Here is a 126,618-nt window from a genome sequence, read left to right on the forward strand (position 1 = left end):
ATCATATTGCACAGCAGGGAGCCAGGAGCCAGACGTTTTGCGATGACATTTTGACCAGCGTTTGACTATAGAGATATTGGCACATTGATATTACAAAATGTATTAGTGTGCTGGTGTAAGTTAATTATGTCACAAATCATTCACTAGTTAACTAATGGTCCACGCCAGAACTTGTTCATGTAGAGTTACTGGTCTAGCCCCCTCTTTTGACAGATCAGATTGAGTTGAAGGTGAAACCATGACCTATTAGTTCTTTATGTGTGTACATGCATAACGTACCTGCAATAAAAGCGAAATTCCCAGGTGCCAGCTCTCCACAAACTACCAGTATAATCATATACACAGCAATTTTTTTTCCAGATTTGTCAAAAAATAACAAAATAATAAAAATAGCTGTCCTTACACATGTACAATGTACATACACATGTCGATCATGTGCAGGCTTTCAAAAGTACATCCAATTGTGCTATAGGAAACAATACCAGTATCTTTCACAGAACAAGCAGACGGCAGGCTTGAACGGAGGCCAATACACAGATAAAATTTAATGGCTCCCATTTTTTATTTCATTTTAATGACTTGAAAAGTTAGAAATACCTTTTCACAATGACCAAGTTATCGACTTTCAAGTAAAAGAGTTTTTTTGGGCTAATACATGTATAGCAAAAACTGTTTAGACACAATTACCATCTCTCGTACATGTACACATGCATGACATGCTTTTTCGAACACATTTCGAGCAGCAAGCGCCCGTGTTTTGAACATTTTCAACACTGCGCAGTTCTTGCTTGATTGCGTAAAATACGCAGTTGCAGTTCTCTGACAGAGATATGGCCGTCATTGAGCAAGCCCTATAGGAACAAAGGAAAACAAAAGAAACAAAGGTTTTCCCCACAGGTGTTTGTGTGTAGGGCTGGGTGAACGTATAAACATTGCCTTATGGGGTACCGGAACAATGGGAGGTACCCCACAAGGAATGCCCACCGACTTGCGGGGTACCGTTTTAGTACCCACAAGTTTTTCATGAAATAGAATGGATTTTACTCAAAAACTAGGAATTTCCAAGGTGGGTTGATCTGTCGCAAATGGAAGAGGTTTAGAAAAGAAATATAAAGTCCGGATTTCAGCCCAAGAAATTAATTCTGGTTAAAATAAGAGCATTTTGAAATTAGTGTGCCACATTGCAAAACTTTAGTACATGAGAACAAAGGAAGTACGGTACCCCACTTCTATGCCTGTGTAAGCGTATGTGTGCTCGTACGGGTTAATATGTTACTCTTAAAAACTGGCTGATCATAAATAATAATAAGAAACAGTGCTTTTCAAGTGCATTTCACACGAAGTTTCCATTAATTGCATTGAACAAGAGTAAGACAAAGATTACAAAGAGTTACATGTGAACAAGTGTGTTTTTAAGGCCGATTTAAATGTTCTGTAGTGTGCCAGATGAAGTAAACACACAAGATGCGTTTGCCGTAGGCATACCGGTGACTTTGCTCTATGTTCAGACACCCCTATGTTCCGACAACCTAGATTGTGTTACTCCCGGTTACATGACAACATAATCAATTCAAAGGTTTTCCAAATTACATTTTGATTCAAAAGTTTACAGGATGCTATTAAAGTTGTACTAATAAAAACTACAGTAACTTGCTGTTCTTTGAGTTATTACAGGTCAATTGTGAATGAGTTTGCAGTTTTATGAAATTATGAAACATCTAACGAGCCAAACCTTGAACAGAAATGTCGCTACACTGCATGTAGCCGTGTAGGTCTTCACACATGCATACGTGTACATGTCGCACATGATCACGAGGACAAAAACACATGACGTTGCAAATTTGAAATCTTGTATAGATTGTCCAATTAATTTTACAAGGGAATTGTAAAAATCAAATCTTGGGAACTTTATTTTCATCAGTGAATTGGTTTGCAACTATAAATAACAGCATATGATACTGTCATATGAATATTAAATTGTATGAGTATTTCATGGGTGGTGAAAGAACAGTAAAAAATAAAACCTGAAATGTTCTGACATCGGAGCTATCTGAATGGGAACTTTCATTTATTTCCAAAATCTTGTCAATGTATAATGTGCTACACGGTGAAGTTGGAACTCGTGAATGTAAGGTTTATGAGTAATGTGAGCTGTTCGTTCTTCATAAATAATGTCATCATGTTTAAAACGATGACATTATTTATAAATGTTATTCAGACAAGCGGAGCAGTTCTTTGCAAACACATTAGTGCGTTCTGCGATACCATCGCGTTTCACCGCACAATTAGCCTGCTGCCTTTCCACGAAATTTGTGGGGGCCGCCGCAATGTTCCGATCCAACAACAGCCTTTTATCATGCGGAGGCAGGTGTCGTTGCCATGCCGACGGACATCATAAACGGGGGCCCCTAATTGTGGGAGTAAACACGTGCAGGCTTAATGGTGAGTTACGAGCTGTGTGTAATGCAGCTGACGCTCTTTTGTGTTTTTGCTTTCCATCATTTTGCACACTGTTTGCTCGGCGGTAAATTACTGGCTGGAACTGACTGCACATGGCAGGCAGAATGTATGCATCACACCTCAGGCGTGGATCATGGAAGCAGACGCCATCCAGGGCAGTCCAGGGTGCAGCCTTTGACGTCCTGCTTCAGCCACTGATACAATAGACCTTATTAACGGGAAGCCATTCTTGATCGTTTTCCCTTAATTTTGTCCACACATAACACAATTTTGGCGTGCGATTATCGTGCGTTTATACTAGGGCTGTGCGTCGGAACCGGGTGCCCGAGTACCCGACCGTTAATGTCCAGAACCGGTTCCAGATTATGGAATCGAGTACCCGTAACCAACTTTGCAAATTACTTTGTAACTTCTCAGTCAATGGAAAAGAAATGTTTCGAATGTCAGTGAGAACATTTCAAAATGGAAAACAGGATACATGGAAAACCAAAACCAATTTCATGGTTTATGATGCTTGCGAAAGTTGCAGTTTGAACCACATAGCTAAAGAGCTCACTGTACAATGTATGTACACCCTATCTAGCTGTATTGCCGCACCGATGTGGAAGTATTATCATGCGGACCTTTATATAACAGTCTGAACAGCAACTTCCCAGATTTGAAGTTTTGGCTTGGGTTTCTTTTACGAGTACCTGGATACCCGTATTTTTTTCAATAGGGTACCCGGTTCCTGTACTACCCGTAAATGCACACCCCTAGTTTATACGCACAAAACAATGAGTACATTTACGTGTCGAAGGCATGCGACTAATTATCGCGCAATTTTTAAAATCAAATTTGATTAGATTTTATCGCACAACAAAAGACATCGCATGCGTACCCGGTATGCCTCAGGTGCCCGAACTGATTGGTTGTACAAAATGGACGAAAAAAATAATTACTGAGGTGCAGAAATACCGTGAATCGCATGACACATCTAACAAAGACTACAAAGGCATCGAAAGCATGGACATCATATAGGAGGAAATTGCCACGTTTGGATCCTTGGGCCAAATAGAAATAAAACCTGTTTAGCGTCCCAAACCGCTTGCTTTTTGGAGGCCGCCTCCTTTTTTTTTTTAAAACCTGAAAATATGATACATCTTAAACAGTGAGATCATTTAGGCATCTTTGTCTGTTGCATCTAGCCCATATAAAACTGGTATATCATTTCCTGAGTCCAATGGCGGCCATTTAAAAAAACAAAACTGGCCGCCATCTTGAAAACAATTTTCGCATCCGATTTCACTGGATCCAATGTTACCAAAAGGTTCACGAAGGAAGTCACATGAATCAAAATTGACGGGTGCTGTTTTCTCATCATGTGACAGGACATCATGTGACTTATCATCATGTGACCTTACAGAATGGAATCAGGCATCTGTGCAGGTAACGTTGGGGTCTAATCGCAACGGTGAAAACAACTTACTGGTGATGGGGTGATCTGGTGAACCGGTAAAATCAGAAAAGTGTGCGCCAGGCTTAATAAGAATGCTGCACAGAAAAGATGCACTCACAGAAAAGATGCACTGGCTGGTTGCTCAGTCAGTAGAGCACATGGACTGTATTCTAGAGGTCGGTGGTTCGCATCCAATTCTTGTCTGTTGTCTCGTTCGATAGATAGTACATATACTTGAGAAGTACATGTAAAATTTGTCAAAAATTATGAAAATTCATTTTATTGCATACAGAATAAAATGCATTATTCTCAGTGACCACACAGATGGGCTTCTGCCCAAAGGCCTCTGGGGTCCTGGATTTGCATATGATCTAGGTACTCCATTCCAATCGGCTGACCAACGGACAGCATCTGCTGACCAATGGACAGCAGGGGGGCATAGCTAAGATTCCTGGTGCAGGACTTAAACTGCTAAGTTTAAGGGCCATTGGCCTTACGTTTATCGTCGATATGTAATAAAAGCAGTTGTTAAGCTGTACCAGAATCACAACAAAGTCCAATTTTGTTTTTCATGTGAGTTGTCTGAGAGTAATGTGTGGAAGCACGGTGTAGTGTTGCACGCCTACATGTTGATCTGACACTTATTTATTTGTGTTTCTGTAAATATCAAAGCATCAAATTAATGGATCTGCAAAAAAAACACTCATTACCAAGAAAAGAAGTGATAACATGTATTTGTTGCTACTGCGGGTTACTTAAATGGTGTACATGTACATGTACTGTTTGAAATGTTTAGTCTACCGAATCCTCTCAGGAACACTAAAAATAATCATTACGTCAGACAGAAATTAAACATTATTGTGTTTGGCAGCTCTTGTAACATAGAAGTTCTGTACTTACATGTATAAACAACGGTCACTACTTTGGGTTTATTAAAAACTTCCTGAATGCACCCTGTGTACAAATCAGAGTGCTTTCCATTTCTTAGTAACAGAATGCACATGTGCATGTATTGGCGTGTTCATCTATTCAAACCGTGGACGAAAAATACCACAGAACAAAAAGAGGACAATATCGTCCACTATTTCCAGCATACGTCCATGTTTGGGGTCATGTACAAAACATAAGGGAGTCTTCCTAAAAAGTTAGAGTACAAACAAAAGAGGGACAATAGGACGTCCACGATCGATGGTATGAACACAACTGCATGTGCAGAAGCCAAAATCATTGCTACTCTGTGGAAAATACTAATCATGGTGCAAAATGTTCTCCTTAAGTTTTTTTGCGAAGATTCATCACTGTTGGTAAAAATGAAAAGCAATGACATATCCAAACTGGGCCCAGGGGGTGTGTTGAAAAGCTCTGGCCCCTAAAGATTTTGGTGTACGTAGGGTGGATGGTCTTAAATTACGTTTGTTTTTTGTCTTTGATCGTTTTTTTTTCTGTTGTCTTGAGCAGTGTCCGAAAATAGCTTTGTTACATGTACATCTGCTCCAGAGCATAACAATCTTTGTGGAAAACCTCTTAAGAAGCTTTTCTTGTAAATGCGCAACGGATAACATTCAGCTGATCACTTTCTTTGATTGTTTGCGTAAAAGATAAAAGCCCCGCGATTGATATGTTTACAAATACCCATTCATCCCATCTCATAGTCATTTATTAGTCAGCTATGAATAGTTTACATCCATCATTAGGGCTCAAAGGAGAAAAGTGCACAGTGTGGAAAGATAGAGAAGTGCCGAACCGAACGCCAGCAATCAAGATAATGGTCGTGGTTCTTGAACCGTACTATGCTATTTATGTATCCTGTGCGTGAAAGTTTCTTTTCCAGTGTCGCTCAGCGAATTAGATTTTTTTTTCTGTAATAAATTTTCATTGTGTATGTTTTAATATATTCCAACCAAAAGTCTTTTTGGGGGGGGGGGGGGCATCTGCAACCTTCTGAAATTAAGGCAGACTGGTTCCTGGTCCGTACATTATCCATACTGATTGTGGGGCAGGAGAACGGAACTATAGATACGTGGGCCAATTTTTTTTCAGTTGATGTCTCATTCAAAAGTGGATAATTATTGTAATAGCTAGAAAAATAGCAATTTAGAAAAAGAATACATTGTTGGGGGGTTTGGGATTTTCTATTGTTCCTCATCATCTAATTGTAACTTTTTCTTATACTCAACTTTTTTGCAACAGCTCCCATTGGCTTTGTACATGTTTTCTAAACGAGGTCGTCCTCGATTTGACTCCTTTCCTCAATTACTCGATGATGTTTTGTTGTGTGTCCTCGATTTACACCATAAACATGCGCACATACATCCTTTCTTCTTTATAGTATAGCGGTGATATGTGTGGGTGTGCACATGTATAATGTATGCAGACGTACAATGTACCGGTATATACAGTTTCCTTGTTGACCCATGTAAGTTTTCAACTATGTGATGTCAACGTCTTATTGAACTAGAATCACTGGGTTAGGTACGGGTCCACAGTACGGTCAGAACGAAGTGGATTTATCAAGTTTAGGGTGTGTGTGTGGGGGGGGGGGGGGGGGAGGGAGGGGGTTTGTTTTGTTGACTCAGGGAAATTCTGTAATTGATTATCATTTAATAATAATAATAAAGTGAACATTTATACTGCGCCATATCTGTCAATATGACACTCCTGGCGCAAATTATGAGACGAAAGAGAAAAGACAGGTAACCGTAATGAAGTATATATGAACATATGAGACCCATTATGTAGCACCTTTTTGCTAGGTGCTGCGGCGCATATTGCTGCCACTGCCAGAAACACCGGGGCAAACCCTTCTCTTAGCGACAAGTGCAGTTACTGGGTTCTTTAACGTGCATTACACAACACACGGGACCTACGGCTTTACGTCCCATCCGAAGGACGAAGCAATAATGGTAAAGTGCCTTGCTCAAGAGCACCAGCACTTTAATACTTTACAATTGCTTTCAGCCTTTTTTTTTATTACTTTCAATACTGATTGCACACAGAAGACATGCTGATAAGCAACAGTCGTGTTGTATAATTTCAAATTGCAAATTCTTAAAACCTTTTGATACCTGCAGATGGAACTGTGTTACATTCATGTACGAGGGGTGATTGCTAGGTCCGTGGCCTTAAGGCAGATTGGAGATGAGCTGTACAGTTTTGAGTGATTATTGTGTGCAGTTCAACTTGTTGAATGATTATACAGAAAGTTTGAAGTTATTATCTTCAAACTTTCTGTTTTAAATCATTCAACAAGTTGAACTGCACACAATATCAGTCAAAACTCTATAGCTCATCTCCTTCCTTTAGGCCACGAACTTATCAATCACCCCTCGTACATTCACTTAAAGCTACAGTCCATCATTTGCAGCTATCCGAAAAAGTAACTGGTGTATTATTGTTGAGAAACATACTTGGTTGAAAGATAGTAAGTGGACTAAACTCCCTGTGAAATTATTCTTTCTGGCAAGCTATCATTTTGAAGAAGTAATCAACGAAAGAAGGCCTTTCCAACGTTAAGACGCACCGTTGGAAAATTTAAATTAGTAGTTCTTTTTTTTTATTCGGCGCAAGGCGCGCAAGCATTGGCACGACGCACAGGCGCGCGCGGTTGCTATAATTCGTCGGATCAGTGCGCGACATCGCGTATACATGTAGCTGCAATTCAAAACAATTCAAAACATGATTCAGCAACTTTTGATTTGAAATTGAGATCCTAGAATGTTGTTTTTCTCGAAATATACATGTACAGCTAAAGCTGAGCTGAACCTTCATCAGGTTAGTTGTTCAGTATCCTTCATTAGATTTTGAACACTTTTGTTGCTTCAAACGAACAAAATGCACAAATTACAAATGATGGACTATATCTTTAACCATTAGACCTTCTTGTAACATATGCACATGTACTTACCCTTCTACTTGTACACGTATATGTAATTCTCAGCAAGTTCACTGAAATTTCAAATACATGTACATATTAACTTTTACTAGCCTGTTTTATACTTTACCTTAATAATAAAACTACATCATTACTGTTTCATATACCTGTAATATGTGTCTGGGACTGTTTTATACACAAGCTTGATAGTTAAACTAGCCTGTAACAGTTTTTACAAGTGTTTGTTCACCGGCCGGGCTAGTAAAAAAAATCGGGCCCTGCTCAGCCGGGCATTTTCCGTTCAGTTCAGTTCATTTTAGGTAGAGTATGTCATTTGCCATTTGTGCATTTTGTTTGTTTGAAGCAACACAAGTGCTAAAAATCTAAAGAAGGGTGCTTAACAACTAACCTAATGAATCTTTAGCTCAGTGAATGCTGTGTATTCCGAGAAAACAATATTCTAGGATCTCCATTTCAATTCAAAAGTTGCTGAGTCATGTTTTGAATTGCACCTGATTTCAGTGTCTGGGACACGTTCTCATTCAGCTCATTGCAGCTACGCTATGTCACGCGCTGAACCGACGAATAATAGCAACAGCGCGCGCGTGTGCATCATGTCAATGCTTGCGCGCACCCATTCACGGCTTCGCCAAATTAAAAACGAACTACTAACGGAAATTTCCAAAGATGCGTCTAAATCTTTGGAAATGACCTTCTTTGATTGTTTCCTTCAAAATGACAGCATGCCAGGAAGAATAATTTCACAGGGAGTGTAGTGTCATTACTATCGTTAAACCAAGTATGCTTTTAATTTCAACAATAATTTCGTCAGTTACTTTTTGGATAGCTGCAAGTGATATACTCTACTGTCTACCTTTAAACCAAATACCAACACTTGCACTGTCTCTGTATTTGAGAAAATTCAGAAACTATACTCACTATACATGGAATTGTAAGTCTATCAATCCGGGGTACTTTTTTCTTCTTGTTTATTCACCCCAAACAAGGCTAACAGCCACCCCAGGTACAGGGCTATGAGAGAAATTTAAAGAAGAGTACATGTAGGTACTCAGGAAAACTTAAGGTAGGATTTAACATTCCTCTTGAAACAGGACAGATCATAGGTTGAAGGGAAACAAGCACCAGACAACTTTACCCATACATTTTTGTGTGTTCCTTTGATAAAAACACCTTTGCACAAATAAATGCGTTGGTACGTACGGTACATGTACTTACATGTTGAGGCATGTACGGTACTTGTATGGAATTGACAATGATAAATTTATCACTTATTAACACCCTTGATTGATATTGCATATTTGGGAAAAATTGGCTGGTTGCTAATTACAATGTAAAAGTAGTGGTACCTGGTAAGGGTACATGTGTGTGAACAGTGCTTTTTATGATCAATCTATGCTTTCTTAAACAAAGTACAAATATGCTAAAATATAATCTATACGCAAATGTACCATTGTATTGCATGTTCTTGTATCAGATATGGGAGCCACTCGCCTTGATAATCTGTCTGTGTGTACAGTATAGTTTTTCTAACTCTATGCCAAATAGCTGCATCCACACGTACATCATCAGCTACAAGTACAAGGCAGACAAGTTCACCCCAAAGCAGTGAATTTTATTGCAACATTTAACCTCCAGATACCAGAGGTGTATGACTCATCAGCTACAAGTACAAGGCAGACAAGTTCACCCCAAAGCAGTGAATTTTATTGCAACATTTAACCTCCAGATACCAGAGGTGTATGACTCGTGACTCGGACTCAAGTCCGACTCGAGTCACATTTTTTGTTGACTCATACTTGGACTCAAGTCACTGTTAACAGTGACTCGGACTCAGATTCGAACTTTAACTCAACAAATTGGACTCAGACTTGGGACTAGTGTACTCGGTGTTTTAGAGACTTGGACCTCACAGCGAAATGACATGCTCTTTTTTTAATGGAAATTGAAGATTTTTGATTTTGGTACATGCCTTGCCCAGAGATGCCAACCATTAGGCCTAAAAAAAAAAAAATTATGTTGGCGTAACGGGCCAGAAAAAATAGGGTAGGTAGGTCGTTTTTGTTTGTTTGTTTTTTTGTTTTTATGCCCCGCGGCAAAGCCGAAGGGGCATACTGTTTCCGCCTTGTCCTTCCGTGGGTGGGTGTGTGGGTGGGTGTGTGGGTGGGTGTGAGCTTGTCTTACATACGCAGTGTGGACTTCCGAACAAAAGACGTCCACATAATGTAGGTAGCACCGACGTTGTGTGGACTTACCCCACGTCCACACAGTGTTTCCCCATTTCTGGAAAACAGGTTTAGAGGCATTTTTGGGTTAGGTTTATCTGTAGCAGAATGAAGAGAAACACTAAAGGGAATCATAGAAAAAAAATTGGGTTGAAAGAGTTTTCACAGTTTGAGAAAAATGAGTTTTTTCACTGGTTTTTCTTAACTACACGAAAGCAATGGAAAGTCCACACTAGTCATGTGAAACAAGTATGGGTGTGGGTGGGTGGGTGTGTGTGTGTGTCCGGACAAATCTTGTCAGCGCGATAACTTGAGAAATACTTAACATATGAACTTCAAATTTGGTTTGTGGATTGTTCTTGGTAATCCTAAGAAGCCTTTTGCATTTGGGGCCAAAAGGCCAAAGGTCAAGTTCACAGTGGCTAAAACAATAGAAATCTTGTCAGCGCGATAACTTGAGAAATACTTAACATATGAACTTCAAATTTGGTTTGTGGATTGTTCTTGGTAATCCTAAGAAGCCTTTTGCATTTGGGGCCAAAAGGCCAAAGGTCAAGTTCACAGTGGCTAAAACAATAGAAATCTTGTCAGTGCGATAACTTGAGAAATAATTAACATATGAACTTCAAATTTGGTTTGTGGATTGTTCTTGGTAATCCTAAGAAGCCTTTTGCATTTGGGGCCAAAAGGCCAAAGGTCAAGTTCACAGTGGCTAAAACAATAGAAATCTTGTCAGCGCGATAACTTGAGAAATACTTTACATGTGAACTTCAAATTTGGTTTGTGGATTGTTTTTGGCAATCCTAAGAAGCCTTTTGCATTTGGGGCCAAAAGGCCTAAGGTCAAGTTCACAGTGGCTAAAACAATAGAAATCTTGTCAGCGCGATAACTTGAGAAATACTTTACATGTGAACTTCAAATTTGGTTTGTGGATTGTTCTTGGCAATCCTAAGAAGCCTATTGCATTTGGGGCCAAAAGGTCAAGGGTCAAGTTCACAGTGGCTAAAACAATAGAAATCTTGTCAGCGCGATAACTTGAGAAATACTTAACATATGAACTTCAAATTTGGTTTGTGGATTGTTCTTGGTAATCCTAAGAAGCCTATTGAATTTGGGGCCAAAAGGTCAAGGGTCAAGTTCACAGTGGCTAAAACAATAGAAATCATGTATTTATTCTGAGATTATAGGGATTAGGGATTAATTCATATAAAACCTACAGAAGACACTAATGCTGTCAATGAATGTTCCATGTGACCAAGGTACATGTAAGTTGATGTTAAAAGAGTGGTGTTATGTCATGGGAACTGTCACCGTTGCGGGGCATTTGTGTTTGTAAACACACCTGACTTGTTTTGTTTTTAATCCCAGCTACGAAAATGACATTAAGCCGGTAGTAGTACACGATAACAAAAGAAAACAAGGCTCATCATCAACCTTTCCAAAGGTACATATCAAAGAGCGGAATCCAAAATCAGACAAAATGTTAGCCGTTTCATCTGCATCGACATCTTTAAATGGACCCGATTCTTCCTTTGAAGCTTGTATTTTTAGCACGGTGTAACCCGCTTGTACACCATCGGCACAGCTCTGGGCGATTACCCCCAGCTCTAGACTCAAATTCATCCGCATTAAACGGTCGAAAATGACCGAAGATTCCCATTTGCCCTTGATGGAAACACTGTACGCTTCGGTACCGGGCGCCATGATGCGACGGCGTACGCGCATAACCACGGGCCGGGTGCCGGCCGGCCGGGTCACGTCGGCCGCCGGGGTTACAGAATAGTTTACTATTTTTAGAATAAATATATATCAATTGTTGTTGTGTAAAATAGTGGAAAATTAATTAAAATAATTTATATTATAATGAACTATTTTTTTTAACATGGAATAAATAGCGAAGTATTTTCAATAGTGTATGTAGCAGTTCGCGCCGTGCAACAGTCTAGGACGAGGCTATATGTACTGTACATGTACATGTGCATCTATCATGCATGCATGGTGCATCGATCTCCGCACGCGCACTGCCTGTAGGCCTGCGCGATCTTCTGCATGTTCGTTGTGTCATGGAGAGGAAGGTGCAAAACATTGTGAACTCCAAAGTTCCACGCGCGCTATCGTCACACAATTGAGAAGAAACGGTCAGAAATGGTTTAAAAACGTATTTAAAATTCATTTCTATAGATTTTAATTATATTTCTTCCCTTAAAAAAAAACCCAAAAAATATCCAGGGTCGGCCGCATTTTTAGGGTCGGTCGGGTTACGCCAACATAACACTTTTTTTTTTTAGGCCTTAGGGGGCCTACTCTTTTGGAGTAATTATTAGGATTTTGAGGCATGTTACTGCTCTTGAAAATTCCAGCTGTCCTATATGCCGACATTGTGGTTACTCTGAAAAGTACCTGTGGTTACTCTTAAATTTCACTACTGTCCTATGTATTTACATTAGCATTACACTCTGCAGGAAGATTCATTACGATTTTGTAGTCAGTAAAGTTGGCATCTCTGCTTGCCCCCACTGTTTTTCCTAGGGCTGTCCATTTTTGAATTATTTAGTATTTGATTACTCGAAGCTGCAATTGACCGAATATTCAGATATTCAAAATTGCGACCGGGAGATGCAACTGCGTGCTACACCGGTGAAAAAAACCTGCAAAAAAAACCTGTGCCAGTTAAAATTTGCATGCGGCAATATGGGGCGCTGGAGTGTTTTGCAGTAAGTATTTTATAACTGTAAAAGGGCTTTAACCTACTAAAAGGGTGTGAATGCTGAACCGCCGTCGACAAAAAAGTTATTCAAAAAAAAAGTGCCACCTGACAATACAGGGCCGCAACTTTACGATAAAATAACATCACAGTCGTGTGTGTATGTGCGTAGTTTTTTAGTTTTCAAATACTCAAACCTGCAAAAAGCTATTCGAGTATTCAGTTGATGATCGAATATTTGAGTATTCGGTATAATCGGGACAGCCTAAGTCCTCACTTGGTTGCATATCAATGTGAAAAGGAGTTTCCTCATGTCCTCAAGTTACATACATGTACATGTACACCATACGTGTATATAATGTAAACATGAGCATTTATGTAAGAAATAGGCTGTGAATGGCCTCTCTAGCTGAGACAAAACGTCATGGCGCACCGTCTTGTGAATGGCACCTATAAACTCAACTTGAAGCAAATGAATTAACTGGTTACATTTTCTCTTCCGTGCAGTGAAACCAACCGTTTAGACAGTGGCCTCGTGGTTGAGCTATGGACCAAAGGTCTCATATGGGACACCTTACTGGGCACGTCATGGATCCCGCTGCGCAATATCAAACACTCCAATCAGGTAGGTGACAGAAAACATACATGTACCTGTATGCAAGCCAAGAAGTGCCATTGTGTATTTTGAAATAAACAGCCTGTAAAAAGTAAAATCTGTCAGGAGCATATGTGGCCCCTCAGGCCGGCGTTTATCTCCAGTTTCAGTAGCATGAAATGACTGAGAATATTTCTACTCCCCCAGGGTGGGATGCTAGTCCATCGCAGGTTACTCCCCAGCTGGGCCCAGCATTAGCTGGGCCCAGCTAACGCCAGTATCCATTAATACTCCTGGGTGGAAGAGGCAAGTGGGGAACGAAGGGGCTTGCCCAAGGACACAACATGTGGGCAACGGCTGGATTCGAACTCCTGACCCTGTGATCATGAGTCTCGAACCCTAACCACTAGGCCACACTCTGCCATGTTCCGGTACCTTGGCCCTAAACCGGAGACCTGACCATTTAACAAACATGCATATACCGGTAAGGACAGCCAACAGCCTCCAATTGGCTAGCCTACTTCTCCTGCACACTCATGCACCAACATCAATGCGGCACCTACATGTATAGACCTTTATCAGGGTAGGCCATCTTGAAATCGAAGCAAGGCATAAAACGCAAACAAACATGGCGGGGTAAATAGTGTGTGCGGTAAACGAGTGACTCCCGCAAAATTACAATCTTATATGTAAATGGATGGAAAGCTCAAATTCCCCGAAAAAACAATCAACATTCTCGGTAGGTCATGTCTTATTGTATTTTGAAGAAGGATCTTATAAACATAAATCCCAAAACCAGTGGCCGAACTGAAGTTTCCATGTCTGTTGTTTAATGCGCGTAGAACCGCTGTCAGATCAGAGAAACGATCAACACTTTCTATTTTCACTTTTCCATCCGCGGCTTTTTCTGATCCTGTGTCATAAGTCAACCTGAAAATCGATGCTTTGACCGGTAATGCCCGCCATTATGAGGCCGTGTTCAAACTACCTTGGCCCATGCTTGGGCCATAATTTCATTGTGTGGCACTTAAGGGTCAGTGAGGCATCTTTGCCTGAACGTGAGTAGAAATCTGTGCTTTAGGTGTTGACTCTTCCCATGAAGCAAAGTGAGGCGCTGCTTCCAAAACAAAAATATGTGCGGCTGTGCAATGGATTCAGAATAAAATTAGCAGTGCATACTGCTCGCCACATGTGCCCAGACCACTATGCGCATGCAATGTGTCCGTACCATCGGGGCTGTCAAAAGATATAGTGAACAAGGCTTCATCTACTGTGCATACACAGACTCCATAGGCATTTTTGTTACTCGTGCCTGCATGTTTGTCCTGTACCATTTTGGACATAGTTTCCAAGGCTGCAATGAAAACATTTTGTGACTATAATCCCTCAAGTTGGATCTTGTTCAAATTTGGGTGTATTTTAAACGCTTACATCATTGCCTGATTACAAATACTGATTCCTAAATCCTTAAGAAACTTTTCCTGGAACAATTTCAAAGCAATTTAGACCATGTATTTGGACTGGTATCCTACAGTTTGCATATATGCTGAGAAGCAAAATGACATCAGCAACCACTTATTATAGTGCACTGAAAATGCCAGAGTAAAGTTTTTCTAAGAGGAGCTTCTGTGTAGAAAGACGGTACATGCACAGTGTAATATACAGGATATACAATCTTTTGGAAGACTCTATAAAAAGCAGCTATAAAATTTGATGATGCACAACTAGACATGTACTGGGTGTATTAACTTTCCATTGAGCTACCACTACCCTCGATGGCATGAAATATTAGATTCAGCCAGTTCAGCTGGACACCCATGGTTGGCTCTGAAAATCACATGATGACTTGCACACATGGCTCAGTAGTCGCGCTGCCAAACCCAGAAATGTTGCTGGTAGTCGTCCGCTGTGTATCCACTTGTTGGAATCATTATTCCCTCCTGCGATGGAAAAATATGCCAGAGATTTTTGAAGCCAGACGTTGACAGCATCAGTGTTTGTGTGTTTAGTTTTGCGGCCAGACCAGCTGCATGCATTACGTGCTGGTGTAAACGGATAAAAACCCAAGGGATAGGAAAGAGTGTAGGCCTTTCATCAAGTGCGATGCTTCCCCATCAAAGTATCCACTGGACTTGAGCAGGAATCCAGTAGCCAAATTGGACGCAGGGATCTGCCAGAGCTTCTGATTACGTAGGACCTAAGTTGGGACCCTCCACTGGGATCTAACAGTTTGTCTGTTTGTTGCATTTGGGAAAGCTGACAGCATAACCAGTGTTTGTGTCATCTCCTGATACCCACGAGGACAGGCAATCGCCAAACTCCCGTAGGCATAACATTATAAAGATCAACCAGGATCCTCCCCGCGCCAACACACTGTCGGCTACCCCCTGTCATGCCGAGTTGAACCGGTCTAGCTCCACTGGTTTTGGAAATGAGTTTATGCTGCTTGCTCGGGCACCAACACGCTTGATTTATCGTTACAGCTTCGTGCGCCTACGGTATTCCTCCTGTTACTGTTACACTCTGTATCTTCCCCCTCGTTTTTTTCTCTTCTTGTCAATCCTGCTATTAGGAAGGCGATGGGGACTGGCACTCACTGGACCGCGAGGTAGAGGTGAAAAACAGACAGGTAAACGGCACCAAGATCCCCACCGGACACAAGGTGCTGATTGATGCTCGCTTTGAACTGCCGTTTGGTGAGTAATGTATTAGCCTTGATAAATGTACATCCATGTACATTCACGTTTTCCCCCTCTGGATTAAGATCAGCCAGCAATTTCACTGTTACGATAATTAGAGTGACAGTTTTGCAAAGTGGACAACATGTACATTTCTGCTGCCGCAAGTGATTTATAAACATCTTTGTCAGCGTTTTGTCTTGTGTTACAGTTGGTGCAATTTCTATGGTGTTTACGTACGATGCACCGTTTCTCAAGATATAGCATGTATAGTGGGCTTTCAACAATACGCATGAATTCATATTTTTGACTGTTTCATGCACATGTATGTACTGAAGTACATGTACAGTGGGACATTTGTAACGGTACATTCAGTCTGTACCGGGTATTTGATCTAGGATAACAACTTTTCAACAGGGTTGAATGTTTTTCGCTACAAATGTTTGTGGACTATATGTGTATTTTAAGACGTGTACTTTAAATAGTTCACTAGGAAGGGTTATAGACAGTTTCAAAAATTCCACGGAGATTTTCAAAATGAAAGGGTTTTTGGATTACAATTATGTGAAGCGTTATCATGTAATGCAGAGGTGTCTTGCTAGCCATTTCTGGTCATATGACTGTTTTTTTTAATAACGTTTGGACATGAAGAATACACAGCACCATTTGTTAGATCTTCACACCCGACTGTTACACTTCTGCATGCACACTCTATGCGCCTATCAAGGTGCCATCGTGATATTGTCTCATTGTTTTCTCATCAGTTGTGTTATTAATTGCACCAATTGTGTCATTTGTGTGTAATAGTGTCTTCCTCTCAGTGTTGATCAGTCATACACTCACACACACACGTTTTAATAAGCAGGCAAAGTTTTTTAACCCCGGCCCACCATATGGTATTCCTATGATGTCTGGCTGGATTTCAGTGCTTTCTGCTGGAAAGCACTTGCATTGCAGAGACTATCTGATAGGCCAGAGAAGTCTTGGTGTGGTCCACTAGCTTGAATATAGCACGAACGAGGTATGCTTGCAATTTCTTGGGAAGCGCTGCCAAAGTTCCGAAGGCTGATTTGATTCATCTTGTTGATAGCGCCCTCTACTGCCAAGGTGGATCAACAAGCGTTGGCAGGTGAAAATTCCAGTTCAACTGGTTTGAACTGGTTGAACTGGTTGAACTGGTTTTGAACTGGTTTAAATCTGGTTCAAAGCCACTTTATGCCAGTTCTAAACCAGTTCAAAACCAGTAAAACAAGTGCAAAACCAGTCACCAATTCCCAGTTGAACTCAGGCGCCAGTTGAAACCAGTTCGAAACCAGTCAAACCAGTTCGAAACCAGTCACCAATTCCCAGTTTTTAACTGGTACCAGTTGAAACCAGTTCAAAACCAGCCAAACCAGTTCAAAACCAGTCACCAATCCAGTTGAACTGAGCCACTTAGTTATACCAGTTTAAAACCAAAACCAGTTCAAAACCAGTCACCAAAATACAAAAGCAAAAAAACGGAAATGGCCAGATTTTAGGGTCGGTCAGATGTGAGCAACACAACAATTGGGCTTTTTGGGGGGCCTAATCATCAGGTCTTTTCTTAAAAGAGAAAACGCTCAACAGAACCAAAAGAAAACTACATTTTTCTCAAAATGTTTTTTTCAAGAACATATTGACCAACCAGCTTTTCAGTTTGCCGGCAACGCAACATTTTTGTGTTCAGCTTATATGTTCCTTTATATGTTACGGTAATTGCTTAATTTGGGCCAGATTACATAGTTGTGACAAATACTGGAAATAAAAGTGAACAAATGAAAAACAAAACAACCATATAATTCTGACATTAAATTATGTTTCTTAAACATATGTGTGGCCACGAAAAGGCCTGTCAGCACCGTGACCTTCTGTAGACCTTTCTTTTTTGGTTAACAATCTGTTAATTATTTATGAGTGAGATGACATAGTGTTCAACAGCTTGGAAGACCCGCTCCCTAATTACCGGTAGATTTTACTGAAATAGAAAACCGACCGTCACGTACAGTGTTACAGACCCTCGGAAATCATTCACAGTGAAGTGTCATAATACATAAATACCTGCTGTAGGTGTTCTTCAAATTTCAAATAACAACTTCAGACATGTTATTTTGAACTGGTTGAAATTGTCATGGTTGAAAAAAAAAATGTCACTGAAGTTGTTGCCCTGCATTGTTGAGCATATATGTGATGAGATCAAGCTAAATGAGTCGTTTGTCGGGAATTTTTGTATGGAGATACAGGCCAACATAAGGCCACTTCATCACAGTACTTCATCACATCACTTGGTGTTCCGACTTCCATAATTTTGAACTAAAGATGGTACCAGCATGCGGTTTTCACAGCAGTAGTGCTGAGACTGTGCTCTTTTCAAATCTGTAGTAAAAACACATTTGACCAGAGTCGACAAACGACTCATGTAGCTTGATCGCATCACATATATAATAACATGCATGCAAAGTTAATTTGTTTATGGGCTCTGTGCAGAAGTACCCCCTCAACGGTAGGAAAGGGAGAGTTGGGGGAGACCACTGGCAGAGACATTTGAATGCATTGCCAACGAAGACTGACGCTCATGCGAAGATGCCGTGCACATCTAGAATAAAAGTACCGGCAGCCGTGCCAACTTTGCGCTCTACGCACATGAACCGGTACGCCCACATGGTGTGTCCCATCCACAGGCTCTCTAAAAAAGTAAAAAAGCGCCCTCTCTTGTTTACGCACGGAGCCCATTGCAATTCTGAACATGTACAGACTTCTCTTCTTCAATTCCAGACATTGCAAGTTGGCAGGAATTTGAATAGAATCACTTAATTTGGTCTAAAGTGCTGGTACTGAAGGGATTTTTTTTTTTAGGTCTTATACTAAAGTAAGCTGTCATGAAATTAAAATGTGGTCTAGTGGTACCTTACATGTACACGGTACAGTACCTACGTTGTGCATGTGGTTGTACGTCATACTTTGTTTTTTGTAGGGGAAGGTGGGATAGGGTTTCAAGAAGAGCAGGGTTGATGGGGAGCTTGGGAAAAACTAGACATGGCCTTTCCACTGGCCAGTGTGATGACCATTCAGATTTGATTGGGTAGTTTATATATTTGCTTGTACCTGCTTGACATCATATCCCAGGCTGTTGGTGACAGCTAATGTCTGTCATAAAATATACATCACTGCTGGAGTGTGATGCCACTTTCTCCCCTGATCAGGCTCATAGCTCCTCACATTTCAAGTATGTTTAACACACATGTTCGCAGACAGAAATTTTATATCCTAAATTCAAAATAAATGTTCAAATGTAGTGGTCCATGTACAGCGTGTCTCAAAAAAAATATGGCGGTCAAACAACTTTTTTTTGGTACAAAAAATACCATGGGATGAGAGTGTTTCTTATAAACTATCCTATTTTAAAAGATCCTACAGTACGTGTCTGTTTGATGTTTGTCTGATGTCTAATGTCTTTCTGATGTCTGTGTGTCACGTTTTTTGTAAAAGGCTTAAGGAGTACGATTTGGTACACGGTACCCTGTGGAGACATGTGAATAATAGGGAACAAAAGATTGCATTTGTCTCCACAGGGCAATTTCTATAGGTGAGTACATGTACGTCTCCACAAGGTTATCACGTAATAGATATGGATTTTACTCAAAAACTAGGAATTTCCAAGGTGTGTTGTTTTGTCGCAAATTGAAGTATTTTATGTAAGGATATTAAGTCCGAATTTCAGCCCTGGAAATTAATTCTGGTTAAAATAGGAGCATTTTAAAACTGCACTTTCAAACTCTAAAATTTTAGTACGCGAGGACAAAGAAATGACTCCAAAAGGAAACAAATTCCAGTATGGGTGCAGAAGCACAAAATGCAAGGTTTAATGGAGAAGCATCCAATGTATGCAGGTTCTATGCTACGATTTCACTGTCCTCTGAAGTCACGGTTAGGCACGTGATAAAATATGATTTATTTGTATGGTTTTGCTTTTTTGGCAAATTTGTTTCTTGCAGATTTTGAATACTTAAATATTACAACATTATCTCTATGAAAACACTCCAAAACATATCGCTATTACGCAAAACATAACATTCAGGATGAAAAAGGTGGCAAAATTTCTGCACCAAGGTTTACCACGCCCATTTGGGGTCAACATATTGAGGTCAAAGTAAACAATAGTGTATGACTCCACCCAGCTACCGGCATCCCGCTATATGCGCAAATAGATTGCAAACATTGTTTGCTTAAGTGGAATACACCCCGGGTCCTCCTGTGACTATACACCGGTAGCAAAGTGTATCACAATTCTCAAAATGGCGTGGTCTCTTTTCCACAGTGCCTTCCCATCATTTATGCTTTAGTTAGAAAATACAATTTATTTGGAAAAATGTGCAATTGTTCTTCCATTGACCGGAACTGTCAGAAATGGGACATGTGTACATTAGGCCAAAAAAAAAAAAAGTCGGTCTCTGGTCAGCGCGCACGTCGATTTTATCATGCGCGTCAATCTTTTTTTTTCCCAAAATGTTCCGCGGTAGCTCCAACAGCGCCCTCTATTGCCGCACCTCCTCAATTTTTTTTACCAAAGAGCACCAAGGAATGGGAAATTGCACCAAGGCAAATGATCGAGAGCACCAAGGCAATTTGTGGAGGACGCCAATGTACATGAGGACACCAAAAAAGCAAAATAGTACCCCACCTTGTCTGTACAATCCAAGCTTGAAGAAAAAAAAAAAAAGCAAAAAAAAAAAAAGCCGCATCGCCGCGTCAATTCCGGAACTTTGGTCTGACCAGAAACCGAATATTTTTTTTTTTTGCCTTACATGAAAGTTTTCCCCACTGCTAAACACGTACATGTACGTATACATGTAAGAACATGTACATTTGTAGAACCCAGCAGTCACAAAGTGACATCAGCATATATACGACAAAAAGGAGGAGAGAAAAAAAAAGAGGCTACTTGTGCCGATTAAGTTTAGGGGTAGAAACCTAATTACGGTGTCAGATTGCGACAGGGAACCGTCACAGTATTCCGAACCCTTTGCAGGATGCACCCCGGATCCGGTTACTCCCACTGGCAAGGTGACAGCCGATATTCCCAGCCTTAACTTACAGCCGTGTCAAGTGGCGGTAGGAAATTGGGTTCAAGAGGAGCCATCCAGAACGGGGCTATAGCCCAAAGCCTTTCATCTCCAAAGCATTACCACTCCCTTGATTTTTGTTCTTTAGACATATTTAAACCTTTTTTTACCAACAGTCACTAGCTTTGGAATTTGATACTCCTTCCAATTCGACAGAAGATTATGGGATTTTTGCTGGCATTATGACGCAGTACTAAGACAACAAAAAATGACACTGGAGCATCACCAGAAAAAAAATGGTCTTATGTTGTTTTTAATGGTGGTAATCCACAAATCCAAAGAAATACCATTTGTGAGCACTGGATCAATTAAAGCTTTGTTGAATGATTTCTCCCTGTGTTGATTTCTTGTTTCAAACCGTAGCCTATTTGTTTATTTTAAAAACAAAATCTTAAATTGCAGAATCATAGATAATAGTACATTACATTCTTGCATCCTAATTGAATGAGTGTGTTGCCATGCCACAATAAGCCTCAGTACTGATGATGTCACTCTTTAGTTACGTGTGTGCTTTCCTATGGTTCTCAGTGAAACGTCGGCCCCCACTGGCTCCATAGGAAAGTGCACATGTAAACAAAGTGTGACGTTATCAGTACAGAGGCTTATTGTTTTTTTCCCCATATGGATTTGGTTTCCCATCTTCTGATTGGTCAATTACATACATATAATGCCTGATTCTGGACAACACAAACTGAACACAAGATTTACATGTTATTAAACATAATCCTTTCTCACTGATGTTTATTGAAGATTATCTATTTAATATTTATTCAAAAGATAAAAATGAGAAAAATGCAAAAAAGGCCTCTTAGCGATTCAGACTCGGATCAGTTGAAGAGAAATCACAACTTCCAACCATTTTATGAATCTACTGAATTGCGTATTGGTGATTTACCTTTATTCCTTATTCATAAATACCTGAGACAATTTACCCAATCCTATTGGTCGAGAGCCTGTCACACCGTCAACACCAACTTGCTGGTTTCAAACATTTGTTTCTGGTGTCACATAAATCTGGAATCCTATGAAATCTGGTCCCTTTTTGTTGGTTGAATGTTCACAATATTCCCTTAGGCATGGCAATACCACCAATGAGTCTGTATTTCATAGAGTCCTAAATGCACACTAGGCATTACTTTCTGGCCTAAGTGTGTTTTTTGGGAAACAGAATAAAAAACTTTAAAAATTGCTTTCGTCACGTGTACATGAGGGGGAAGGAAATCATTTTTTTTCCACTCGTGTGGAAAGGAGCCCTGCTGATCTCCTTCGCCATCGTGTGCACGGGATGAAAGCAATTTTTTAAGTTTTTATTCTGTGTCCCCCCAAAAACACACTGTAGGCCGGAAAGTAATGCCTGTGGCGATTTAAGGTACTTTTCTAAAGAAAAAGCGACAAGTCCTGGACAAATTGAGAGAAAATACCCCAAAAGTTTAGACCTCTGTAATTTTTCAATGGACTGCTTTCGCTTCTCACCGCCAGGCACACACACTCTTGTTTTACTATACTCCCGAGGACAATGCTTTGTGTTTTCCTTTGTCCCTGTAATATAACGCACTCCCATAGACTAAGCACACAAACCAACCACAGAGGACCGTTTCCAACAAAAGACCCAACTCCCGAGGACCAGAATCTGTTGTTCTCCCTTTGTGTGTCTGTCCTCAGAGCTTATGTAGAACAAGTACATTTATGCGTATGCGTGGGTAATTATGAATTATAACTAATTAGTAAAGAGGTCCATAGAATGCTGAACCCACTCCAGGGGTCATTGACTACCAATGTGATGCAACAGAAAACATATTGCAATAATGTTGACGGTGTGCGTCATCCAAAACCAGAATTTCTGGGTATGAGGCCACTACCGGTGTCACGACTGATTGATTTATTGACTTTCACCCACTCTTTATTTTGTTCACTCCTCCTCACCACATCACTATCTCCATAGCATCTGGACAGGACAAAGGTAGCTTTGCATAATACACAATTGATAATTTTAATTAATGCATCATTTAGATATTCTAATCTCAAAGTACATGTTCACCCGAATGCTTTTAGCTGCTACCAGCATGCCTCGCTTACGTAAACTGAGATCTGTGCGCATATGGAAACCAGTTATCGTGGAAATATACAAAAGAGGGAGTTCAAAACAAATGGATTATGGACTTGTACTGTACATGAGATCTCCAGTACGTGTCGGTGAGGCATGGTAAAGTATGCATGGTGTGATCTCGTTCTCTGATTCCTCTATTATACCCATTGTTGATTAATTACCCCTTTCTGTTAATCAACCCATTCATTGATAAAATTCCCTTAATGTATCTACCATACTTGCTTGAAATCAACATCCTATGTACCGGTAGTTCCCCCGTGTATACATGTAGTCTGGTTAATGATTCGGTTGAATATTTTATACTTGTATTGAAAATTGCATTCTCATGATAATTATTTGCAGCAGTAGATACTCATTGTTACTTTGTAGTTCCTCCTCTTCCATTTTTGTTGATTGGAATTGTCATAGTTACATTTAGTCCAACCAATATTTAAGGAGACTAACTAGGTGCGAATACATGTAATATTTACAAAACTGAACAAAGAAATTGACTGGAGCGGGGTTTGAACCTGCGCCCTCCAGAATTCCGTTCCGGTGCTCTGCCAACCAAGCTATCCAGCTCGATAGTGGAGTCCCCTAACGTGGTGCACTTCGATGTTTCCCCCAATTTTCTCATGCAGTGTTGCCAAACCTCTTTGTTGACAATCAGACTTGAAACTTATTCAGTTAGATACTGGTACTATAATCCCGTAATAATGCTTGCCGCTTAACCCTTGTGAACGATTTTAGTGTCATGAAATTTAGTTCAAAATTCAAAAACAGTGGGGTGCGGAAATTGGGCACCACATTGACGGAGTGCTCCCTAACATGGTGCATTATGGACAAATCTGAACAACTCCCAAGTGAACATTTACAACTTAAAGGTAAAACTGCTGCTCAAGCAAGGCACAAGGGGCAAAACAAATCAAAGTGTGCCATGTTAGGGGCCGGCCGTGCCACGTTAGGGGCCGCGCCACATTTGGGAACATCAACAATATGTTGGTGCTGCCCCGTTTGTCAATGTCTTTGTTCAAAGGCGCTAGTAAGAAGCCATATGAGCGATATCGTATTCTGGATGTCACAGGTTCACGCCCCGCTCCAGTCAAATTCTTTGTTCAGTTTTGCAATTACATTTACAATTACATTTACTCTACAGAATGTTGTAATGATGGCCACTAATTTCTCCTTCAAAAAATAATTAATGGATTATGAAGCAAACCCCATGTGTTTAAGAGACACAAAATGGCAGCTTTGAAACACACTGTTTACAAAGTCATCACTATCAAGCATAACGCAAATGACATGATTTACTTTCCCTTCAATGACACGCATGATAAAATGAAAATGAGAACCATTGTGAGAGCAGTACATACATTTGTACAGTGGCACCATAGTGCAGTGACACTATAGTACAGTGATAAATGTCCACCGTAACCTGTGTCGTTACATGCACAGGTTAGGAATAAATCTTCATTTTATCCAATATTAAAAATGTATACTCCACACCAAAGACACATGATACATGTACGGGGTGGGGGTGTCTTTAAAAAAAAATGAAGCAGTCAATCAATATTTTTTGCTGAGGGAAAAAAGAAATTGACTTTTTTTTTTAAAGAAATTACCATGAGATGATAGTGTTTCTTTACCTTGACAGGATTTTTGTTCTGTGTGATTTGGACCTTTTTGTTCAAAAGTTGCGGCAAAGCTTGTAAAGACTGTCAAAATCTGTTTGAGCCACTTTCTTCACCTTGGTATGGAAATGCCTTTCATTAGATACCAAGTGGCCCAACATGGAGTTCAAGTCCTTTCATTTAATTAGATGTATCTCTGGACTGGGCTGTCCAAATGAGATGGGATTAAGGCCATTGTGTTGAGTATTTACTACACCTTCAGACTCTATTGCAAAAAGAGAGTGCTTGTATTTTTAATATTTATGGATTGACTGCTACATTTATCTGAAGCCCACAGATGGAATACACGTAAGCCGATAAGGGGTTTAAGACAATTGCACCATTGCAATTTGGATGCAGTGCAGAATTAGCCATCTTCCATGTCTTCATTGCTTCATCTATTTGCAATTCAACCGAGGAGTTGCAATTTAATGCAGATAAAAATCTGATAAAACGTCGGTCATAATTTTGTTAAGATTAAGCTGATGACTACACCAAACTAAAATATATGGTTAAGTCCATTTGATTTTTTTAAATAAAGGCTCATTATCCTAGAGAAAAGATCTCATTCATAATGTCAGCATACATACACATTATAATGTATACAACATGGAGATAGTATGCAAAAAAACATGCTACATGTATACCATTTTTGGCATAGTGTATAGAGCATTTGTTTATATTTAACATACATGCACATGTACATGTACTGTAGCATGGTCCATTCAGTATTTAAAACATGAATGTTACCCCCTTGTAGATTTAGACCTGCAGCAGGGGCCCAATTTCACAGTGCTGTTTAACAGTTAGCAGAAAAGTTGTACTTAGCAGAAAATCATATTGCTGCTTAAACACCATTTCATGGCGTGGACGTGCCAAAAGTTACGGTGTCTATGAAATATTGGTAGATGGAGGCTCAGTAAGCACAAAATCGGCTGTTAAGCAGCGATATGAAATTGGGCCCTGTTTTCTTTGCAGCATGATAATTTAAATGATCCTTTTGTCTTATGTTGTAGCTTTCTTTTATACTCTTTGCCATGTAATATTTAGCTCAGTAACACTGCAGCTTGTGCTTATTACTCTGCATACTGTAGTTTTAACAACATTTCCTTGGCCTTAAAAAAGTTTTTACTTTTCCTTTGTAGTCAGTTGCGTTGTAGTAAACTGTGCCTAATTTATGGCTTATGCTTACCGTAATAGTGAAAAGTCCCTACTTACTGCAGCAGAAAAGCAGAACATTTCGCGCTTGGGGTAAAGTTACACATGTACAATGTATTTCATAAGTTTAAATAGAAAGATTTTTTTGCGTTTGCGCATGCATACATCCCATACCTGAGGATCCTGTGCTGAAAGGATAACGGATGAAATTCTGTGGTTGATGCAATGCAATTACTTTAGGACTTTATAATTGGACCCTTACTAATGCAAGTGTTTAACTTGATGACTTAGATTGTATTTTTGAATGTTGCTAATTCATCTTCATTTTGTACAAGAATTTGCAGTTCATCTAAAGAATTGCAGATAAAGAAGATACAGTTTTTAAACCTTAAGTTTTCAATGTTGAATTTTGCGCCTTACCGACATTACGTTAACTGTATGCTTGGTAGTGTTTAGCAACTTGCAAAGGAAAGAAATTCACAAGCTTGACAATACAAATTTTCCATCATTAAAGATTTAGACGGTGCCCTTTTCCTTGAACGATTGACTAGATCGCCGGAGGTTGTGGCGTACAGTTTATCAGCTCAGACCGCTAAGCATCTTTTATTTATATATTATGATCTTTTAAAAAAACCACTGCCCTTTAACGCGGACACGCAGTTGGTCTCGTTACTGCATTCATTTATTATAAATGATTCGGCGGGCCTGAGGGGGTAGATTTCTTAGGTTACCAAAAAAAAAATACCCGTCAGAGGACTTAAAAAAAAGAGAGGAGATCCGGTTTCGGTTAATTCACGGGCTCGTGGATACACAAACAGCGCCGATGTCTTCCACAGCTGACATTTAGTACTCTCCTGCACGCGCTCAAAAAGGAGACGCTTATACGTGGGCCTTTGGCGAAAACTGCTTGTGATTGTTTGAGAATCAATACAGAGGGTGTATGCTGTGGGTTGGGCTAGACCGTTTTGAAGCCGGATTTTAATATTTGAATTATTAATACCGGTAGTGCAGTGTGCTCTCTCTGTAGGTTCGGTATTAGCAGTCGTGCCGTCAGAATTTTTTGACATCCTATGGACTCTTTGCACGATGAGTACATGTAGATGCACTTTGTGATGGCTTTCCAAAGCTTTAGTAGGAGGAACACACTGCATATATGCATGAAACACAATATAGGGGACCACTTCGCAACCGTCATGTTAGCAGTTTTTCCAATGGTTGTACACCACATTACACTAGGGGGTGCGCTGACATCAATAACAGCACATTTTAAAAGCTTTTGTACTTTCTTTCTCCACTTTTTTTTGGGAGGGGGGGGGGGGCTGGACACCACATTACACTAGGGGGCACTCTTCAGGATATAGATGTATATCAACATCCACTGATGCTTACATCAAAACAGCGCATTTTAAAAGCTTTTGTACTTTGTTTTTCCACTTTTTTCAGGGGGGGGGGGAGGGGGCTGGACACCACATTACACTAGGAGGCATGCACTTTTCAGGATATAGATGTATATCAACATCCACTCACGCTTACATCCAAACAGCGCATTTGAAATACTTTTTACTTTGTTTCTCCACTTTTCAGTGCTATTGAATACATTTGGCTTGTTGGGATGTTGGAATACCTCAAAATCTGCATTTTGTTTTTCATCACGAAAAAGTAGGGGGATGATTCAATAGCCCATTCCCCCCCCCCTCTAAAAGTGGGGGGGGGGGGGGAGGGGATATATACATGTATCCCTAACCCCCTCACCCCCTCCCCCCGGGATTTACAACCCTGGGGATACATGTATATATGTAACAGGTGTGGGGAACATGCCTCCAGCACCCTGGTTTTGCCACTGAATTTTGTTTGTTTCTGATTGGTGTCACCAATGCACCCTTTGACACATTAGTTTACGGACATTCCCACTCCAACTAGAACTAAATGATGTGAACGTACATATTCAAAAAGCTTATGAAAAAAAGACAGGTATTTATGAATGCCCTGCACAAGTACTGGTACTTAGTATGTACCCCCCTCAACAACGAGAAAAAAAGAGGGGCATCATCACCATCAATTTCCATTCTGTGCCCATTCTTAAAGCTACTTGTCAATAAGAGAAGGGGTTTGCCCTGGTGTTTCTGGCAGTGGCAGCAATATGCGCCGCAGCACCTAGCAAAAAGGTGCTACATAATGGGTCTCATATGTTCATATACTTCATTTACCTGTCTTTGGTTGCATTCTCCCCCAGCGCTTTGTATCATTTGGAAAAGGCGCTATATAAATACGGTTATTATTATTATTATTATTATTACAGTCCATCATTTGCTATCCAAAACAGTTTGAAATTTCCGTTAGTAGTTTGAAATTTCCGTTAGTTTGTTTTTGTGTATTCGGCTAACCGCGTGCAAGCGTTTGCATGACGCACACACGCGCGCGGTTGCTATAATTCTTCGGATCGGTGCGCGACATCGCGTAGCTGCAATCAGGCTCGGTGAGAACGTGTCTCAGATGCTGAATTCCGGCCAAATTCAAAACATGATTCAGCAACTCTGGATTTGAAATCGAGATCCTAGAATGCTGTTTTTCTCGAAATATACATCAGCTGAGGCTGAGCTGAAACTTCATCAGGTCAGTTGTTCAGCACCCTTCTTTAGATTTTGAGCACATTTGTTGCTTCAAACAAACAAAATGCACAAATTACAAATGATGGACTGTACTTTTACGAATTGTTGCTCTGTTTAAAAGATGCCGGGTTTTTGCGTGCAGCTTCAAAATGAAAGAAGCTGTCGACATCTACACATACTTTGTACTGTTCCTATGTTGAGTCCATATGTACATGTACATTTGTATACTTTGAAATCAGATTCAAACATTGGCAGTTGTGACATGTTGATTTCATTTTAGTATCTGTATTTGTGCAAGTTAACTTGAACAGCTGTGCCATGTGTTGAAGTTAAAGGGCATTTATCAAGGGAATCATTTATTCAATTTTTGTTGTAATTATAACCCTGCTGAATCCAACAGGATCCAACTATGTCACATACCCGATGGAGCCTGTTGGATTGAGCAGTTAACCCCTTGTGTACATTCCTGATGCAAAATGTTGGATTCAGCAGGCAACTGAACCGCATTATAACGCCATGTTGGACTCCGTTGGATTCAGCAGACAACTGAAAATAAGGCACAGTGGATTGAACAGGAAAGTCCGGTTGGACTCTGTTGGTTTTAGCAGGGTAGTCCTGAGGAACATCTAGGGGGTTAGGGTTGTTTACACCACATATTTCCACAACAGCAAAATATCACTGCTTTTTTTTATTATATTACTTAATTTTTTTAGGGAGATGTTTGGTTTTTAATTTGTTTCGTAGTTTTTTAAAGAATGGAAATTTCTGTCAGTACCGTTTCATTTTCCAGTTTGCAGTGAAATGAAAAAAGTCGCTCCTAAAATGTTTGCACTTTTAGGCATTAATTTCACGAATTTGTACGGCAAAGGTGAAATGCCAATGTATCGCATTTGCTGTAATGTACATGCACGTGTGCCTGCATAACAGAAAAACCATTATCACTTGAAGGTGACACTGTTGTCATGGCGATGCTTACCAATCAATAAAAGATGTACTCAGGAAACCGTTTGAACTTTTTGATATGTGTTGTAGCCTCTTCTTTCTATTTGGTTACGTTTGACCTTTCGTGTACAATGTATGTGTAGTTCAGTGCCCTGACCGAAGGGCGACGTTCTTTTAATGACGAAGACAGATGTACTGGCACGAGAGATGACAGTAAATTCTTCAAGTGGAGTACATACATGTAGATTATGGTCTCCTGTAAAAATATTCAAATTTTTACCTTTATTTGCCTTTACGTTTTCTCCCAACTTGTAAATCTATGTTTTTATGTTTGTTGTATGCCCAATAATTTTTTCATTTCTTATATACATTATTATTGTTTTCTTTATCATTAACATTGTTTTCTGATGAGTGTCAAATTCTTCTTTTTTTCCCCTGAGCATCATCCAATTTCTTGCTATAGCTTTAACGCTGATGACTGTTCTTCTCCAACGAAAAATTAATACTGTTCCCTTTTGTACATTTAGGCTTCACTTTAGAAGCATTAACAATCAGCTGAGATCTCCAAGTTCAAATCGTAGTGTGCGACATTTCATGTTTTTGCCATAGTCAGCTTCCAAAGCAGCATAATTAATGCATGTGTTTACTGACATTTTAAATACACATCCATAACAGAGGTGAAACCATGGTTTGCATGTCTCAAGCATTCTGAAATTTTAGACGGGCCCGAAGTTTGCAAGTTCGAAACATGTGGTCAGTTAAAGTAACATTGAGAGAATACATGCGACATCTGTGCCTCGGATGAGTGTGGTGGATGGTACCACGTCTTATAATTGTGATTGTTTGAGTTGATTGACTTTTCCAGGCACTGAAACCCTTTACGTTTTCGAGGCCCACATTAACGGAGGTCCCTATTAATGGAGGCCCCTATTAATGGAGGCCTCCATTAATGGCAGAAGCATTGTGCCAGCTTGTTCAGAGGTTTAGTGCAATACCTAGCATGATGCTAAAATGCTTCCATATTCCAAATGCCCAGTGAAGGTACGGTGATACATGCACGTCAACTTTGAAAAGCATACATTTATTGGCTGTACCATAACCCTGCTTTCCCTTACCCAGAGCTCCAAGAGCAAGAATCGGCAGTGTTGGAGCGCAAACTTCGTCTGCTGCAGGATATGATGCAAGGTGGGCAGCCTGCGGACCAACAAGCCCAGCTGCCTAACCAAGGCCCGCCTCACTGTCAGTGTAAGTATTATGCAAGCCACGCCCCTTATCTCCTCTCTGCCCCACTTACACCCACCAACAAGCCCAGCTGCCTAACCAAGCCCCACCTCATTGTCAGTGTAAGTTTTATCCAAGACATGCCTCTTATCCCCTCTCTGCCCCACCTACACCCACCAACAAGCCCAGGTGCCCATCCAAGCCCCGCCTCACTGTCAGTGTAAGTTTTTTCCAAGCCACACCCCTTACTCCTCTCTGCCCTACCTACAACCACCAACGAGCCCAGCTGCCCAACCAAGTCCCGCCTCACTGTCAGTGTACGTTTTATCCAAGCCACGCCTCTTATCTCCTCTCTGCCCTACCTACACCCACCAATTAGCCCAGCTGCCTAACCAAGCCCCGCCTCACTGTCAGTTTAAGTTTTATCCAAGCCGTACCCCTCACCCCGTCTCTGCCCCACCTACACCCACCAACTAGCCCAGCTGCCTAACCAAGCCCTGTCTCACTGTCAGTTTAAGTTTTATCCAAGCCATACCCCTCACCCCCTCTCTGCCCCACCTACACCCACCAACAAGCCCAGCTGCCTAACCAATCCCCGCCTAAGTTTTATCCAAGCCACACCCCACACTCCCTCTTTGCCCTACCTATACCCACCAACAAGCCCAGCTGCCCAACCAAGCCCCACCCCACTGTGAGTGTAACTTTCTTGCAAACCATGCGCGTTCCCCTGTCTGTCACATCCCTGACCCTGTGTGTGCCACCTATACTAACCACTACCGTAATTCCAGCTGCCCAGCGCCCCTCTAGCCACTCCGCTCCCACCTTTTCCCACCAACAAGCCAAGTTGCATCCTAGCAAAGCCCCACTCCAATGTCAGTGCAAGTACCGAATTATCTAGCTGCATAACACCCCTCTCCCCCCCCCACCAACCAACAAATCCTGCTGCCTAGTTAAGCCCCCCGCCCCCAACTGCCAGTGTATGTCAGTTTTATCTAAGCCGCGCCCTCACTCCTGTCTGTCCCACCCTAAAAAACTCCACTCCTGCCATCGGCAACTAGAACTTCTCAATCGCAAGTGTATTAAGTTGGAAATCTTCATTTATTCATATATGTTTCAATTTTTTTTTGACATTTAGATTTAATCTTATTTCTGCCTTTTAACACAGAATACACAAAATATGTGTACATGAAGTGTTTGCCTTCAGAGCAGTCAAGTCAGTTGCAACCGGGCAATTCAGTCACTTGTCCATTTTCCGCTAGAAAACAGACAACCATGGATGAGGTCGAACAGGATAATGTGCAAACAAGTCAAGTTCAAACAGACCAACAACAGATATATGCCCAGACACCCACATATAATACATTTTGATTATGCATAGTATGCCTGTGTCCCACTTTTGATCAATAAAAGCCCCAAGTCAATATTAGTGTTGTCAGGATAGTCACGAAACTGACTCGGCCGTTACCTGGAAGCCTGGCCAGCAACTAGATAAGCCCTGGGTAGATTTTGTTTAACTGGGTGCAGTCGGTATCCAGATTAAACAGAAAGATTATGAATTTATGGTACCGCGGATGCATTCGTTTTTGAACACCTCAGTGTGGTGGTTTACTGTTCTCCCTATTGGCACCTTACAGATCTCTCAGAGGACAGCGATTACACAAGTGACGTTAACGTTCCCTGCGCAGGGAGTCTCAGTCCGCAACGGAACGGTCGGTCTGATCTGCCCAACCAGTATCCTGATCATCAGTATGACGACCACCTCCCAGATCACCTGAATCACCACCCGGATCATTTGAATCACCACCAGGATCCTCTAGATCACTTGAATCACCACCATCATCACCACCAAGACCCTTACAACCACCCAGATCTGCATCACCACCACCACCTTCCCCACCATCACCAGTCGGATGAAGGGCCGCTGGACGGCTCCCCACTTCATGCTGAGGAGGATTACCCTGACTATGATTTGGACTATGACCGGGAAATGGAAGTAAGTCTGAGACAGCTTTTAATTTCCCCTTAGTTGTACATGTACATGTACCACAGCTTAAAGGTAGCGTCCATTATTTGTAATTTGTGCTTTACATCTGTTTGAAGCAAAAATCTGTGCTCAAAATCTAAAGAAGGGTGCTGAACAACTAACCTGATGAAGTTTCAGCTCAGCTTCAGCTGTATATTTTGAGAAAAACAACATTCTAGGATCTCGGTTTCAAATTAAAAGTTGCTGAGTCATGTTTCTGATTGGGCCTGAATTCAGCATCCGGGACACCTTCTCACTGAGCTGATTGCAGCTACACGATGTCGCGCACTGAACCTACGGCGCGGCTCGCCGAATAAAAAAAATAGATTTATCAGTACTAACAGAAATTTCCAACGATGCGTCTTTAGACGCAATGTTGGAAAGGCCTTCTTTCATTGATATCTTCAAAATGACAGCATGCCAGAAAGACTAATTTCACAGGGAGTTTAGTCCTATTACTTTCTTTAAACCATGCTTTTCAACAATAATTACATTGGTTACTTTTTGATGGTAAATGATGGACTGTACCTTTAAATGGGTAGCCGGGCAAGAAGCATTTTCTGGAGATATGTAAATACAGGGTGAGTAAAAAAAAAAACGAAACCCGAATGTCGGGACTATTGTTTTATTGAAGTGCTGCACGTAGCACTTTCAAAAACTAGGATATGAAAGCCCAATTCACAAGCTTTCTTTTAGTACATGTACAAGAATCATTCAAATCACTCATGTACATGTACTTTTCAAGTTACAAAATTTTAAACACAACCACCATTTTAAAGTTCTGTCCACGGATCACAAAAAAAGGTGTGCGTTCTTTCAGCAAAACGAAAACAATTCACACACATCTCTATGTGATTTCTTTTCGTTTTGCTGAAAGAACACCGAACTTTTATGTGATCTGTGGACAGAACCTTAAAACGGTGGTTGTGCTTAAAATTCCGTAACTTAAAAAGTACATGAGTGATTTGAATGTTTCTTGTACTAACATGACTAAAAGAAAGCTCATGAATTCGGCTTTCATATCCTAGATTTTAAAAATGCTACATGCAGAACTTCCCTAAAACAATGGTCCCAACATTTTGGTTTTTTTTTTTTTTTTACTCACCCTGTACAGTAAACTCTTGTTAAGTCAATTTTTTTGGGGGGGCCAGTCCATAAGAAACCACTGCCAAAACAGTCACAAAGAAGTGTCCTGGAGGGTAAAACTTGTTTTCATGAGTTACATGTATTACTGCCCAACGCACTTCATCTTTTTACATTGTACATGAGGGATGCAGTGCAACAAATCCTGGCTTTCGAGTTTAAATAGCAAGATTGCCGTCACTATTTTTTTGTTGCTATTTTTTTCACCAGATTGCAAAGACAAAACAACACAAAGGGATACTCTGGAAAGTTTTTATGAACAACTTGAAATAAAAGAAGGGTTTTTTTGGTTTATTTTTTTTTTACTGGTTGCATGACGCAATTAATTAACATACATACATGTACATGTACATTTTACATGTAAAATGTACCATGTTTACAGGGACATGTATGATGCCACTCTTTGAAATGTAACATTCATTTGACCTTGTGTCCTCTGTGGTAAAATGGAGAATTAAAATAAGCAGGTCACATTATGACTCAAATTTCATGAATATTCAATCTTTGATTCAAGCTTTGAGATTGGTCGAAACTACCATAGGATGGTACCTGCAACTCTTCCCACACAGATTACTATTACTATGACAATACAAGTATTGCATATTCAGCTCGCAACTCAAGCATGCATGTACATGTTTTAGACTTAAACACAGGCCATACAGCTTTTTACATGTAGGTGTGTCAACAGCCAGCATATTTTGTACACGTAGGTGAAGTGTAAAAAAAAACAATAAAATTTTACCATCTATTCTGCTTCCATGAAAGAAATTATGGCAAGCATTTGTGAAAAACCAGTTTGTTGATGGCAGTCACAAATACATGTGTGTAAAATATCATATCATCATGCCTGTGGATCGTACCGTATGTTTGTGACATGTTTTGATGTAAATCTGCTATTGCGCATGTGAGTATAGATAATGTACCTTCCACTTTTCTTTGAAGAAAAATTTGCCAAAAGTTGATTAAAGTTGTAGATGTTGGCTGTGGATGTTTGTGTGTCAAGGCTGGTTTTGGTGCGTATCTTTTGAAATTTGCAACGATGTCATCAACTTCTGGCTCTTATGAATAGAAATAAGGCTTTTTGGTTGTGGTAACAGTTTTCATTTTTGTAATTCTGATTTGCTAGGTTTTCTGGTACCGTACAGTTGTTATTTTCTGGAAAAAACTTAAGTGTGACCATTTTTCTTATGCTGACTGAACACTAATGGATAGGGCAAGGTTATATTTAACAATTGTTGACTGGTGTGATGTGGGATATGACGTTTTGAACACCCAAGGGGCGCATAGCACCCAAGAGGCGCATAGTGCCCGAGGTGAAGCCGAGGGTGCTATGCGCCCCGAGCGTGTTCAAAACGTCATATCCCACATCACACCAGTCAACAATTGTTTTGTTATGGTCTACAATATTATACAGTATAGGACAATGTTGTTTGTGGCCAGTTACTGAGAAATCTTAAGTTAACTACCGGTATCTCATCATAAGAAAGTGGGTTTTTTTCAGTTAGTATTAATTAGGAAACTAATGAACATGATTCATGCATTATATATACCGGTTTACTTGTACTGTACTTGAATGAAGATTCATAAATACCTAAGACAGTTTACACATTCCTATTGGTCGAGAGCCCGTCACGTGGCCGGTCTTAAATGGATGATAAAGACATGGCTAGCTGGTCTTAAAACACTTTTCCGGTGCCTTTTAACGTTTCATTGGTTGAACGTTCACATTCCTCACGTACGCATGCGCAATACTACCAGTGAATCAGCGCAGTACGCGCGACGCGCACGCCGATGTCCTCATAAGGTAACCAGTTGTGGGAGGGGCATTCCATATTATAGTCAGAGGGGTGTTTCGTAAAACATGAAGTAAAATTGTTGAACAAAATGGTTGGCTTGTTTTGATTTTTGGACCGAAAAGATTTGTTTTTTTTTTGACCGAAAAGTTATTCATGAATGGGAATAAATATGTGTTCGGTCGGTATTAAACACCCTGTTTAAGACTGGTGGGAGTCTGGATGGGTGATACTTACCCATCCAGACCCACCGGTCTTAAACAGAGTGTTATAATACCTCCCTTAGTAATATTCCCTTAGTAATGGGTAGGGCAGGTTGTTAATGGTCGGCTGCTGAGAAATCATCCAGCAGCCTTGTTAACTAGATATCTCAAAACAAGAAAGTTTGTTTCAGTTAGTATTACGTAATTAGGAAACCAGAGAACATGATTCTTGAACATACGGTACATGTACTTGAATATACATGTACAGTAATGGGTGAGGCAAGTTTGTTAATCATCAGCTGCTAAGAAACCATACAACAGCCTTGTTAACTAGATATCTCATAACAAGAAAGTTTGTCTCAGTTAGGCCCCCTTTCACAGGGCTGCGACCTTTGCACCACCCATATGAGCGACCAAAAAATGGCCAGGACGCTCGATGGTCGCCTAAACCCAGAAAATCAGTTTCTATGTAACTCCTGCAGCGATCCTTGTGCCTCCCTTGAACCTGCCATTTTCGCGCATTTTCATGTCGAGCTACGAGCAACCTGTGCGTCCACTGAGCCACTTGCCTGCCTCCACTGTGCTTCCTCCTGTGCAACCTATGGCCATGGTGGCTCAAGGGTTGCCGTGGTCCCAGAATGGAGGCACAGCGGTCGCCACAGTCATCGTTCAATATATGCATGCTATTGGTCGGCCAAAGGAGGCACATGGGAGGCACAAGGGAGGCAGAAGCATCACCCAGATTGACGGTAAAATTTGCAACAGAACGGATCTATTACGTGGCGACCATTGGCCGACCATTGTGCATCCATTCTGCAACCACGGCAATGCTTGTGCCTCCCTTCTGCCTCATTTGAGCCACCTTGGAGCAACCAACCTCCTCGGCGACCTTTGTGCGACTGTTTTGAACATGTTCAAAAATTTACGGCAACCATGGCGTCCATGGTGATGTCTGAACATCCTGTGTACCACCTTTGAACGACCTAGGAAACCATTCAGCCTCCTTTGAGCCTCCAATGGCGACCTGGCCAGTTTTATGGTCGCACAAGGGAGGCCCAAAGGTCGCAGTCCTGTGTAAAGGGGGTCTTAGTATTAATTAGAACGTGATTCTTGCACATGTGTATGTACAAATTTACATGTACTTGAATGTACATGTAGAGTAATGGGTGAGGCAAGTTTGCTGATGATCAGCTGTTGAGAAATCATACAGCAGCCTTCAGTTGCTTGTTAACTGTACCTCATGACAAGAAATTCGCAGTCTCAACTAGTATTAATTAGGAAACCAAAGAACACGATTCATGCGCATGTACGTGTGCATGAGTGTACAGTAATGAAAAGGGCAAAGTTGTTAACCCGTTCAGGCAGGGATTATTTTGAAAAGAACGGAACGAGGCGAGGCACAGGATTACTTTTCACTCGACCTCCTGCCAGGCGGGTTGAAGACATCGTTCTTGGGCAACACACTCATGTTTCCGGCGTCGCTCGCTGCGAGCTGTTCACTGACAGATATTTCCGGCCTCGTTCCCTGCTTGTTTATCCGTCATCCGTTCCGAGTAGCACCCAACCTATGCGTGTACGTCATCCGGCGCAAACTGGTTAATGGTCAGTTGCTGAGAAATCCTAAGGCAGTCTTGTCTTGTTAACTGTATCTCATCATAAGAAATTAAAGTGCTTTCAGTTAGTATTAATTAGGAATCCAAAAGAAATTGGTCCATGCACACGTGCAGGACTGTTCCTTGGACGTCAGAGCTGCAGAGTTTTTGGCAATAGACATGTTAGAGCCAAGACTACCATGTGTATATGAATGTACTGTATCATATCTTTGGCAGCACTTCCTGTAGGTACGATGGCTATGATACATGTAGATTGACGGTATAACAAGATGAAAGTGTATGTGCATGCTTAACTAATCGCATTTACAAACATCAAATTGTTGCTGACAAGCTGAGATCATGTAACAAACAATCTGCACTAAAAATCTGAAGCAACAAAGTTGGAGTTGTTCTTTAACGTGTCAAATTCTCTGTCTGCTATGACTAGCCACTTCTGAAATAAACACATGTACATATGTATGAATGTACATGTATGTTAATGTATGCGAGAGAGGAGAAACGCAGTGAATACACTTTATGAGTGTACTCAGCTAGTTGCAATGCAGTCGCTAGAGCTCTGAAAAAAATACATGTATTGTACTTACATACAACAGGCTATAAAATCATGGATGTGTTCCATTGCCAGTGTTTCGTGATTGTATGCAAACGTTAGCAATGTTTGGGATGATTACGTCAGAGAAATGCATGTTTGTATTGTAAATATTTTCATTTTATATAGTTACTTGTCCAGGTTAAAACGTGTTTCTCTTTCAACTTTTCAGGCTTACTATGGGGAGGGTTACTCCGAAGACGATAACGTTCGCTACGCAGAAGAGGATATGGGCGATTATGTAGAGGACGATCAAGGCAGCTACTCAGAACCAGGAATAGAGGACGGTCGCGCCCCTTACCCGAACGATTACTACTCAGACGAGTACGACCCGCATTACCGCGAGCACAGCTTTGACGAGTACAGCCGGGACGAGTTTGAACGAGGGGAGAGTTTTGATATGCCCCAGAGCGACGGGGAGTCGCTGACGAGTAGTGGGGTGGGACAACGCGCACCCCGCCCGGAATATATGTACGCTCAGGATAGTTTAAGTGGACACGGAAGTAGACCCTCATTAGGAACTGAAAGGTAAGACCTGTTCTTATGTCAGCCTTGTCCTATTAATATGGCTGCTCTCCAAGTCAGGTAAACGTTCCAACGTAAAAATAACACCCCCCCCCCCCCCCCAAAAAAAATTAACAAAAAAAATATATATTTCAAATTACAAAAGGTCCTCAAGTCGATATGATGAAGCCTGCCCATTGACCCTGGCAAGCGTAGTTGTCGAGTAGTAAAACATATCGGTACGTAAGAGATAGATGATTTGTGCTGTTGAACAAGCTTCCCACAAGAACGCTGTTTGCACGTGTACAGTGCTTATAAAATATTGTTCCCGAAAGGCATGAACCCAGTACATGAAAAGAAACATGCACAACAGTTAGACAAAAATTTAGCAACTGTGACATGGTGTAACTTGAGGAATCATAATTTTGTTAAGACTCACACACAAAAAGACCCAAGCAATTGATATCTAGCTGGTCTGGAGCATTGAATTCATCGTCTGCTGGTACCACTGATCTCTATATAAAGACGGGATAGCGGATAATGAGCCGCACAATGAATGAATTTGACGCCATATTGGTGAGACCGGTGAGACCGGCTGGTGATCTACAAAGGACAAGTTGCCGTCTTTATAGACAGCAAGATTTCTTTTGTAACATTGCGGTTCACTTGATTTATATTTTGACCACCACCACTGATCACGGTTTTCAATTTTTCTAACGTCGTGGTTTACTTCTTTTTTTTTTAAAGTTGCAGTTTCATTTTCGACCTTTTGGAAATAATAATCACTGCGGAAATGTGTCCTTTTTAGAACATCATAATGCGTGTACGTGACCAAAATGCGCATTAACTCTTCATACAGCGCGCGCAATATATACGCATAGAACGTTCGTAATATACGCGGCCATCTTCGTGAGACCGGGGCGAATTGGTCAATACGCAAAGTCTACGGTGTGAATGGTGTATGAATATCCGCTATCCAGTCTTTATATAAAGATCAGTGGCCGGTAAATGTAGTTCTGCAGGTTGTGGGTTCAAGTCCAGCCAGGGGTTATGGTGCGGTGGCCCTTAATTGTGCAAGACACTGTAATAGTCACTCATTGCTTCTCCCCACCCAGGAGTCAATGGGTACCTGTGTGGGCAAAGATGGTGGTCAATTTTAGCTGCTTTGCGCCAAAATGGCCGCATCCAGCTGTATACTTCCCAGGGAGCTGAGATGGTATTTGGAATGTTTCATTGGCCCATTACGTGCGCTTTATACATTGTAAATACACATTATAATTATTAATATACAAACTCTCAAATATGCAGCAGTCCTGTGCATTCAAAATGACATATTTAAAATACATATAGGACAGTACAGGGAGTGGGGTGTGTACCAAACATGTGCATGTACTTTTCCAATGCAAGAAGTAATTTGCTATCTTGTGCACATAAAATAAATGTACGTGGACACAACCTGTGTTTAATCAGTTGAAAAGCTCATGTTCAATATCATGTGCATTTGTAGATCACACTTTATTTGCAAGGTGGAATTGAATGGGGGTGGGGGAATGAAAGTACACAGTTGAACAAGCATACAGTCATAGACATTGCATTTTGAACAAATAATGTTTATCCAAAAGTAAATTTACAACCCCAGGTTCACGTACATGAACACATGTGCTGGAAATCTTCATTGCATTTCTCCTTCTATCCCAATACCCCGTCTCCCCCCCCCCCCCCCCCCCCCACAGCCTTGTCAGCAGCCAGATGTCATCTCCACGCATGAGCAGGGACAACCTTCAGGAGGAGGATCCCAGCATGGACGTCGCGCCTCATCACCACCCAGAGGAGGCCGGAAGCGAGGCAGACTATGAGAGCCACATCACGCCGGCCAAGGCCCGCTGGCTCAATGCCTTCCATCGGGTCCGGCAACAAATGGAAGAGGTGAGTTTGTCATGATTCCACTCATGGGCGTCGCCAGACGAATTGGAATTGGAGGGAGGGAGGTGTTAACAGAAAAAAAATTGCCAGGAGTTTTACACAGTCACCCGGCTGTCGCTAAACCGAAAAGGTGGGGGGAGAGGTTTACTGGATACCGTCTGACGAATGTGGAGACTAATCAAAGCGACAGGACTGGACATTGTCAGACAATAGGTGGCGCTATACTCTGTGGCATATTGCCAACAGACCCATGATTTGCCAACAAGTAAATAGTTTTGCTGCCAAAACAAAAAATGTGAGTAGGGGTGTGTGACATCTTGCGACGTTCTTGATCCTACCTACATGTAGTTGAGGATCACAAATCATCACATGTCCATCACAAGTCATCTTCAAACATCTCCATATTAAGGATGGTAAAACATTATCACAAAACTTTTCTATGGGGCTCTAGCTCTGCTGCTCATGAAGCTGTTGACCAACCACAGAATGGTCCTAAATGTTAATTTAGACCAGTCCAACCATCATTGACAACCATACGTTTTTATAATCAGAATTAGTTGCATTGCGGTTAACCATAACTATAGTTCCAGTGCAGAACTCATGCTTATTCTGTTGCTAAATGCTCCCATTCCTGGCCTTTTTGCCAATTCTTCCTTTTGAAAATGCCTGACATTGCTCAACAAAGGAGAAGTACCATAAAACATATCTCAACCATTTGTGTTTTTTCTGCCTTTTTTTTCTCCCAGGAGCGCTCAGCCTATTTGGAGGAGAGTGCCAATGACTTCTCAGGTAGAGGTCTATGGAGCAGTATAGCCAATGGAGGGTGAGTACAGTACCAGTCAGTTCTACGGGTACACAGATGTGCATCTTTTTCCCCATGAAAGCAGTAATTTTCCAAACTCACATTTAATAATGAATTAGTTTCCCCCAGTTTTCCACTTTTCACCTCAAAGTTGCCCGTCTATTGGTGGGTGCCAAACTTTAGGGTTAGGGTTTGGATAATATATGTGTAGTTATATGCACACTAGTAAAGTTGCATCTTTTGTTGACAAAAGCATTGATGCATGAAACATTTCTCCAAAACTGGATCCTTAAAAGGTATCCATTCAGTTGAACAGACGTGTTCATCCGAAACTATCAGAAGCAAAATTAAGTCCCACTGCCTGTGCAGAATGGCAGTTTGGCAAGTCTAAGACCAATTCAAATATTGTCTCCAATTTTCTTACGTTGCAAATTCAACGTCAGCCTGTCACGCCTGCATGGGCACTTTTTTTGTATCTCAACTTGCAAATCTTAATGATTCATGACCCAAGCAGCTGCTTTGACAACAAAAATAGCTACTTGACAAGCGTTATTTACAACTTCGGCCTCACTAATAGTCTAGCGCTTGATCGCTTTTGAAATGTTGATGGTAGGATTTATAAACACGAAGAACAGGCTCTCCGGTCCAGTACCCACGCATAAAATTTCAGCAGGTTGGGCTGATGTACTGTTGACTTCCTTGATTTTGTTCCAAGTCACTCTCCACAAATGTACCTTTGCATGGTTTCCCAACGTAAGATTGAAACTGAGATCTAAACCAGATGGACTTTCACCTATTGACTAGTTCATTTATGGCCAATGTTGAACATTTAAAGTGCATTAATATTGTGTTTTTTTTTATTTGTTTTGTATGCAACCTGCTTTGGCAAAGTGCCAGAAAAACACATGTAATACATACATACATTATGTATACCACAAGTCTGTGTCAAAAGCTGAAATGGTTGGGCGATATTCAAATTTGATATGATTTGAATTACATTAAGTTGTAAATTTCAAAATGTTTAGCTGTTAAGGCTTATTTGGCAATTTCCAATTTTAGTCTCTGAGGTTTAATCTGTGATGTCTTTTAAGATTTTGGCAGTATCTGAACACTTTCTTGGAACGTTTCAAACATGACAAAGGGTTTTTTACCCAAATTTCTAAATTTTAATTTGTCCTCAAATTTTGTGGAGCAGGTTGCATATGTATATTGAGCTACATGTAACGGTAAAGTAAAGTCTGTCATGATGGTCGATCAGGCCGGCATTTATCTTTGGTTTCCTTGGCATGAAACAACTTCGAATATTTCTATAACCCCTCAATGGGATGCCAGTCCATCACAGGTTACTCCCCAGCTAATGCTGGTACACATTGAAACTCCTGGGTGGAGAGAGGCAAGTGGGGGCAAAGTGGCTTGCCCAATGACATAACATATGCCAAACAGTTGGATTTGAAACCCTGACCCTCTGATCATGAGCTACAAACCCTAACCACTAGGCCACACTCCCCACAAGCTAACAGTAGCCTGAATAAATCTGAATTTTTTTTTCAAGTCTCAATAACATTATCAGTGTGAATAATTCTGAACTTTGAGGAAACAAAAACAAATATTTGAGAAACAAACATTAAAAATTAAACAAAAAGTAGAAAGAGGTTTTCATTAACCCTAATATAACTCCCTAGGCATTTTGCTAGGATGTAACCTCAATCCTGAAAAATCCTCCAACTGCCCCCATGCAAAAATAGCATACAGCCTCAATCCTCCAAAATCCTCCCATTGCCTCCATGTAAAAATTGCATAAAGCCTCAATCCTCCTCAATCCTCCGTTCTTGAATGTGGTCCTTGGAGGGCTGACTACTTAGTACAGTCGGAAAAGGGGGGTATCGTGCACCCTCGGAAATCAATTTCTAATCAACGTTTCTAGGTCAGAAAAAATGCGTAGAAAACGATTTGCTATGTTAAAAAATTCAAAAAATGTCCCACGTATTGTTTTTATGCAAATTAGTGCCGCCATTACCGAAAAATCTATTTGTAACTTTATCTCAGCGAATATTGCAGATAACTGAACGAACTAGGTGTCTAAACCCATGTTTTCAAGGTCAGAGATCACAATAAAACTATTCTGGAAGTGACCACATGTGTCTGTGGCATAGGAATATGCAAATTAGTGCCGCTAATACCGGAAAGTCATGTTTTTGGCATATCTCGGCCAATATAGCACATAACTACACCAGTAAGGTGTCTAAACCCATGTTATGAGGGTCAAGTATCATTAGAAGACCATTCACGAAATAACTATGTGTGTCTTTGGCATGAAAATATGTAAATTATAAAGTGTCGGTTTATCAGATATTTTATTTTTAGCCAAAATCTCGGCCAATATTGCACTTAACTACACAAGTAAGGTGTCTAAACCCATATTTTGAGGGTCAGGTATCATTAGAAGACCATTCACGAAGTAACTATGTGTGTCTTTGGCATGAAAATATGTAAATTATAAAGTGTCGGTTTATCAGATATTTGATTTTTAGCCAATATCTCGGCCAATATTGCACATAACTACACAAGTAAGGTGTCTAAACCCATGCTTTGAGGGTCAGGTATCATTAGAAGACCATTCACGAAGTAACTATGTGTGTCCTTGGCAGGTAAATATGTAAATTCTAAAGTGTCGATTTATCAGAAATTTGATTTTTAGCCAATATCTCGGCCAATATTGCAGCTAATGTTGACAGAAGGGTTTCTGATAAGCAATAATTATCAAAGTTTATTTTAAGCCATCATATTCAAAATAAACTGTAATATTGGCTAAAATTGAATATAATTTGGCTGAAAATAATTTTCTTGATAAACCGGCAATTTAGAATTTACATATTTTCATGCCAAAGACACACATAGTTACTTCGTGAATGGTCTTCTAATGATACCTGACCCTCAAAATATGGGTTTAGACACCTTACTTGTGTAGTTAAGTGCAATATTGGCCGAGATTTTGGCTAAAAATAAAATATCTGATAAACCGACACTTTATAATTTACATATTTTCATGCCAAAGACACACATAGTTATTTCGTGAATGGTCTTCTAATGATACTTGACCCTCAAAACATGGGTTTAGACACCATACTGGTGTAGTTATGTGCTATATTGGCCGAGATATGCCAAAAACATGATTTTCCGGTATTAGCGGCACTAATTTGCATATTTCTATGCCACAGACACATGTGGTCACTTCCAGAATAGTTTTATTGTGATCTCTGACCTAGAAAACATGGGTTTAGACACCTAGTTCGTTCAGTTATCTGCAATATTCGCTGAGATATAATTAAAAATAGATACTTCGGTAATGGCGGCACTAATTTGCATAAAAACAATACGTGGGACATTTTTTGAATTTTTTAACATAGCAAATCGTATTCTACGCATTTTTGCTGACCTAGAAACGTTGATTAGAAATTGATTTCCGAGGGTGCACGATACCCCCCTTTTCCGACTAAACTAACTGCCTCAATCCTGCAAAATCCTCCCGCAATCACTGTCAATATGTTGAGACAGAACCATTGACATCTAGGAGTAGTACAGAGGATTTTGAGTATACATGTATAGGCTTAAATTTATGCACGGCTGAGCATAAACACCACAAGACCTTAACAGAGTGCACACATTTTTGCCATAAAGCCTAAATTTTGCAAAATCCTCCATTTTGCAAAGAGGATTTTGGAGGATTTGGGAAGGTTAGGGTTAATGACAACCTGAGGCTCTGAACGACCGTAAAAAAATTGGATTATCTGGCAGTTTTTGTTTTAATTTGGTTCATAAACATTGTAATTTATACTCCCCCATACAACACAAAATATGTCCAGTTTCAACTACAGTCTGATGCTAGGTGTTGAGCCAGAATTGGACACCATGCCTTTTAGCATGGGCCCCTCAGTATCGACGCTCAAGAGAGGCAGGATTTCAACACTAATGGTAACCCCAAGCCACCAAAGAGTCGCCCATTCACACACTCAAAAATCTCACTCTTCACAACTCTCTCGTCTTTCATTTAGAAAAGTAGAAACGCTGTACAAACCATTTCCGAACGCCCACACTGTATATTAATGACATGAAATTGTTCGTTCATAAAAACAGCTTTGTGTTTCAAGGTTGAGGTGATGAATTTTTTGTCCATATGGTTGTTTTTCGTTGAAAAGCTGTCAATTATCAGCCCACGATTATGAAGTCATTGAATAATGACAAGGATAGATTAAATTAAAATCAAAGACAAACTTGAATTTCATTAACAAATAGCAGAACTTCAGCTCTTGTAAACATGTTAATTGTTTGTCCCTTCCATTAGATCAAACCTGATATTCTTTCAGGAAAAAAATGGAATGGTGTTGAACCTTTTATCTGAAAGCAAAAAAAAAAAAGCGAAATTGAAAAACTGCCATTGCAGGACCAAACTGCAAAGTTGCTGTTTCTGTTAAGCTTACATTTGAAAGCCAACCATTTGAAGCTAAACAAAATGAGTGCAATTCAATTATAATGTCAACTGCATATTTCTCAAATCATCAATCAGGATATGACTTTCAACTATTAACTGAATTGTCTGCTCTCCCCCATTTCCTCCCATGTCTTCTTGTCACTTCCTCCTACTCTCCATCGTACCTGATCAACCTGCCATTATCTCTTGATTGACCACTCTGCCACTGTCTGGCTGCTTTGTCCCTGTGTTTCTCCCTGGCTCTTCCCCCGATCCCACTTCTGACACCGTTTTCTTTTCTTTCGTCCCTGTCTTCCTTATCACCTGCTGTCATTACCTGATACCTTCCTCTTGTTTGTCTCCATCCTGTCTCATACCTTGTCCTGTCCCTGACACATTCTCTACCTCTCTTCTTGTTAACCTTGTCAATTTCGTCATTTGTAACATCCAATCATGTCTGCTGTTCTGTACCATTGATCCCACGTTCTTGTCTCTGTTCTGGGACTGTTTTGTTTCTTTCTACATTTTCTCATCCTCTTATTTCCTGCCTCCTTTCCTGTTATTTGTTGTCTTCTGTTGTGTCTTTTCTCCCTTTCCCGGCTTTTCTTTTCCGTCGATCAATCACTCCTTCCACCCCCTTAGTCTTTACCTTGATATAAACTCAATGCCGGAGATTCTGCCGCGACGAAAGTCAATACCTCTGGTGAGATCTTTTTTAAAAGATGTATTTTATTGGTGGATGTTTCTTTTTTTTTAATTCCTGGTAGTCACAGTCGATGTGAACAGTGAAGCATGATTTGTTGGGTCGTGTTAGAATGTTCACATAGTCGTGATGTAAAATGAAATAATTTTATGTTACATGTATTTGTACATCATGTGTGCATGCTTGGTGCCATCTTAATCACTTTCATCATCTCATAACACACAGATCTGTACATGAACATGTATTATATATTTGTTGGCTTTGTACACGTATGTATGACTGCGCTTGTTCTGTTCCTAGAATATAGGGCCCTACTTGTAAATATTTTTTAGAACGTTCAAGAGGACTTTTTTTTTACTTGAATCCAAAAAATCAAAAGTTGTTATAATTAGTAATCAGTCTTATTACTTAAGTTTAACCTGAGCAATTTTGTGAGTTGGTGAGTGCCTATGGCAGAAAGTGCTTACATGCACACAGGCCAAATATTAATCTGAGTGTGTGCAAAGCTTTAGTGTCTTCAGTTGTATGGCTGTGTCGTCACACTGGTGTTTGAATGTCTGTCATACCTGTACATGTATCTTCATTCGAGTTGAACCAGTATATTGTCACCATTTTGACGAAGTGACGCATCTGTGCACACAGATGCAAAACAGAGTTTTGAGAAAATTGCGTTTGAAGTTGGTGGATTTTTCAATTTGCATTTTTGCGTACATTTCTCCACCAGAATTGAAAAATATATAACTGAGACAATAGCCCAGGAGTTAAATAGCCAAAAACAGTTATCTCTGTTCATAAAATCGTGTTTAATTAGAAGATATTTATTACTAACGATATATCTGTCACTTCGTCAAAACGGAAAATCTACTTCTTCACAAAAATGAGGCATACCGGTATGTTTGTACACAGCGCGTGCCCGTATATAAAATGTATACATTTTAGAACGCAGATGCGTCACTTCGTCAAAACGCAAATCATGGAGGCTTCATATGTCTAAATGTAGCACACGTGTATAGTTCAACGAGACTAAGTGACACATAGAGATTCGTCACCTCGTCAAAACAAAAAAAGTGTGTAGCGCTTTCAACACTTGTGCAATTAGCGTAATTAACGAATGATGGAATGTTGTGTCTCGACATTTGGTAATCATGTAGAGGGCATCATAAAATGTTAGAATATCCAAAAATCTCAGCTTCAGAAAATCTCGGTTTTGGATGGATGTGTCACTTCGTCAAAATGGTGACGATATGATGGAGTTCTTAAGTAGAACTTAACGTCAAGTTATTCCATACATGCACAATTAAGATGTAAATGTACTTGTACCAGTAAGTCACACTCCGTGTGCTAAAATCTATGTGTGTTTTTTTTCTGTTGCACTTGCACATTCATGTAAATTATGCATGCTATCTTTTTTTTTATATATCATACATGTACATTCACTCAAATAAAGATAGGGGTGGAGGGTTTTCACATTACATTCCATATAATACTGTTGTTTTTATTATTTCTATTTTTATTTCTAATAAAACACAATATTATGATAAGTAAAGTTAGTTGTAGTACACGTAGTTGACATTCCTTAAATATGTTTGGTACATGTACATGTACCAGTAGCTATACATTGGTGACAATATTCAATTATGAAACTAATTGCAATTGAAAGTGGATAATTAAATCAGCTCCCTTAGGGAAAAATAATCATAGGTTGCCTTGAACATGATTTATCAACTTGGCTCACAAAAAACAACCCAAATTAACTCCAGGATGGATAGAAATTGTCCGTGTAAACTATCCTGCCGAAGGACATAATTAAGTGCATAATTTCTGCATTTGCAGGAAAGTGTACATGTATATACACTGTATGTGGTTCAAACACAGCAAACCAACTCTCGAACCAAGGTGAAGAACCAATAAAAAGACATGACACTTAATGCTAATTAGTCAAATACGAACGTGGAAATTACATTATCCTCCTATAGATATCATTTTCAAGGACTTTCTTTTGTTTTTTTAAATGGGAATAACATAGTACTGCATCGATATAGCTTTTAACTGCAATTTAACCCAAGGTTTTGGATTGGAGGCATCGGATCGCTCAGATTAAATTCCTGATAATGTTAACCTCGGGCACCATCAGTGAATACATTCAATTATGATCATGATAGACATAGGATGGATAAATTTCAAGGCTTAATTGTGAAACGCATGAAAAACGAGCTGAACATTCAAAGTTGACAGGCAATATGATATAAACGGAATATACATTTGCAAACGTAAAAAAAATACCAACTTATTATAAAATACCTTACTTGACTGTAAGTGAATAATAATCTCAAGCATCCTGTGAAAGCATGGCCCCTGGTGTACTGTCATTTGCAAGAAATTAAGAGAAATTTTTGTATCAATTTTCAACGATAGTCGGCTGACCATCATTGGAAAAAAACTTTTATTTTATTGCGCCATTTTGTTTGAAGGGTCAGGGAACCAGACTACAAGAACAGCATTTTTTTCTTGGTTTTGTCCAGCATCTATGAACACAAAACAAGTCAGTGTAACAATATTTGCTATAATATACTAACCCCAAATCCATCCATTTCTGAAAATGCCAGCCAAAGCAAATGTTGTACCTGTATATTACCAAAGTAATAATGTTCGCTTGGCGCAAAACTGAGATATCACAGAAGAAAGGCTGTACAGAATACAATTCCATCTTTTTTAATACTATAATTTCGACAACTGAGGGGCCATTCAAAATTAAAATGCAATGTTTTTACATTTCAGATGTTTTTTTTCCCCACATTTGTTTTTGTCCCGGCCCACCCACCAACTCCAATTTTTGATCTTAAAAAATCGCCTTGTTTTTCAATACAGTCCAAATATTTTTGTTTAATGCATGTAAAGTGAATGTTGATTTTCAATTATTTTCCCTGACCCACCCGCCCACATTTCGAGAAAAATGAAAAATTGAATTAGAAAAAAAAATGATAATTTGTATGGACCCTTACACAATTTTGTTTGCTTACGGTAATTCAGGGGTTTTTTTTTTTTCGAAGTACAAAATTTTATAACTTTCAACTTTAAAACCCTACCTGTTCATTTACATGTCCATGCTGAGTTTAATTGGCTTTTTTTTCTGGACCACATGTATTATTTGCCCTTGGAAGAAGGCCAAATGTTTTGGCCTTGGCAGCGTTGTGGGACAGTTTAACTGAGTAAAAAAACATGCAGGCGCCTGGGACGGATGCCAGCGTAGGCAGCCTAGTGAGTAACAGTGTGACTGTGGGTCATGCTTGAGCGGTTCCAATATGAGCTTCATCATTACCACAAGCCACGCCATCTGCTGGTTCTGTCATACACTAACCAATCCATCATAGAAGAGCGTGACGCAGTTCATATGAAACCAGGCAGAAGTTACGCACCTAAAACCTTTAACTTTATAGACTAATTTTTCGTTATCAGAATTTTAAGTCAGATCCATCCATTTTTGAGAATAACAGCAAAAGCAAATGTTGTATAAAGTACCTTTAAATATATTGCATTTTTTTATGATGGTAAGATGCCGTGTAGTAATGTTTTCAGAAATGTGTAAACTCTCGTTATCTGAAGCAACAGGAAATGTATAGTTCTAAATGAAAAAAAAAATATTCCTTAGAACAATATGTTAATAACTTTGTTTGATAGAACACCTCTGAGATGGATAAATTGAGAAAAATCACAAAAGAAGATGTTTTTAAGGCCGCCCACATGCAGGTTAACCTTGCGACGAAACAGAACAGTCGGCAACTGACTTTTCAGGATGAAGCTGGGCCTGACCTATGGCTTTCAGGAACGTTTCCGTCGCCGATTTTTTTTTGTGGCCTGAGTGTAACATGACTGCAATGATACTTAGACGAGCAGTATCAGTTGGCACTCAAAAACATCAACAGTCGCAAGACTAGAACAATTTTATCTTTTGCGCTGCGACAGAACATGTTCCCGACAGGCGGAATCAATCGCAGTCCACCTGTATGAAGTTACGACGTTATCGCGCATCCGGATCATCTTATTTCATTGTTTAGCCAATCAGCATGCGTAAAAAATGGCTGAATGAACAGACCTGGCCCTGGAAGATCGTTTGATTGTTATCAACACGTTCACTGCCATTTTGAACGTCACATGATCTTGTCTACGCCGAGGAATCCTTGTCGCGTTGTGGGTGATGTTAGTATGGTTGTGGTTATTTTGTGTCGAGATGCCACTTGTTCCACGAGAATCACACGATCGCTCAGTTGTGTGACCTGAGCATGACTTTTCTGCTTGAGCCACCCGTTCCGTCGCGCGCCGCGCAGGCAAATCGCAGGTTGACCGGACGCAGCCCCTAACATGGTGCAGTTGCTCAGAGTAGGAAGTGACCAGCTTGTGGCGCTGATGTTGTGTCAACCGAAGGGTCGTGAAATCACTCTAATTACCGCTACACAAGGCAACGTGTTGGCAGCTTTAATAGCTATCGCCAGCGAGGTGTGATGTGTTAGTACTGATCATCTACAAGCAAATCGGACAAATTGACAGGCAATAAACAACTAAATCATCCGAGACAGAGAAGTAGAGCTGTAAGGTCATGAGATTTGTAGGTCCATGTCGAATGGACGTTGACAAGATTTCTTTTAAATACCACTGACAAATATTTGATAAATAGCAAGACTAGACAAGTCTAGTAGAGCTGGTCCCAGAGTGCACAAAGTTCTCTAATCAATTCAGAACGGCTATTCACTGAAAGTACTTTCATGCATCTGGGCTACACAGTGGGCCAGTATTAGCCCATTCATTGGCGTTGCCAGGTATCATATATGATAGCACTGCCTGACTCCCAAGTGATAGTCAGTCAGTCAGTCAGTGTACATGTACATTGTACAAAGAAGAGGATCATAGGCATGCCCTCTGGGATAGACAAAAACTAATAAATTGTCACTGTTGTGGACAGTCACACATCACACATCATTACTGTCAGCTTTATTTGTATGATTTCTACTCCAAGCGAAGACATAAGTAGCACACATAAGGCCTTTTCACACTAGTCAAAATCTCAGGGGTGACCCGGGGTGAAGCCGGGGTGAAAATAAGCCATGATTCACACTTGAAATTCTCATTCCAATTACAGTAACTAAAGGCCTTTTCACACTGTCCAAAATCTCCGGGTTGGAACCGGTTCCAACCCCGAGATTTTTTTCAACCCTTTTCCCACTTCTAAAGTTTCAACCCGGTTCCGACCCGGGTAGAGTGCTCTAGCCGGATCGAAATCAACCCTGGGAGGGACCAGGGTTGAAAGTCTCAACCCGGATCGAAATTGCATTTTTCGGCGTGAACCGTGTCGAAAATGATAGTGTGAACCGCCCCGGGTTGAGTCACTCACGGCCGATCCGTGTTGAGTTGAGGCCGACATTTTACCGAAACTCTGACACGCCGAGCATAATAATATTTCCCTCCACCACTATCGCCGTCACAAACACCGATCCCAAAACAATCGCTCCCTAATTATCATCTAATATTGTATCGGTGTATGGAGCATCCTTTACCGAGTCTGGGCTTGTATTAGGTCCGCAAAATGTACCCCCAAAATGTACATTTCTAATGTTAAATAGAACGAATCGTCTAACGAAATGACCGGAGCCATTTTGGAAATATTGCACACAGCTGCGCTGGTGTCGTACAAAAATCGGACTCCCAAATCGGATTCGTTTACTCTCTTATTATTGGTCAAACCCTTTCACGTGACAGGTCCTTCTACCAATGGGCATGCGCAATACTACCAATGAGTCCGTATTGCACAGAGTAGTAAATTCACGCTGCACACCGGCCTGTCCGTAAGCCTGGTGCGTCGCAATGCATTATGGGATTGAGAAAATCATCGCAGCGCCCTGTGCCGAATGCGATCCGTGTCGAGAATTTGTAGTGTGAATTCACAGGGGCCGTAGCCGGATTGAACGTTACACGGTTCACGTAGCGGCCGTTCCCGTAAAGGACAGTGTGAACGTCGCGTCTCTCCGATCCGTGTCGAAAAATACTCGGGCTGAACCGGGTTGGATCCGGGTAGGTTTCAACACGGTTCGAAACGGAGATAGTGTGAAAAGGCCTTAATGCTATGAGAAAATTTCAAGTAATGTATCAGTGAGCAGTAGGCTTTTTTTGTGTTTATTAAGTTTCTTGTCCTAAATTCTAGTCCTCACTTTGGCTGCAGTTGAAATCATTGAAACAAAAAAGTTGTAATACAAATTCCAGAGTTTACTGTGTTCATTTTAAAGTCTTAAGAGTTAGGAACTTTGTACATGTACTCACCGGTTATGGTTTTCTAACAACTTCTCAGGTATTATTGGTTTGGTTTTGGGTATACATGCATTTTTCCTTTTAATTTTTTGGGTTTTTTGGGTGTTTTTTTTTTTAATTTTTACGTTGTGTTGTTATTTGTTGCACGTGTTGGTCGTGATGTTTCTGGTGTTCATATTGTAAAACTTGTTTCCATTGTCAATTATTTTTGTGTGCAAAGGTAGCAATTTATATACATCTTGTACCATGTCAAAATTTGTCAGGTATTCAGTTAAGTGTGAAATGTAATAATTAACTTTACTTTTGATATACATGTATTTATTTCAGATAGTGATAATGCAGTTTAACTACATTGATCAGACAAAGTGTCTGATTGCATGTTTGCCCGGAACGAGCTGTGATTCATTTCTATCAATTCAACTATTGCATCAGAAATTCTTATTCTTAGTAAACGTACTTTTTTAATATTTTTTTTAGTTTGCATGAACTTAACTGTAGTTTCTGCTTGTTTTCATAAGGACTGCAATTAGAAAGTACATGTTTGAGTTTGAACCAAGTTTCGTGTAAAGATCTTCCACTAACTTCATGTGGGAATCTTACATGAATGACTAAAGACTTTGTTTTTTTCAATTTTCCCTTTTGTTTTTCTTCCAATTCTTCCAAACCTGTAACATTCTTTTGTAAAGATGTGGCGAAAATTGGTAATGACTCAGTTAATGTTGAAGTTGGATTTCACACAGACAAAAAAAAAAGGATTTTTTTTTGGTGGTATCTGAACTACGGGATTGGAGTCTTTCACGCACTATCACAGAATGGCACACATTTCCACAAAAAGGGATGGAATTTTGCTACATAGCCGTATTTTTAACTTTTTCACCCATGTCTCCTTGGCAATGACTAATAATAATCCAATTTATTTGTCCACTTTTATAGTATATTTCATTTTAAATTTCATTTCACCGAAAAAGAAAATCATCAGGTTGAACTATTCTCACTTTTGTCCCACATGAAAATTTCAAGAAAGTTTGGGTGCTACCGGTATGCGGAAAGAACCTGTACACATCCATCATTTGGGCCCATAATGTGTGTCCACATCACAGCATAGTACAGCTACAGTAAAATGGTATAGGTCTCTCTCAAATGACGTCACTTCCTACAGATTGCCACGTGCATCGGCATTTTGGGTGTCAAATTTTTGTGATGCATATCGGCTGCGCTGTATTTCTAAGAAATTTAAGCAACATACGTGCGTGTTGAGAACATTTTGGTCGGGTCGGGTCGGGTCGGGTCGGGTCGGTTTAGTTGAAAAATTCAGGCGATGCAATATTATTGATAGTCACTGTGACCGCAGCCCATTGTGTGGTGTGGCCACCGAGCGCACTATCAAGTTCCCACGGTATTAACTTCTCCAGTCGGATCGGGACTGACGGTGAAATAGATAGATTGTAACGGGATCATGTGAAATAGATAGATTGTAACAGTTTTCATGATCCCGCTAGATGACCATGCGTTTGTTCAATAAGCGAAGTTACTCTCGATCAACCCACTGAGTATGACAGAGAGAGAGACGATGGTTTTGCAAACGAATTCATGCCATGTGGGTAAGGGCAGGCACCAAAAAAAGTGATCACTTTGTCCAAGCCAGTTATTCGGGTTTTTTTCGGGCTTTCTCGGGTCGGGTCGGTTTTACCTTATTTTTTGTCGGGTCGGGTCGAGTCGGTTTGAGGGAGTTCAGATCGGTTTCGGTTCGGATTCGGTTTATATCTCTAATGTTTCGTGTCGGTTTGGCCTGGTCAACCCGACCCGATGCACATGCAACACGCAGTTGTCATTTTCCTACGAAGATGGCGTCCTATGAGAGAGATCTATAAAAGTTTTCTTGAAAGATTTCGTCCAAGAATTCTTTGTGTTTAACTACCAAGAATATTGAACGTTCTTCTGAACAATACCGTAAGTTTAATTTTCACAACTACACTTTGGATTTGATCCAAATATTCCCAACCCAGTCTTTGCCATGGCTATGGAAAAAAACCATGCACAATTTTTTTAACAAATCTTCTCAACATTCGGTCCAATCTTGGTTCCTGTCTTGACACCTCTCTCTCTCCCTGTCTGTCACCCTGTTTGTCATGCTCACCTCTTCAGGAGATTGGAGTCAAAAGCTTTTGTTGGGTAAGGAAGCACTCTGTGGTGAACTTTGACCTTTGACATGACCTGCATGGTTTTTTTTGGGAGGCTGGCATGTGAATGAGGAACAGGCATGGGATGAATGGAAATCTAAATCCTTGTTTTTAAATCAATATTTCTTAATGGTATCATGGTTTTGGGATTGATTGAGAAGTGTAGCAAGTCCAAAAAAAATTGTTTCGTTGTGTATGGTACAATATTTGAAAAGCTTATTCGCAAAACAGCTTACATCCACTTTTTATAGAAATTGACTTTGGACCATCAGGAGGAAAGTAATTGACCATACATTCTTAGGAATGTAACTTTTTTCAAAATTAGCCAAAGCGGATGTACCGGTAAGCCATTTTGCAAATAAGCTCTTCCTTTTAAAAAAAAAGTCACTAAACTCTCTCTTCCTTTTTCAAAACGTATTTTCACCATCAGTTACCAGGCTTTGCATTATGAAATATTTCCTGTATACAAGGAAAAGTTCTAATGGACGTGCTTACAAAGAAATACCAATTCTCTTTTGCATTTTTAAGAAAAAGGGGTAGAAATTATAGGCCTCTATCTCCGTTTCACACAAAATAACTCTATAATATTTAGAGCAGCCAAGTCATAACAGCAACATTTTTTTGCCAAACGTAATTATTATAAAAAAAAAATTAAAGTCATGAATAAATGCTTGTTAAATAACCTAGAAATTACAAAGTAGCTTTTTCCCATGGACATTTTTTATGTAGTTCCAAGAGAAGTCCTTTTCTTCTGTTCTCTGAATGGATGATTTAGCCATGCACAAAAAAAGTGCATCCCGAACGTTATCCATGTAATGCACTTTCGGCCATTATTGCACATTTGGCAATTTAACAAGGTGTCTTCCCTGAGCCAAGTCTATGTCGCCCGGGGAATATTGATTGGTAAAAGAACCCAGAGGAGTTTCTCTCTCCTTTTTGTATTTTTTTTATTAATTTGAACCGAAAAGTGAAATGACAGTGTTGAATCATCTTACCGTGGACAAGGAATTAGGTGAACAGATATTGGGTAGAGTTGTGCATTGATGCCCAACATTGTTAGTCATCTGGCACCTTTCGTTGTCCGTCTGCTGCATTCATTTTATGAGCGCTATCACTCACTGTCACTAATGTTATTGCAAAGCCAGTCAGAAATACCATAGACTGTGATGATCACGCGCACTTCCCAAAATGATTAAAAATACTCACAGCTCTCCAATATGTTTCAGACACACATCAAATTAAAGCTTATTTTATCATCTTTCATTTTCGGTTCAATTTTTAGGAGATTAACCAGAGACTTAACCAGATGATCACCCCCTAAAGTAGTCCTAAAGCCCATCGCCGTTTTAAGAAAAGACGCCTACGCTCCATTGCAAAATAGAGCCTATTTAGGGCCTAATTTCATCCACATTTCACAGAAATATGAGCTTGCAGTCCTCTGCACGGCTACCCTAATCTCTAGTTCACGGCCCACAAAATGCTCTAATACCGGAGAATTTGAGTATATGCAAATCGTGATTTGGCCAGCGGAGGCAATTTCAGGCTAATTTACAGGTCTGCACCCACATGGGTTTTTATTTTCTATTAAAAGCTACATTGCAGTTGTTTCCCTGAAACTATTACATTCATGGTCTTGGTCACACTAGTGTGGTCACTGCCATTTTCCAATTTATTCCCTTTTCTTTCATTCACACAATTCAGACATCAGATTCTTGATCTTTCATTCCTTAAACCATCCTGAGATTAGTCTTTTATTGTCATTTTTGAATCTATATTTCATATTTTAAATCTTCAATGTGTGTTGTTTCAATCATATCTGCACATCACTGAAGGTAAAGGTTAATACCAGAAAGAAAATGTTCAGCCGTTCTGAAAACTCACCAGACACTTAACTTAACCAGCAACCATTTTGACATATTCCCATTGATCAATTTGTTTACTCTCATAGAATTTTGAACTTCTTTTACCACTCTTTTGTATTACTTTCTTTTTATTTTGTTCATAAACCGTTGGGTGGACCACGAAGTGACGTATTGTCTATGGACTTTTGTGGATACGATACGTCACTTCATGGTGCGACCGACGATATGTGTTTTGTAAAAGGGGAAAGTGTTATGGGTACCTGTATATTTGTAGTCAGCAGATTTTCATCTCTCAAAACCATGCCATGATTGTAAAAACTCAGTTTTCACGAGTGACGTGAAACAAAGCTTTTCGCAAATATGTTTTATAGAACAGTGCTTCTCTGGACTCAAGTTTTGCAACATTGTGTAATGTTTTCGAAACGAGTCAAGCAAAGTTGGTTGTTTTTTGGGGGGTTTATTTCTCAATCTCTTAGCAGTGTAAGAAACTATTAATAGGCCATCAGCCTGGGGGTTTGGTCGGTATCAAATGAGGGGAATAATGCTCATTGTGATTTTTGACAAGGTATGCACCCCTGTACATGTAGTTGGAAAATATGTGATAGCATTGCAGCGGTGGCAGCTTTTTCGGTGCTATCACTTAAAAAATAAATTGCGGCCAAAACATGCGTGTAACCACATATAATTAATCTGGTAACAAGCATATTGGCGGCCATTTTGAAAAAAAATAATAAAAGTGATAACACCCACAAAACTGCCACCGCTCACACTGCAATGCTATCACAGATTTGAGCTATGAGCATTGCTCCTTTCGATCATTTGATACCGGTGGCCCAATTTTTGTACTGAAGCTGATAGCTTAAAAGACAATATTCCTTTTTGTAGATAAGAAAGTTCAATTCTCTTGAGCCTTCAATTTTCTAACTCGATCTTTTGTATAGGAGGAATGAATTCCCAAACACCACTGCTTGTGAAAACTCACACCACATTGTTCAGAGTCCAATAATTATCCAAAATGACATTTCATCTTTTGAAAACAAGGTTTCAAAGATGAAATTAAATCGAAGCCAATTAGGTGATACGCAGTGATTGGATAATGCATTTGACAAGCTTCAATCACCTTTAATGACATTTGCAAATGGGATGAAAATCTGCCTTTAAGCAATAGGTAATTGGATGGTATTTAACCGGTACCCACCAGGGAATGGTTTGGCAGTTCTTGTTATGACTGGGGATAATGGAGATTGTTTTTTTAATTTGGATGTTTTTAACCATGTTCTTTTTTATTATCCTTTGACTCGCTAGTCGTTGGCTGCTATAAAGCGGCAGTCTGGCCCCTCCACCTTGGTCACTAGACAGTCTCTGAATGATGAGGAATTGGTAAGTTAATGCCAGCGCAGTCAGGGTCCAAGACTTAGTGAAAGAAATTTGAAAATTCTCAATGCTAGTTGATATTTGTAAACTTTTTTTGTCAAAGCATATGACTTTTTTGTAATATTCATTTGAGTGTTGTTTCATAACTTCATTTACATTGTGACGACTCCAGATTATTGTGACTTTTCATCAAGTCCAGTTTTTGTTCATCTCAGCCCAAGTTGACTTTTCCTGATTTAAGTTTTTATTGCAGATATTTCCTCATTCAGTTAGGTTTACTGGTTGAAAAAAAAAAAAAATTTCAGAAGTATTTTGCATTTTTTTTCAATCGATAAAAGATTATCCTTTTTTTTTCTGTAGCAAAATCTATATTTTCTCTTCCTGGCTCAGGAATATTTGGTCATGAGTTTTATTTAACCGGCCATTTTTATAAACAAATTTAGGAGCATTTTTTTTTTTGGTAGACGTCCAGAAATGTACCGCTTTTGATTTGGTCCGACCTTTCAGAAAAGTCATGTCTACAAGAAGTCCCTACAGGCCCTCATCTACCCGATCTCCAGCACCACACCCCACAACTTCGAGGTGTGGACGGCCTCCACGCCCACCTACTGCTATGAGTGCGAGGGCTTATTGTGGGGCATTGCCCGGCAAGGGGTACGCTGCGCCGAGTGCGGGGTCAAATGCCACGAGAAGTGCAAGGACCTGCTCAACGCCGACTGCCTGCAGCGTAAGTACCCACGACTTCAAACAATCATTCGCAGGTTTGATATTTTGTCACAGATAAGTCAAGAGAAATTCTGGGTTTTTGTAGATTGTGGTTTTGTGACCAGTTGAGTTTATTGTCTAAATAGATATCTGTATTTAACATATCTGCTCCTGATCCTCATTGTTGGAATGACTGGGCCCACTATATTTTGGATCTTCAAATAGGCCACCAATTTCGGGCGTTTCACAATGCAACGCGCCACCAAGTGTTTGCCACGGAGAGTTCATTTTTCCCAGTGCATTGTGGGAGATGGTTGACAAATTCGCAGCGCGGAACATTTGAAATTGTTAGTTTGTCCAGTCAGTAGTTTCATATTAAAGCGTATGATTCTAGTATCTGTTTGCCCTTTTTTTTTCTTTTACAATATGGTATTTTTTTGTAAGGTGACAGAATGCCATGCCCCAATCAATAAAAATTAGTTCAAGATGTCTACTGACACTCATTCAAAGTGGCCGTGTTTTGTCGACCATAAACTTGAAAAATGGACTCTCTATGGTAAACTCTTGGTGGCGCACTGCATCTTGAATCGCCCAAATTGAATCCGACCAGTTGCTTTATTATACATTTTAAAGTTGATCAAAGAAATTGAATGGAGTGGAGTTTGAACCTGCGACCTGCAGAATACCGTTCTGGTGCTCTACCAACTGAGCTATCCAGCCCTATGTTGGCAGTTCCTCAATTTGTCCGTGTCTTTGTTCAAGGGGTGCGCTAGTCAGAAGCCATACATGTATATGCCATGTAGCCAGGGACCACACACCCAGGTTAGAATGCCAGCAACTTTAACAAGTTTTGTCCAGGTTTGGTTTGCAGCTTTGGTAATGTTGCTAGCATAGTGACTTAGGATGTGATACCTAGTTACATGGCATGTAGGGGTTTGTGGCTTTCGACTAGCGCCCCTTAAACAAAGACATTGGCAAAACGGGGAACCGCCAACATGTAGCTTGATAGCTCAGTTGGTAGCGCACCGGAATGGCAATCAGGAGGTCGCAGGTTCAAAACACGCTTCAGTCAATTTCTTTGTTCAACTTCAAATTAGTACTGTATTTTGCAAGGTTGGAATATTGAGACCTTATCCAAAGAGATAAGGCAAAAAAAAAAAGTCTCCGGTTTCTGGTATGGAGCTTGCCCAAAAAGTGGTGCGGCGACGCGGCTTTTAATTTTTGTTTTACCTGATTTTTTTGCTTCAAATGTCGGCTGATGACTGCAAATGGTGCCCGACTAAACTTAGTGCAAATATATGGGAGTCCAGAGAGGCCACATAAAGCTTATTCTCGACCATAACCCAATCTAAAAACACGTTAAAATTGTGCAGCAGCATGATTCCAGTCAAACCAGTGAGTTTGGCGGTTTTGAGACATCATCTTTCATTGAAAAAAAAACGTTTTCATTTTGCCGACGCACATGGCTACGGCGACGCGCGCGCATACCAGAAACCGGAGACTTTTTTGGGGGGGCCTAAGGACAGAGTCGTCCATGAAGGCTGCACATGAATAAGGAGTAGTGATAGAGTAATGAGCATTTCTATTAAAACAAGGAAAGAATTGTCTTGTCAAATGGTGGCCGACGTAACAAACAAAGCTCTTGAGCACGAACTACACTTGTGACATGAACCCAACACTTTGTCCTTGTGTGCACGGGAAGCGGTCTCGAAATGAGTTATGTTTTTGGACTTTTTACACTGTACAATGTATACGTATTGTTGAAAGCTAGATCCTCCCACTTTGTACATTTTGAAATAACTGTGACCAGTTAAAATAATTAGCCATTGTAGAATATGAGTGGATTACCCTATTGGTAAAACAGAGCGGTCTTCATTAGCCCCAATTTTAAGTCAGTGTAGCCCATACAGATTCAGAAAACTTCAGAGGAAATCAAACGCAGATTGATTGATTTTATAGTGAGCCACATGTACCGGTACTACGTGTCAAAAAAGACGTACTTTTGATCCTAAATAACTCTGTTGGTTACAAGTGGAATTGAACCAAAATCTCAGATCATGTAAACAAGGCATGACAGATTTTATGGAGCGAGTTTCATCAGCTTTGTGCAAGAGGGTCAGATTTAAATGCCATACGAAAAAAATACTCACTTTCAGAATCTGCCACTTTCGGCTTCGCATTCTCCAATGTCGATACAGCACTGGAAACGGTGGCAAAAGGCGCGTACAGCGGCCAAAAGCTTCTGAAGGAATGCAGGATCACCCCTGATGTTATTGCACACCTCCTTGATCATTTGGAGCAACACACGATCGAGGAGGTTTGCAATGACATCAGGGGTGATCTGCAATCCTTCAGAACCTTTCGGCCGCAGCACAACCCTTCCGCCACCGTCTCCAGCACTGTATCGACATTCTAAAAGTGACTATTTCCTTCATATGGCGTTTAAATCTCACCCTTGTGCACAAAGCTGATGAAACTCACTCCATGAAATTTGTCATGCCTTGATTACTTGATCTGAAATTTTTGGTTAATTCCATTGGTAAACAACAGAGTTATTTAGGATCAAAAGTAGGACATGTTTTGGGTTTTTTTTGGACACTTAGTTGTCATTTAGGAGAATATGGCCGCATCTGAATCTCTAGTTTAGAGCTATTGTCTATACAGTGGGAACAAGCTAAGCCTCAGCCCTGGAAGCTCGTTTCGGACATGGCCAAATAATGACTGATGTATGATATATACTAAACATACAGCACATCATCCACCATCTCATAAAGCACCCGGAATGCTGGTTTTTAACAAAAATGTATTTCTTACAGGTAGTTGGTTTTGGATGAAGGTAACACAGAGGAATGAGCAACCACTGAGATGGGTTGGGGTATGCTAGTGGTATTAGATTAACTGGATGCTTAGTGAATGATAGCTACATTTGGTTGTTGTTTTTCTTCCCCTTTTTGCAGTCTTCATGACTAAGAACAGCAGTAAGTTATGAACTCATTATTCCTTCTCTGCAACAAAAACAAGAAAAAAACCTTCACAGCAGGTGCAGCTCCCTCTTCGGAAACTTTGAAAGAAAAAAAAAACAGGCAAAGTACATGTAATACTTGCCTGCTTCTCTCAGATTTTCGACAATAGAGGGCGCTCCAGCTGCTAGAAAGGGTCACATGATCTTCACATTTTCTGCCTTTTTCACTGCCTGCCTCTGCAAGAGTTATGATTTGATTTGATTTCTCATTCTGTGCGGACGCATTTCACGAAAAGATGTGCTTGCGATACTGTGCGTCTTGATTTAATTGGTGTGATGATTTCAGATGTCCATTCAAAGATGTTGCTCTTTTATGTCCATTTTGATGAATATTGTCTCTGTCTGTCTGTTTGTCATACTGCTTGGTTTTTTTGTTGGGTTTTTTTTTTTTACATATGCTCTGTGTGTGAGTCACTGAAGGTGCCTTTCCAAAGTTAAACAGTGGTATGGACGCGGTGCAAAAATAGCAGGTGAAAATTTGTGGTGTAGCGTCAGACACCTTCATTTGCACATGTATGAAATGTTCAAGTTTGGTCGATTGATTTTGATCAGAATTTACACAAACCTGCATGGAGAGTCTTCTCATGATGCCAGACGTACCTATACAATGGCAATATTTTCAAGAGTGTCTCCTACCTTGCTCTTTGTAATTATTGAGCGGGTATTTGTGCAGTGTGTCCAGCTACCGATGTGAACAATGTGACTGAGCAATATTGAGTGATGATGAATTATGCATGGTGAACCTCAAAATCTCAGTAAATCTCTGTTTGGAACTAAATATATGAAATTCCACACTAGTGTGTACAATTTGACACACACCAATGATTGAACACTATGAGATTTCAAACCTTTTTACCCTAAAACAGACATTTTAGTGCTAGGGCCATTCAGAATAGTCAATTTTTAAAAATTTCAATCATATTTTGAGATTTTTTTACCCACCCACCCACCCCAAATTTCAATTTTTAAATATTGAATGACTATTTAATATATCCTATACACTGAAGAACAAAGTGATGCTTCAAATGAAGCAGATATTTTAGGTCAATGCTCTCCCAGCTCAGGAGTTTTCAATGGCGTTTCTAGGCTTCCAGCATGCAACTTTGTAGTTGAAACAGAAGAGGAAATTGCCAAGCACACAGAACTTTGTACAATGTTTTTCAGTTTAACATTGATTATTCTGAATAGCCCCTTAACCAATTCATGCCGGGATTATTTTGACAAGAACGGAACGAGGCGCAGGATTACTTTTCACTCATGCCAGGTGGGTTAAAGCCATCACCCTCGGGCATCACACTCATATTTCTGGCCTCGCTCGCTGCGAGCGGGTTACTGACATATATTTCCGGCCTCGCTCCCTGCGTGTTCCATTTCGAATACAGCAAAACCTTTGCGCGGATACACGTCATCCGGCGCGAACTGGTTAACAAGTCTCAGTCAACACAGCAACTTAAATCAGCCTTATATGGCTGATTCAAATAGACATTCATGTTGATGTTCAATAAAAGGAAATTTGCGATGAGAAAAATAATATTTTCAGGCGCCATTAAAAGAACATTCTGCATGGAGCAAATGTAAATGTCTTTGTAGCTTTCCTTTTTCTTTTTTATGTCCAGCTGTATATGTGAACACATTTGTTTTGTCTGTTAATTTGTTTTCCTCTTTTTTTATTTAACTATTTAGTTTTTTAACTGGAAGTAGGGGAGTGTTGGTGTTAAAAATAGCAACACTTTCAAAAATTTCAAAAATTGCAATGCAGGCCTATTAGATGCAGCAGTCAACCAAGTTTCTGGAATCAGTGCGCATGTGTTTTAAAATGATTGTGTGATGTCTTTTGCTCAATTGTCATATTTGAAACGCCAGCTAAAAATGCCATTTTTTTTCATGTATATCTTCGTCCTGTCTGTGAGTTTTTCCCCGTTCACGCTTCAACTGTTATCACATTTTACATGTATTTGTCCACAGTTGTCAGTCTTTGTTTATTTCTCACAACTTTTTTTCTTGGTCATTCATACTTTTGCCTAGCTTTTTCATTTTATGAGAGAAAGTTTTTATTTTTGAGCTGTCGACGAAGTGAAGCTTGGTCTGCACATTTACATGTATGAACCATTTCTGTATCTTATGTGATGGCACATTTGTACTTGTCCTTGCATGTGATTTCACTCATTCGTGTCTTGTGTGATTTCATTCAAAACAAATTTGAAAAAAAAAGCTGCATTAGTGTTAGACATTTAGGCTCTTTTTTTTTAGCGAGTCAAAAGTAACCTCATTGATCATCATTTCCTATAAGCATATTCTAGAATCTTTCAAACTATTTGTTAGACGTTCATTCCTGTTTTTTCTGCAACAAGTTCATCTGTTTTTACATATCTGCCATTCAATCGTAGTTTAACAAAATGCTGTTTTTGGTGAGAAGTGCGTTTTGAGCATTTGCTCATAAAAAACCTTTTACGCTGGCTTTTCCTTGCATCTTGAGTAAAATTTCAAAGGCTTCAAAATCGCTTCTCCGATTTATGAAAAGAAAACATTCTTGACAGAAGGTGATATGCTGTGTCTGACAGCAGCAAATTGCACTTGTCAACTGCTGTGAGTTTGAGAAATGATCCCCTGTAATATTGAAACTTCATCAAAGACGTCTCTAGGGATATTTTGACAATATAAACCTCAGGTTTGCAGCATTGCTAAGGTTGATGGCATCGTGAATTTGGGAGTGATCCTGGGGCTACAGAGCATAGACATTTTCATGGCTTCTGACCAGCGTTTTTGAACAAAGATATTGATGAATTGGGAAAACTGCCAACACGGGACTGGATAGCTCAGTTGGTAGGGCACCAGAACGGCAATCCAGAGGTTGCAGGTTCAAACCCTGCTCCAGTCAATGTCTTCGTTCAACTTTACATAATTATGAGAAAAGGAAATAGTAACATCTGCTTGCAAGTTTTCATGTATAAGTTAGGGATCCAAGGGGATAGCACAAGTATAACACAAAGTGATCTCGATAGAAATTATATCAGGAGAGACAATTTCAAAGTTCCATATCTTTGTTCACTGTAATAGTACTTGTTGATGAGTAAAAGACCAGGAACAAGTGTAAGAGCACAAGTGTGGAAAAAAAAATTGAGGTGTCAAACAGGCATGAGATTTTTAGACTTTGGTCTGAATTCAGAGTTTTTGAATCTGAGAGAAAGACATCATCTGTATAGAAAGGAAGACATTTTCAGGCCTATCATTCAATTTTCAGACTTTTTTTAGATTGACGATCTCATCCCTGGTCAGAACAATGGGAAAAACATTTAGAAAGATCAAAGGGACACCATCTGATATCTAGTTTGTTGGATTGGTGATACTGTCATATTTCAGTACAAGATGCATGCAGTTATACACAGAAGAAGTGTAAAATTACTCATCCCAATATGTCAGATTTAATATTTTTCTGAGACAAATACTCTCCTGAAACAAAGCATTGTTTGTCTGTAATTTGTTGGAACAAGTTGGTTTGAGAGGTGATTCAATTTGTCTTTTATGTTCTTTCAAAGCATAGCTTCTTCTTCTTTTTTTCTTCTTTTTTTTTGGTACGTGGGAAGGGCAAATGGTCTGATGTGTGGTAGTTCATCTTTTTCATTGTTGTTTTAATTCTCGTTTTTTTGTTGTTTGATGGCTTTCTCAGTCACATAATGGCTGGAAAAAAGCCCCTTTTTCCAAGTTTACTGTTACACTTTTTTTTTCATCCAAATCATCAAGTCACTGTCTTTGTAAAGAAATGTTTGGTTTAGATGGTTTTGAAAAGAAAACTTAAACCGCTTTCAACTTCAACCCTTACTTGTAAAACCGAAGGAGAGGCGACAGGTTTAGTGCACAATTTTATGATACGCTTACGTGCCATACCCCACATGCTGTTTGGTTGGAATCTGTGCAATTCCGCCAACACAGACAGCGACTCGGAGCCCAGCCAGATACGGGAGGAAGACATCTTTGAGGAGGAGGAGTTTGTGGAAATCAAAACCTCGTCGCTGGAGCGCATTGTACCTGACCAGCCGCAGGATGGTAAAAAAAAATGGCTGGGGATGTTTTTTTTTTTGTGGTTGCCTTGGCAATCCATTATTTGTTTTCGTTGGAGAAGTGGAAGGTTGCAATTTCATCACCAGTTGCCTGAGTTTCTGGGATCATCGTCTCACCATCGGCAGCACATTGGTGGAGGATGTTGGCTTTTTGGGTATTCGTTTGGTTCTTGAAATCTCTGTGTAGAGGTGTAGCCAGAAAATGCATGGTATAGTTTTGCAGTTTACAGAAATAAGATACCATATGAGGCATCATGGATCAGTAAATAAACGTCCCTAATTGCAACCTACGTAAATTGAAGTGCAACTTCAGTTATGAAACTATGATTTAAAAATAGGAAAGATGTATGTTGTACAGTGAACTGAATGCAATCGTATGTTTCACTAAAACCATGGGTCCTTTTATATGAAGAAGTCATTTCCAGCTCGAGTTTGGAAAAGAATTTTGCAATTTCTGGACAGATCACTGGAAAACTGAAAAAAAGATGTATGTGTTCCTTTAATGCTTTTTTTGGGTAAGTTCAACACTTTTAAAACTTGTTAAAAAAAAAGAAAGAAATCCCCAAATTTCGATGTTTCATTTTCATTTTATAGTTCCCAGACATTTACCACATGTCTTTTCTCATCACACTAAAAGCATGTCTCCAAAATGTCCCCATTAATTCAATTAGATCTTTGTTCCAAAAAGACAACTGAAATCAGATTGACAAAAAAAAGGGAAACACCGGCCAGTCATAACTTTCTGGCTTCACCACTGTACAGAAATAGATAGGGAGAGCATGTTTTCACTATTTTGGGAATAGAGGTCACTTCTGTCTTTCATTTTTCCAACTATTTCAACCTTTTTCTTTGGTTTTATTACAGTATTTTTTTCACCATCAAATGATTATAACAGTGACAAAAAACTTGACCCCATTTTTGAATTCTAGTTGCAGTGCCCTAAGACAGTCCATCACTATGGCTATTATCAGGGCTGATACCGCAGAGTATCAGAGCTAGAAGTTAGGGCTGTGCATCGGAACCGGGTACCCAAGTACCTGACAGCTGCTGTCAGGAACCGCTTCCTGATTATGGGATTTGGCACCTGTAACCAACTTTACAAATTACTGAGTAACCTCACAGACAATGTACAAGAAAGGTTTTGAATGTCATTTGTGGGAATTTCCAAAATGAAAACCAGGCTACGGTACATAAAAGACCAAAACAGATGTGATGTTTATGTGCATTTTAATGTACGACAGATGACGCTGCGACAGATGACACTGCGTCAGATGACGCTGCGACAGATGACGCTGCGACAGATGACGCTGCGACAGATGACGCTGCGACAGATGACGCTGCGACAGATGACGCTGCGTCAGATGACGCTGCGTCAGATGTTGCTTGCAAAAATTGCAGTTTACACCAAAAACCCATAAAGCCCCATTTGAATTTTGGGGTCTGGGTTTCATTTATGGGTACCTATTGGTACCTGTGTTGTACTTTTTTCAATAGGGTACCCGGTTCCTTACACGTAAATTCACACCGCTACTAGAAATGTGTCCAAAGTGCCGCTGCTGAAAGCCAAGAAATAGGATCACATGGCCTTGACCATCTCTTCTCTGAAAACATTATCAGAAATCAGTGGTTGTAGTGGTAGGGCTACCAACTAATCAACACTTGAATTTTTAGCCCCAAGATGTCAATATTATATTTCAGAATTCAGTTATTAATTCCATCTCAAAACAGACAGCATTGTCATTCAAATTCTGGGCCTGACGTCATAATTGAAATGCTGTGCATGCTGGATGTATCATATTTCTGTGCCTAAGTGAGGCCTTTGTAGTTAAAAAAGAAAAGTCAATATAGTCATAGTGTCACTGCATCTTAGCCGCAAATCAGTGGAGATTTGTTATCCAGAACACTTCTTCTTCAGAAATTCAAGAAGTGGCATAAAATGAGCATTTTGTCCTGTTGCATATGACACCACTTCACAAAAGGGAAACTTGCTATTACTAATGATGGAGGCTTCACAGATGGATAAGTTGAGAGTCAATCCACGGCTAATAGTGATATAGATATACTTTAGGGTTTTTCCTAGAATGTAGAATGGGGGAAAAAAGATTAACAGATTGTGAAAGCACAACAAGCAGTATCAATGCACATAATGGAATCTGTGCACTTATAAATAGACAAAAAAAGGGGAATCCCCAATTTAAAATAGTTCCAAGATATTTCTGGTTTAAACACGGACACAATCGTTAAATAAGCTACTTTATTTTATTTGAGGACTTAATCTACAAGATTGATCTCTTTATCATATCTGTGGTGCCAGTGTCAACAGTATAAAGCCATGGTTGGTTGCTAGGCGCAATGCATGCTGGGTAAATGGTAGCTATCCGGATCTTCCATCAGTCATCTTATCTGTAGAACCAATAGGCATGTTCAGTCATGGTTGCCGGGGGGGGGGGGGGGGGGGGGGGAACTACATGAGGTCACATGTTAAATTGTAGAAGGAGTAAATACTGTACATTGTAAAAACACCAGAGGGGTATTAATATACACGGAAAATTACACATACATGTAATTAGTAACTGACTCGTACATTAACAGGATCTTGAAAAGTTATGATGTAATGCACATAGTCTAAGTGTCTGCATATTAAAAACAAAAACATTTAACAGATGCATCACAACTATAGTACACACGGTTGTCATAACCAGTTATAATCAGCATTGACTTTTCAGATGGGATATTCCTGTACATTCAGTAAGTAGTATAAAAATTATTGATTTTAGTGTCAGAAGTGTTTGTACTTTTTTGCCACAGTTAAAAAGAACAAACCAAATTGTGCAATTGACCTGAGCACAGTACCCACTGCTTAGCCAGGTAGACCAGATGGCAATATGACAGTATTGGTTGAGATGCTGGGGCCGCTTTCATGAAACTCGTCGTATCTTATGACTTCAGACGAGTCCCCGCTCTAAGATCGATCTTAGCTAAGACACGTCCTAAGACCGATTTCACTAAACTCATCTTAAGCAAGACACATCAAAACTACCAATTTGATGGCTCAGCCATCAAATTGGTGTTTCATGTTTCTTTTTACCGCTTGACGAAACAGTTGTTGAAAAGAAATGCGCAAAACGAACTTCCCATGCTAGTGCATAGATCAAGAACGTTAGTCAGAAAAATTACTCTACTCAATAAAGTTCACATCGCGCAGTACGTGTGCACCAATTCCATATAACTATAAATTTTTAGCACGACGCAGCGCTAGGCACAAACATATACCATATACATGGCCATTGGGGTGTCTCACAAAACATGAAGTAAATGGTTGAACAAAATTGTTGGAAATTTGTGAATTTTGACGTGTTTTTACTTTTTAACCGAAAGGTATTTTATGAGCACAAATTTATCCCCATATACAGTAACATTATGCTGTTCATTGCTGCACTCTGCACCATGTAAAAAAAAGTGCATTCGACTTGACATTTCGAGCCAAGGTGAAAATGTCAGTCGTATTCCATTACAAAAAAAAGTATCAAAACCATTCTCTGTAAAATTATTCACAGAAAGTGGAAAAATCAGGTTACAAGATCTATTGAGATAATTTCTCTGTCATCGGTAGCCTGATCAGTTCAAATGCACAGGCTGGCCAGGTTCAAGTCTGGAATTAAGCAGGAATGCACACTTTACAACTCAGTAAATGTGGGGAAAGCGTAGTGTTCAAAGAACAATTCAAACAGATGGAGAAGTCTTTTGTATCTTGACTGATCTATCTAATAACATTATTTCTTGCAAGTTTTATTGAGTTTGAAAAAAAATTAAGTGTTTCCAAGTTTGTATGCTTACAGTTATAGGGTCACTCAAACACAAGTTGTTTTAGCAAACTTTGGAGAGAAAAAACCCACACAAACCAACAAACAAATAAAAACAAGAAATTGTACTTTTATATATTGATACCCCTTTGGTGGTAAATTAATATTTTAATAACTTAAATACCGCTGTAGGTTTTTATTTACATGTTCAAATGTAATACTTGATTTATCTATTTTGTTTATATTTCTGTAAATGTTTGTCAGGACTTGCAGTGGCGCACCCAGGATTTGGTGGGGGGGGGGGGCCTAAACAAACAAATCAAAAAATGTTGCCCACAATTTTGGCTGCAGAAAAAAAATTGGGGTGTTTTTTTTCGGGGGTGGACAATTTTGACGTTGGTGGGGCCACTTACACCCCTATTATACTACTCGAAAATAGGCCACAAACATATCACCAAGGTTTAATCGTGGGACTAAAAAAAAAAAAAAAAATTACCCCCTCCCAAAAAAAATTAAAAATTGACAACCTCTTGGGTGGCCCCCCCCCCCCCTTTGGGCGCACCACTGAGCACTTGCATAATGTTTGTGATCACAATGCAATCAGAAATTTTCTTGTTAACATTTGTGACAGTTCTGCAAAAATAAATAATCGTTGATTGAACCGTTGATACATGTAAGCAACTTTAGTGAGAAGTGTGCCAGAGTTCAAATGTCACCTAATTAGCATATGCAAATCCAAAAACATCGCATTCAGGCATGAGTGCAGTTACAAGTTGGTAGATAAATTTTGTACCGATTCAAAAATATTTTTTGAATGATGCTTTAGTAAAAGGGTCCAAGTTTAAGATTTGTTTCAGTGATGACATTGTAGGTCAAAGGTTAAAGGGCAAAGGTCGCCAGCTGACAAGTTGACATTATATACATTATCTGAAGATGCTCTAAGACTAGACATCACTGCAGCATTTGATAAAAGACACATGTATCAGAGTCTTTGAAATATAAGTAAAGTTATAGATAAAGCTTAAGTATCTCAGCAGATATCTGTGGCAAGGTTTACAAAATTTTGCAGAGATTTTGGCTCCCTTTTGGCTTTGTACTTAGTCCTAATTGCTGTTGGAAATTGTGCAGACTTGCCACATTGTGTCAAGTTGATATATATGTACGACTTGACATGGTCAAGCCTAAGCCCATACCAGTAGATAGGGGGCGCTCTTCCATTCTCCGTGGTGTACGTAAGTTCAAGATCCTACTATTTTTAGGTTAGAAAGTTTTGCAGAACACTGAACTGTTAATATCAGGGTATTTGTACCTAATGTTTCTTCAGTTCAATTACTGTTTTGTACTGTAGTTCTGTATTTCAATTAATTATGTAATATGTATGCTCCTCGCTTTTACCTAGTTTGTAGATGTGGTGTTCATCAAATATCAGATGATTTTTTTCATGTCCTTTTAGAAATGACAAAAGCTATTATCAAGCATATAGCTTTCATTTATTAATCACTTTGTGTCTTCTCATTTCAAAATTGGGTACAGTAAAGAATTACGTTCATTATTTCATATGAAACTGGTTTATTATATGGCTTGGAAGCATCTCGGAATTTGGATCAATCTTATTCCAATAAAAAGCTGTCCTTCAGGGAACATGCTGCACATTGGTATAAACAATTAGCTGTGTTCTTTGCATGTTGTCACACAGAGCGAGCTATTGAGTTACCGTATGTGCATAAGGCCGACGTTCCCTGTTTTTGCAGCACCACACACGGTGATCTAGCTGAGACTTGGGCGTAGAACTAGTGTGTATATTCCCAATTGCAACTGGAAGCATATTTCCAGCAGAACGTTCCAAGCGATCCAAGTTTTGAGATGTACCCATCCTGTGTTTTGTACCGAATGATGTCGACATCACTCTTTGTCGCAGTACATAATGAAGCATTATTTGTTCATGCATGCCTGTGCAACCATTGTTTCAAATATTTTCACCGTATGTTTTCAGTCACATTGCATTTTCCAACTTTGAAAGATATTTCTTTTACTTTTTCACCAAATGGATGTGTTTTTCAACTAGAATGATTTTTTTTTTACCATTTTGTGCCATCTGGTATATAACCACAGGTGGCCACATTTGACAGGTGTTAAATTTTGTCATTACCAACAGAAAATTGGAACATGAGCCTCTTCATTATGCAGTGTCTAATTTCATGCCTATCTGTTCAATTTACCATGGAAAGCCATATCATTGCCATTAGGCATTAAACAAAAAGCCAACTCCCTAAAAATCGTACCAAGCAAACTGGGAATGTGTAAGCTTTAGAAACACAACAAAATTCCATGTAAACAGCAAAAAGGATTCAGAACTCACCAATTTTTGTTGGTGCAATTCTAAGCAAACGTTTTAGGTTGGCAAACAGAGGTTTGAAGTTAGGCTGCGAGAATTGGCATTTTATCAGCATGGTGCATTTTGAAATAAAACGAATCCATTGAATGAATGGGCTATGGGTTAAAAACCACGGGAATGACCGTTCATCTTATATTAAGGAGGAACCTTTTTGGTGTTCATGGTTTTGCCTCATGACCACTAAGAATTGTTCATTTATACTCGTCATCTGTGCATCAAACCAAAGAAAGCCTGCTGCACAGTTCCACGCATGCATATCTCTGCCATATTGCCCGTTACTTTTCAACCGTTCAGGGATTATTGTCATACAGGTGCTAATTTTGTAAGTTCTTGGCCAATTCTAGGAGCCAGCGACACAGCAGATGTAACACATCCATTGTATTTGCTGTTGTTTTTGTTTCCATTTCCATTTTATGCTATGAGAAAATGTAGTAATGACCCACTGGAAAGTTTGTGAGCTAGCTGTGAGTTAAACAGATGGACTTGCAATATGGCAGTTGAGGCAAATCACCATCATCATAATCATTCTCATCATCATCATCATTTTTTATTTTTGGATTCAAGAGAAATTTGCCGAGACAGCCAGCTAATCCACTTTTCCCCTTCATTTGTGCATTTCAGGAGCAGCCGAGAAGAGCTCCAAGCATGGCGCGGAGGACAAGACGCAAAACATCATCATGGCCATGAGAGACCGCATGAAGATACGCGAGCGCAACAAACCCGAGATCTTTGATCTCATTCAGTAAGTCAAATGCAGTCAATATGCAAACTGTTTTCTGAGCCTTTGTCAACCCTTATATTCCTAGATCCTTTCAAAGCCCTCCAGGAATGGTCGGGACATTTATGCAGGATGGTAGAAAGGTACAGCCCAGGAGCTATGGACTGAACACGGCCTTAAATAATGGCAAATGGTGACGTTAAGGCTGCAGTCCAAATTACTTGGCTGCGGCTGGAAATTACACACGTGTCTATGGTAGCGGCTGCAGCCACTTCTCATAGACTCGTGTGTAATTTCAAGCCATAGTCAGTGATTCGGACAAGGCCTCAGAGTCTGGAACCGGCCAGCACAGTGTTGGCGATATGACCTGTGACATAGAGGGTCAACTTAATTTAAACATCTTTGCATGTATGAATAGGGTGCTGCGTTCCGTGTGACACCTGAAGACACAAGCCAATCAGATTAAAAGGGAGGCAGTATAACAAAGATGAATAGCAGCCAATAAGATTCTTAGAATCACTGTGGGCATTGCTTGTCCTCATATACACGTGTCTTATGAGGTCAGGATTCCAGTCAAGGACCCTATGCACAACAGGGAGATATAACAGGCATATACATACAGGCCATTATTCCGGAGCACTCGGTCCCCACTCTAAACGCTACCAGTTCGAACACATCCTCTTGATAATTGGTTGTGCATACTTACATGTACTCGCATCATGCTCCTTCAGAAGGTTGTGGAAGGGTTTGAGTGGGTTTGATGTCCACACAGTGATACGTAACGTAACTCTCAAGGACAAGGCATTGTCTTTCCCTGTCCCTGTTATGTAACACTCTTCCATAGACTAAGCACACAAACTCACGATCAAGGACCATTTTCAACAACAGATGAACGCTCGAAGACAACAAAGAATCTGTAGTTCTCCCTTTATCTGTCTGTCCTCGGGGGTGTATGTAGTGCACGTACATGTACATACCTGTTTAACAAATTTGTTGGGTAAGCCCGCGCATGGCACATGTTACACACTGTTTCATGAATACTGGAATGTTCACTCCCAAAAATCTGTTAATCTCCCATTAAAGAATCCAATCCAATTTTTTGTGTGTTAATACACAGGGAGGTGTTCAACATTCCCAAGCAGCAGCATGCAGGCCACATGAAGGCGGTCAAGCAGAGCGTGCTGGACGGCACCTCCAAATGGTCAGCCAAGCTGGCCACCACGGTGGTCAGCGCCCAGGGCCTGATTGCCAAGGACAAGACGGGTACCAGCGACCCGTACGTCACGGTGCAGGTTGGCAAGGTCAAGAAGCGGACACGGACCGTCCAACAGAACTTGAACCCAGAATGGAACGAGAAGTTCTTCTTTGAGTGCCACAACTCCTCGGATCGGATCAAAGTCCGCGTTTGGTAAGCTGATCCTGTGCCAGTTGGATAAAGTACAGTTGCAGTCAACTCGCATGTCGTTTACAATTCATTTATTGACCAAGTTTGTGCACACACCATAGTTCAACTTAGTTTCGTGCTACTTGATCATTGTTAGACTGGTCTGGTTGACTGTTCAGGACTTACTTACCGAGGTTGGTTATGTCACTAGTTACCAAAAACTTTATTCATAATGTACAGCAGGCATCGAGAAGAAAAGAATGTTCATGAAGACATTTTTGGCCATCAAAAAATTACCATAGGAATCAGTGTTAATGTTGAATTTTTTTCTTGGTTTTCTTTTCCCCCAGGGATGAAGATGATGACCTGAAGTCCAAGCTGATGCAGAAGCTGACCAGGGAATCGGATGACTTCCTGGGACAGACAATCATCGAGGTGCGCACTCTCAGCGGTGAAATGGACGTCTGGTATAACCTGGGTAAGAGCATTCGCAAAGTAACCCCCATCCACCCCCAGTCCCAGAGTTGTAACGAGTCGCTGATTTTTGTGACTCGAGTCGAGTCGAGTCATTTTAAAGAATTGACTTGAGTCGAGTCGAGTCATTAGGTCAAGACGGTCGAGTCGAGTCACAGTGTGTAGTCGAGTCGAGTCCAGTCAAGTCAAGTATTTAGCTCGAGTCAATTCGAGTCAGAAATATTTGAGCACTGTACAATAAAGTCATTTTTTTGCTTTTTAAATTTTACATTCGGGCTACTGCATGTGGCGACACCACATTTGCCTCTTAATGAAAATAAAAAGGGGGTGCCAGCTGATCGTCATTCAACTAATGGGGACACTGATCAAACCACGTATGTATATGTATACATTATTCGCGAACATTCCGGCACCGGCTTAAGTCATTGCAAATATTTTTCGCAAAGTTTTGCTTTTATTTTTGGGACTCGAGTCTCACTAGCCTTCCTCGAGTCAAGTCGAGTCATTTGCCCTTAGGGACTCGAGTCGAGTCGAGTCACCAAAAATTGTGACTCGAGTCGGACTCGAGCCAAGTCATTGACTCGAGTCATTACAACTCTGCCCACTCCACCCCCCCTTACCCCACTCACCCCACCCCTGCACTCACCCCACCCCTCCCCTCAACCACCCCACCCCCCCTCACTCCACCTGTCTCACCCACCCTCCTCACCCCACCCCACTCAACCCACCCCCCTCACTCCACCTGCCTCACCCACCCTACTCACCCCACCCCACTCAACCCACCTCCCTCACCCCACCTCCCTCATCCCACCTCCCTCATCCCACCTCCCTCACCCCAACCCCTCACCCCTCCCCTCACCCACCCCCACCCTTTCCCACCCCTCACCCCACCCCATGACAAGTTTTATTTACATGTACAAATAATTCTGTTTACAGTGACACTGTCATCCTGCCCAGTTTATGTGGTATGTATTTATGTGATGTGTGTTTCAACCACTTTTCCTACAGAAAAGAGAACAGACAAATCTGCTGTTTCAGGGGCCATTCGGTTACACATCAGTGTGGAGATTAAAGGGGAGGAGAAATCTGTGGCCCCGTACCATGTACAATATACCTGTTTACATGAGGTTAGTGGCTACACATTTTGACTGAGTTACAACTTCCGATAATTTGGGTAACAAAAATCAATATCAAACTAGAGCTTCTGGTCGTTGCCATATTTTATTGGCCCAATGAGCAGCCCAGATGATAAGGCAGTGCTTTGAGCAGGAATACTGGAGGATATGTGTACTTTACATCCTGTAAAAAAGTTTTTAAAATTGTTTACTCAGACTGAGAGAAATAAGAAAAGTAGGCTTCCTATTCAATAGTTCAGATGTCCTTGTCTTGTTTTCATACTCAGAGAGGAGTGCTTGCAATGTCGTTGAAGAGCAATATCAAGATTTAACAACTCTCGGAAATTCCAATCATAACAATCTTTTACCCCCCCCCCCAACTCCTTATACAGAACCTGTTCCACTATTTGAGTGAACGTGAAGCAGGCCAGGTCAAGCTCCCAGCAGCCCGCGGAGACGACGCCTGGAAGGTGTACTTTGAAGAGACACCTCAGGAGATTGTGGATGAGTTTGCCATGAGATATGGCATTGAGTCCATCTATCAAGCAATGACGTGAGTAGCTCAGCTTTCACCGCCCCAATCCGCCCCGCCAAGTGCTTTAATCCTATCACTTGTACACCCACCGAAAGTCTTATAACGAATATGATTTTCAATTAATAATAATATTAATTATACTAACAACCACAAAAGGGCGACACTTCCATTGACTTGTGCACAAAATTTACCCTAGCCCTAACCCTAGCCCTAACCCCTAACACTAATCCCTATCCCTAGCCCTACCCTCGTCAAAGTGGGTTAAAATGACGGTTTTCATAATAGGGCAACAAATTATATGTTGTCCTAATAAGGTGTGTCTCCTTTTTAGAGTAAACTTAATAACAAACTGTCGCCCTATTAGACCTGTTTGTAATATAATATGAATTATTTATAAAACGTTTTCCATGTCACAAAGACATCACAAAGCGCTGTACAATTAAAAATCCACACGTTGTTAAGAAATACAGATAAAAATAGTCATAAAACAAACAAATAATTAAAAATTAACAATTAAGTGATACAAAAGTAATGCTTAAAAATAAAGAGGTTTTCAAGTAGGTTTTAAAAATTTCAAAGGCTTCGGCAGATCGGATTGCTGCTGGTAGCCTATTCCAGAGATGGGGGTTATATATTGTGAATGATCTTTTGATATTGTCAATTGTCTTTCGAAGCACGCAGGTTCCCCTTTTGAAATATGCCCCCAAATTAAGAAAATAATTGAGCAATGCACGTAGCCCATAAAAAAATTCACAAGCTTAGTCCGGTAGGACTCCGAAAAGTTTGGTGGTGGTACTTGGTGCTACATCAGACTTGAACCCCCCAGCCGACCTGGGAAGCTCGATGGTCGAATGGTAAGATGTCTGCACTAGTCACCAGGAGGTCGTGGGTTCGAGTCCCACCCGAGTAAGCTTGTGAACTTTTTCTTGCAAACTCTTGGGCAACACTGAGTATGTGTTTATGAAATCCGTCGGCGAAGAGCAAAAACCCAGTATAGAATGAAATCTTCTGAACATCAGTGCATCAGTAACGGAGAGTTTGTTTTCTTTTTCCAGGCATTTTTCGTGTCTTTCATCCAAGTACATGTGTTCGGGAGTGCCAGCCGTCATGAGTACACTCCTAGCCAACATAAATGCCTTCTATGCACACACCACGGCCTCCACTGCTGTATCCGCAAGTGACCGCTTTGCCGCTTCCAACTTTGGGGTTAGTATTATCGAATCAAAACTATTATTCAATTGTGCAAACGGTCAGTCATTGTATAACAGTTGAAGGTTATCACGGTGAAGTCAGCAATAGGACTAGGTATGAATGGTGAAATCTTTAGTCATGACGTGAGGAAAGCTGAAATCACATGGTCCCACAAAATAGAAGACATTTTCAAATAAACCACGAAGGGAAACTGACTAGGTGCATTATTATAATATAATCAGTTGAATGTAGAAATTGACTGGAGCAGGGTATGAACCTGCGACCACCAGATTGCTATTCTGGTGCTCCACAATCTGAGCTGTCCAGCTCAAGGTTTGCAGTTCCCCAATATTTCAATGTCTTTGCTCAAATTTAAAAGAAGAAAAAAAGAAAGAAAGAGATTTGTTGTCACGTGGTGCTACCACAAACCCACTCTTATTCACCCTCCTTATGCAAACAAACATTCTGTGCAAAGTTGTCCTATTGGTCAGGTGACTGTTTTTAACATTTAAGAGTTCCCAGCCTACATAAAGCAGGATTGACTGGCTGTGACTGTTTATGTAGCTATGCCTTGACTGCAGGTGATTGATGAGCCGAATGTGCCTTCCACTTGACTGCTTTTGTCTATTGACTGAATTTGACTAGTCACAGTGCTTGCTTGAAATATGATCTGACTGTTGGTGACTAGCTTGTGTAAAATGAGAGAGTTATTTCGTCCTTACAGAAAGACAAGTTTGTCAAGCTGCTGGACCAACTGCACAACTCACTGCGTATTGATCTGTCAGCGTATAGAGTGAGTCGACTATGTTACTATGCTTTGTTTTTCTTTTTTAGGTATTATGCTCATTTTGCAGAAATTCTCACGACATTTGTAGTATCCACACATTTACTTTGTTAATGGCCTTTCAGGAGCACCATACATTGTGAATGATCTGTACGATGAAGTTAGAAACGAGGTCATTAGATTTAGTAATGAACCAGGATCACAGTAAGGACAAATCATTGCATGCATAATCTCACTTAATTTTCAGACATCACAGATATCCAATGTTTCTTGTACAGATATTTGAATGAAGATCTTTGAATTACAATTCCTTCTGGTTTATTTGGTTAGGCTTATTTCGATGTTGAATACAAGGAGGCCATTTTATGGCAGACACCCATTGCATGGTGTCAGCCAATTAAGGTTGAGAGCTACAAAAAAATAATTGGAGGTGGACAAAGACATGAAAGATCATAGATCCCAAAGAACTGAGTATTTGTTGATGAAAAATTAGCTCATAAGACAAAAGAAAGCTTTCCCCATGAAGGGAATTCTTCAACGGAAGTGATGTTTTGGTTTTTGTTTTATGAAACTGATTGACTTAACGTTTCTCATTTACGTTTCACACAGAATAACTTTCCAGCCAACAGTCCGGAGAAACTAGCCGACTTGAAGTCCATGGTGGACCTTCTCACAAGCATCACGTTCTTCAGAATGAAGGTTTGTGATCTCCACTCAAAACCAAATTCTCGAGGTTGAGTTTTGTTCCTGGATCCTCCAAAATCCGTCTCTGTGCAGAAACCAAAGACTTAATATTTGACTTTGCTTTCAAGGGCCATCAAGCACTATGTAACCTGTACTTCCCTACAGTGTTTCTCAATCAACCCCACAAAATCCTCTAAAACCTAGTAGAGTTTAAAGGTTCTACGAGGATAAGGGCTAACATGCCTGAAGTGTTTTTGTTTTTCCAGTGCATAACATTTGTTATCTTTAGACTACTTCAGCCAACAAAATAGGAAGCGATTTTTGAGGTGGAACCACGTCCGCAGGCATATTGCACGCATTCTATAGACAAGGTGCGTGCATTTTGGTAATTCTATTGGTCTAAGGAGCCAGAAGTGCGTGCTTACTACCTGAGCGCGCCTTGTGCAAGCCTGGTTCCACCTCAGAAAATGGCTGTCGCCGAATTAATCTATACGCAGCTTGTAAGGTCAAGACACTAGATAGAGTCCAAAGACAGGCAGCAAGATTCTGCACAAAGAATTACAGTAGGGAAGAGGGAACAGTCACTGGCATCCTGGAGCACCTCAAGTGGGGAGACCTGATAGAGCGTAGGACGATATAAAGACTATCAGTGCTCTACAGAATCAAACACACGAGCTGGATGCCATCTCATGAGCAGAGCACCTTACCTTAAACACAAGAAACACCAGGGGGCACCAACAAAAATGCTACAAACGACATGCAACCAAGGAAGCCTACAAGAACTCGTTCTTTCTGAGAACCATTACAGAATGGAATAAGGTGCCAGCCAACGTCGTCAACTGTAGGACACTACTTTCATTCAAGGATAGTGCATCCAAGCACTTCTTTGACAACTGAGGCAATTTACTAAGGTCATCTCCACATCCACTCCATGCATGTCATAACGTCAAAAGTTGGTGTGATATTCTTGAGTGAATTTTACCGACTCAACCAGGACCGGAACCGAAAGATAACAGTAATAATAATAATAATAATTTGGGAGGCTAATCATCCTTACTCGCAGCTGGTATGCTGAATTGCGAAGGACGCGGCTACATTGTTTTGTCTTTTGTTTAATATTAGGTTCAGGAATTGGCCAGTCCACCCCGCGCGGCCACCGTCGTCAAGGACTGTGTCATTGCCTGCCTCCGGTCCACCTACGAGTACATCTATGAGAACTGCTTTGACCTGTACCAGCGGGAGTTCCAGCCAGACCCCTCGGACCGGCCCAGCGAAGCTGACGCCAATGGCCCCAGCGCCAAGAGCCTGGACTTCTGGACCAAGCTCATCTCCTTGATCGTGTCGGTCATTGAAGAGGATAAGACGACGTATACGTCGGTTCTCAACCAGTGAGTATAGGTCACCTTAAATGCCTAAGCAGTTTTGCAGGTAACATTTATGAATCCTTTGAAGGCCTTTTCTCATCGTTGTCTCACCTACCTATGTTGACATCAGCACAGGTCCACCGTAAGGGGAACTGGGTCTCGTCGAACTTGGGTAGGCAAAGTGTGCCGCTCACACTTGCAACGACCAGGGTTGGATTTTAAAAGGATATTTAAAATAAAATGCTGTTGCAAACCAAAAAAATGGTTGCTCATTCCCCCATGTTATTTTTGCCATTAAACCAGTCCTCACAATAATGTGTCCTTCTCTGGCTATCACAAGTAGTTCTGTAAAATGCCACATACGGTTCCTGCGCTGTAATTTCTGTCTGTTTGCATTTGTCCAGGTTTCCTAATGAGCTGAACGTCGGGCAGCTGAGTGCATCCACTATGTGGAGTCTCTTTGCCCATCAGGATCTGAAATTTGCCTTGGAAGGTGAGCTGTTTTAGCAGTAACCTACACACAAAGACTTACACAACAATATAATCATGTGCAGGTCACAGGGAGCCTAAGTGCTAATATGTGAGATACTGATTAACAGCAGACTTAAATTTAGTGAGAGGCTCTAAAGCTGACCACGTATTCAGGCAAACTGTACCACATTATTACTATCCTGGGTAAGTAATAAGTTTCAACATTGTTCAGTTGAAACACAGAATGTTCAAAGATCATAATGAACCTTAACATACCTCAGTTCATTAGGGTTTATGTTCTTTTGCATACAAATGTACAATTTGAAAATTCAAGGACAAATTTGGTTCATGCACCCTCGTTAAGAACATGCGCACACCATGCAAAAAAACGGATTGGAGTGCTTATTGACTTACTCATAACTTATTCTCATTAGAAAACTATTCAAATCTATATTTATACCAAATCTTTTGCGTTGTTTGTTTATTCACAAACTTAGAACATGAACAGCAGAGGTTATGCACCAGCGCCGAATACATGAACCTGCACTTCAAGGTCAAATGGATGTATAATAAATACATAGAGATAGTGCCACCATACAAGGACTCGGTACCAGACTATCCTGAGTAAGTATACACTCTGTTAGACCGAACTTTTCTAAGATGCACGCGCCATTCCTGCAGGAACAATTGTGATAGGATCTGCAGAAAAGTTTGTATACAGCATGCGTGTTCCATCTTTACTGTACATCAAGTTTGCTTGAAGATAAATTCATTATCCCACTCATGCTCGTGGAACACAGAAAATGTAGTGGGTCTGTGTCTCATAAGCCACTCGGCATTTCGGCATAATGGCACGTGGGACACAGACACACTACATTATTCTGTGTTCCACTCGCACTTTTGGGATGCCTAAATAGTACAGTGGAACGTTGCTATACCGAACATCGCTATACCGAACACTCGGCTATACTGAACATCGTGTTTGGCTCCCGATTTTGGTGTACAATATGTACCGACAATTCAACAGAAGGGCAACGAGTGCCTTTTATTTCCCCAAGGAATAGAAGGGGAAAGCCACCCAAAGCTGCTGTAGTAAGCTCAAAAACTGTGTAATTACATAATTCAATAGTCGGCACGTGTTCAAAGTCGTCTTTCAGTAACTACCAGGGCGTGCTGGGTGAAGTTCTGAAGGGCGCTATTTGTTGAAAAGTGAGAACCGGAGCACCATCAGCTTAAAATTGCTATACCGAAACAATTTCTGTGGATCCCGCGATGTTCATTATAGAGGCGTTCCACTGCATTCTCATGAGGTTTTGGCTTGATCTTTGCAGTTGGTTTGAGCCGTTCGTCATGCAGTGGCTGAGCGAGAATGAGGAGCTATCCATGGAGTTTCTCCACGGAGCCCTGGACCGGGACGAGAAGGAAGGCTTTCAGAAGAGCTCAGAGCATTCCCGCTTCTCCTGCTCGGTGGTGGACGTCTTCACCCAGCTCAACCAGCGGTTTAACATCATCAAGAAACTGGAGTGCCCTAACCCTGAGATTGTCAATCGCTACATGACACGCTTCTCTCAGGTGAGTGTACGGTGAACATTTTTTTAATACATTTTTTTGGGAAGGCTTTCGTCCTTACTTGCAGCAGAAGCTTAATTGCAAAGAATCTAGCTACAACATGGTTGAGCCGAAGGCATGTAAAGGCAAAATTAGAGGCGAGCGCTTTACGCACTGTACCTCAAAATTGCTGCCATGTACCCACATACTTACCTGTGCTCTTATAAAGAAACACCACAATGATGCTCTGGGTTTTTGCACATTCATATGGTATGTTGTCACTGGTGTTTTAAATAGTGTGGTTTTCTTTGTCTTTTTGGGGAAAATCTTTCAGACGGTGAACAAAGTTCTGCTTGCCTACGCGGATGTCGTCCATGAGAAGTTTGCCAAGTATTGCTGCGATGACAAGATCGTAAGTTGTCCACTTGTTCAAACACAGATTATGTAAATGTATCAGTCAATGTTTTGTGTGTTGGTTCTATTATGAATCAAATTTAGAGCCTCATATTTCAATTTCTGCAGTGCAAAATGCACTGACACAAATCAGATGTGAACTTTAGCCTAGCTCTTCATACCTGTGGTCCTCCTATTTGTCAATTTGTCATAAAACTTTATAGAGAGCAAGCCAATGCTACATCAGTAGCTGATCTTACTCTACAATAAACTTTGGCACTAGGTTCCACAAGTGACCTTGACTTTGACAGCCTTACTCTAAAATAACTTTTGCTCCTATCCCTTTGTCTGCTTTGATTTATAGGGAAGTAATGGGCAAATCAAACCAAAAAGGCCATGGATGAAATTCTTTTACATTGTGTGCCTCCTCCCCTATTACTCTACCAAACCCATATCACCCATCTCTAAGGCACTAGGAGGGCACTAGGGAGGCATTATTGCCCTCATGATCAGTCAATATGTGTACATATTCCCTCCTTGTCCTTGCAGTCCTTGCAGGCCTGCATCCTGATGAACAACATCCAGCAGCTGCGGGTGCAGCTGGAGAAGGTCTTTGAGTCCATGGGAGGGGAGAGTCTGGACCCGATTGCGGCGGACATCCTCAAGAAGCTGCAAGGCAGCCTGAACGAGGTGCTAGACCAACTCAGCCAGATATTCTCCAAGAGGTAGGACTAGCATGATAAAATCCTTCAAAATAATTCTTGTTAAAAATTGATGTATTATTTTTGCATTGTAAAAATAATCCAATGTACTACATCTTTCTGCTCCCATATCACTTTGGCAAATTTTCCCTTCTTGAAATTGAAAGCACTGGAAACATTAACCTTAACTTTCAAGGCATTTTTACAAGGACCCTTCCCGAATGCTGTTCAATTCACCACTGCACAGAAAACCTATTGCGCTTTCTAATTTTATTTTCAAGGAGCAATTAGCTCAATGTTATATACATGTAGTAACGAGTGGGCTGTTCTTGTGCCTTTCTGAAATCCTTCAAAATTCTGCAACCTGTCCTTTAATCAATGGAAACTTGTTTCTCATTTGGTGAGAATGTTGAGAGTCAGTTCTGAAGAAGGTGTCATTTTAGTGAACTCTAAAAACTTGTCTCTGCCTTGTGAACTTTAAAATTTGAGTACCTGTAGGTCTTTGAAAAGAATTCATTTTGTTTTCTTTAGAATATGTTGTCTTAATTGTTGCACGGAAAAGATAAATGAAAATTAAGTGATTTGAAACCGCAGAAAATTGCAAAAAAGAACTCACAATTTTCTCAGTCGGAATTTCAACAACTGTGGAATATCAGTCTGGTAAATTGCAGTAGTGCCAGAAATGTATTCTTTATTTATGTAATAAGTGTAAAGTTATAAATTTGTTTTCTCTTCATCTTTTGCACCTGGCTATTTCAAAATTAATGTGTTTTCTTTCATTTGTTTTATCACAAGCCTTGAACTACGATTACAAGAGAGCATTCAGCAGCTGAGCATGCTCCTTGGCGAGGTCAAGGGGGCGGGAAATGTCGCCCTCAGTCAGCCAAGCCAAAAGGCCAACGTCCAAGTGGAAGCTGATAACGTCCTCAGACCGCTCATGGATGTCCTCTTTAGCAAGTAAGTGTGAAGTCCCAATATTGGTTGACATGTTTTTGTGTCAAGTGTATCTTAGTAATATTATGGGAAAAAATTTCCCAGAACCTCAAGGCTAATGTCCAAGTTAAAGATTGTATTGTCCTCAGACAGCCATGGATGTCCTCGGTAGCAAGTAAATGTCAGGTCCCAGATTGGGTTGATATTGGGATTCATATTATGAGTGTTCCTCGTTAGATTTATGGAAAATGTTTCCTGGAACAACCCAAGTCACAAGGCAAATGTCTGGGCTGAATCCGATAACGTACGTCCTCAGACCACTCATGGATGTCCTCTATAAGTAAGGTCCTAACTTGGAATTACATTGGGATTTTTTTTGTCAAGTGTGCCCTGCTAAACTTAGAGGAAGATGTAAGGTGCAAGGCCAATGTCTTATCCAAAATTGGTAATGTCCTCGGACCACTCATGGATGTCCTCTTTGGCAAGTAACTTTTAAGTTTGCGATTTAGGTTAACATGGCAATTTTGTGTCGAGTATTAAAATTAGAGGGAAATGTTAAGTACAAGGCCAATGTCTAATTCAAAATCGATAATGTCCTCACTTTACTCATGGACGTCCTCTGTAGCAAGATGTGTCAAGTATCACTGGTTAGCTTGGCATTGCCTCATAAATACAAGGGGGAAAGTTGGGACCAAGTCCAATGTCCAGGCCAAAGCTGACATAGTGTCCTCAGATTATGCATGAACGTCCTCCGCAGCAAAATGTGTAGTTGATGTAGGACTATTATGTCTTGTATGCTGTTAACTTTATGCGGAAGTGTTTCCCTAAGCCAGTCCGCAACTAGTCAGTGTATGGAGTGAATTTGATTTTGTCCTCAGACTGCTCATGGATGTCCTCTGTGAGCAAATGTCAGGTTGCAGTTTTGGTTGATGTGGGATTTTTTTAACAAGTACATTGTTAAAAATCATGGGGAAGCGTTTCCTAAACCACTGTGGGTACAAGTCCAATGTCTGGCCCAAAACTGAAAACGTTCTCAGACCCAATCATGAAAGTCCTCGTAAAGCAAGTAAGTGCCAACGTTGCTTTGGCACTGGATTTTTGTGTTGAATTCCTTGTAAAAATCAGTGGGAAATATTTCCCTGACCAAGTCCAACTACAAACATCCTGACTAGACGTCTATAATGTCTTCAGACCACCAATGGACATCCTCTATCCTGACTGAAGTTTATTATGTCCTCAGACCCCATACAGACGTCCACTATCCTAAACTATAATGTCCTCAGACCACCAATGAACGTCTTCTATAGCAAGTACTCATTGTATTCTGTGGCTTCCACTTGAGTTTTTGAATTGAATCAACTTTTGATTTTTTTTTTACCTTCTCCCATCAGCTTGACGGAGTTGGCCCAGAGTTGCGAGAAGACGGTCCTCAAGCGTCTGTTGAAGGAGATGTGGCGCATCGTGGTCAGCACAGTGGAGAAAGTCGTGGTCCTGCCACCCATGAATGACGCCTCGGTGAGTCTCAAAAGGTTTTTTTTTGGTTTTAATTGAATTATTTTCTTCAGAATCCTACCCATAATAAAACCTCCAAGACGCAGACCACACACTTTAGAATCTCGATCTTAATTTCTACTATACCAAGTGATGTTTCGGTAAACTTGTCAGCTTTGGTTTAGGACTGCACTTCAAGACAGATTATATTCCGAAGCTGGGATTTGAACTAATTACTTGAAGACTGCACAAAAAAACATTCCAGTAATTAGATTTCTTAATCACTGGGTCGTTTTGACTGTTTTATACGCTGACCGATAAATTTAGAATTGCATCCATTTGCTCTTGAACATTTCATGATTTGGACATTTTTCTCATCTTTCTGTCATTTCTTTCTTTCTTTCTCCTGTCCACCATTTTCAATGTTTCTCTCTTTGTTTAAAAAAAAAACACTCTCTGCATGCTGCACATTGGTTTTATCATTGGGGTGCAGATGAGCTCAATTCTCGCCACGCTGAATCCAGCGCTTGTCAAACTACAACAAGTCCATGGTGCTACCAAGGTAACACATTGTCAGCATGGCCCCTCATCCCTGTGTGGCAAATGTTGTATATGTTTAAGTCTTGGATCTAGACTCTTTGTAGTCTGAAACCCAGACTCCTTGTCGTAGTCTTCATTGGTTGGTGTGTGTCTTGAGCTCTGACTTTTTGTGTGTGTGTAGATTGCAATTGCATGATTAAAGTATCGCCTATTTAGTGGTGAACCGTCTGAAACCACGTGTCTTGAACCCTGACTCCTTTGTGTAGGTTTATAGTAAAGTTGTAAAGTAGTCTGCGTCCTTCAGTGGTATCAAATATGCGGTTTGTCTGAAATCCTGACTCCTTAAAGTAAGTGTCTTGAATCCTGACTTCTTTGCATGAACCAGTAACAATCCCTCTGATAGTCTGCTTCTGGTTTGGCTTATAGTATTTAATTTGTTTTGCATGCAGTTTTAACTTGTCTTAAACCCTGCTTCCTTTCGTCTGATGATAGTCAACAATTTTGGCCGAAAAAATGCATCTCATACATTGTAATTTAGTTTCCCGTGACAAACTGACGACTGGTGAACTGAAGAATTGTCATGTATTGTGTTACTTTTTGTTAGAGTTGTATATAGAGATAAACTGCCAAATACATACATACTGTATTGTGTGATTTGTAGCTTGTAGCGTAGCTATTAAAGAGTATATTCAGACTAATTTGTTTTTGTGGCATGAAGTTTTAAACACATTTCTGTTATATATTCTGCAGTTTGTAGACTTATCAGTGTATCCATGTTTATTAGTGAGGGAGCTGAAACATTTCTTGGAAAACTTAGAAAAACGCAGCCATAAAGAAAACCATTTGACAGGCGGCTGTGCATATGTACTGTACATGTATATCTGTTCCCACGTCCCCTATAGATTGTGTTATTAACTGCAAGAGGCAGCCAGTTTTATCATGCTTGTGTTGTTATGTAATATATTGCTGAAAAATCAAGAAATTTTGAGAGAATGACCAGAAGTCTGCATCACTGTTGTGGGATTTTGCTGAGTTGGGCCGGTAGCTGTGAGGTATTGCAAAGAAGACAAAGATTTAATCCAAATTTCTCATAAGCCCTTTTCACACGAGACAAATCTCGGGGTTGACGCAGGGCTGCAAACATGCGTTTCACACTTGAAGAATTTCAACCCTGCGTCAACCTAGACATTGATTTCGCCCTGGGTTGAACTTAACCCTGCTCTAGACCAGGGTTGAGATTTTCAACCCCGGGTTGAAATTCTTGCAAGGGTTCAAAACAGTAGTAACTGAGCATAATAAGCTTGATTTGCATGAAACAAGTGTGAAATGGGTGGCATGGGTGGCTTGTGTGTAAAGCCTTCGCCTCTCACCAAGGTGACCACGGTTTCGAATCCCTGCCGCGATCGCATGTGAGTAGAGTTGTGCGTTGGTTCTCTCCTGTGCCACGAGGGATTTTCTCCGGGCCCTCCGGTTTTCCTCCCTCCGAAAAAATCAAACACTTTCGATCTCAGGCTGTGCTCCGTGGTTATATATGGGTCGATGTGGCCTGCAGCCATAGGCGCCTTTACGTGCCAGCGGCCCGACCACATTGTAGCCGCGTCCTTTCGCAATTCAGCATACCAGCTGCGAGTAAGGATGATTAGCCTCCCAAATTATTATATTATTATTAAATGATGTGGGGTTGAACGCAGGGTTGAAAAATCAAAAACTCAACCCGGGGCAGCACTGGGTTCCCCCGGGGTTGAGTTCAACCCGGGTTGAAAAGCTCTAGTATGAAAAGAGCTATACTTTGACTACACAACCTGGAATATCTTGGGCATGGAATACGACCTAGTCTATCCAAAGCATAGGACAGAAAGAGTTGATGCAATTCATCTCTGATTTTATGACCTTTCATTGTCTTTGCTAATTAGGTGTCTTTGCTAAGTAGGCATTTAAAACAGTTTGATCTTAAGATTTCCTTGTTTGCACCAACTGAACATTTCCTGGTTTTCAAATTTGGGTCATTCAATAAATTTGGGGTCTAAAAGTGGGACATTTTTTGTGTCCCAGTTACACCTGACCTGTGTAATTTGCCATTCAAGAATCATTAAAATTGACTTCACACTATTTTTGTACGTACTTTCCTTTACATAATCACTCTTAGAGAAGGCATTATTAAAGAATGTGTCCTGAATTACAAACTCTTAAACATGTCAGATGTAACAGGGACACAACAAAGTGGACCCCAAATTTACAAAATGACCCACTTTCAAATAAGCCATTTGCGAGTAACCTATACCCTTTGGGATTTACATTTAAAGAACATCTGGTACACTGACTTGCTCAGAATGCTCGCCACATTTTAACTTTGAATTCTCCAGACCAAAGACACTGTTGCTGATCACATGATGCGGGGCAAGCTCTTGCATAGTTACGTAAGAGACGCTCAGCACCAATACATTGTTCACAATGGGTGAGAATGGCACAAAGACACCAGACCATGCCGGAGCTGGGGTTGCTAGCATAAGGCTTCCCCCGAATCACATGATATAGTAACAGTCTCTTTGGTCGGGAGACTGCAAAGTTAAAACGTGCAAAGCATTGGATTAAGTCAGCGTTCCAGATTTTATTCAAATTTAACTCGCAAATGGCTTATTGTATTGTACCTGGAAGAGGACCAAAAATCACTTCTTTTTTTTCTTTTTTTTTAAGTCATCAAATAAATCACTAGGCTGAGTCAAGCTTACTCACTTGGTGAACAAAAAAAATTGACTGACATAAGATTTGAACTTGTGACCACTGGAATGCCGTAATAGTGCTCTACCAACTGAGCACTGATAATGTTTTCTGGAGGTAGCTTGTTCGAATCCAACTTCAGTCTTATATGTTTTGTTCATCCAAGATATATTTTTCATTTATCAAATTTTGTACAGTGTATAGTCTAGAATGTTAACATCGAGCTTCGTTTCCTTATTTATGACAGGAAGGGAACAGGGAAGAAAATAAGAACCTGACACCCAAGCAGTGTGCTGTCCTGGATATGGCACTCGATCAAATTAAGGTAAGCAGAAACTTCACTCAGTATTCAGAGATAATGTAAGTTATCCCACGAGCGCTAGTGGAACACGGAATAATGTAGTGCGTCTGTGTTCCACATTCGGCCGAGTGGTATGTGGGACACCGACGCACTACATTTTCTGTGTTCCACGAGCCCGAGCTTGATAACAAGTTTATCTTCAAGCAAACTTACACGCAGTACAGTTGGAACGAGCACGTTTTACACGAACATTTCAGCAGTTCAGTGCATGCAGCTGGAATGTCGCTCGCATCTTGGAATAGCGCAATACGCACGGTGCGATATGGACCGTGCAGCCTCATATCACACTGTTGTTGCCATGGATCGACCAATCAGGATCGAGGATACAAGTTTGCTTGTAGGGGTTAAAGAGGCAGCGTTAGCTCAAGACATGGAAGGAAAATTTTCATACAGAAAGTCTGAGATAAGACTCCTTCACATGTGATGCAAATACAAATGCAAACATGAAGTGAATCGAACATCAGCATGCATTCGCTGCAAAATTTGCCAGACTTGAAATTTGTTGAAATAAAATTTTCTGCTGTAGTTGGCAAACATTGTTTGCTTCAGGTTAGAACCAAAAGCCATTTTTTTTTCATCCTTACATCAGTACATTTCCCTTATGATTAACTCCTAGCTTAAACATTATTTCTGACTCATTTCAGCAATATTTCCACGCCTCTGGCAACGGTCTGAAGAAGGCCTTCCTAGAGAAGAGCCCTGAGCTTCAGTCCTTGCGCTACGCTCTCTCCCTGTACACGCAGACCACAGATACGCTCATTAAGACATTCGTCCAGAGCCAAACATCTCAAGGTGAGTCTCATAACAACTCCTTGTTATTGGACTCATTTCATCTCCAGTTTCTCAAGATGTGGGCATGCCATAAAAGAATATTTCTTTATATTTTTGGTAGGGGAGGGTTGGGAGGGTTGGATGGGTGGTAGGGGGTGGGAGATGTGTGGTGATGGTAGTGATGTGGTACATGTACATGAACACAACACATGTAAGGGCATTTGATCTTTTAGTTAGTTCGATCATACTGGGGATTGGAGTGGGGTTGGGTAAGGGGAGGTTGGGTGTTTGGGGAAGTGTGGTGATGGTGGTATGTAGTACATGAACATGCATGTAAGGGCATTTGTTGACTTTTATGTTGGCATTTGAAAAACTGACCCCTACACCTTGGCACACCATCCTGAATCGTGATCCACTTCCCTCATGCCCATCCCCAACCCTACCTTCAGCCTCCGTTCCCGCCTTCGGCCGGGAGCCATGGCTGCTTCGCCGTTCTAGTTTTTAACCATCTTTACCTAAACCTCTGTGTATTACAGTCTTAATTTGCTACCAGAGTAAAAATGTGACCCCGACTACAAAATGAGTCTCAAATTTTTAGAGCTGCTTTTTAAAAGGGTTTTAAAATATGTCGTACTTTTGCATGCTGTCTTGGTATGTAACTTGGCACTCTTACATTCTTACTTACTTACTCCATGGCACTTACTTACTTACTTACTCCATGGCCTCCCTCCCAGCAGAGCATACTGTCCTCACGAGCTCCTTCCACTTGTGACGATTGGTTGCTAAAGGGGCTGCTTGGTGTTTGTAGAGGTTGAGCCTTTCCAGGTCTCTGTCCAGTGTGTCCTCCTAACACAACAAAGTACAGTCTTCTTCATCTTATGTTGCCTGGTGACAGTTTGACAATTTTTTGATTCTCTATTTTTCTTTTCAGATCAGCCGAGTTTAACCCACTCTGTTGGCGAGGTGTCAATCCAGGTGGATCTGTTTACGCACCCAGGGACAGGGGAACATAAAGTCACCGTCAAAGGTACATACAGCAAATACCTTTTGTATCATCCCTCAAATCGAGCTAGTTCCATGATGAGACATCGCCGTTCCCGTTTCCCCAACCTCCACCTCCACCCCACCTCCACCCACCCTCGTCCCACCCCCACCCCTGCCCCTGCCCCACTCCCACCCCCAACTTGAAAAAAGATCAAAAACAAACACTTCAAAATGTTATTGACATCACTAAACTAATTTCGACCCCTCCTTGAAAATTCAAAAAATTTTGAATCTCCTATTCCTAATACTGACTGCATCAGTATCACTCCATGTGCGTACGTGTCTCCAGAGTTATCAAGTGCTCACAAGTCTTCACAAATCAAGCTCAAGTCAGTCCGTAGTCAATCACTAGTTATTCTGCCCCAAGTCAAGTGGATATGTGTTCCCACGAGCAGTAATGAAGGCATTCCATTTTCATTGTCCGTCTGTTGCTATTGGATGAGAGTTTTGACTTGTGCTTTACTCAAGAATTGTCTCTGAATTCTCCCTGGTCTGTTTCAGTGGTTGCCGCCAATGATCTGAAGTGGCAGACTACCAGCATGTTCCGGCCGTTCGTGGAGGTCTACATGATCGGCCCCCACCTGAGCGACAAGCGACGGAAGCACAGCACCAAGTCCAAGGGAAACAACTGGGCACCCAAATACAATGAAACATTCCAATTGTAAGTATTTGCCCATGGAAACATTGATTATGTGGTTTTAGAGCGAAGACAAGTGAACAAGTTCATGCTGAGATGGAACGCATGGAGGCTTTTAGTTTGGGGAGTAAGGTTGGCGCAGTGGTTCTTTCCTGGCCTTCCACCTCTATGGACTGGGTTCGATTCCTGCCCTGGTACACATGTGGATTAGGTTTTCCATCCCTACCTGATTCTGTGGGTTTCTCTTCCCCCCCCCCCCCCCCCCCCCCCACACACACACTCCCCAGAATGTTTTTCTTGGGTTTCCCTCCTTTTCTCTAAAACTGTCATTTCTTCTCATTGTCTCCTCTTAAGTTTCTTCAGGCTTTGGAGCTACAGTGTCTACGGCACTTTTGAGGAATCCTTGGTTTCATTACCAGATATGAATAACAATAATCCACTTGCCTTGGCTGTCTGCCATTTTTAACAAGTTCCAAAATGGAATATGAAGACTTATTGGCGCACTCCTCTTGTAATGGGCCATATATTTGGACAATTTTCAGCAGAAATATCCCACGTATTAAAGCTATGTGCGTGTACTTCAATCTAAAAATTAATTCCTGGTTAAAAGAAATGTTCAAATTTTACAACATGTTTTATGTGTGTCAATAACCTGGGATTCACGTATCTTTGTACTCCAAGATGGCGTCACCACAGCAACCTCATTCATGTGCAAATATTTGCTATACCAAGATTTTCTGCTTTTCTTTAACCCTAACTCCCAAGGCATCACCAATCTGCAACCGAAGAGTGCCCAAACAGCAAGGCACGAAAGCATGCTATTGCTAAACAAGAGGATTTGGGAACATAATCCTCTGCTCGCACCCGAAATCACATTTGATTACGCAACCTACAATAGTCACTCAATTTCTTATGTCCGCCCACTCTAACCTTTAATCGGACATAACCGGCAAAGACTAATTCATGCTTAAAATCTATGTTAAGCCATACAAGTCACTAGAGAAGAAGTGTCACTGAATGGGATAGCACCATCTCTTTTCCAAATTTCTTTTTTTATTTGAAGCAATGGCAGTTTTACTCTACTGATCACTGCCTCAATCCTGCAAAATCCTCCAACTGCCTCCATGTAAAAATTGCATACAGCCTCAATCCTGCAAAATGCTCGATTAGTTTTTTAATGTGGTCCTTGGAGGGGTGACCACTGCCTCAATCCTGCAAAATCCTCCAGCAATTCATCATCATCATTGAGCGCCCGCAGCCAAGATGGATGCAACCAAACTCTTCCAGACTCTCTTGTCTGCCATGGCCGTGGTGATGTCATCAACGTGCTGGCTCACATCACTACACACAGTGTCAACGTAGTTGAGGGGTCTCCTCCCTCTGTTGGGACAAGGCAATATCCAGCAGATGAGGTCGGAGACAACTTGCTCTTTGGCTATATAGCAGTGGCTGGCAAAGCGGGCTCTGTGTAGTGCTACTGTAGTTGAGATACATGGGATGCTGCCGTATATTTCCGTCTTTTTCTTATGTTCCCTCCAGGAAATATTTTGCGCTCTAATGAGGAGGCTAGTGTAGGTACCATCTAGTCTCTGTTTGAGCTGCTCTTTCATAGTCCATGTCTCAGCACCGTATGGTAGAATACTTTCGACAGAGGCTCGGAAGAAAGCAAGCTTAGTGGATCCTGATATGTTGGATTCTCAGATAGGGTGGAGTTTGTTGCACACATTCCATGCTTGACCCTTTCTTGTCAATATGTAGAGGCAGAGCCAGTGACATCCTGGAGCAGTGCGGAGGATGTCAAGTATAATCTAGGCCTAATTTATGCACGGCTGAGCGTAAACAACGCAAGGTCCGGCCAAAGACCCTGACACAGTGCATCCTCCAAAATCAGCCACACATTTTTGCCATTTAGCCTCAATCCTGCAAAATCCTCCAATTTTCAAAGAAGATTTTGGAGGATTTGGGAAGGTTAGTCTTAAAGGGACTAGATATAAGGTGTAAGATAACCATGTCATTTGGATATGGAACATTAACAGTCCTGATCCAACCCACTCCATTTTACACAGCATTCTTGGTAATGAGGATGAGCCTGATGCCTATGAGCTGCACATCTGCGTCAAAGACTACTGCTTTGCTCGCGAGGACCGTCTGATCGGCATTGGCGTCATGCAGCTGCGGGACATTGTGGAGTGCGGCAGCTGTGCTTGCTGGTGCGCGCTGGGACGCAAGCTGCACGTGGACGACACCGGGGGCACCATCCTGCGCATCTTGTCGCAGCGCACCAACGACGAGGTGGCGCGGGAGTTTGTCCGGCTCAAGTCAGAGCGGCGGTCAGAAGGCGGCGATGGGTGATGACAAGCATTGCCAGACCTAAAAATCAGCTGCCATTGTTTCATTAATGAGCAAAAAAGTGCCTCCATCCCAAACAAGTAAAAAAAAAAGTAAAAAGTATCCTTCAGTATTGAGCCTTTCTGAGGGAGAATTGTGTATTTGAACAGTAGTTGCTCTTCAGGGATTTCAAGAAGGGCCTAGTAGCAGACTTCAAGACGAAGAAACGTCTTCTACCGCACATGAAGCTGGTATGGTCACCATATGTAGGAGAAGTCTTTTTGTACAGCAACTCATCTGAAGCTTTCAATATGGTGTTCTAAAATAGACTGATAAATTTGGTTTGTTTTGTTTTGTTTTAACACCTTGTTTACGGTTATCAGAGTTAAACATTTTCAAGACTTAGTGTTTATCAACATTTTTAATGTTTGAACATTTGTTTTCGCTTCTTGTTTGCTGTCTGCTTCCAAGTTGCGCAGGTTGCATCTCAAAAATGGATTCGCTTCTAAGCACAATCACAATAAACCACCAAAGAAAAGTCATAATTTCTGGCAGTTGTTTTTCTGTCATGGTTATTAGTCTTCTGTACCATAAAATGCCTAGTGAACATCTCAGGCATTTTGCAACACTGCTTAGAATTTTTTGAACAGTTTCAGATTTCAGGCTCAACTCGACCAGAAATGACTGGGCAGGATTTTGTCCAACTTTGTAATCTGCCTATCGATCTAACTTATAAAAGGGCCAATTTAAACTGCTTCAGTAAGGTAATTTTCCTTCATATTTGCTGTTATACATCGCCAGGGTCCCTCTATCGTTGTCTTTGGACACACATCTTTCAAATATAAAATTTGTTTCCAATTTGTCTGTACAACTGTCATCTGCTTTGTATATATGAATATATAAATATAAATCACTTGATATATTATGAGGTTTTCTACCATTATTGTAAACATTCCATTGCGAATGCCACTTATAAATACAACACGTTTTTTGTACCTACATTAATTAATTAAGGAATTAACTGTAATCCCATTTTTTGTGTGGCATGTTTGAATCCAATCAATGTACTTCTTTCAGTTGATCCATGATCACTTGATTAAAAAAATTATTTGAACTTGAAAACATTTTTAAAATCTGTTCATTTTTCCTCGTCTGTAGTTCAAGCTGTTCAAAGTGTAAATGAAAAAATTATATATCAGCAAATATATATTATAAATATTCCTATTTATTTCTGCGGCTCTGTCGCAACACGCGCTGTTTTTGTATAGTTGTGCCATTGCCTACATGTAGGTGTATTCATCAAAATTATTTGTGTATAATTATTACGAAGGATTAGCCTTCGCTACGCTGTGATGACTACTTCGCACGGTTTGATGTAATATGCGTGAACAAGTTGGTGTTTCCACCAAGTGCAATTTGATAACAAGTAATATTCAACTCCTATGGTGCACAGTAAGACTTTCCAAAAAAAACAAAAGAATAAAAAAGAGTAACAAAAACATAAAACCAAGTTTGGTAAGTCATTTTTAAAATATTAACCAATTTACTCAGAACATATATCGAGAATCGTAATCTTGTTTATATTGAGTAACTATATAAGTATGTTGATACACTTCAACAAGTATTGTTGGATTTGACAAAATGAAAAGGAAAAAAAAAGATAAATACAACTTTTTTATATACCAAACTTGATTTGCAGTTGATACATGAAACTTTTGATAATGATTTACCTTAACAAATATTTCCCTAAATTTTCAAATTTTGACTTTTTCAAGTTTTTCGTAAGCATTCTCCTGTAGACCTAGAATGTTGTTTTTTCCCTTCTAAAATTAGTAATGTATGATCGTGTTGTTGTTTTTCTCTCGAAAATATGTTTTGTCTACATGATGTTTTATACCTAGTTTAATTAATGGAACTGGTTGATATTGTTACCTCTTTACATTTAAATTTAGGTTGGTGAGCCATCCTTTAATTTTCGTTTTTGAAGAGAAATTTTTCAATCAATTTCTTTATGCCTCCTTGTGGAAGGAAAGTCCCTAATTTGGTTTGTTTTTTTTTGGGGGGAGAATAGTTTTTTTTTCCATTTACTTAGTGTTTTATTTTTTGAGGAGTACCATGCAAGTCTAGTTCCCTGACGTTACTGTCGGCCCCATGTTTAGTTACTTAATAGACCATTATCATGTTGCAGCCATTTGATTTTTTTCCCATTCAAATCAACGTAACCAAAGCGAGGCTGGAAGGAGAAGTAGTCTGGTTCCTTTTTGCACAAAAACAATGGCATTCAGTACTGTTCTTTGATACAGGGAACATGACTAAAATGGTGGCAGCATGATAAAGGTCTATTGAGCTGAGATCGAGAGAACTGACATTTTGAGTTTGAAATTCCACTTGTTGAAATGTGCCGTTTAACACATTACTTCCCGAAAATGTCCTATCAACTAGATCGGCGACCTCAATTTTGGAAGCCATTGCTGGGAGGGACCACCATGCGCGCAGGTCGTACGCGCGCTCTATGGAGTACAGAGGTGAATACATCACGCGCACAAAATGTGTGTGGAAAAGACATTGGCGCGTGAATCAGACACACGCGTGCGTACTCGAGTCGTTTGCGCCATGTTCCAAATGACGTCACACTTCGGTACCATTATTATGCTCCTTCGACCAATGGGTTTGTTCTTTTAGCTCAACGGGTCAACACGGGTCAGCCCCGTGCCGTTCACTTAGCTCTGACGTCACTCTCGGGCCTCACCGGCACCTACTCGAGTCAGCCACCGCAGACCCTGCTCGTGCGTGGAGCAGAGTCAGCGGTGGAAAACGTCACGCATGCGTTGTTCATTCCCTAGAAACGGACAAATATGGCGGCCGGACAGCGAAAATCTCAAGTGGACTTAAAAGTTGACGTTATTTGAAGTATAGAGGTAATCACTTATTGAGTTAATTCATTGCAACTTTTGAGGCTATAATTTCAGCCCAACATTTTTGAGTTTCGCAATTGACTAAAAAGCAGTAAATTTCTAACTAAGACCGAATCCGAAACGGGCGTTTTGTCAGTGGCTACGGCCACGGTTACGGGCGCCACGTGAGGATCGTGATCATGAAGGCCCGCTGTTGAGCCTTCGATTAGCCCGGCTGTGGTGGCTGACTCCCGTCTGCCTTTACTTGTACCACGATGCGCGTGCACTCAATCTTTGATAATGTGTTCGACCATTCGACGTGCGGCATGAGCAGGGTAGTCCTACTACATTGTATCTCATGAATAACTCTTGACTTTCAAGAAAAAGAGCATGATAAAAAAAGAATATCGTATAGCGACCAAGATCTGATTAAATTAATATCCCTTCGACGTCTAATATCATTTGGCATTTTGTTTTGTCCAAAGGTTGAGATTGCTAGCAATAATGTAAACATCCCTTTATACATCGCAGTAATACGTGGAGGATTAACGTTTCATTAATTTGAATGTACAATTTCTTCAGCCACTCCATTCCGGTCAAATAGCTTCATTCCTATCCATCCTTGCCTCCTTATGTTTGCATTAGCACTAGAGTTTGTACACATCTTTGGAAGACGTGTTGTGTTAAGACATGTAGCCTCAGTAGGGCGCGTAAACTATGTCCACAGATCAACATGTATTGTATGCAGCAGTAGTAGTTTACACCACTTAAATTGCTTTTGTAAGGTTTGTTATTTTTTATTAATATTTGGAAAGGATTATGAATTGCATTTGAAGACAAAAAGGATAAAGAGATGATGTGTTATACATATGCAAAGACAACTAATGATTGAAAAGTGTATATATTTTGATGCGGTATCAGTGGAAAGGCAGACAAAGATTGTGTGACATTTTGTACATTTCTTTCCTTCTTGATATTTTATCTGACCAATCGGTCTTTCGTTCCTTTCCTTTTAAGCGAAATTGATAAAAAGGTTTTTCAACACCTTTTCAACCTAATTTAACGTCTGTTTTGGCCATACCAGTTCACACGGCGTTCATTTTTCGTTTGTCTTTAAAAATAAGTCCACAATTTTTCCCCCTTTTGAGACCAAATTTAAATAGTTCCCCTTAACACAATAAACGTTTATATCGTGTTATTTTAGTACTTTTTGATAAACCTGATAGGGTCTATAATATTTTGTAGCACCCTTGCGTCGAAAACAAAAAAGTCGGACTTATCCTGTAGTACAAACTGAAAGGTGCTAAACCATTTTTACTAATAGAGTCGTGTCAGTCCAACTAAGTGTATACATGTATTAGGGCGACCAATGGGTAAATCACTATGTTCGAGACTAAACTATTGGTACGTCTGTAGTGTTAAGTATTTCCAATTACATTTGATCAACAGGTCCTCTGTATTTTCCAGGTTTTTGTTTAATAGGGACCCACCTAGAAAATTCAATAGCATGTTCAGGCGTTAGACTAAAGAAATAGCAATTTCTTAAGAGAATGATTTGTGCTAGTTTTCAATTTTACAGTAAAATATGGACGGTTGTAAAAAGCAACAGTTATTTTCCCACAGTGTGTTAAAAGAAAAGATTATTTCATCGTTTATTTGTTGTCATAAGATAAGGGTTATTTTGAAAGGATAACTGCAAGATGTTTATTCAAATAAATCTTTAAAGTTTCACCTCTGTTATCCTTTTACAGTACCTTATATTTCGATCGTGTAAAATTATCTCGTCAATGCCCTCCATTTTGTTCATTTTGGAAAAGTTGCTATTTGCGTTGAAACTGGAAACAAATTTTACATTGGAGTAAAATGACCGTGATGAGCTCATTCTAAATTTCCTTCGAAGTTGAACAAAATAGTTGTACAACTCGATGTTCACGTCACACGGATTACAAAGTCATGTACGAGACATCACATTAACTTTAGCACCATGTTGTGGTGTCATGTATAGGCCTACATAAACGTTGTGTGTCCCGGCGTTTCTGAAATCTCGACTTGTCTCTGACTTCAGCTCCATTGTCAAAATGAATGACGGAAAAGTAGACGGAGACCGAGCCGTTTCAGGATGTTCGTATTTCCATGTTACAACAACTTCGTCCCCGTGGCGTTCATATGCTACCATTAGCTCTTTGTTTTGACGAGACCGATGTTGAATAAGACCCTGGGGAGGATCAGTGTTGATTTTTAATTTTACTGTATGGTCCCCTACCTTCACATTTTTAGTCAGCACTCACCGTCTGTCTTGCGTTCGTGTTAAAAAAAAACACATGTCCATAGATCAGTACTGTATGCATGCTAACACCGCCCAAAAAAACCCTACTTTTTTAATTCACATTTTGTTTTACAGTTGCAGTTATTTTGCAATTCCTTTGTTGTCATCTACCCCCTTCAAATTAAGCCAGAGATTGTCAGAACGGTGTTGGGATTTTTATGTTTTATATTCGAAGTTTTGGGTCTGGCTTCTCGCTTCATCAGGAAATGACTGATACATTCATGTACCCTTGACATTTTAGTCGTGCGTTAAGGTCATTGTGTGGTGTGCACGTGTTGAAGGGGCGGGGTCATCCTCAACGGGGGGAGGTGGATGATGTGATAAGTGTATTTTAAAAGAAACAGAGAAAATCTTACTGAAACATGATTTCCAAAAAGGAAATTCTTCTAGAAAGTAGTGGTTTGCTTTACATTTTTGATCGAACTTAACACGTTTTGAGTATTCCCAGGACGCTATAGGAGATAGTGGTATATTGCATTTCCATTACTAGTGTAACATAGAGCCAGTATGACTGTCTATGCACTCCCTATTTTATGCCTACTTTTACATTTATTTTGCCCTTTATTGTTGGGAAAAACAGGGCCTCGTTGAGAAATTTAAACTTATTCCATGGTGTATTTCGTAATGAAAAAAAATATATTTTGTTTATGTTCGGCAATGGCGATAGGAAATTGGAATGGTTAAGTTATAAGATCATACTGATTAGCTTACGCAGTGTAGTATAATTTCCGTGTGCTTTAACCGACTTCTTAAGTTTCTCCCTCGTTTATAACAATTCTGCGTGTGGTACCCATGTACATTGTATATAAAACAAAAAAGGTGATGTCTACACTCAAGTCTTTCTAATGTGAGTGGGTTTTGTTACATATGGCTTTTTTTTAGTGGATGTGTAACTTTCTGGTGGAAGGATCGGATGCACTGCTGAATCAGCGGTGTGTCGGTTCTGTGTACTGATTATTTCGAAGCAATATTCGTCACTTTAAGAAAAAACTCGGCCATCTTGTTGGCTCATCTCTTCTCTGGTATCTGACTGTATTATGACTGGAGTCAATAAAGTCAATAAGTAAAGAACTAACTCGATTCTGGCATCAGTAATTCATTGCTGTTTTTTGGATAAGTTGACCATTCGGCGTTTCGGTCTTTCCAAATCCAGTGGCGCTTGCATCGCAGTTTTAAAGGGCTCATGTAATGTATTTTTTAAATACAATTCTTGAAAATGCACCTTTTTTTCCATTGAATTTTTTTTTTCAATTTTCGTTTTGCCATGTTTAAGGGTATTTTTGTGCCTTTTTAGTTTTGATGCTAATGTAAATTTCCATATTCACGAGCGAATGCGGGATGTCATTTCAGACAGAAACTTTGAACAATGTTACAGCTATTTCAGCACCAAAAAGTACCAAGATATGCAGTTTTAAATTGTATTTTCTTTGGTGATTCGTTGCGTCAGAACATGGCAGTAGGCCAATGAGCAAACCTTTCTCACATGTTAAAAAAACCAATATCTTGGTTAACAATTCCTGAAATGACATCACAGCAACAGCGCCCTCAGGTGTACGAAAAAATGGAAACATTGAAATGTTGTAAAAGTTAACCAACAAGGGATGTCAAATAGTTTTCATACATTTAAGAGGAGTAAAAGTTGCACAAAATGTTTTTTTAAGAAAAAATAATTCATCTCACTTTTTAAACAGTCGGCAGTGGTCATAGCCTAGGTTGAAAATCATGGCATGAAGCAATCAAACTTGGCATTAAGGGTATACCGTCACGTGCATCTGAGAATCAGTTTAGATATCTTGTCGGGAATATTGGGAGACTTTTGGGACGTTGGTGGCAGCAAATACACCAGTCCGCTTTCCCATTGTGCGTCATATTGAGCATGCGCACTTAAGCTTAAAGGGAAGATACAACATTTGCAAACATTAACAACGAAGTGATCAAATTATCAAGAAATATCTTACTGGATTGTTAGAGAATGACATTCTAAACCACCCTGTAAAATCGTGGTTCCTGGTGTGCAGACATTTTCAAGAAAAATTGTATTTTTCTGCAATTGATTACAAATCTGTGAAGGGGTACAAGCCTGCCGGATTGATTCTCTGACCTTACAATTCCCCAAAGTTGACATACTGCTCCATTTCATCTTAAGTGGGGTCAGGGAACCAGACTACAAGAACATGATGTTTTTCTTGGTTTCTCCAGCATCTTCATGCCCAAAACGTGAAACAAGTCGGTTTAACAATATTTGCTATAACATTATAATCCCCCAAATCCATTTACTACTGAAAATTGCAGCAAGAGCAAATGTTGTACATGCCCTTTAAACGCGACGTAAACAATGGACCGGTAACAAGGACAACGTAAACAAGGACTGGTGTGTTTGCTGCCACCAACGACTCAAAAGTCTCCCAAAGAGTGGAACATCTTTGGTGAAGGGACTTTTAAGTTCTAGAAAGCTTCTAAATACCAGCAGAATCTGTTTTCAGCAGCGATAAGTCTTAGAGTGAGATTCAATCAATAAAATGATGTGATCCCGTCTATTCGAAACTTTATATTCTCCAACTTTCAACCCACCAAACGAAGGCAAATCAAACTTCTAATTTGCCGCATCAAATTAAAGCACGTCAAAAAGCTCATGTAATCGAGAAAGGGTGGTTTTAATGCAAATCTGCTAGGTTTAGCAGCGATGCCGAATGCGGTTGTTCGTGCCCCACTTAAATGTTCCCGATAACGTGGTAGTAGCATAATCCCACTTATAAATGTCGGCTTTCCGTTACGGATGTAAGACCGGATGCCACAGTCAATCCTGACGTGTATGTCTACAATGAATACCTCACACAGCTCCACCAGTTACATGTGTAGTACGTGTATAAGGGTAGTTTTATGAATAATGTTCCGATCGACAGTTCTACTTTTAAAACAATCCAATTTAAAACAAGAAAGGAAGTATGACATTCTGTGCTTAAGCCTGAGCATTAAGTGTAATGCTATGCTCACAATCAGACAGGACCAAGTGTTAATGATTAATTTTGTTACAGATTTGCCCCCCCCCCCCAAAAAAAAAATGTGTAGCCTACTACGCAAACAACATTCATACGTGCACGACAACCTTTAAAATCAAAGAAAGATAAGCCTATTCTGTCAATACATCACAATTTAGGCTGAATCTTATCTTCTTTTAATACTTTTAAGTGTGGGGTATGTGCTGACGTCTTTTGGCTGCACATTTAATAACTCCAATGCTTAAATGGAAGACACTCCTCCATCAAATAGCCCAAAGGGCCTCCAATACTATGTCTCTCTCCAGTACCCTCACATTGGGGGGGGGGGGGGGGGGGAGGGGGGATTTATTCGGGTTTACTGAGGCATTTAAGTTAGAAGTAGCAATTGCCCGAAAGTGCGTGAAAATCAAATTTTGTGGTGGGGGTTACCACATGGTAACTAATACATTCTTTCGTGGTTTTATAGGAAATACTGTTGGTAATGATAATACACTTCAAATTAGGTTTTGCCCTTCACCGACGTATAAACACTTTTATTGTATACTCGGTGTGTTACCACGTGTGAATTTTGCCAGTTTTTTTATGAATATAAAACTTGCAAGATGAAGAAAAGTTAAAACCATCAATACCCATTTCAAATTTTCACTTCGGTAGGGTTCATTTTAACTACGAGTTAAAGTGATTGCAGGATAAGCCAATAAGCCTCTTTTTTTTATAAACCCGGTCATCTCATTTTACAAAATTTCCTTGTACAATTAAGTAATGTAAAGGTAAAGTGCATACAATTAATATCGGTCTACATTACAGTAATAGACAGGATACGGCTTACAACCAACTTATGAAAAGTTCCTTTCCCTTTTCTGGTCGTGCAAAGACCTACTGTCTTCCTCGTGGTACAACCCTGCACAGTATACATCTAACAACATCGAACAGGGATACTTATATAAAGGAAATGACACGAAACTGTGCAATTGAAAATACTTTGCAACCGGAATTTATGGAATTTGTGGGGCAAGCATCCTGCTTGCTAACTCTCTGTTGCTGTTTCAGTTATTGTTGATGAATAATAGATTTCGTGTTTATGTGGACTTAACATGCAGTCTAGGGTATACATATGACTAGTCTTTACAGTAGATAGTTTCGGTTAACGCAAGTGTATACGGTAGCCGAACGTGAATCACGGTTATTTTCATAGGTGGAATTTCTGTCTTTAATGCATGTACTGTCGACTTCTCCGCGCTATTACATGCGTTAGAGATATTTTGTTTTTGACATGCATACATGTTTTGCTTGGCATGTAGCGATTCTCCTCACATCAATTATAAGAGACTTTGTGCATCCAAATTTCAAACTGGAATTGATCTGGTCCCATCTTGACAGTTTCATAATAATATGCGAGGGTTAATAGGGTATTTATCAGTTCTTAAACCTTATGTTTGTTACGTTTAACCCAGACTTTGGAAAAGAGAGATCAAGAAACGACGCACAAAGACATAATTTTCTCATTTTCTTGATATCCAAGGCAGTGTCAGCTTAAGGGAAACCTCTTTATACATAAACAGTATGCAGAAACTTCGATTATTTTGTTGTGATAGTAATTGTCAAAATTATCAACTGTAAAATGCCTTCATAACATTATTGAAACAACAATTTCCTTAAAAATTGTTGCGAATGTCTATACATAGATGGTCCATAATTAGATGTATCAAGTTTATTCCAAAAAGCTATAAAACATTTTTTGTAATCGAATCATGTAATCATTTGTAAATGTTTAACAATCTACTTTTATCGTTTTATTAATATATAAATGTAGAACATTCATGCAATATCCTAGAAACCTTGACTTGAATTGAGTCTCGAGTGTTATATATGGGATATACTGTGTTGCAATTTTACGTATACAATTTAAGTATAAAATAGTTATAATTATGAATAATAACTATACATAGAAATAGTACAATCTATAATATGGTTTTCATAAATGTATTGCATGCAGTTATAACTTTATCAAGTTATCAATTTATTCTTTTCTAACCCTCTTCCAAAAATCAAGTTATCAATTTATTCTTTTCTAACCCTCTTCCAAATTTCAGGTACCACGACGTCACTTTGATCGTGTCATTAAATTTACAAACAATGTGAAGCTGCAATACACCTTCAAGGAATGCACCGTTAGCATTGTCAATCATACTGGAACTCGTCTTTATAATACATTACCGAAATCCAAAGTAACACTTCGGTGGTTTGTAATCTGTGCGTAGATGGTCTTGTCTCCCGTGCCCACGGTGGACCGTTGGATCGAGTCAACGGTTGAACCAGAGCAACCCGCCGAAGAATCCAGCTCTAAGTCGGCATACACCAAGCTGGCCTCCGCTTCAGTTCCGGAGTCCACCAGTTCCGCGACACTGTACCCATTTTTGTCCAGGTTCCATTTGACCCGTTTGGATTTCTTCTTTGGTTTGATGTAGATGGTAGAGTCCTGTGCCGTGTCGTTTTCGATGGGCGGCTTTAGAGCCGGTCTGTTCTTGATGCCGTTCCTCCTGCGCTTTTTGGATACCGCTTTCAGCGGAATACCGGAGCTCGATAAGAACTGATCTTCCTCTAGGTCTCTGGGCTGACCCCTCCTTGGTTTGTCCGGGACGGCGTAGAGTGGGCACGGCGCAGAGTTGTTAGCGGGCTGGATTTGGGCTGGAGAGGTCACGGCAAAGTAGTCTTCGCGGATGTCCCCGCCGCTGCTGCGTCGAACCTTGTCGTACCTGAGGCTTGTCGCCAACGGTTTCCTGTGTCTTTGCCTGCGCCGCCGCAAGCAGCAGATGCAGAGGATGACAGCAATTGTGGCCAGGACAGCCAGAGAGACCGCAATAATGATCGACGTGCTGGGCAGCGTGATTCCAGTCGGTTTTGCGGTAATGGGACGCCGTGAATTCATGACGCCAACCGAAAAGTTGCTGCTGACCATTGCATTGGTTAGGGAGGTGTTGGTCGACGCAACAGTTGTCTGACCCTCGTGTGCTAAGGAGGCAGTGTTTAAGCCAACGGTAGTAAAACCTAACACATCGAGAGGAATCACCGTGATCACGGCAGTCGCATTGCCAGATAATGCGCTAGGGGTAGTGACGAAACATGTCACAGTGATGTTCTCTCGCACCGATAAGATCTCCAAGGACTGCTGGGTTTGATTCAACTCGTAACGATTCCTATGCAGTTCTCTCTTGGTTACTGTGTCTCTTATCACCCACCTGTAGCTTGCGATGCTGGGTTCGCCGATTCCTCTGCAAACCAAGGATGCTCCGGTGCCTTCTTCGGCTGTCACCTGAGCCGGTTTCACCTCGACTCTCGGGAATATCTCCAAGGGTCTCACGGAGCAGGTCCTGGGTCCACTCAGGACCGGGGATGTCATTGTACAGGTAAAATCTACTCCGTTATCCTGCGGTACCAGCTGCCGCTGGTGAGCCACGGGCGATGCCGAGCTGACTAGGACCTCTGTGGAGTCCCCTCTATGATAGGTGACCAGCGGAGGCGGGTTGCCTGTGGAGTTGCAGCGAAGAGTCACCCAGTCACCAACCTGATGAGCCCCCGCTGTCCTGGTGGAGTCAACACGGCACTCTGGCGACCCAGGGTCCGGGGGGATGTAGACCGTCAGGGTGGAACTCCCGGCCGACACGGCCGATCTTTCTGGAAACGCGTATTGGCAGATATAGGTCCCACTGTCCGATTGCTTTAGGTCTTGTATTCTTAGATTGAACTGCTCTCGCCCCGGATCGCCTAGAATCGACAGTCGTGCCTCCAACTCGTTAGGGAGTCGTCTGTATATGACACGGTTGATACTGAGGTACCGTCTGGTCTCCTTGCGGTACCAGTGCACCCTCCTTGCCCCGACATCCCGCAGGTCGCAAGTGAATACGACCGTGTCGCCCACATTTGCAGCGATCTGTCTCTGTGGACCTTCGTCCAGGCTGATTGAAGCTGCATATTGAAGGCTGATAGCGAACACGGCAATGGCAGTAACAACGGGCATTCCCATCCCAGCACACTGCATGTCTACAACTTTCTTGAATTCTGTTCACAGTCTGATCTCTATTGCCGTCGCCGACTACAACATCTCAACAAACGTATGCGTTTGATTTATATCGAGAAAAGGTTGTAACAGGTCGTCTTATAGCAGCGCTGAGCTGATTCACTTTCCGGTCTGACGATGGCTGTCGGGGGCTGAGTGCGTAAACTGGGAACTTGGATCGGTTGCTTTTCTATGAGTCATCGCCAAGAATGCAAGGAGTCCCTGGCCATGACGTTCAAGTTCAATGCACCGTGTCATACTTGTCAGTTTCAATGTGTCATCAACACACATTGTAGCCTTGGGTGACACCCGGGGTATACCCCTCATGATCAGTGGTGGGAACGAATGACGTGTTGTCATTATAGTGTCATTCTCGCGAAAGATTTTAATACAATGAGTCTTGGCTTATTATGGTCAGAACCCTTTAAAACAGAAAGATTGTCAGTAATGGATGTTTGCCAGATGATTCATGGCTACCTGTGTGCAGCATAATTGGTTCTCTCCCAAAAAGGAAGTAGAGAAATTAATTTTTCTACAAGTCTTTGTATTATGCGTTTTCATTAACATTTTAACGTAGGCCTAAGTGTGTTTTATTTTTTTTTCTGATCAGTTACTTTTGGTACAAGCAGTTTAGTTCTACATTCCATGACCACATGGGCCTATAGAGAACTGATCTGCAGGTTGAATCAAGTCTACATGAACATCCTGTATCGAAAATGTCAGGGCGAATCGTGAAATCGGGAGTTGTGGACACCGACCAAAATCACGATTTGCATGCTGTCAACACTTCTCTTGATTAGTTTTACTTTGTTCAACTGAAGGGTCCCATCCAGCTCTGAACAGGATTCTCACCTTGCATGTATGAGAAACTTTTTATGAAATCGGACTCAAGTGCCCGGATCATTACAATGGAGTGGTTGGATGTTTTTTTTCTCAAAATTGTGATAGGCTTCGTCTGCTTTGATGTTTTGAATACAGGTACTAGTCTTGAACACCTTGGACAGTTTTGAGTATTCTCTTGAATTTTTAAAGCGAGGGCACTTTTGTATGTGGTGATGTATTTATTGCGTGACAACCCTATTGTTTCTGAGATGCAGCTGGTGTCTGCATTAACAGTCAGATGACGGATGTATTACAAGTTCCCACGAACCTCGGTATAGAAACAACATGAAATCAGCGGTATTTATAGTTAGGATGTTGCTGTACCATCACCAGTGACCTTCACCATCATTGTGTAGGCAATTTTTTATCCTCTGTAGTAAATGTTGTTAATTGCAGATCATTTGTGGTTGTGTTAGACGTAGACGAATTTCAAATTAGCATTAAAACCGAGGCTCTCAGTGCTAAGCCATTGAATGAATTGAGGGCCTTTTTTTAATCCTCTCATTAAAATACAACGCTGAGCCCTTGGTTTCAGTGTCAATTTGAATTCGTCTTTAGCAATATTAAAAACAAAATGCTGAGTTTAAACACACTGACTGAATACCATAAGAAGAAAACCGCCAAATGGGAATCCTCATGTACCCTTTACCAATTTCCAGTTATTTCAGAAACAATTTTCAGCGTTGCCTTCACCTGTCGGTTTCGTGACCGTGTCTCTGGAATAGTAAACCACAATATTATAATGTTGTTTTTTAAATCGGGCAAGAAAAGCCAAGACAGCGCGGAATTTTAATTATGGTTCTGTCGGTAGTAATAATTTAAAAGAAATAAGATCTTTTTTATACATTCGAGACAACCTAGGACACACAAATATTATCTTCTGACAATTTATAGGCCTATATATATTAGAAAACTCTTGAGTTGAAGTATGTGTGATTTTCCATGCGAACGTAGGGCCTACTGTACATACATTCTTGTAAGTCAAATTTGCTAATTTGGCAAAGCTTTTATCTTCAACAAACACCCAGCCCAACTGAAGTCTTGTGCAAACTCAGTCCCTGAAGTTAGAAATGTATCATTTTGTCGAAGGATTAAATTGAACTGTGTAGGTCTTTCTCCTTTATATGCCTCCTTTTTTCTTTTTCTTTTTGTAGGGAGGAAGGGTCTATTATTGTACTCACCGAAATGGGCTTCTAGCCAAACGAAAAGGAACAGCAATTATGCAAATTGTCATACGCATTTCCGGTAGGTACGGGAAACATTGGAATCGTTACTTCGGTACAGCACCATGCTGCACCTGATGGTGAAAAGAAATGGATTCCATGCTTGTTCACAATTTGAATCGCACGCAGTTGATTTCTCTAAAGTGCTGACAAATTGATGGGCGCACAAGGGCGGATCCAGGGGGGGGGGGGGGGGGCAAAGGGGGCCATGCCCCCCCCCCCCCCAAAAAAAAACGAAACCAATTTTTTTTTTTTTTTATGTGACATCGCAATAAAGGCAGGCAATGAGTACACCACCATCTTTTCCTCAAAAAAACATTGGTTAAAGTGGTCAGAAATTGCCTCAGATCGCACCACAGAGCATCTAGAATCCAAAAAATTTTCGGGGCCCTTAAGCGGGCCCCGAACCCCACGCCGTAATTTTTTGGACCCACTTTTTTGGGGCACCAAAATTTTTTTGGGCCCCCCCAAAAATTGTGTTCTGGATCCGCCCTTGTGGGCGCATGCCAGCTTTTGACCTCCTGCGTACCCTCCGTTGTACATGTTCATAATTTGTTTTCCTCCCGACACATTCGGGTGTCGGGCATGGCATTAAGAGTACGGGTTTTATGACAAAATCACATTGACTTTCTGACTTGCACTTTGACTGCTAAAAAAAACCGGCATGGATGTAACCAAATTAGTCCCTTACAGAAGTACGCATCTGTGTTCCGTGTACATGTACCTTGGTGAAAATAGAGTCTATAATAGAGTCTATATTAAAAGATTTTTGTAAGCATGATTATTAATAAACACTGACGCATGGACTGCGCTTGCTTTCATGTACCTCTTCATGTCGCTAGAGGGCCTCCGTCAACTCAACGTAAACATGGAAACCGGGCAACATTTTCCCAAATAAATCTCTCTTGAAGACATGGTCCAGACATCCTTTAAAGTGTTCAAATGAAAGTTTACTATCTGATGTACAAGGTAAGCTAAACAAATAGTGTGTTTTCCCGCTTCTAAAGTGGCGTCAGGATACTACATTCTTACCGAAATGTATTTAGGAAAAACAACTGCCTGTCAGCTTAGACTATTTCCCTCCCCCCCCCCCCCCCCACCCCCCATTGTTGAAGTCCAAAGGGCAATGGGGTCACGGGAACCAGATTCAGCTAATATACCGCAACGAAGAGCCACACCTATTATAATGTCCAAGATATAGTCTGCTTCGAACAGCAAGATGACGCCACCCAGGCTTTTGATTTTAGCTTGCTGACTGGGTTAAAAACTGGCTATCTTGCAACACGGAGTGGTCTGTCTGCAAATTTGTTGTCATCCCCTACCATCTATTTAGTCTTGCAACGCCCATGTCCAAATGCACAAGATTTCTACCCCAAAACACTTACAACTTTCAACTTACAGGGACTCAAAGATTAACACAGGCTCCTGCCAAATGAATTAAGAACGTCAAGACAGGAAGGCCATCGGGGAAATGAATGTGTTGTGTGCTGCTTTTGTAACCTTCACTCTTCCTTTTATCAAACCCTCTAAAATAGTCTCTGTATGGTTGCCAGTCCTTGTATTGATACGGAATGATCACAAGTTACCAAAATGGTATCCAATTTGATGTTGAAGATGTTTGTCTGTACCAGCCACGGAGGATTCACCCTCTACGCTGCCCTGTTGTGTCTCTATCTGTCCATGAGGACGACTTTCTCACAGTCGCCGGAGTGCATGAGGTGCGATCCTGCGCCTGGGAGCGACGGCAGCTTTGCCGTTGGCGACTCGATAAACTCATTACTTATTACAAAGGGAAGATGAGGGTGGCCGGTCCGGGCCTCAATTTGACCTGTTATCGCTGCGACCTCGCGCCGGAGGACAACGGCATAAACCTCACTTGTACCGTGACCACGTCTGCCTTGAATGAGCAGTGTAACTGCTCCCTGATGCCGCTGAGAATCTTACCGAATGCCACCATCCTACCTCCAGCATCTAGGCCTGAGGTGGGGTCTTATGCAACCTTCGAATGTTACGGGGAGGGTGTGCCTGGTATTGCCCACTACACATGGACAGCCATAAACAGTGAAGACCGAGAGGCAATATCTTCCGAAAACTACACACTTTTGGCCGATGGTCGAGTTATGGTGATGAAAGCACAGGGCGACTTCGAGCTTTTCTGCGCAGTCAGGGTGCCTTCTGGACTTTCAGGCAATTCTAGCGTGATATCAGTTGTAGTAACAGATCCAGCGGGGCTGACAGCGACCCCTTGCCCTGGGGCATATCCCATCGCCGCCGTGCTTGCAGTTCAAGCTGCGGTGACAGTGGCTGCACTCGCATCCGTCTGGTGTCTGTGGAAGAGAATGCAAAAGATCAAGCCACCAGCTCCTCACAACGGATCGCACTCGGAGCAGAGAGCGGATGAGGGCCACGGGGCTGCATTCGTAGAAGCTGGGCACGAAAACCAAGACCATGCCTATGCTACAGTGGACAATGACGAAGATGCCGCAGCAGGCGACAGTTGTGCAAATACGACACCAGATGAGGATCCGACCCATGATACTTCCATCATCTCGGAGTATCTCGATTTTAGGGACTCGCCCAGACATAACAGAAGGAAGAACACTAGACAAGAGTATGCGTATGCGTTCGCTAGCAGGTCTGGGAACACATTATCTGATGAGGGCACGACGGGGAAGTCTCATGATACTTCCATCATCTCTGAGTACCTAGAACTGAGGGACATGCCCACACCTCATAGGCAGGACACATCGGCAAGACAGGACTATGCGTACGCCGCAGTGGACACGAACAACGACACTCAGGCACGTGGGGATGAGAGCATGTCAGCCGATATGGTAATGGAAGCAAAGTCTGGCGATACCACAATCATATCTGAGTATCTTGAATTGGGGGACTCTCTGCCGCAACACAAGAAAAACCAGGAGTGCGCTTCAGGAAGCCCAGATTCTAAATGTCCTACTTTTCAGAAAGCTGAGGGGAAAGACGCTTCAGAAAGCGTGTACGAAAAGGTATCAATAGGCGAGGACGACTAGATGACCGGGCAAGACACGAACGACTGCCGTAGTGAACACCTTACTAGGAATCACGGAGCAAACTGTTTGAGTCAATTATCACTTAGGCCTACATCCTTCGTGTGCATATTTTGTTCACTTTCCAGTTACCCGGTTCGGTATTCCAAAACAGCGATACAAAATGCAAAGTGCTGCCATTGTAGATGCCACTTTGAACAACACAGACGCATATACTAATTATGGTACAGTTATTCACACTTGAATGTTTTTAAGTGTAATACTACAAAAACACAGCGCATTTGGGAGCCTCCTATAATTATAGTCCTCGATACTCACACACAAAATTTCAACTCGTGTGCGACCAAATAAATAAATAATAAAAGTCGCTGAGCCCTAGTTTGTGCAGAAAAGATTCGCGCGTGGATGCCAACTGATTTTCCCCAGGAACACCCTACAAAAATGCAGTCTGTGTATCACCCGTTGTCAACGGAGCCCTCTCCGTAACCAACGTTTGATATATCTGAGCAATGCAAATTCATGCGACCGCGCGCTTGCCAATCCGATTCGACTTTAAAAACTGTGACGTAATTTCGATCAGAAATGTGGACTAAGCTGTTGAGTGTGTCAGTTTGGCTGACAAGTTTTTTTTGGTAATGCAACAACGGGTTGCGGAAGATCAAGACCGCTGAAAGGTCAGAATCTCGAGGTCAAGACGCAGTCTTGTTTTGCATAATTAATCGACTAATACTCTCGCATATCATAAACATTTGTACAGCAAAGGTCTATCATAGACTAGCAAAAAGGACAGGAAATTTGTTGATGAGTTCTACATGTATTATGTGTGATAATGCCGATACCGGCCTGGTTTTGGCTATGATTGTCTTCTTTACAACTGTCGTTGACATTAAGTAAGTCTAAAGGTATTAGTGATTTGTAATCTGACTCTTTAGGCGATATCAATAACAATAGTATGTATTACCATGTACCCACATATTAGTTGAAGACTTTATTAAGTAGTGATTCGTTCATTAAATGTTTTTATTAAGATTGAAAGGTTACGTGATTTTTGGATTTTTATTTAATGTTAGGTTACTTGATACACTTTCTGGCCTTCATGCATACGATTTTTTGAGAAAAGTGCATAGATATTTATAATTTTTTTTCACATCAACATTTTCACTGGCAATCATATGAAGCCGCATACCAATTCTGTTCTGCATCGTTATTTTACATGTAAAAAGCGAATGGGTATCCAGTGCGTATTGTAAACGGAAATCTGCTTTATCGAAAAAAGAAGAATCATTTTATAAGTAACATGGGTGCTATGTTGTACCCGTGCGGCGATGTCTATTAAATGTACATGCTTGTGAGAGCAAAGCGAATCTTAGGATCCCATAACAGCCGTAGCAAATTTGGATTTGTTTTTGGAAGAAAAAAAACCTTACACCCTTCCTAATTAGAAGCGATACATTCGTCATTGAAGTCATAAATTTACTTCATAATTATTTTAATATTCTAAGTATGATTGAAGGTTCAGGAGTGTTCAACTCTCGTGCTGGGCTACCGAGGGAGGGGCAAGGGGAACGTGCCCCCCCCCCCACCCCTGCGGATGTCTGGGTTCCCCTCCCCCCCCCCCCATTTGAAAGCTTGTATTAACAAAAGTACTGCATTGTCAAAATTATACAACTGCCATTTTTATAGTGACCCCTTGATAACGTGATGAGAGCCCCATCATGTACGCCCCAAGTTTGACACTAGTTACGCCACTAGTTCTGGGACAAACAAAATAACCAAAAATAAAAAAAAAGTTGCTGTAAGTTAGTTCAACTGCTTGAATTAAAATGCTAGGTAGTGGCATTTCTCTGAAGCAAGGGATATTTGAAAGTATTGGGAACGTTGCCAATAAAATGGCGCAATTTCCGAATTATTTTGGAAAAGCGTCCATTCCAACCTCCTTTCTCCTGATCACACCATTCGTGTGGTATTTATTCACCACACTATACAAGGAAATAAAATTTCCATGTTGTTCGCACTGCCTGGTGGCCGATTTCTGGAAAGTCCCTTATTGAGTTGCTATAGAGGCTGTTGGCTGTTTTGAAGGAAGTCTGTGAGCTTGCAGGACTGGCAATCAAACCACATGTGTCGCAGGGAACAGGATTTACAAAGAAGGAAAGAGGAAATGGTACAAAAAGATATGTGGATTTACTAAAAATAACATTTCTTTAAAATCCCTGGACGTTTTCGAAGTATACTTGTTCAATTGGATTTGTGTGCATCATAGGGTGGCGAAATTAATTTTGCACTAAATACAATTTGTTCAGATTTTCCTCTTAACTCTATATAAAAATAATAGCACACCGTTTTTGATTCAAATTTGCAAGTCTTCTCTATCGAACGGACAATGCAAATGAGTAATTCTTTACCGTACCAGGGGCGGGGGGGGGGGGTGTGACTGGCCGCATCGTCGCCCAGTGTCACCCCGGTGGAAATTTGTTAGCCTAATATGGTTAATGCGTTTAGGCCAAAAAAAAATGTCTCCGGCTTCTGGTATGGAGCTTGCCCAAAAAGTGGTGCGGCGACGCGGCTTTTTTTTTTTACCTGACTTTTTTGCTTCAAATGCCGTGTGATGACTGCAAATGGTGCGCGACTAAACTTAGTACAAATAGGCCTATATGGGATTGGGAGTCCAGAGAGGCCACATAAAGCTTATTCTCGACCATAACTCCATCTATAAACACGTTAAAATTGTGCAGCAGCAGGATTCCAGTCAAACCAGTGAGTTTGGTGGTTTTGAGACATCATCTTTCATTGAAAAAAAAACTTTTTCATTTTGCCGACGCGCATGGCTACAGCGACGCACGCATACCAGAAACCGGAGACTTTTTGGGGGGGCCTTAACATCCCGTTGCGATAAAGGCATGCATGCAGGCACTGCGTACACCAACTTCTTTTCCTCAAAAAAAGTGGTCAGAAATTGCCTCAGATTGCACCACAGAGCATCTAGAATCGAAACAATTTTCGGGGCCCTTGAGCGGGCTCCGAAGCTCACGCCGTAATTTTTTGGACCCACTTTTTGGGGACCCAATTTTTGTTTTGGCTCCCGACCAAATTGTGTTCTTGATCTGCCCTTGCCCTATGGTGAGAATCCTAGCCAGTTCGCTGCCAGAATGCCGCCTATAAGAACGTTCGTGAATATTCGGTTAATCAAATAATGACGTAATTTAAAAATAATAGGATCTGACACAGATAGTCTCCCTCAAAAAGTCTTTAAAAAATTAATATTTATAAATTGATAAGTCTAATAGATATGTGTACCAATCATTTCCCCCCATACTTGAGAGCTGGCACCGCATGCTCACCAGACCCTGGTCTGTCCGAGCCTCACGCCAACATAAACACTCCGGTCCTGTCTGGAAATACACCAAAGCCAACAGGAACTGGCACGACACTCCCATTTAAAATAATGACTAAGGCAATTAAATAAGTTCTGTCGGTTGCACTTTCTGTCATATAAATAGAAGGACCACTTAGTGAAATCTTGTAAGTGAATTTGGTGTTGAAATCAAGCGAACTCATTAAATTTGCAATCTTGCCTGAAAAGGTATATGCGTTGGGAAAAGTCAGAACATTCTAGGCGGCCTTGATTGAATGCCTTAAATTGAATATACCTTGAATGTGAAAATGGTATACGTACATGTACGTGATAAGGAACTATGTTTATCTTATATATTATTTTACTTAATAAGTATCGGGAAAACATTTAAACTAAATTATAGCATACACTCAAACTACTGTCTGAGTGATGTATGTGGTGCGTTTTGCGAATTTGAAAAGTAAAAATGAAATCAACAAAATTAGCTGGCCTACTGTTTCAGTCTTAAGCAAGACTTGCCTTTTTTTTTCTTTTCTTTTTTTTGCTTTTGAAACGTTGGAGGTCACCTAATTTTGATGATTTGTATATTTCAGGCCAATCCAGTCAGTAGGCAATTTGCAGCAGTTTATTTCACAATCAAGTAAAAAATGAGTAAGAGAGGAATTTATTAAACAACTTCTCTAAATTATGTCAAAAATGAGACATGTACAATTCGGCCTAACATTTATATCGCTTTGCCATCTGTATAACTGTTATATTGAGAAACGGACCTTCTACAGCTAACGTTGAAAAACAATGTCATACTTCCCCATTTAAAATTCCTCAACAGACTTCAGAAATGCCAACTCATACAAGGATATCCTGTGCATGTCTGCATGTGGTTTTCATGGCATGCCCTTGTTTGGTATGAAATTTGTATGCAGCCCCATCATCTGAACCGAAACAACAAAAACGGGAAACGTCGGGTCTGGAGCTGTGAATTGACAATAATTATGTACATCATTGCATTGTACACTGTAAAAAGGTTGGATACAACACTAATGGACAATGCAATTTGCCCAGCATTAGTATGAAATGAAATTACCTCATAATGGGTTGAATTGGGTAACAACTGTCAAGCTATTGGGAAGAATTTGCCCAAGAGTGTAGGCAGTTGATAATTCGGCCAGCATTGGTAGAAACATCAACCCATTTTGCACAACTGTTTTACAGTGTGTATACACAATAAAATATTCAATGCAAAGCTTGTAAACAATCTTTGAATCTAGCCTTAAGGACTTAACAAATGTACCTTGAATGCGAGAATCGTGCGTAAATATTTCATAGAGCAACGTGTACAATCGTAAGCTATGTAACAATATAGATGCTTAGTACTATAACAAAATGTGTACACACTGTGATACAATGTATTATATACTATTGGGAAAGCTCATTAACAAAAAAACCATTACATATAGTCTTTCAAATGTAGGTGCATTTTAACGAATATGTGAAGAATATAATTTGTGTTTTGTAAGTGGACGACCTATAGTTGTACATTATATTTAAAGCGTTTTGCACCTTACATTTTAATAATCTATACTTCATTTTATAAGGTGTACATGTATAGTAAAATGTAGTACTTTTCCACCCAATACTTATGACAAGAGAGCAATCTACATAAAGTATGCATAATGTAACGTGTTTATTGAAACTGTGTTACCACAAGCATTATATTTACACTAACTGCACTTGTGCTTCTAATGCTTTTGATAGCTTACAAAATATATCAAAAATATAACATTAGTCAATTTGGCCAACTATAGCTATTTTACAAGAAGTAATGTTTAGAATTTCAGACTTTTTTAACATTTCAGCAGATTGCAAATGCATGATTATGAGATTCCAATGCCACAAATTGCGTGTATTGTCCATTCGATTCTTCAAATTTTATATTTAATTTACTCAGTAATCAGGTGGTCTGCAATTAGAATTAAAGCCGTATGCTATACTATCATAACAATGTTAGATTACAACCGTTGTGAATCCCTTTTTTTCTACACGCAAAGTTAAAAACAATCTGTTCATTGGACGAAGCCGCAAGTACATATATTAGCATAAAGCCTATAAATATGCTTTTTAAGCCATAAATTCCTTTTATACATTATTACTAACTCTAATGTGGCCGAAGGCGACATTTGGCAAAGTGTTTTTTAACACGCTACTCTCTTTGCTTGACAACAAGAATCTTCCAAGCATCTAATCTTTAAGAAGAGATCGGTGTGTTTTGAGGTCAATACGTTTGTTTTTTAAACGCAAACAATAACAAACTCGGCCAAGTAAGCTAGGTTCCTATTGTTGGCAGCCGTGTATTATATTAACACTTACTGCTCTTTGTGCATCTAATTACAAAAAAAAACCGGATTTCAAATCCAGAAGTAATGTTTTTGCTTTAGCTATACAAAACACATTAAGAATAAAAGATTGGTCAATTTGGCCAATTGGCTATTCTACAAGAAGTAATATTTAGAATTTCAGACTTTTTTTTTTACACTTCAGCATATTACAGATTTATGATTATGAGATTGCAATGCCATGAATTGCGTGTCATATTTTATATTTAATTTACTCGGATATCAGGTGGTCTGCAATAGTATATATCATAAAAATGTTAGATCACAACCGTTGTGAATCCCTTCTTTCTACACGCAAAGTTATTTAAAAAATCGGTTCATTGGACGAAGCCGCAAGTACATACTAGCATAAAGCTTATATATAAATATGCTTTTCAAACAAAAAAAATCCTTTTTATACATTATTACTAAGTCTAATGTGACCGAAGGCGACATTTGGCAAAGTGTTTTTTTAACACGCTACTCTCTTAAGAATCCTCCAAGCATCTAATCTGTGAGAACTGAGAAGAGATCGGTGTACTTTGAGGCTTTCTTTTAAACGCAAACACTTACAAATTGGTCAAGTAAGCTACGTTCCTATTGTTGGAATCAAGTGCGGATCATAGCGTAGACAGTCTGCTCTGAGGCCGAGGCTGGTCCCGTGTCCACGGTGGCCGTGCCCGGTGACTGAAGGTCCAGATCAGCGTACACCAGCCCAAAATCAGCCGCAGCGGGCTCGGGCTCCTCCACCGGAACACTGCTGTACTCGCTCCCGGTGACTTCCTCAGTCTTTCTGACATTCTTGGGTTTGTCCAGCTGGGCGTACAGCGGGATGTCTTGATGGGTAGCGGCCGGGGGTTCCACAAGGCTACTCACGTCTTTGCAGTTGGCCTTGGCTCGTGTGTCTGGTTTCGAGCGCGAAGCTGCCCCTGAAAAGGCGTCTGCATCATTCTCACTGCCTTGATTATCGGCCTCATGTGGGAGTCCTGCGCCCACTGTTCTGCCGTCTTGTCCCGGTGTCAGTTCATTGTACTCGCCCTCGGTGACACGCATTCTGAATCCGTCCTTCGAGTCGATTGGAATATTTGGCTTTCCCTGCTGTTTTCTTCTCCGCACGAAAATGACAAGGACGATCACCATTAGAAGAACCGCCACCGCCACCACGGCAGCGATCGGGACAACCAGTGACATCGAGGATTCGCCCGTGGGGCTGGGCTTTGCAGTTCGCCCCATACCCACTGTCCCTGTTGTCTGCACCCGCTCAGTATTAACCTCAATCATCGCGGTGAAGTTACCGGACAATCCAGACGGTACACTGACAATGCAGAGCAATTCAAGGTTCTCCATCACTGCTATCTCCAATGTTTGCCCATGCTCAGACACTTTGTACCTCTCTGCTGGCAGGGTGTTTCCGGTATCAATGCCTGTTACTTTCCAACTGTAGTTGCTGATATAAGGCACGCCCTCCCCATTACATTGGAAAGATGCAGAAGTCCCCTCGTTAACTTTAGATACTGCTGGTAGGATGGTGGCTTGTGGTAAGATTCTTAGGGGCATCACAGAGCAGTTACGCGGCTCATCCAATGCAGGTGTAGCCATGCTGCAAATGAAAATCACACCATTGTCTCGAGCTTGTAATCGATATATGTGATTAAGTGAGTATGTTGCCGGACCTGCCACCTGTTCATTCTCTCTATAAAACGTGATGTTTGGAGCAGGTTTTCCAAGTTGCGAATTACAGTTAAGAGTCACATCGTCTCCCAAAGCCCCTGATTCAGGTTCTACAATGCACCATGGTGACTGTGGACTTGGTGGAACCAAAACGGTCAACTTAGCCGTGCCGGCACTCTCTAATCCAGCCCCGGGATCTGTTCTGGCATACAGGCACAAATATGTCCCTTCATCGATTTTCTGTACATTTGTGATCCTCAAAGTAAACTCGTTTTGGCTCTCATCACCGATGATGGACAGACGTCGTTCCAGCTGTGGGGGTAGAGGCGGGTTTGTAGTTAGCTGTCTATTATTGGTAAGGTACCTCTGAAGGCCCCCATGTCCTTTATACTCCCAGTAGATTATATAACCGGCTACGCTTGTCAAGTTACAAACAAACTCGATGGTGTCTCCTTCATGAACGACATCATCCTGTAGCTCTCTTTCTAGCCGGGGTTGGGCCTGGACGCTGGAAGTCACCAAGAAGATAATGAGGCACTCTATAGCAAGAACACATCTCACGTCTATAGAGAACATCGTGACAGTCACAATGATACGCTGTGCAGACGGCAAATATCCAAAATATGGAGCACCAAGACCTTATCTGTGCCAAGCCTGTGATCGGTAATGTAAGTTTGCTGCCTCACATTGTAATGAAAAGTCGAGTTTCCGTGCAGTGATTTTGAACTTTTCATTGCAAAATGGGAATGTCATCCTCTGAGAAACGTGTATGGGCCTACGTCATGCGCATGCTGCCCAGCGGATATGTGAAAAAATTGTGCACTTTTGCATAAAAGCGTGAAACTTGGCACAGATGTTTATATTCATGCGAGAAAATGTTTTAGATGTGGAGCCATCGCAAATTTACCCTTTTAGGGGCGTGGCATCCATTTAAAAAAAGGGGGGGCGGGACTTGTCGTGCCCGCAGTAAAAATGGTTTTTCCCACTTGTTACAAAAGCAGGAAACTTCACAAAGACATAATTATATAGATTATTAGTGTTTTCCAGATTTGGAGCCACCACAAAAGTACCTTTTTAGGGGCGTGGCAGCCATTAAAAGAAAAGGGGGGGTTTAATTATTATGCCCACTTTGGAAAACATTGTGCCCATATTTCATGAACGAATAAAACGTCCCACAGACGTTTATATTCATGAGAAAAAAATTCCAGATGTGGAGCCATCTTGAACACACCCTTTTAGGGGCGTGGCAACCATATAGGAAAAAAAGGGGGGCGGGGTTTTCATTATGCCCACCCTGGAAATATTGTTCCCACACTCATAGAGAAATGGAACTTTCCACAAACATTGACATTCATGAGAAAACAAATTCCAGATGTGGAGCCATCTCGAACACACCCTTTTATGGGCGTGGCAACCATATCAGAAAAAGGGGGGGCGGGGTTTTCATTATGCCCACCCTGGAAATATTGTTCCCACATTCATAGAGAAATGGAACTTTTCACAGACATTGACATTCATGATAAAAACAATTCCAGATGTAGAGCCATCGCGAACACACCCTTTTAGGGGCGTGGCAGCCATATTGAAAAAAGGGGGCGGGGTTCTCATTATGCCCAACATGGGAAAAATGTGCCCACATCTCATAAACGAATGAAGCTAATTTCCACAGACATTAAACTCACGAGATAAAAATCACACGTGGAGCCATTGTAAACACACCCATTTAGGGGCGTGGCAGCCATAATAAAATGGGGGGGGGGGTAGTCATGATGCCCCTATAAAAGAGAGTTCTTATGTAGAGCCACAGCAAACTCATCCTTGTAGAGGTGTGAGGGGCCTACTCACTGTGCCCACAATTGCATTTTTATATTTTGTTGTTGATTTCTTATAATGTTGATTGGCCCATAACCTATATTATTTGGTAATCCAATGACTTACCCCAAAGAGCATGGGTAAGTACCGGTAGGCTAACCCGTGTTATATTGTTCAATTTGTGTACTTGCACCTATATTATCATGCACATCTAAATTCCAGAGTGATTTCATAATCTATATATATAAGAGAGAGTTTAACTCGGCCTCCGAGACGATGTTTGCTCATGAAAGGATCCGAGACCGCGGTCTCCCGCATCGCCAAAATCGCTCCACGTCCGTGGAAAAATGCGGAGGGTGTCTTCCGCCGGGTCGGACACTTCGGGTCGTCCTGATTTTCCATGGTGCGTGGCCACCAAGTGCCCCTATTCTTTCGTATGCTTCGCTTGCAACCCCTGCGCCGAGTGCAACGAATACTCAGAAGGACTACACATTAAGTATGCCTTGCGCGGTCTGACCAATCGAAAGTCTACACTGCGTAGTATTTCCGGGCTATGCAAAACTGTCGATGGCAACGCGTACTGCAGCCTGCTCCACACCCTGGAAACGAGGTTGGGTCTACGGTGCTCGCTATTTGAGGCGCAAGCATGTGACGTCGCGTGATAGAGTGCTGTTGCTTCCATAATGTGTTTACAGCTCCATGCTTCCACCACCAAGGCTGAGTGTTGTGAGTTCGCTGCCCGCCACGTATGATTCAGTGTCGTGTTATAATTTCGGGGGCCTGTTTGGGGTCAACGAAGGATCGATGCATTGCTTCAAACTCGCGATCTTAAACGCAGTCACAAAAAAATCCACGAAACAGTGTCCGACCCGGCGGAAGACACCCACATTTTTCCACGGACGTGAAGCCGCGGTCTCGGATCCTTTCAGGAGCAAACATTTCTCGGAGGCCGAGTAAAACTTGCTCTTATATAGATGGTTGTACCAACTTCAATAAAAGTTACCGACTTTTTCCTCGCAGACGGTCTCGCAAATTGTTAGAAGTTCAAGTTTACGTTTTTTGAAGAGTCCAATACTGAAACTTAATTATGACCTTCCTCCATGATTCAGACCGTTTGTAATTTAATGTTAACACTCAACATTTTCATTTCAAATGACACCTTCACGTTTTATTGCATTATGAATTAAACCAGCCTTTGCCTGTGTACTACAGTAACCTTTTCACTACGTTTTCCAAATGCGACTGCCTCACAAAAAGCCAATTTAACAGACCAACGGCAACATTTACAGACAGTTGCCACGGTACATAATTATCATGTGCGTAAATCGACGGGGGACATGGGGAACCCCCCCCCCTTTCCCCCCCCCCCCCCCCCCCCACACACACATTTTGAGGCGGGGGGCATTTTTTGGTGTCCCCCCCCCCCCCCACTTTTTCTTCCCCGAATAAAAATATTGTAGCCTACAATAATGATTCTATTGCTCAGAATATATGTAGCTGATTCAATTACTCCAAACTCAAAACTTTAAAAGATGATCTTTGGTTTTAGTGGTCAGAAATTGCCTCAGATCACACCACAGAAATTGCTTTTCTATAACTGCATGTCTCCCCAACTATATCCCCCATTGACATTTAATTCCCCACATTTTCATCCCCAACACTACGCCCTACCCGAACTATGATCGGGTAAATCAGCTTGTTACAAATACACAGCACACAATGGCAGCCCTAAACTCTAACATTTAACATTAAAGGGCCATGGAAATCCTTTTTTACGGGAAGGGGGGGGGGAGTGTAAAATCCCCCTACCTCTTACCTGTTGTGCCGCATTGACAGCAGATTGGGTAACAACACGATGTACTCGCCTCACAAAGTGGTGGACACGTCCACTATGACTTCACATTCAATGAATCTGTGTACCCCCACCACACAGCACCTCTGTTCTCTTAAAAATGGTATATCAAGCTCTTATGAGTGTTTTTTTTTACCCCGACCAAATCCATTTAACAAAAATTATACGTTATACAGGTGCGACACTGCATATGCCTTTTGGTCTGTCAGAAAAAAAGGCAGGGGAAACAATGTATTTGAAGAAGTAACTCTAGTCTTTCCAGGACTAACTGAGGTACCCCAGTTTATACCCCTAATTCAGATATTGATGCAGTTGAAAGGTTATCAATAATTCTACAGACGAAAGAACCAGTAACTGGGTTAATATAGATGAGGCAAGAATGCATAGTGTAAGAAAACAAAGGGTTTGTCAACAGTAAATTCCAACTATAAAGGCGGCCCTACTCCAACACATTAAACAGCTATCTGAGGTGGATTTTATTATATAAAACGCGGTCAAAATTTTCCACGTTGTGCATATTGAGTACCCCCCCCCTTTTAAAAATGGATGCCGCACCTCTAAAAGGGTAGGTTTGTGAAGGCCTCACATTAAAAAAAAAAGATTTTTATGAATATATTGTCCGAGTGGAATTTAATCCATTCATGAAAGGTAGGCACAACTTTCTTTTATAGGGGCATCATGACTACCCCCCCCCCCCATTTTATTATGGCTGCCACGCCCCTAAAAGGGTGTGTTTACGATTGCTCCACGTGTGATTTTTATCTCGTGAGTATTAATGTCTGTGGAAATTAGCTTCATTCGTTTATGACATGTGGGCACATTTTTCCCATGTTGGGCATAATGAGAACCCCGCCCCCCTTTTTTCAATATGGCTGCCACGCCCCTAAAAGGGTGTGTTCGCGATGGCTCTACATCTGGAATTGTTTTTATCATGAATGTCAATGTCTGTGAAAAGTTCCATTTCTCTATGAATGTGGGAACAATATTTCCAGGGTGGGCATAATGAAAACCCCGCCCCCCCCCCCTTTTTCTGATATGGTTGCCACGCCCATAAAAGGGTGTGTTCGAGATGGCTCCACATCTGGAATTTGTTTTCTCATGAATGTCAATGTTTGTGGAAAGTTCCATTTCTCTATGAGTGTGGGAACAATATTTCCAGGGTGGGCATAATGAAAACCCCGCCCCCCTTTTTTTTCCTATATGGTTGCCACGCCCCTAAAAGGGTGTGTTTGAGATGGCTCCACATCTGGAATTTTTTTTCTCATGAATATAAACGTCTGTGGGACGTTTTATTCGTTCATGAAATATGGGCACAATGTTTTCCAAAGTGGGCATAATAATTAAACCCCCCCCTTTTCTTTTAATGGCTGCCACGCCCCTAAAAAGGTACTTTTGTGGTGGCTCCAAATCTGGAAAACACTAATAATCTATATAATTATGTCTTTGTGAAGTTTCCTGCTTTTGTAACAAGTGGGAAAAACCATTTTTACTGCGGGCACGACAAGTCCCGCCCCCCTTTTTTTAAATGGATGCCACGCCCCTAAAAGGGTAAATTTGCGATGGCTCCACATCTAAAACATTTTCTCGCATGAATATAAACATCTGTGCCAAGTTTCACGCTTTTATGCAAAAGTGCACAATTCATCGATATTTTGTCACATATCCGCTGGACTAAAAAGGAAGTGGCGTATTCATTGTACTAGGCGTCTGAGTGCACATTTGTTGTGTTTGTATGTCTCGTCAATGGTGAGAAATAAATATATTTAAAGGAGGAAGGAAAAATGACTTTGTGAAAAAAATATATGAGTGGTACATTTTTCAAAGGCAACCAGCTTTCTGCCCAGTAACTAAAATAAAAGTGGGTCTACAAAAACTCTACATTTAGCTAAAGAATAATTACTGCAGGGATTTCGATTTTTTTGCGGCCTGACAATAATTTAGTTCTCGCTGGGTAGCCTGGTTTCCTCCCTTTTTTATAATCGATAATTTGAGGACCGGTCTATTCAGGGCAAATCTGTTTATGCGCAACAGTACCTCACTGAATAAAAGCCTCTTTATAGAGGAAAGAAACCCAAATAGAAAACCTTTAAAAAATGCGCAGAGGACAGAATTTGTTCATCATCATCACGTCCAGGTAGCCGCACCGCAAGAGCACCCCGGGCACCACAGATGACACGCCCTCCGAATGGAAGTATCCATTTAGTGTCTAGCTTTAAATCAGGCTGCCAGTGTCCATCTTCAAGATGTCAATAGAGGTCATCAGCTTTCATCTTACTAAAGACATGCACTCAACATTCGGTAGGAGTAAAAAATAAATTCGAATTTGTTGAAGAGCACCGGCAGCACATCTTTAGAGCCAACCTCCAAACAATGAGCCCCCTCGAAGTGCCACTTCAACTTGTTTTTGATTCAAATTTGCAAGTCTTCTCTATCGAACGGACAATGCAAATGAGTAATTCCTTACCGTACCAGGGGCGGGGGGGGGGGGGGGGTGACTGGCCGCATCGTCGCCCAGTGTCACCCCGGTGGAAATTTGTTAGCCTAATATGGTTAATGCGTTTAACATCCCGTCGCGATAAAGGCATGCATGCAGGAACTGCGTATACCAACTTATTTTCCTCAAAAAAAAGTGGTCAGAATTTGCACCACAGAGCATCTAGAATCCAAACAATTTTCGGGGCCCTTGAGCGGGCTCCGAAGCTCACGCCGTAATTTTTTGGACCCACTTTTTGGGGACCCAATTTTTGTTTTGGCTCCCGACCAAATTGTGTTCTTGATCTGCCCTTGCCCTATGTTGAGAATCCTAGCCAGTTCGCTGCCAGAATGCCGCCTATAAGAACGTTCGTGAATATTTGGCTAATCAAATAATGACGGAATTTAAAAATAATAGGATCTGACACAGATAGTCTCCCTCAAAAAGTCTTTAAAAAAATGAATATTTATAAATTGATAAGTCTAATAGATAATGTGTACCAACATTTTCCCCTCATACTCGAGAGCTGGCACCGCATGCTCACCATACCCTGGTCTGTCCTAGCCTCACGCCAATATAAACACTCCGGTCCTGTCTGGACATACACCAAAGCCAACAGGAACTGGCACGACACTCCCATGTAAATAATGACTAAGGCAATTAAATAAGTTCTGTCGGTTGCACTTTCTGTCATATAAATAGAAGGACCACTTAGTGAAATCTTGTAAGTGAATTTGGTGTTGAAATCAAGCGAACTCATTAAATTTGCAATCTTGCCTGAAAAGGTATATGCGTTGGGAAAAGTCAGAACATTCTAGGCGGCCTTGATTGAATGCCTTGAATTGAATATACCTTGAATGTGAGAATCGTTTACGTATGTGATAAGGAACTGTTTTTATCTGATATATCATTTTACATTATCTATAAATCTCGGGAAAACATTTAAAATATAGCATACACTCAAACTACTGTCTGAGTGATGTATGTGGTGTGTTTTGCGAATTTGAAAAGTAAAAATGAAATCAACCAAATTAGCTGGCCTAATGTTTCGGTCTTAAGCAAGACCTTGCCTTTTTTTCTTTTCTTCCCCCCCCCTCCCCCTCTTGAAACGTTAGAGGCCAGTTAATTTGAAGATTTGTATATTTCAGGTCAATCCAGTAAGTAGGACATTTACAGCAGTTTAATTCATAATCAAGTAAAAAATGAGTAAGA

General features: G+C 40.7%; 2 protein-coding genes across 2 annotated transcripts; one reads left to right on the plus strand and one right to left on the minus strand.

The window, feature by feature from the left end:
* The first annotated feature begins 12,703 nt into the window (after positions 1 to 12,703).
* Positions 12,704 to 96,700, plus strand: LOC119745055 (protein unc-13 homolog A-like). Its single transcript, XM_038221278.1, has 35 exons — positions 12,704 to 12,726; positions 13,224 to 13,341; positions 15,884 to 16,007; positions 30,715 to 30,840; positions 32,451 to 32,809; positions 38,353 to 38,708; positions 40,418 to 40,610; positions 41,354 to 41,430; positions 46,520 to 46,580; positions 55,023 to 55,049; positions 58,225 to 58,299; positions 58,801 to 59,020; positions 61,956 to 61,976; positions 65,855 to 66,064; positions 72,898 to 73,018; positions 74,112 to 74,402; positions 74,729 to 74,856; positions 75,861 to 75,979; positions 76,360 to 76,520; positions 77,558 to 77,708; positions 78,418 to 78,486; positions 79,087 to 79,176; positions 80,284 to 80,549; positions 80,930 to 81,018; positions 81,494 to 81,620; positions 82,328 to 82,568; positions 82,879 to 82,956; positions 83,487 to 83,662; positions 84,434 to 84,595; positions 85,963 to 86,086; positions 89,568 to 89,645; positions 90,326 to 90,473; positions 91,384 to 91,479; positions 91,998 to 92,157; positions 94,200 to 96,700. Exons 1-35 carry the CDS (start codon positions 12,704 to 12,706, stop codon positions 94,483 to 94,485), a joined length of 5,151 nt encoding a protein of 1,716 aa, XP_038077206.1. The 3' UTR covers positions 94,486 to 96,700.
* A 7,871-nt stretch (positions 96,701 to 104,571) lies between these two features.
* On the minus strand, positions 104,572 to 106,786 carry LOC119744453. The gene has a single exon (XM_038220384.1). The coding sequence runs from the start codon at positions 106,717 to 106,719 to the stop codon at positions 104,884 to 104,886; it is 1,836 nt and encodes a 611-aa protein (XP_038076312.1). The 5' UTR covers positions 106,720 to 106,786; the 3' UTR covers positions 104,572 to 104,883.
* Between the last annotated feature and the right edge of the window lie 19,832 nt (positions 106,787 to 126,618).

This window comes from Patiria miniata, unplaced genomic scaffold (assembly GCF_015706575.1).
Source record: "Patiria miniata isolate m_02_andy unplaced genomic scaffold, ASM1570657v1 HiC_scaffold_7, whole genome shotgun sequence".
In the NCBI taxonomy this organism is placed as follows: Eukaryota; Metazoa; Echinodermata; class Asteroidea; order Valvatida; family Asterinidae; genus Patiria; species Patiria miniata.

Excerpts from the sequence above, each read along its gene's own strand:
- LOC119744453 (XM_038220384.1), bottom strand. The coding sequence starts at position 106,719 with ATGCAGTGTGCTGGGATGGGAATGCCCGTTGTTACTGCCATTGCCGTG.
- LOC119745055 (XM_038221278.1), top strand. The coding sequence starts at position 12,704 with ATGGGGCGCTGGAGTGTTTTGCA. Across the intron at positions 75,980-76,359 it reads AATATACCTGTTTACATGAG|AACCTGTTCCACTATTTGAG; the intron begins GTTAGTGGCTAC and ends CTCCTTATACAG. Across the intron at positions 86,087-89,567 it reads CACCCATGAATGACGCCTCG|GAAGGGAACAGGGAAGAAAA; the intron begins GTGAGTCTCAAA and ends TATTTATGACAG.